At 39.8% G+C, this 144179-nt stretch overlaps 6 protein-coding genes and 1 non-coding gene across 10 annotated transcripts; 4 read left to right on the forward strand and 3 right to left on the reverse strand.

Moving 5' to 3' along the window:
- The first annotated feature begins 1428 nt into the window (after window positions 1–1428).
- On the forward strand, window positions 1429–10125 carry ubfd1 (ubiquitin family domain containing 1). Its single transcript, XM_071920678.2, has 7 exons — window positions 1429–1478; window positions 4140–4418; window positions 4529–4737; window positions 4825–4890; window positions 5045–5150; window positions 5246–5328; window positions 7505–10125. Exons 1-7 carry the CDS (start codon window positions 1463–1465, stop codon window positions 7613–7615), a joined length of 870 nt encoding a protein of 289 aa, XP_071776779.1. The 5' UTR covers window positions 1429–1462; the 3' UTR covers window positions 7616–10125.
- Window positions 10126–13291: 3166 nt separating this feature from the next.
- On the forward strand, window positions 13292–14509 carry rmi2 (RecQ mediated genome instability 2). The gene is made up of 2 exons (XM_071920713.2): window positions 13292–13640; window positions 14227–14509. Exons 1-2 carry the CDS (start codon window positions 13367–13369, stop codon window positions 14385–14387), a joined length of 435 nt encoding a protein of 144 aa, XP_071776814.1. The 5' UTR covers window positions 13292–13366; the 3' UTR covers window positions 14388–14509.
- Window positions 14510–15263: 754 nt separating this feature from the next.
- On the reverse strand, window positions 15264–34304 carry zc3h7a (zinc finger CCCH-type containing 7A). 3 transcript variants are annotated; one of them, XM_078284736.1, is made up of 23 exons: window positions 34186–34298; window positions 32700–32803; window positions 30386–30425; window positions 29994–30197; window positions 27505–27663; window positions 26080–26160; window positions 25823–25876; window positions 25689–25728; window positions 25260–25594; window positions 24887–25136; window positions 24411–24439; window positions 24161–24305; window positions 23877–24035; window positions 22199–22404; window positions 20645–20745; window positions 20232–20413; window positions 19772–19845; window positions 18506–18639; window positions 17662–17767; window positions 17433–17541; window positions 17194–17327; window positions 16473–16636; window positions 15264–16380 (listed from the first exon to the last, which is right to left on the reverse strand). In XM_078284736.1, exons 2-23 carry the CDS (start codon window positions 32765–32767, stop codon window positions 16191–16193), a joined length of 2964 nt encoding a protein of 987 aa, XP_078140862.1. In that variant the 5' UTR covers window positions 32768–32803; window positions 34186–34298; the 3' UTR covers window positions 15264–16190. The 3 variants fall into 3 exon arrangements, with proteins under 3 accessions (XP_078140862.1, XP_078140861.1, XP_078140860.1); XM_078284735.1 differs by having other exon boundaries at window positions 15265–16380; window positions 18506–18642; window positions 34182–34304; XM_078284734.1 differs by having other exon boundaries at window positions 15265–16380; window positions 18506–18642.
- A 5041-nt stretch (window positions 34305–39345) lies between these two features.
- On the forward strand, window positions 39346–42478 carry pla2g10 (phospholipase A2 group X). Its single transcript, XM_071925787.2, has 4 exons — window positions 39346–39487; window positions 40601–40769; window positions 41442–41548; window positions 42320–42478. The coding sequence occupies exons 1-4, from the start codon at window positions 39451–39453 to the stop codon at window positions 42466–42468; spliced, it is 462 nt and encodes a 153-aa protein (XP_071781888.1). The 5' UTR covers window positions 39346–39450; the 3' UTR covers window positions 42469–42478.
- Window positions 42479–52286: 9808 nt separating this feature from the next.
- Window positions 52287–52358, reverse strand: trnat-cgu (transfer RNA threonine (anticodon CGU)). Its single transcript has one exon. It is a non-coding gene; the product is annotated as a tRNA-Thr (tRNA).
- An 18982-nt stretch (window positions 52359–71340) lies between these two features.
- axin1 (axin 1) lies at window positions 71341–99627 on the forward strand. 2 transcript variants are annotated; one of them, XM_071925719.2, is made up of 10 exons: window positions 71341–71473; window positions 74563–75537; window positions 82815–82955; window positions 84044–84140; window positions 85425–85562; window positions 89825–90369; window positions 90466–90630; window positions 91098–91334; window positions 95168–95317; window positions 96704–99627. In XM_071925719.2, the coding sequence occupies exons 2-10, from the start codon at window positions 74642–74644 to the stop codon at window positions 96828–96830; spliced, it is 2496 nt and encodes an 831-aa protein (XP_071781820.1). In that variant the 5' UTR covers window positions 71341–71473; window positions 74563–74641; the 3' UTR covers window positions 96831–99627. The 2 variants fall into 2 exon arrangements, with proteins under 2 accessions (XP_071781820.1, XP_078141036.1); XM_078284910.1 differs by having other exon boundaries at window positions 90469–90630.
- An 11669-nt stretch (window positions 99628–111296) lies between these two features.
- galr2b (galanin receptor 2b) lies at window positions 111297–118665 on the reverse strand. The gene is made up of 2 exons (XM_071925784.1): window positions 118292–118665; window positions 111297–112059 (listed from the first exon to the last, which is right to left on the reverse strand). Exons 1-2 carry the CDS (start codon window positions 118663–118665, stop codon window positions 111297–111299), a joined length of 1137 nt encoding a protein of 378 aa, XP_071781885.1.
- Window positions 118666–144179: the final 25514 nt, after the last annotated feature.

Below are 144179 nucleotides of genomic sequence, written 5' to 3' on the forward strand. Positions count from 1 at the left end.
TGTGGCAACACTGAAGTAAGTCATAACAAGCTTTCTGTTCAATAATTAATCTTTATTACTGAGTGGGTAGAGTTTATTGTCATCTAAAATATGTTTCACCAGCCTGTATGAATTTATTTGACGTGTTGTCTTAGAGGTTCGTTTTCAGACAGCCTACAGAAGAGAAGAGGTTTAGTGTTTTTCATGTTTTTACTTGAGTTGACCTTTATGGATGGAGCAGATTTCCTGACCGTCCCATAAAACCAATTCAAAAGCTACAGTAGAATCCCATTGCTTCAGTTCCCAGTATGAGCATTCTGGGGAAGTTTGTTTCAAGCACAATCCATCCATGATGTGGACGATTTGGAAAGATGGAAAGTTTGTATGGAATATTAAAAACCGCAGCATGAAGCAGGGTCAGTACAGTGACCATGAAGGATCAAGGAGGGGAAAGATGCCAAAGAGCAACAAAGGAGCTGTTGTTTGCTGAAATAGTGAAGAGAACTGGAGATAGTTCTGAGATTTAGGTTATTATGGCTGAATGAAGCAAGATTCCCTCAATGTATGTAATGTAATGGTCATAAATTGTACTATGGAAGTTGAAACAAATTTAGACAAAAAAAAGATGATTTCTAATGCTGCACAAGATGATTTTCAGAGGATGGTTTATGCCATCTCAGACTCGAGCCTTAGTAATATAATAGGTTTGTATAAAGGGGTGAAAATTGAGAGAGAGGGTTAAAATTTCAGTTTGACGGACTTCATACGTGAAAATTTAGTTGGATTTATTTCGCAAAATCCAATAGTTGGCGATAATGCAAAAGTTTAGGGCCCAATCGCCATAAAATATAAAAGAAGAAGACAAACAGCCAATGAGCGAACTGCCACCTCTTGAGGTCTGCCCTCTTTCTTTGCCACAACCAGAGAGTACTATAGCGAAGCGAGAGAGTAAACTAGCACTCACTACGGTCTTTGCTGAAATTCCCGTATGTAGATCAGACCGCTTGTGTTACGACTGAGATTCAAATTGATTGTCAGGTAATTAATTCTTTTTTGACGCCAGGCTTATTTGATCACGTTATCTTAACAAAGTATTAGATTTCTTGGTAAGCTACTGATTGCATACCAAAAATGGAAATGGTCGCAAAGTTAGCCGAAAAAATAACTTTCTTTGCAGTTGTTCCCGTTTCGCACATGCGCAATGCGACAACGTCGCATTTCTACTTACTGGCTAACTAAAACGAGCAAATGTCTTAAAGTTGTCTCGATGACTAGCAATATTACGTTTCATTTATGGCCCGTCTCTCAGATAAAAACTGGCAATATTTGTTTGTTGTTTCTCCTGTTGTTGTATGTAAATGTACGCATGAGCGAGATCTTAGTTCTAGCCGACTCATGCTTCCTGAACATGAGTATCCCATCCTTCTCTTTTATATTATCTTTGCCACAACCTAACGTTACAACCAGATTGTACACAATCATCATGGCGACCCAGGATGGTGGGTATTGAGAAAATATAGTTGTATTTCCTTCCTAACTATCGTTACATTGCGCGTAAACACTTTTAATGAAGTAACCCATGTTGTTAATTGACATGTCAATATAATACGCCATTAATGTGGTGTAAGTCAAATTCACATTTGTCCGTAATATTTAAATGTTCAGCCGTGTTGTAACGTTAACGTTAACGCATGCTAACATCAGTTAGCAAGATAGCTAGAAAATATAAGATTCGTTTCTTTTCTCAGGCCGCGCCGTAGTGCATCCCAGCACACCTATCCTGAAATGTGATAGATACTGGCCAGTGCAAGTTCAATCTTAACATTATGATTACTGTCTGTATGTCAAGCAGTTGTTTTAATAGTCCTTCGCTTTATGTCTAATAGCTAACTAACGTTTGGTAGCTGGGCTGGCTAGTTATTGGTTCGGACATGTGACGTTATTTTGCCCTTATCATCGAAAATGAACAAACCTTAAGCTAACGTTATATTGGAGATTCGTGTAGCAACCGACAGCACAGCGTTTTTGCTTTTAGCATTATGTCAGCATTTTCCTGAATTGCCGATTTCGGGTTAGTTACCCAAGATTTGTCCTCATTATTCATCACTAACGTAGCTAATCAATGTTAGCTTTGTTGGAGACCAAAGTTAGCTGCTTTAACCAATGTCAGGTTTAACTTGTTTAACTTTAGCTGTTAATTAGCTAATATGAATAGGTTATGAACGGACCTTGCCAAAGACGAACTAGCAAGCTACGTTGCATTACAGCTTGGTTTATCAACATTGTGTCAGATTCTGGGAGCGGATATAATGTTAGCTAACGTTAACTAGTTAACGCTGCAAACTGGACCAGATCATTTTCTAATCTGCCACACAAAGCGAAGAGTTTAGTGACGTTGGCCAGTTACGTTAGCGCAGACCAGAGGTGACTTCCTGGTATATCTTGGGAAACTACCGGAGATACCATGGACATTTGATAGTGCTGCCATGAAAGGGTGCATGAGATTCATAAAGTTGACATATTATACATAATATGATTTTCAGTGAACTTGTTTTTTACATGAGTTAAATGTCTTTTACTGAGATTCGTTAAGCATTGCATTTGACAACATAATCAAATATATTATGGCAATGAAAAAATGGCAAAAATACTCTTTATATCTGGAGCTGTAGTCCAGAGTCCGACACAGCCTGGTATAAACTAAGACTGGGTCTAGTTGTGACTCAGCCAACAGCAATAACAAAGAGGTGGCTGTGTCCAAGTCCTGTAGAAAGTATTAGTTGAGACCAAAACCTCAATAGTAAGGAAATCTTTCAAAATTGTTATGATTCCAATACTCAGCAAACTATTGCAGCACATTATGCCAACGGCTAAATGTAGACTGATCTGCCTTCTGTTTGTCATGATTTTTTATGATGTATTTGCCTTGGTTTCAGGCAGAAATGGGAACCCCAAGTCAGATGTCTGAGCAAAAGTCTAGGATGAATTGTCAGAGGCTTAGACAAGATCAAGACTTACAATAGTGCGGTCTCCACAGTAGTTACATGACCAGACCCAAGTATACAGCACTGTTTCTGTTCATTCTGATTTTTAAGAATTACTCTATCGGTATCAGAATAGGTTTGCTATCATTATCCATCTATCTAGCTTAAAGTCATAGGGAAATGTCATTTTGATGGTGTCTTGCTTCTGTAATTCAATGTATTTTCAGTGAAAACCAGATGCTGCGGCAGGAAACATTGCTGGGAGGCACTGTTCATTGCATACACGTATCACCATCAGGTGTCAGCTCTTTAGTGAACACTCTCAAGTCATTTGACCCTGCCACACTGGCTGTGTACTGTTTTATCTGACAGCCGCCTCCCAAGAGCGTCCAGCATTAGAACTTGCCAAGGTCCAATTCTGATCTGACTGGTGCTAGCGCTCAATCTGCTCTGAAATGAAATAACCTACAACACATTACTCCTAGTAGCCTATTATACAATTGTTGTAACCCATATCCTATATTGGCATCCATCCATGGAGATGTGGTGATTCGATTCAAGTCCTAAAATGGTAATAACAAAGGCATTTCTTTCTATGGGGCCTAAGTTTCACTGTTGGGATCCCTCTTCCTTTTATAGCCCACTTCCTGCCTGTTGTCTTGGCATTCTAGGCTAAGATCATTTCTAAAAATGTCTCAGACTGGAACCACTGCACATAGGTTATTCAGCTGTCATTTGTATTTGATTGATTTTTAAAGACAGAAGAAGTCACAGGTTATGGGACTGACAGAACAATATATTTAGTTAAAGGTTTTGGGTAAGTAACTAGCTTAGCTAAATGTTTCATAATGTGTAGCTTACATACGTAAGAGTATATGTATTCAAATGCATTCAAACAGTATTACACATGCATAATGGATAGAGAATAGCAGATCGCATTAGAAAAATGGATAAGATCCTCTAGTAACATAAGTTAAAGTTGGTGTATTCTGTGTAGGAAGTACAGCATCACAGTCACAATGCTAATGGCCTGTCTTTGGTGTAATGTTAGGGTGATATTGACATTCATATTGATGTAAACTTGGGCTACACCATTATGAGAGCTACCAGCGTAGCACTCAGCAGCTGCATGGAATTTCATGTAATAGATCTAAAACTTTTTTTATGCTTTTTCAGGAAGTGAAGAAGTCATAATGGAAACCGAGGCAAAGCCAAAAGAAGCTGAAGCTGAACCACTATGTGAAAATGCCGAAAAAGGCGACCCAGGAAATGTGTCTGACGCAGATGGGGGAATCGCCACAACTCAGGACTCTAGTATTAGCAATGGAGATGATGCAGATGATAAGCAGGAGATGGTGGATCTGAAGATTATCTGGAACAAGATTAAATATGACCTGAAAATTCCCATTGATAGCACCGGAGCCAAACTGAAAGACAGCATCCACTCACTCACTGGTAAGTGCAGCCAATAGTTCAAACCTCCTCAATCTAAATAGCCTAGTGGTTGTTATTAATTACCCAGGCAAAAGACTTGGACCCAATGCCAGTTTCTCTCCTGTTATTAGGTCTTCCACCGGCAATGCAGAAAGTGATGTACAAGGGATTACTTCCAGAGGACAAGACGCTACGTGAAATTAAGATTACAAATGGTGCAAAAATAATGGTGGTAGGATCTACAATAAATGATGTATTAGCTGTGAATACACCCAAAGAGGCAATTCAGCAGGAAGTCAAAGCTGAAGAAAACAAAAAAGAGCCTTTATGCAGGCAAAAGGTAAGGTTTATTAAATTTACACAGAATACAATAAAATATTTATGGGATTTTTGAAGTTGTGATGTTGAACCTGCACTGTTGTTTCAGCAACACAGGAAAGTCTTGGACAAAGGTAAACCAGACGACATAATGACAGCTGTTAAAGGAACAAAGGTGAGAGGAAAAATTATTATTATTTGTTTATGTTTTGTAATGACTGCCAAAGCAGCACAAAGCTGTTATCACAAATGTGTTGACTCTGCTGAACCTAGTATTGGACACAGTGACTAACGAATGACTACCAAGAGCTTTCTCATTTGTCGAACAGGAACGTTTACCAACAGTGCCTTTATCCGGAATGTTTAACAAATCCGGGGGAAAAGTTAGACTCACTTTCAAACTGGAGCAAGATCAGTTGTGGATTGGAACAAAGGGTGAGATGATGGCCGGCCTCAATTTGCTGAACTCACTGCAAGTACAAAGATGCTGATATAAAATTCTCTTCATCTTTGTGTATTCTCCTCTACAGAGAGAACGGAGAAAGTCCCAATGGGCTCCATAAAAAACGTAGTGACTGAACCCATTGAAGGCCATGAGGACTATCACATGATGGTAACTTTTCTTGCTGCTAACTGCATGTCAAAGTTATCACTTTTTTTATGAAAAATCAAAACACCCACTGCATTCAAACCAACTACAAGTATTCAGATTGGTTAAGTCACTAAGCAAAATGAAGCCAGTTGAGCATTTGAAAATGAAGTTCATATGATAATGTGTTGCTGATGAACAGACCAGGGGTCCAGGTGTGGTTGTTCACATTCAGTACACTCAACAAAATTTATACTCAGTTGTGCTTTGTCTATAAATTGCCATTGTGCAAGTAAATAGCAGGGAGTCGTTCACAAAGGTCACAGTTTGGTATGCATCATGGTGATGGAGTCATGGTTCGCTATGTTTTTGCTATGGGGAGAGACATCAGTTTTTATGTATTGTGTAAAATGGCAAAGTTATCTAACAATTTTTAAAATTTCATTTTCAATGAGATAGAGGTGTTGTGAAATTATGTAGTTTCTATTATGTGTTATAAAAGCATTGATATAACGTTCATACAATTTTAGGAGAGTGATTCAAAGCTCAATTCAGAATGGTATCGTTTGAATAATTAAGTCCTATTTGAACTGGATTAGTTTTACTGGAGGAGGTCCTATAATTATCACCAACAGCATCTGTAATTTGTATCCAGTACACTGATGCCACGTCCAGAGCCTATTTTCACTCAAGTTTACACTTGCGCTAGCTGAGGTTCACTAACGTTGCTTGTTTGATGTTTTGTTTGTTTCATGACACAGATTAGGAATACATTTTTCCTGTCATAAAAATACTTCTTTTTTTTTAAATGTCTAGTAGGTGAAAGTGAAAGTAATCTGACATTTTTTCTATTGTATTCTATTCACCCCCGGCAGACCTAGCATTGCAGTCAATTCAATTGCAGTCAAGTCAGTTCTTTTCTGTGGTGTATAACCACTGAAAATACATGTGAACCAAGCTCACTTAACACGTCACTTTCCTCAGTTTGTGACGGCCCACAAGTGATTAGTCAGGCGTTCGCAGCACTAGGCATGATTAAACTAAAAGTGAATCCTGTTCATGTGCGTCCCAAACAGAGCGTGGCACAGCTATCTCTTTCATTGCAGTGACAAGTGGCCAACTGTACAGAAACTGTTTGCTGTGATTCTTAATAGTAGGAATAATGTGTCACTGCAGCACTACAATGCTGTTTGACGTCACTGTCTAGGCAAACATTTTATCAGTGATAAGCACTCTCAGCAGCAAAATGGAGTACTTCAGAAGGTTTTTGGCTGTATAAGGTCTTGGAATGTCTTAACTATTTCAACTTTAAATAAGAAGAGTGAAGTTAAAGAATTTATTTTAAAATTACTTTTGAAAAGCCATTTTATGTAGCCTAGTATGGTCTTTGCCGAAATAGTTAGGTTGCACCGAAATGGGGGGACCATGTGTGTTTTAAAAAAAAAAAAAAAATACATGAAAAAAAGCTATAGTTCAGTCAGCCTCAAAACAGTTAAGTCAATATGGCTATAAATATAAAAACCCTTAAATGTATTATGTTCCAAAAACATATGATTCTCAAGATTTACAGACAGCAGTATTGCTGAATATGAGGCTTATCAATCACTTAAATTAATGATCAAAGTGACATCAGCAAAAATTCCAGGAAAGCCATTATTGTAACATTAATTTACACATTACAAAATACATTTAGGGTTGCTAAAGTGGGCTATAATATGATACAGTATATCTAATTAAGGTCTCTGGTTGCTTGGTACCATAGCAAACATGAGATGAGTAAAATGATAACATCCTGAAATACAAGATGCAATCCTGCATGTACAACTGACATTTTATTAATGTACATCGTATAAGTATCACATTATTAAAATATTATCATTTAATGTATTGGGGAATTACTTGCATCATCAGGGCTTTGAAATTATTTAGTATAGATGTATATACAGTATATATATACATATATTGTTGTTGTTGGTTCTGCAATTTTTCCTCTAAATTGTCTTACAATTACAATTGTCTTAACTGGCTTAACATTAAATGATTTTAAACTGTTTAAAATGTAACTTGTTAATACCCGCGGATGCCCTGTGTGTTTGATTCACATTTAACACCTATGTTGTTTTTTATAGACTTATATTTTCTAGAACTGTTAACAGCTGTGTGACCATTTGATGTTCTTACCCGTGTTTCACTTTTGTAGGCATTTCAGCTGGGTCCGACAGAAGCTTCTCAATATTGGGTCTACTGGGTGCCTGCACAGTTTGTCGATGCAATCAAAGACACAGTCCTTGGAAAATGGCAGTATTTCTAATGTGCCTCTATTTTTGACAATGACGAACTGGGATTGAGAAGAGGAGCCGATGAAAAATGAAACTGGAGACAACAGTGAGGCTTAAGGAACTTCTTGGAATATGTTAGAAGGAAACTGAAGGATGCCTGTGGACTAATCATATTCTTTTTAGGTTAAAAGTGCACTATGTGGCAGCATCACATCTCTCAGCCCAGTTGATCATTCAAGGTTTTCAGCAAATGCAAGGGAAAACAATGAAACAATTGTACAGAAATTGCTAACACTTTTCCTCAGTTATTCTTAAAGAAATAAAACTTATTTAAGGAAATGAATGCACTAGGGCATTTTTTGTTTGTCTTGTCTGTTCACTGTAAAATCCCCCCAAATGTTGTCAACGTTAATTTTAGCTCCATGTTGGTTCCCTAATTTTGGCTGAGTGAATATCATGATTTGAGGAACCCTGAAACATTTCTTGCTCATGACAATATCTTCATAAAATAGAAATATGCATAGCTGTTGATAAGAATGTATCTGATGAATCTTGTCTGTTGGAGTACCAGCACTTATTTTCATCAGTATTCTCAGAGGTTGTCTTCATAACAGGAAGATAAAAACAGGCAACTGGGAGCTGTCTAGATGTTGAAAACTTCAAACTAAGTGTAGGAAGTTAATTTCTGCATAGAGATCTGTTAAACACAAAGGTTATGCATCATAGTTGGGTTGGGCTCATTACTTGTGTCAGGAGAGGGCAGCACAACTTCCCCTTGCCATATCAGCTGCAATAATGCACTAATGGCTTTCTGCTGATGGAGCATGTTATCTCCTATTTTCGAACCACATTTTTCTTCTGCAAGACGAATATCCATAACCTAATGACAGCAGGCATTTAATCTGCTGAGAGGGGAAGTAAATATTTTTGAAAGGATAGTTCCACAGCTTAGAAATGGAGACCTATGCCAGTGATATTACACTTCATATTATATTATAATACACTACTAAATTGTGCGTGCCTTGGATCAATGTGCAGGTTAGTCCTAAAGTTGGTCTGTTTGGGATTTTTTTATTTTTGAGTAATCACTTATTGTTGGATAAGAAAACCAACCAATACCAATTTATCATCTTCCATTGTTTACTGCAAAAACCTTTACTCTTGAACCGATTTGATTCAGTATGCAAGATCCTGCACTGACACTTGGCATGCTGCTTCGTGGCTGAGATAATGGAAATAAGCCCCATTTTCTGCTTCACAAACCCAGATCAAACTATCACAATATGCCAACCTCTGATCTAACATTTAGAGGATATATCTAACACTATTGGCAGATCCATCGGCAGCCCATGGATCAAAACATCTCTACTGGAGTTAGACTGCAACACAGAGAAATGCTGAGTAAAATCTCTGGAATTGTATTGACCATAGACGCATTTAACACCTATTTCTATCACAAGCCTTATGGAGCTATTAATAACATGTTACCAGCATGAATAACCTGTTAGTGTTTGACATTTTACTGTATCAATTGCAGTCTCTTAGATGTTGACAGACGCTCCCATGATTTCCATATTGTTGAAGAAAACAAAAGTTTGGCCTATGTTGATTGCAAATTTCTCATAGGTGTAACTGTCTCTGTATCATCCCTTTTAGAATATCAGTCAAAAAAGTCATTTTCACTTAATGTTTTAAACAACCATTGCTTCCTATATATCTCATATATCTATGTGTTTGTCTTAATTTTCTGCCCAAATTTATATTTCTGGTTTTGAATTCATTTTACTTAAAGATTTTACATCTCGGCTTTTCTTATCAATATATCACTGTGAAATTAGAGGCATGACTTTGCCATTACAACAGTAGCCCCGATGATTTACCTCTGATTCATTTGGTCAAATTTGGGAGTCCTTGAGCTCATTTACCTTTAGCCATTACACATCACAAGCAAACATGCCAGTGAAGACCAGTCCACAGGAGATACAGAATATCTAGCACTGAATGCTGTTTTCACATTTCATTTGGCAGATAACATCCTGCATGGGACTTTTAAAGGGAGACACCACTCAAAAAATGTAAAAAAAAAAAAAAAAGTTGCATGCAGTGTCCTGCCCCTGACAATTGTTCATAAAGACGTTGACTAAAAAGACTATAGAACATGACAAAATGCAAATAGTTTTCAACTTCTTTGAAGCGACTGTATATGGCTTTTTGTCTCCCCTCTCTGTGATGGATTGGCATTATTTAATCCCCACCAAATAGGAGATAGATGAAAATGAACATCTAGAACATCATCTATGCAACCAATACTTCATCCAACCAAGCCTTTTGTTGAATAGGACCTTACAGTATTAAAGAACATATTTGGCATCAGTTGTTTTCTTGATAAACATGAAGTGAAGAAGTCTTCCTCCCCAGGGATTCAGAAGTTATTTCTACCGAAGAGTGTTGTATTTACAACCCAATTCTGGATTGCGCACCAGTTCTGTACCCCAGTTTTGCTCATTTTGTTGGAAGTAGATTAAAGATTAAAACAACAAGCTACAAAAGTGCTGTTGTAATAAAATGCTTTTTGCAACCAATTGTTTGGATAATGAAAGATGCTAAGTATGAAAGTTGATATGATAGTTGTTTAATATTTTTTTGTCAATTTGTTGGATTTTGCCACTGAAATATGAGTACATATATGTTTATATTATGAAACATTATTCAAACCAATTTGATAAGATTCACAGTCACACTTCTATTTAAAAAGTTCCCAGTTTAGCCACTGATGGTGGGAAATGAGACACTATGGTTTGTCTTACCCTGTCTTACCTCTGATCTATCTATCTATCTATCTATCTATCTATCTATCTATCTATCCATTTTTGTTTCTTGTTTGCTTTTGTTTGTTTCCCCCCTAACCCAAACAGCTTCAGTGGTTAAAACTGAAAGTAAACAGTATCTCTGATTGTTTACCAGAGGAATCTAATGCATTATGCATACTGTCACATTCTTACAGCTTCTAGTTGACAGGAGTAACATGTGATCCAGTCCCTTTATCTCTAACAGCTGATGTGTAAATAAACCTGCCCCCTCTGCCCACCATACATGCACACACACACACACACACACACACACACACCTCTGATTCAATTCCATTGGTGAGTTCCATGTTGCCCTTTACAGATATTTGGGTCAAATCCAGCCACAGGCTTTTTCTGCTGGACAATATACTGTATGTTTCAAAAACAGGTATGCCATCAGTCATTTTAACTAAATAATTCAGCAGTAAATAGTCCGCAAAAAACAAGAAAATATTTAATAGTATGAGTATTAGTAAATGTATCTGCTATCTGAGAGACCTTTCAATTTTCAGATACTCAAAAATATATGTGGTGGTTTTGTGAGTTCATCCTGAAAAGTATATCTGCAAATATGATTCATCAAAAGTACTGAATCATCTCAATCATAAATCAGACAATAATAAATGGATAGACAGTCGCTTCTAGCATCAATTGGTACAATACATTTGATACTAGCATCAAAACTAAATCAAAAGCTATGAATGTTTCAAGTCATCTAAGTACAACTTAGGGAGAACAAGAGGGCAGATGGAGAATGAGATTTGAGAGAATACTGTCATATATTTGATGTCATGTTAACATTTCTTTGTTGTAGCCTATTTGCTCTAGGTTTAATCAACTGTGTCTGCACAGGCACAGCCCATTATTATGCTCTTCATTAACTGATACTTCATTATATTTCTTTCCTTTTCTCATTTTTCTCAACTCACTGAAATAAACATGTCTTCCTCTAAGGATTCTAATGAAAATGTGGACATAAAAAAAAAATGTATTGATTTGAGCGCGTTGAAATTACATTTATGTAATGCATACTGTCATTTGATTAGTGACAGAGACAATCGGTGACACAACTATCGAGACAGTACAGTTAAATCTGTTCCTATTGCTGTGAACTCATGAAGATTGTATCTCTGATAAAAACTTGTTCTTACAGGAAATGAAGTGTCTTCACGGCTCAGTGTCCCGGACACACATCACACACCTTTGCTCCATCTCCCATCCCTCATGTCATTCTCAGTTCTATCCTGTCTAATAAAGCAGAAATGCCTTGGAACATAATATTAAAACATATGAGATCAAAATCAAGACTATCAGCTACTGAGTTTTGTAATAATTTGACTTTCATGTCCAACACTGTAGAGAAACATCAACGTTTTGTGGGCAGTCCCCTGATTTTACGTGAATATAAGGGACAAATACCCTTAAAACCAGTCATTAATCATCACTATTGATCACATGCCCCTTAAGTCTGAGAACTAACATTACCACATGACTGATATCTTCCTATTAGACACTTTACCGAGCTGAAATGCAGTCTGTTCTGTTGAATCTCTATGGATCTCAAAGGTATATCACTTTTACAGTGTGTGTGATACATGGATGGTTTACTAACAGTATTCAGGCTGGAGGGTCACATCCCAGCCCAAACCCCTCGCCCGTATCATCACACCTCAGACTGCAGCAGCGGGGTTCTTCATGGAGCTGCAGAGGAATTTTAAATGTAACCCCGCTGCGAAAGAAACGCCGAGGAATGGTGATGAGAAGGCAAAGGTTTTTCACCGGTACTCTGGCTTTTTTCACTGCAGGGCCTGCACAATGAGTCACGGATATAATTGTCCATTTAGCCTTACACTCTACATATTTTGGGGTATTTTTTAGGCTTTGCGGAAAACCTGAAGGGAAGATATCAACAGTTTACTCATGGATCACACATTTAGCTTTTTTGGTAAGTAAGGGGTTTGTGAGCAAAGCTGATGTGCGCCCTCTTTTGAAACACTTTGATTCCCACCTCTGGCTTTGTTTACACAGTGATTTAATGGATTGCAGGTATTGTTTTCTATTTGAAATACATTCTCTGACCTTTTTATACTGAGGACTGACAATGTGACAGCTAAACCGAAGTATGACACGTATTCTGAGGCTACAAAAGATTGTTCTACATTTATAATTATATTACAATTAAGTGCACCTATATTTTGAGTTACAGTTGGTTAAGAAAGTAATAGAAGTTTTTTTTTTCCATTTACAAGTTAATCTATTCAGTAACATGGTCAAATATATTGTTGATTCTAGGTTATGTAGGAAAACTTGATATTACTGATAAAAAAATAAAGCCTTCCAGAACTTTTCATGTTCTGACAAAAACAAACAACTTTATCTTAACCTCTTTTGTGTTCGATATTATTGAGAAACAAATGCATTACCATTAAAATCCACAGCTATGAGTGTTGATATAAAGTATTTTCCTATGCTGTTTTGGACAGTTTTGTGTGTTTGCAGACAGTACAGAAAAGTGTAGCCTACAGCAACTCACTGGCAATTTCTAAATTCACTACATCAGGGAGGCAAAGGCTCACAGAAACATTACTGGGATCTTCATGAGCATTTTCTGTCCCTGAATCAAATCGCCTTTAACGGTCATGCACTTGTCTGACAACACAAACAGAAAGATATGTCAATGTCAACACTTGTATCATGATGTACAGGTCACTGAAACTCAAAATAAGTGGTGACAAATCGAGTTAGAGAAGATGGAAAGCGGACTGGTGAAAACGAAACCCTCGCTTCCGGGTTGGAACTCCACCCCGGAAACGTTAAAGACACTTTTTTTTTTTTTACCCCAAACTTCCGTCAAAATAATGCGCGGGTAACGCAAACGGAGTCACTTCACTCAGGGAGGAGGAACCACAGCTTCGACAGACTCCAGCAGGGATCATGAATAACACAGAGAAAACAGCAGGGGAGAGAAAACGGCCGCCGCCCGTCAAACTCCTGTCCGGCCAGCTGAGAGAGGGGAGGCTCAGCGGGGACGAGTGTCTGGTCAGGGCCGGGCATGGTGGCTCCGTCCCGGTGTCCATGGTGTGGATGCAGGGGACTGTGCTGGAAGCCCAACTGGACCGCAACACCGTGCTGCTGCTGGACGAGACGGGCACCTTTGTTGTTCAGGGTGTCAACAACATTCCTAAAGGGAAACCGTGTTTATCCCAAGGTAACGAAGTCTTTAAATGAACCACCATGTGGCCTGAACCACCACCACCACTAAGTTGTTGCAGCTTTACAATTCCCATACCAAAAAAACGGTTGTGCACAATTTTGGATAATATTCTTAATTTTCCCTAACGACAAAGGAGTATAATATTCCTGTCAAACTTAAAAAGTATACTATATGTACTTATTGATGAGTTTATAGTGATCATGTCGTACTTTATGGCATCACTATGATTTTCTGATATACATTTTTGACCTACAGTAGTTGCACGTTTGTATATTTGTATAGTATCCTTCTAAAATGTAGTATAGGATTACTGTAGTTATTTTTCACAAGTGTTCATTTCTGTTACCAATATCCCCCCAAACCAGCCCAGTCTAGAGAATGCTGATTTTGTTAAAGCAGGTAGGCTACATAGCTAAACCTTAAAAAAAGTACTTTGGCCTACATGAACATCTTGATCTCAGAAAGCATCACATTTCCTAATTCCAGTCAGGAATGGCCTGCCTGCATCGCTCCCCCCACCTTTTTTTTTTTTGAAGAGTCCATTTTCAATCTGAGCACCCACTTCCACCTGTTTTTACAGGCAAATATGTCATGGTGATGGGTGCCATCCAGGCCATCTCCCCGGAGCCAGTCATCCGTGCGGTGAAAATGGCAGACCTGTCCCAGCATGCCGCAGTTCACAGGAGGATGTGGAAGCTGGAGGTGGAGGATCTGCAGCAGGTGCTGACTGGAATGCAGTAATGTCAGTGTATAAATATTGCCTCGGTGGTGTTTGGACTACCTGCCCCTGCCGCACGCTAGCGCAGTGTCGGTGTCATTCCTCTCAATGAACATGGGTCGCAGAGGGAAGGATGCTCCGTCACATGAAGACTTAACTATACACATTTACGCTGAAACGTTTGGAGCTGACAAAGTACGTTTCAATACTTCCCCGTGTTGAAATGTCACCACAGCAGAGAGTCCTGGATGTCAAGTACCTGAACAAGCGCCTGATCAGGGAGTAGGACTGAAGAGTGACCCCCCTTGGAATGGGCCATTAAGATTATTGGAGGATTGATTGTTTCTTTATCACATCAATAAAGCAAACATCTACTTGAACCGTGTACATAGTTAAATGTGATGCTTAAACAATCCCCTAGAGCTTTTTTTTTTTTCCTTGACCCCACTCTACAGACAGATCAGGGGTCAGAGGTCAGGCTCAGCTACAGAGCAGCAGCCTCCGGAGCTGCAGGCCTTCAAGGACAATTCAGCAGCTGCTTGCCGACACGGGGCTTGAACTCTCGGTCATCCGGTCGAGGGACGGTCTCTCTAACCGCTAGGCCCCTGCAGCACCGCTTCTTGCTGTACATGCAGTAGATGACCTTTTCTGCGGTCTGCCATGTCATCTTGATTCAGTTATCGGTTATAAAATGAAATCTGCTGAGCCATGAACAAAAGCCAGATACACGCCTGCAGTATGATTTTACTTCAAGCTGAACACATCTTCACCTACCTTCTGGACGTAGCTTGGTCTTGGGTTCATACAGTGTGTTGCATACAGCAGCATGTTTGTAATAATCATTTTGTATGAATGTAGTGCACACTTAGAGCAAACTTAAAACTGTATAAGGAGGAGCCATCTCCCAATACTAAGCTGCCAATTATGAAAAGCAAGTAACTGATTTCCTGCGAGAGGCCAGCTGCTTCCATAAAACTCCCACCAAGTTTAAGTAATGCATTCTGGTTTTTAAGCTGGCCTGATTTCCTCTTTTGAAAATTGTCTGAATTAAACCGAGTGAATTTTGTTTGAATACATTTAAAAGTCTGGAGTCGTGTATTTAAATTGGCAAATGTGTTGTGTTCTAAACCAGTTATTAAAATAAAAAGGCAAAAAGAAAATAAAAGACTGCTCCATCTTGATTTCTGCATAGAGGAATCAATTTTGCAACAGTGATGACAAAATGTCAATAATTGCTGCTGTCTGACATGTTTGAGATGTGTAATTATTTAAACACACAACTGGAGTTTAAAAAAGAAGCCTTTATTTGGGTTGCTGCCCTTTACATTTGTAACACTATCAAATAAATGGAAAAAAGTGAAAATGACCTATGCAGACAGAATAAAATAAAGAGAACGTGAACTCAACTGTCAATTTTAAGTATTCCATACTTAAAAACTCATGATAGGGGGGAAAACAAGTCCTAAACGTATAGACTGCTTATGAAAAATAAATGATTTTCCATGTCAACTGTAAGTACTGGAACAGGTCTCTGATCAAAGTACGCATGCCATTTTCGTCACCGTGTTCAGACATTCTACTGAGAGGTGCATAGCAAAGCTTTCAAGTGTCCTTCACTCAAATGATTGCTGTTCTAAGTCTGTAATGCGCCTTTGTCTCTGATCAGAGTAACCAGCCACCACTCTTAGGGCCGGTCCTGAGTGCCCTCCATTAAAAACATGCTGTGATCAGGCTCTTTCCTTTGTTCCACAGAGGCCCTCAAGGCTCACCTGATTCAAGACTGTGCCATATAATGCTGCGACATACTTTGCGAGTGAGTGAGAATTTTATTTAATGTCTTTAAGCAGAAAACTGTATTTACCAAAGTCATTGTCATTTGGTGCTATTAGATGGTCTTTTCTAGCTTTGGCAAGTTTCATCAAAAGGAATTCCCTGCGCTCCATCCACTCTTTTAGTTCCTGGTTCCCGTGCGCCAGCTTACACAAGTCGTCCTCCGTGCACGTGCCTTTGAGGAACCTGTCAGACGTGGGATCAAATGTCAGCCGTCAAAAACTAATGGAATCAAAATCGGTCACCGGAGACGGATCTTTTGTGGCCGACAATCTTACCTCTCACAAACTTTGAAAGTGCCTGTGGGAAATCGATACTGCCAGCAGTTCTGGTCGTCTTCAGAGTTGAAAACTTTGTCTTTGTGTTTTTCTGAAGTGATGTGCTGCTGCCACTGCTTGTCACTGTTGCAGTTTTTACCACACAGCCAACAGTGATTGCCAGCCTGTCAAAACACAACAGAACAAATAATTTTGTCATTTAGATTCTGTTATACAATTCATTTGTCTCTGCTTGTCATCTTGATTTTTTTGTTGTTAGTTTCTTTTGTTTGCTTTGAGGTGAGGTTTTAATTAACACGCTTTTTTTTAAGATTAGTGATTAGCATCTCTGTTCTTTTTATTTATTTATTAATGTTTATTTTAATCACTTTGCAAATTAACTAAAATAAAGTAAGATTGTATCACAATGTAAAAACAAGGCATTAGGAATGCACCATTTTTTTCATTACATACAGATTCTGACCACTAAACTTTGAATATCTACCAAAAGCAAATACAAAAGCATACTACATAATGTAGGCTTTGATAGCAATACTAGCACACGTATCGTTGTTTTCAATTCTAAATTTCTACAACAGAAAAATGAAAACTGAGAAGTAAGGAAATAAATTAAACAGTAAGATTTGGATTAAAACTTGGCCCTTGGGAATATTATCCAAACGTGATTGAATTTGACCATAAGACCATTTTTGTTCAGACATTTGCTGGTTTGTCAACTCACCACTTCTTCAGCGTAGTCTGTTGGCATGTGAATCTGCTTGCCGTTCTCCCTCATGGAGTTACTGGAGGTCTCCTCGCCCCAGCCAGGCTTCTGAGACTGCAGCCACTGCTCATAAAGCTGATCCATATCTGGAACTACATCAAGGGTACGTTGAGTGTGATTACTTGTCCACAATAGCTGTGGTGCATCACATATGAATTCAATTCTAGTTAGAGAGCCCATCTCCTTGACAAACTCACTGTTGTTCTCCTTCATGTAGGTCCAAAGGTCTCTTTCCTCTACACTGTGAGCAAAGGTGCAGTTCCCAATGTATTGGCACTTCTTGCCAGCAGTCACATGCATGCAAATCTAAAAAAGAAACAATAATAATAATTTGGTGACCATTGCAGGGGAATTATATCAGCAGCACAAAGGAAATGTATTTTTAATAAAGTTTTGTTGCTAACCTTAGGTTTAGAAGGCACATACCTCAAATTGAGATGGGATGGGCTTTTTGGTTGGAAGCGGTCGAACAGTTGTCCACTTTTTCCGTTCATTGGAACTTACCAGCACCACCCGTCTGTCTTTTGACCACCTGAGACACAGATAATTTGTCAATAAAGATTACAGTTTAACCATCACTGAGTTGAGAGACTACCTCTCCAACCAGTACATGCTCCATATGAGAGATTCCGTAACCAAGTTCATGCGGTCTTTAATTAGCTTGCATTTTTCAATGCTTTAACTGCTGCAACCCTTTCTCTGAGTGTTATCATGGACTTCAATGCCTCCAACAGCTCCTACAGAACTATGGGATCACCTGAACTGTGCATGAAAGCAGATCCACACAGCGTGTCCCCCTCAACGTTTCAGGCTCCCTCCACAAGTAAGAGCAGGATGCTCCTAAAGGCCGAAGAATGATCCACATCACCTAGCCAGGTGGGATCAAGTCAACGCACATACAGAATATATAGCTGGGTGGAGAGACATCCTCAGTATGACAGAACAGGCATGGAAGGCAGGTACATGATTCATATTGCTCTTCACAGGATCTTGAGACATACAGGCTATGTACACACTGCAGCAAAATACAGCTGTCAGTCCTGTCAAGTAAATGAAAACACTGGTAGCTGCCATATATTAAGTAAACATTACTATGGTTACAGATATTTACAGCCATCACGAGATCGGAGGAGCAAACGACATACAGTAGACATACAGTCTAGTCAGTTTACTCTGATCTGCTCCAATGTGAACCATACATATGCGCATTCACTCTCATTCATAAATTCAGCTGTCACTACCAAATTCAGTCACAGCCACAGATACTCACGTGTGTCTGGCCTTGGCTGAACAATACTTCTTGTTCTTGTCTGCTTCACTCAGTTGGCCGTTTCTCCAGCACTGCCCACAGACGAACATCATCTTCAGATTCGGGGGCCCAAACCTCCTCTGTGCATTGGGAAGCTGCTGAGGAGATAAATTTGTAGGATTGGGTGACTAAACAATCAATCAAACAACAATTTCAACAGTCCATCAAGTGGCAGGTCAATTTATATATTGTTGATCAGCCATTCACACTGCAAAATATAGCTTCACATTGTTGACACACACTGCATAAACAAGGATGAGGTGTAATCGAATCCAAATTCTGTATTTGGCATTAAGCAGGCAAAATGCACTTAACACATATCCTACTGGCAGTTAATTCACAGCAGCCTGACGGTTTTGTTTACAATTCATTTGATGCAACATGAGGGACAGAGAAATCATGAGATTATATCTCTGTGCTGCAGAACACCTTTCTCCTCCCAGTAAAACCTGCAGAGCTTAGAGCTAGCACAGCCTTGTGGGAAAAGTGAGACAGTTCAGCCTTTTCTCCAGCCAACTGTAAAAACACTACAGTTATTTGGCCTCTCAACAAGGGGTAAATGGGCTGCTGAAATGACATTTTAGACACTAGAGAAAATATAGAATAAAAAAATAAAAGTTCTTGTTCTTTCCAAATTTTGGTATAGAATCAGAGTGAAGAGATGAGGCAGATAGTTTTTTCTGCAGCTATTTTTACTGGATGATGTTTGAACCAACAGCACTGATGGAGAACACCAATATGGGATCAAAAAAAAAATAGCAGCTTGCAATCCAAGCCAAACTACTGTGAGTGAGGCAGAGATATATAACTGATGCTTTTCAAAACACAACCACCTGAAGCATCTCAAGGCTTTAATATTTAATATATTCAATATTAGATGGTGCTGGCTGTGGCATGGAGCCTAATGCTACTAATTTACCTGGCAGATTGCAGCGATGAAAGATGTCAGTAATGTGAAAGGATCTTAATTTGGTCTTTTGGTTACGTTCCATACTTATTACAAGCCTACGCATCAAGTTAAAGGCTGCTTAATGTCTTTAAAAAGGGAAATTATCCACGGGCCTAAATGTTTTAATAGTCTGCGTGGCTTGTTGAGGCACTTTGAATGTTTAACCATGTTTAGTTTTTAACCCATATATCTCTTTGGTCCTGCTTTGGTAAATATATCCAAGATCACATTTATACAGTCAAAAACATCAAATACCGCTGATGTTTGAGGATCCTTACCTGGGCTCCTTGCAAGGTAGCGGTCGCACTCCAAAACTTCCTTGCTTCCTGGACAATATTTTCATGAGTGATGCCTATGTGATGCAAAATAAATAAATGAGTCAATGCTAATAAAAGACAGAATTATCAACAAGGCAAAAATAAAACAGGGGCCAGAAAAAGGAGAAAAAGTCTGAAGGCACATCCAAATGCTAATGCAGTGCTGTCACTAACCTTAACACTTATTTTCAATAGTCACAATTAACACAAAACCATGAATTTGCATTTCTTTGCATGAATTTCCTCAGGCAGCGGGGAACATGAGCTGGGCGGCCGCCTAAACTATTTCTATGCAGGAAAAAATGCTGCCAGAGGGTGTTGAAAGTGACAATGTAAATGAGAGAGAAAACGTGAGGAGGACCATATTGTAAGAGCAGACCCAGCCAGCGGTCGGGTCAGTACTTTCAAAGAGCGGACTCACCAAGCTCCTGCTGCATCATCCAGACCTTCAGCTCGATGAGGCTGTGGGCGTAGAAGCAGTCGTCCTCTCTCACACAGCCGTAGCGAACCTCGTGACGACAAAGGTCCAGCTGGCAGTGTGGACTCAGCGGTCTGATTTTGGAATAACGCACTGTATTCTCCTTTAAAATGTGGACCAGGCACCTGAAAGAAAAACACGAGTATAATGCTCACAATGTTTTCCTGCTTCTTGGCATCCCTGAATGGTAGTTCATCTGAACAGACATTCCAGTGTATTGTTCACTAAATATATATATCAGTGATACAACCATGCTGCATTACAATATTAAACAGTTTTGATACAGACAACTATTTAGCAGATTTCTTATAGTAATAAACCAAACAAGGGTTTCAGAGAAATGTGAAATTACTTACTTATGGTCTTCAAAGTCATGCTTTGTCACTGGATGAGAGCAAAGAGAAGGGTTGTCCTTGTTGGTTTTGCTGATTATTCTGGGTTTGTGATCAAAGCATACCTGTAGATCAGATAATATATACATTGGTATATATTACATTAAGGTTTGTAACAATAACATTTTTGATGTTTTAAGGCTTTTTTCTTTTAATACTAACATGTTAAAGATAAATCTTAAACACCCCTCCATTGGACTACAAAAAGTGCTGGGAATGTTATACCACTGTGATTCTATTAACTATAATTACAGTTTTTTACGATCGCTAGCAAGCGTTTTTCAATACTTATAATACTTTTTCTAAACTCTTCACACACCAACTCACCTACAACACACAGTTGGCAAAACAGTTAATTTTATGCTCAAAATCACATATTGTAAACTAAACACCAACACTAATTTTCAAAATGCAAGAATACTTTGTCAAAATACACTAACTCTACCAAAACACTGCAAACATGTCTCAAAATCAAATAATTCTTTCAAAACTCTAGCACATGTTTTCTTCCAACAGGAACATTTAGTCAATCACAGCACAATGACATACAAAATACTAACAGCAGATGGTATTACAGAAAATGCATTACTTTACATGTGTCAGTTCTACCCTTATACAATAGACAGTATATTGATAATCAATTGTTTTTCGCACTGCAGTTACTTTTGAAGTCACTCTACATTTTTCTTTTGTTGAGTGTAGTAAATGTTTTGCAAACATTCTATATCAGAAGTGAATGACTCATCTTTACTTTATAGAATGTACAGTATATGAAAAAGGAATAAGTTACAGAATTGCTGCAGTAAAGGCTTTATTTGCTATAGGAAATTACTGCAAGAGATCAACAAAAATCTGCAGTATAGCTGCTGGTTACAGTGGTGTAAAAATAAAATATACAAACAGAAAAAGGCACAGAAGAAAAAAAAAGAAAAATACACAGTCCTTTTCTAATCTACCCGGTCTTCTGCATTTGGCCACATGTTCTCGTCCACATCACTCCTTATATTTTCTCTGGCTATGCACCTTGGGAAGTATCTTTTGGCGTGCCTTATCCACCCCTGGCAGTGTTCAGCTGTGATTGGTCTATTTGCATAACTTCAATCAGCTGTTTCTCACTAGCAATAAAAATGTACATGTTTCAATGTACAATGTGAACTGCTGTTCACTTCAACTTTAGCCTATAAGTTAGGTTTAGAACATGAGGTTATCTGTTCTGACATACAGTGTGAAAGCATTTGTAAATTTGGCAGTAAAAATCCATAGTTTTGGTCTTGGTTGAGCTTGTGTGTAAAAGAAATTCAAGAGTTTTTAAAATGTGTTCAGTGAATGCATTTTGTGTCAAAGGAACAAGAAATGTGTTAATGGTATGGCCCGCAACAGACCGATGTTGTGCTAACTGTGTTAAGAGTTATGAAAATGTGACTACAGAACTGATAAAAGGTTGCTAGCAATCGTAAAAAACTGTAAGCTACCCACACCTTGATTTCATGCAATATCTGGTAAAAAGCCATTACTCACTCCGCAGAGAAACATGAATATCCCATGGTGTTCCTGTAGGATCTTGGGGACAGTCAACCTGATGTTGCAGTTGGGCCCAAAAGGGTCGAACAGCAGCTCCCTGGAGATAAACCCTTTTCGCTCCAGGGTCCAAACATCAATCTCTTCCTGGCAGTATGCAAATGTGCAGTGGCCAGGGTATAGGCACTCTTCTCCAATGGCGACCTCTAAAACCACAAAAGGTACCATTTTAAGCATTGACTCTTATCCAGGACGACTCACTAATTAAATATTCTTCATACCAAAATGTACTACATTTCTGGATAAAAAAGCCAACAATACATTAACATGCATGCACACATTCGGAAATTGGGGTTTTCATTTTTAGCCATCGACTGTAGATTTCACCGCCACCACCGAGATGAGGCCGGTATATTTTATCAACTGGTAAAACCCAATGAATCCATTAGAATCAAAATAAGTAAATGGGGCAGAATTACTTTTTACAATTTGAATCCACTTGTTTTCTTGTGTAACAATGAAAACCCTTGACATAATTTTTTGTCATTTATAGTTAAAATTCTTGTAAAATTGTATGCATCATTTCTGAGTATTAAGCACAATCGACAGAATATATATTTGCATCAACACATTGCTGCTTTTTGGGAGACTGGTTGGATGTTAAGGCTGTGATTTTTCGAAAAACAAGGCTCTACTGTGGCTCCAAAAGGACCGACCAAAACAAATATGACAATTATACGCTCTGAAATTATATAACAGTTCAGGGTTCATACACTTTTTAACCAATGATTTTCAATGACTTCTCCACAACCTTTAACTTATTTTCCATGACCAAAAGAAATGACTTCCCTGCGGTACCACTGAAAATTTTGTACTGTAACACTGTATAAGTAAAATTGGGTCTGCATTTCAAACATATGGTGCCTCTCTAGAACAAATAAACACCAGACAGACATCTAGATTTTGTCATATTTTAAATCCAATACCAGTTTAAGATTTTTGTCAATGTCTCAAAAGATAAATCAAAAATGCCATCACATTTTCTATCAGAGAGCATGAGAAAAAGAGAGAATGAAAGAGAGAGAGAGAGACAAAGAGAATGAATGAGAAAGACAGAGAGAGACAGAGAGAAATAGTGCATTGGGGTAGGAATGCCAGTGTTAACTACTGATTCCCCAGCTCACAGTAAGTTACACTTTCTCTCACCGCAGACAAATCTTGCTGCAATCTGGCTGTCCGGGAACTTGAATGAGTAGTGCGAATTCATACTTTTTAATGGCCATAGTATCTCAGCTTTGAGGACTTCGTTTTTGGTTGAAACTATACACTTGTCTGTTTCTTTGCAGTGGAAACTGCAGTAGCGTCGGTGGATGTCTTTGCCGCACCAGCACTTACGATCATAAACTCACTGATAGGAATTGCGCTGCCTGCAACAGCGGCTGCGTCTTGTGCTTTTTCCCCTTCACGTGGCTAATAAGCGCGATGGTTATGTGTCAATTTACGTGACTATTATCATGCTTGGATTAATCAGTAATTGTATTTGATGCAACTTCAGCTATATTTCCATGACTTTTCCAAAAATATTATTTTCCATAACTTTTCCAGGGCCTGGAAATTGCATTTTAAATTTCAATGACTTTTCCAGGTTTTTCATGACCGTACGAACTCTGACAGTTACCTTTGCAAATGTAATAAGGTCCAACGTATTGGTTTTTTGTTGGTCTAGGTCGAATGAGCTTCCAAGTTTTGTCTGGCAAGTGCTTGATTCTGCCAAGTAAAGCATCCTTCTTGCATTTGTGGTCTTCGGTATGAAGTGTGTAATCCAACACCCCGGGCCCTGTGGATATCAAAGTAAGAAAATAACTAAGAAATACAGCCGTATCCCACAGACATCAACCACTAAGACACTGCACTTCTGAATGTGGACAGTGACACAACTGTACCGTCAGAACGATTTCTCACCAGTTTTGACGAAGCAGATTGAGCACGCTTGTTTGAATTCATGCGTTTCAGCTAATGGATTCTTTGCCAGATCCACAGCAGCAGGAAGGCCCTTTATATCAGGCATACCCACAGCCATTCCCATGGGGTTGTCATTATTGTTCAGCTGTAATTGGGGGGGAAAAAATCTTAAAATGCTGCAAATAGAAGTCTGTATGAATGTCAAAACTGACAATGCTTAGCTATAATTCATAACATGAACAGACAGTACCTGCGTAATGAACGGACTCTGAGCATATTCTGGAAGAGATGGGGAAAAAAAAAAATCAGTTAAACAATATCCAACATGCTAATTCAACTTGCTACAGTCTAAATAGTGCATTTAGTGCAGGAAAAATGATATGTAAGGTATAACTGCATCATCAACAACTTCTGTTTATTTTGACTTTGTGAATTTGAATTGTAGTCATAATAATAAATAATATTAATGTGATACTTTATTGATGTCTGTAAGGAAATTTTCTTTTCGCTTGACCCTCTCCACAGGGAGTTTAGAGTACATAAGTAAGACCCAGGAGCTGGTAAAGGATTCAGTATTGCTCTAGGACACTTCAGCAGGGCAGATGTGGGTCCTCTGATTGAAAGACGGTCTCTAGGCCATCCTGCTGCCAAATCTAAATAGTAAAAATCCCTAATCCTCATAGTCAAAAGACGTGACTGAGCAGACCAGGTAACGCAGTAGCATACCTGGATTATATTCTGATATCGAGAGACTGTCCAAGGAGTCCAGTGGCGAGGGGAGCGAGTCCAAAGTCTCCATACCAAAATACGCACTTGATCCTGATTTGTGATATAGCGGGGGCAGATTTACGGTACACTGCTGGGCACCGTGGAGAAAAGGGCTGATGTGAGATGGCATTAGGAACGGACTGGGCATGGAACTGCCTGAGGCAATACTGGTTGGCAGAGGGAGCGGCCCCTTCACTGTGGGTATGCCCTAAAGGAAGAGAGAAACAAAAGTCACATTTTATGTCGGTCTGAGCCAGAGCGATAGTCAATAGATAGACGCGCTGTCACATCGTATTCATCAGCGAGATCCTCCGGTCATATCTGCACTAACCATGGCAGATTCCGAGGGGCCGGCTTGGTCCAGTAGATCATCGAGGTCATCCCCAATGATTTCTGCATCGTAATCTTGACTGGACTCGGGCAACGGGCAAGACTTGATGGTTCTAGATCCGTTGACCAATGTGGGCACGGGAAGAGAGACTGACGCAGGCGCAGACACAGGCAGGGGGACGGGCTCGAAGCTGGGCGCCTCGGGAGCCGGCACAGAGGAGATGCTGTTGCTGGGAGGAACTTCATCCACCACTTTATCATTCAGAGGCGGGTGCACTGCCGCCGGAACTTGGACCGGGACTGAAGCTCCACCATCCTGACCCAGCTGAGGCACTTCTAAAACACATGGGAGGGAAAGGGAGAAGAATGACTTTACTCCCCCGCCATCTACAATGATCAAATCATAGCTGTTCAAATTACGATAACTTACCTATTTCTATATCTTCCACTGAAGTAGAGCCATGAGAAAACTGAATGAATGCAAAAAGAATGGCATTAAACCATTTATTTATCGTAATAGTATATTTTCTACTGTGCAGGGGAAAAAAGCATCATATCCCTTACCTTGTCACATGATGCGTCTGAATAACTAGATCCACGCAGGGCGTTCAAGGCAGGCTGTTAAAGGGGAACACCACTCAGTTTACTTATTTAATCAAATAAGTATTAATACATTATGTTACTTATATGGCTAGGGCAGCCCTATATATGTGAACATGAATAACTCTATCCAAAAGCCAGATATGGTAGTCAGATTTTGTGTTTGGAGTGATTATCACAAGTTTCTGGTGATTGTGAGGGAGTTCCTGAGACACACCTACCTTACTCCTAACATAAGCTTTACGGATTTTCAATCCCAATGTTTTGGCAAGGTCCTGAGTCAGCTGTATGACACTGGGATCCTAGGGAAACAAACCACATACACAGTAGTTATTCAAAGACACCTTGGACAGTATTCACCACCCCTGATTTTTATGCATATTTTATTATGCAACAAAGTGATTGTGAAGTGATTATTGGAGATAAATAGAAATTTTGGGATAAATTTGCTCAGACTTCCATTTTTAACCTGTAGTACGGGGTTCTGAGCAACATTTCTCCAACCAAATACTTTAGCAACAAATAAAGTAAACTCAACAAAGTATCACATATGCAAATGGAGCAAATGATATAAAACTTTCTCATTTACAGGCAGTGGGGTAGCTTAATATATCCAATAGCAAACATAATGAGAAAGCAGCTGGAATGGGGAATTAGGGAACTTCCATGATGATGAAGACAGGACCTGCTCACACAAATGGTTCACCTATCTATAATGTTAGCTCATGTCAGCAGTCAGCTACTTGTTAATGTTACATTTATCTCTAAACCAACCAGTAATTCTTATTAACTGACAGCAATTACAGTTTGAGCGCTAGTATTAGGAAAATCCCAACATACGCTCGGTGACTTCAGCCAGGTAAAACTTAAGTAGTTATAGGCTACAACTTACACATTTAACAACACTGAAGCATTGATATGAGCAGGTTTCAGCTTCAATGTACCCTTCAATCCAGTTGCTGTAGCTTGGGTAATTTGTTTACAGCTCTGCTGCTCATCTCTCAATGATACCAAGGATAGTTTTGGTGTACATTTTAATTTTATGTACAGAGGTTGAGTCAGCTATTGTTTCATCTGCTCTGGTGCCCTCCGCACTGTGTCCCACCAAGAGTATGACATAAATCAAATACAGCTGCCAATGACACCAGAAGTTAGATATTCAGTTCTACCTCCAGTTTCTCAATTCTAGCTAAAACTAGCAGGCTCCAATAAACCATCCAATCAAAGACTGCCAACGAACATGGGTAAGACCTGTATTACTATGGATTACCATATCACTAACAAACTGACTATTTATGTTATACAATGTTAGCATTATTGGCAGTATCCATGTAGCAATTAAAACTGTAGAAACAGAACCAACCAAATGTATTTTTATGCTGAGCTAATGCAGCCAGAATCCCCTCTCCGCTTCAGGCAGCTCGCCAGAGACACAGCAACACTTTCTGCCTGCGTTGGACGAGCCGTGCCCACCGGCATCACGGGCCCCGGCTGGCGCATGCCCATTTCAATTTGCTTAACTTTTGTCAACTTTGTTAAAACAAATAAAACAAAGAACCAACCAAACAAAAAACTAGCGAGTACATTCTGTGCACATTTGGTGGGATTAACATGAATACGCTGATAAATATTTTATTACATCTTACCTGAGGCACTGTTAGAGAACATTTGGCAACAGCCTCATAGGCCTCTTGATGTCTCCCCAATTCTTTCAATGATTTTGCTTTTCTGTATAGCGCTTTGTAGTTCCCCTCATTCAGATGGAGAGATTTCTCACAGTCTTCTAATGCTTGGTCATAGAGTCCCTAAGGGGGGGAAAAAAGTTTATTTAATTTTCTCAGAATTAGAACAGGTATACATATTCAACAGTAGTGCTGTAAGGGACACATTGTGAATCAAGAAATCTCACTTTTGCTAAGTTTAATCATAAATTGATTTTAAAGGTTTAGTGAGTCAGGCAGGAACCGATAGGCGTGGCATGTGGAGTCTAGGAACCGGCAGAGCGGTTTTTCCTGCCAGATCACATTGTTGAATGTTGCTTAGACAGTGACAAGAAAAAGGAGTTGGCTGCACTTCAAAAGCATCAATCTTTCCTGAAATGAAGGATCTTTTTTCCCTGGATCTTCATTTGTTCAATAGATTAGGATTTTGGGAAGCATTCAATATGATACATGCTGATAGTGGCTGTCAACTAGGCCATATCACTCCAAAATCTGAGATGAATCATTACAACATAAAACATGTGTGGAATTACAGCGCGTCTACAATGACAAATATAGTCAATGATTTGCCAGTGACCAGCAGTTGTTTTTCCTCATACCTTTCCCAACTTTTTGCCCAATTCCAGACCTGGGAAATATTAAATTCCTGGGTAGGAACCTGTATAAATATGTTTTAACTAATTCACTGCCACTAATTCAAGAATCAGGTTTTACTTGACCATGATACTTGCAATTAAATGTCCCAGCTATCATCTGCTGCCAGTTCTCTCTAGTAAAGATGAGAATTTGGGGTCATAGAGCTCCGGCAGCCCACTGCATGTTAGTACTCTATCATTTCATTATGCTTTCAGTTGTGTTTCTGATAAGCCACACATAAGGGCAGCTGCATAACTACTTGTCTCACAAAACAGTGAGACAAGTAGGAAAAATGTTAATGCTAAAACTTCATTAAGTAAATCCATTCATCATTATGCCTCCACCTCATACCTTTAGGTTGATCATTTGCCATTTCATTTATTCATGAAAACAAGCAATTCATCAACTTCCTACCTTGTCAGTGTATTTTTATTGATCCATTAAACTGTGGAGCTCAACGGTTTTAGAACCCAAATTCCATCTCATGGAATCTCACTGCATCTCTCATTATGTTCTCAAAACTAAGGTCATGGCAATTGCCTTTAGGTTACACCCCACCCCCAAACCCACTGTAATAAAAAGGCAAGGAAATTAACTGGTGGACAATTATAAATATCTGGCAGATGTGGTGGACAGCAGCTTTGTTTTGCTCTCATGCATACATAAATGCAAGAAGGCACAGGAGTGGTTGTTTGTTTTTCCTCTGGAAAATGACCTCCTAGCATGTGTGACAAATGATGACCTTGTCTGCAATGCAAATAAATTTGCATTGTAGCCTGGCTTGCCAGTTTGAGAAACTATATGTTATATTGTGATTAAGAGGCCAGCAGACACAGAAAGAAGAAATGTGGTGTGTTGCAACAACCAAAGGAGACATCAGAGCCAAAGGAAAAAAAAGCGATATTTCATGAGAAGTGACATCATGATGAGTGAGGGAAGATACGTGACTGGCTGGTTTTTGAACTGTAGCCTATAGCCAAAACAAGCCTTTAACACTTCTTTTAAAAAGTCACTGGTAAAAAATGTGAGTGGCTGGTAGAATTTAAGAATCTACCAGACAGAGTAGCTCATGAATCAAAAAGTTAATTTCCCACCCTGGCAATAATATTGGGGAGTTTCAAAATAGCCAGTGAGGTTATTGGTGTAAGCCAGGCACAAGTAATTGAAATCTCTGAGAGGCTTTTGGTGAGGAAGGCTGATGCTGTTCTCAAATGCCCTGGGCGCCGCTTTCAAGTGCCGAAACTCAAGGGATTTATTTATCTGCACTGCAATTAGACTTTGGCTTAATTTACACATGAAATGATGTTGCTTCTTGTGCCTGTGTGAGTGCTTTGTTTTTGCACTGATCAAAGATTTTTTATTGCACTACACTGAGCTACTGATTCCCCGTCTGGTCTTATCAGCTGATGTTTGTCCGTTCGGTATATGGTGCGGTGATTTCTTATGCGTTTTATTGCTCTTCCATCTTATTCATTTTATTTTTATTATGTGTCATTGTGTGTTTTTCATGTAAACCCGCCAATTACATCTGCCAATTACATTTTCATAACGGGACAATAAAATTTGAACAAATGAATGAACAGAATTACAACATTGATATATGATCTGTGGCTGCCACTTCTTAAAAAAAACAATGACAACCAAAATCAATAATATTCTCTCCCTAATGTGAGAGCACAAGCTGCTACCTACTACTCATGGAAAAAATGTGGCTTTCTGTAATATTCCCCGAGTCGTGTGTGAAAGGGGTCCAAATGTGACCGTCACATCTTACTTACCGGAACAACGTTCAAGTACGCTGCGGCTCGATTTGCGTACAGCTTTTCCAATAATCCTGTCGGAACGGAGATTTCTTCCGAGTCAGCATATTCCGCTATACTCAAGGCCTCTGTGTACATTTCAATGGATTTGGTCCATTCCCCTTCTTTAAATACGTCATTTCCTTCTCCAAAAAGATTCCACACGAGGTCCTGAATAAACACCTGAACAGACAAAAGCAACCATATCAGTAGGAAAATGTAAAAGCAGTACATTATGAGGCTCATTTGCCCTTTCATTCGTGTGCTATTTTATGTCCCTAAATGAATTAAACTACACACATATATAATACATACTAGGAGGGACACAAAATGAAAGCTGTAACAGCACATCAAAATTTACGCATCCTCACCTCATACTGTTCTTGAGTTCCAGGAAATGGCAGGGTCGATCTAAATGCAAACAACATACAGGGATCATTAAAGTTTCATGTGATCAAATAGAATAACAGGACATTGCAAAATACATGGCTGAACATACAACTAATACTGCTCAGTGTAAGGCTGCAGAATTGTGTATTCACACTGCCATTTGAATTTCCACAATTCATAAATCAAACAAATCATAGAACATTGGCATGTCAGCAATACTGATACATTTCATTTTGAATGTCTGCTGTAGATCATTTTGTTTCTCAAATCATCGAGATTAAAAACTACAATCCTAAAACCTATCATAATATTTGGGATTATCACTTTAGCCATAACCATAGCCTGTGATCCATTACATGAGAGATCTATAGTATTAGTAGTCTGTCCTCTCATATCAATAATGGTGAACAGGTGGCCAAACTAAATGAAGGAATCACCGCCACATACAAGGTCAAAGTGTGGACGTGTGGTGAAATACCAAATCTGAACACAAGCATCACAGCACCCAAAATTAATCTAAAATGTACTTGTGTGGGCCGCCCAAATATTAACATTATATGGGAAACCCTGGAATTGTTTGACTAGGTTCAACTGGTGGTAGTAAGGATTTGGCAGAAAAAACAGATATTCAAAGAAATATTCAAGAGTCTCTTGGTTATCGTTTAAAAGTTCAAGTGTGAATCGATGTTGATGCTGCTTATGCTAGACAATAGAAATAAAAAAGGTATTTTTTCAGTCACAACTGTCTTCCTTCAGATTTTGCTCAAAATATCATAATATAAAACTGTGAACCCCAGTATCGTGCATGGAACTGATTAGCTGAATGCATCATTACATCCATACTCAAAAACAGAAGTTTGAAAATTGTAAAGCAGATTTGGTATTTTCTTTCCTGACTGAAGCAGACTTAGACTTTCTTGCACAGTTAGATTCCTGGGGCGACTTTCTCAGTGGCCCCCAGTGCACCTTGCAACACGCATCTGCATTTCATTCACTTTAGGCATTAAAAACCCATCAGGAGTATCCAAATAGTATCGGACTGCTTTCCCTTGCAAATCATGAACTGGAATACATTGCCAGCATGACAACTTTCTCTCACAATTAATTTGAGAAAAATACACGTTCATTAATCTCATGTTTCAAGCATAATCTCACCATCACTAGGGAGGGTGTAACGCTGCTGCATGTACAATGTCATTTACTTCAAGACTTAGCACACTATGGGCATCAGCTGGTCAATTCAGTCCGGATAGTGCCAAGCAAGATAGCAATCACAAGTGTATATGTTTTCTTCAACTTTGAGTCCTTTTTTTTTGTAAATCATATATACAGAATTTGATAAAAGACTTTAGATACTAGTATTCTTCAACAAATCCAACTGTATCTTGTAAGGCCTAACGATATGCACGCTAATCTGAACACTGTCAAATCAAATCAAACTGGTGAGTAGGGGCAATAGTCTTGGGCAAATTTATAAAATTTCAGTGTTCACTTTTGTGTTCTCAAAAAAGGCCTCTGTTGGATTGGATGCAATGCAACAAGAGCAACGATCCTTTCCCCTGCACTGGCACTGTTCTAAAACAAATTGTGGAGATACTGAAGGTCTCCCTGGAGCGTGATTACAAAGCTGCTAACATGAATACGATTAACAAATCAGGAGAATATCCCACATTAAAAACAAAAATTAAAACTAGCTGGCAGGAAAGGAGTCAGCAATCAGCTATCTGGCCGGCAGCCAGCGCTTCTGGAAAACACTGCATGATGCAAGACTGATTTGTCCTGCTGATGAATACTTAACTATGGCCAGTGGGAAAGTTGTTTACTATTGGTAGAAACAGACTTTGTGAATTTATAGGAGATTCACTTCTTCTGTCCTCATTGTCATGTCATGCATGCAAAAGAATGTATAACATGGTATTTTATGTACACTTGTTTTGAAGATTGTTTGCATTGGCAATAACTTAATATCAGTATCCTACAAAAAGCCTAGTCTTCAGTATTGTGGGAACATTCAGTGACAACCTTAAACAGGCTTCCCTAACTTCAAACAGACAGACTCCTACTTGATAAGACTGCACCCAAGGAACCCCATCTGAGGTTTTTGTTGTTATACAACTTCCAGAACTTTCTATACTGTAGGCTGGGTGATGACAATAGTAGGGAGAGGGCCACCTATCATCAGAATAGTCATCATTATACTTTATATACTTGTGCCAACTTCCACTGAGTGAAATAATAGTGACATGTGGGGGTGCTTCCCCATTTTAAGACCCAGTGACCTGACATGACACTTACTGAATGAACTGTAGTCCTTTCTGAATCTCCTGCCAGCGACTCCTTCTGTCCTGACACGCACCAGACATGTTTGCGTGTTAATATCCTGTCCTGGGAGTCAGCACCTGTAATGTTGACACCACATTGATTGTCACTGGCAATAAATGACCGGAGCTGACAAAATGAACATTAGCCAACCGTTTCATGAATCACCATGAACCACCATCTGTGGCTAGTCCAACTGGTGAACTGACACAATTAAGATAAGAAAGTTGACAGCCATCATATTACTGGCAGATTCTTGATGAGCTTCATCCTTCTTCCCTTGCCTCAACGTTTCGTTTACAGCTTCCGCATTTAGCAATGACGACACACGTATAGATCCGGAACACAATAAGTTCAATTAATGTTACTTATATTTCGTTGACTAGCAAGCCGATGACTTTAGTAACCCGATGGTTTACCGTTTACTACATCCGCGTTACATTGACAACTATTTGAAGCAATGGGTGATAGCAAGTTTACTCGGAAACGATTTAACTTGACACTTAACGCCAGGAGGTCCATTATCGGACACAGTTTTGCTAGCTCGGACGAACGTTTAAGCCTTTCCGCCTACTTTCCAATAAACCCATCAAATGTTTCATTAGAATCGCTAACAAACCACAGATTGTGTCAAAGTAGTTCACTCTAAACATGTAAGCATCTGTCGCATTTTTCGTATGATGGACGACTGTCGACGCAAACCAATATCAGAAATGCAGCCAAGCCCTGTCGTAGTTAATGCTCATTGCCTGTTAATGTTTTGGCCTTTTCTCGACATCACTTCACACTTCTTCCAAAACTATTTGTTGGCCAGATGAGGATCTGGGCTACTGCACTACCCGCTGATACAAGGCGTAGGAATCGGGAAAATAGCGCTAGCCTTGGCGGATGCGCCTAACCTGTTTCGGTAAACAGAGATCAAATTGACTTTGTTCTAAGACCATATGAATCATTACAAGGTAACTCTTCGGATGCTGTTTGACTACTGTGGACTCGCTGTGGGGTCGTCGTCCAGTTTGTGCGGGAAAGGGGAAAGGAGCACCTCAGACAGGGATGTGTCCGATAATGGGCGCATTTATGTTAGCGCACGTGTAACGTTACTACCCGCGGCCGGGGAGCTCAAACTGTAGTAGACTTCATGTTAGCTATCATCATCTGCTAGCAAATGTTAGCAAGTTGTAGCTGAAAACGTTAACAAGCTAACGACTCGAAAACAGTTCATTTGATTTGGAAACACATAACAGTTGCCTCAGTTGTTGGCAAGATACGGACGTTACTAGGCAGCCGACGAAGATTCTAGGAAGTAGACTGGACCTAACAAAGCAAAGGCATGTCTCTCTTCTTGTCCAACTTAAACTAGTTTCTCAACGCAAACAATAGCGAGTTGTAGATGTTTAGCTCCTAGTCCAGCCGTAAGAAACATTACATAAATGAGTGAATAATGGCTGACGCACATACTTACATGAATGGATCTTTTTGTTAAACAGACCTTACGGTGGCTATTTAAATTGAGGAAGAGTGATTTTCCGTTGTAGCTAAAATAACTTGGCTAGATGTGGTACTGTCGCCGAAGGCCGCCCTTTGCTACTTCTTCTTCTCGTGAGGTTTGAGGCCGAGAGCAGACATCACAGTCACGCTGCTGCCCTCTGCAGGAAATGAACAGGTATGCCTATTCTTCACACTAACCTGTGAAACTGCCAGAGACAGTATTACAGTCAATAGAGACGTTCAAACTGCAACTTCAAAAGTATGGAGGACCACGTCTGTCATAACAATAAATAAATAAATAAATACATTTGTAAATGCACAGAGAAAAAGGGAAATAAATGAATGAATCAATCAAATAAAGAATAGACGCATAGAGAAAAAGTGAAATCAATGAATTAATAAATAAAAAAGTATAAATAAATACAGAAGTAGGGAATTAATAAATTTATTCATATAGTTATTTGTGCGTTCATTAACTTATTTCCCATTTTCTCTGTGCATTTATTTATTTATTTATTTATATGGCAGGCTTGGTCATCCATACAAAAGACTCAATCTGAAGTCTAAGTTAAAATGTACACTAAACCCCACCCCTTTAAACAAATCAAGTGAACCACACAGCATCATCGTTCAGATCTGGAGCCTGAGGCAGTGGAAACTCCTCTCTCACCTCTCTCTCTCCTTCCTGCAAATTGCTCCCTGACAGACACGCTTTAATATCACTGAATAAGGTTTCCTGTCTGAATTTATCACCATCTCGACCCTCTCGGACTCTTTGCTGCTGCAAATGATGCTCTGGCACAGTGGTTCACAAAGTAGGGGCTGGGGACCCCTAGGGCTCCTTGAGAGAGCTCCAGGGGGTCCTCAGGTAAAATAAGGAATAGTTAAAATTGTAGTATTTAATTTAAGTATTTATTGATTTCCTAAATTATTAATTGTTTCATTTACTAGAGGTTAGCCCTACGAGAGAATAGAATAATTATTATTCTGATCAGCGGTTTCACTCTCCCCAGTATTATCTCCCCACTTCTGGATTAAAGCATATGCAACAATACATGTGGGTCACTGGAGCAAAATCTTACCAAACAGGGCTCCATGGCTTAACACTTACCTGTTTAGGGGTCCTTGGCATGAAAAAGTAAACCCCTATACTCTCCAGCACTAATCCTAGCCTCGATATATAATGCCTTTCTTTCCTTCTCAGGTCATGTCAAACTATACTAAACTATGACAGTTTGTTTCCTTGTTCAGGAAAACATACATTCCTGTAGAACATGATTTAGTTTACATATAAACAAGAAATGCAATGAAACTTTGCAGGTGAGATAAAAAATAAACAACAAAAAACAAGCAGCTTAACATTTCACCTCATAACACATGCAATCATTAAAACCAAAATACAAAAAAACCAAGGTGATGAGGTAAATCAAATTACAAGGGAAATAAAAATAAATTAAAATAGCTCTAAAGCAGGAAATAAATCATAGGGGAGGTGAGTGTGGTAATGAGTTAATACATTTCCATTTTGTATAATGTGTTGTTGTTGTTTTTGACAGATTTCTGGGGGCCTGCGGCAAAACAAGATTTTTGGTATCCATTTGTGCATGTATTGATGGAAGCATTTCCTAAAAGAGTTAAATGTCTATATATACTAATTCTACATCACTGAAACTAAATGGTGTCCCATGTGACATCATCAAACAGTGTACACTTAACCACATCACTTAGAGATTTGGAAAAATATTGCCTATAAGAGGGTTATTGTCTATGACTGAGCATAGAAAGTTAGAAGACACAGTGTTCAAAAACCTGCTGTGAGTGAGTGTCACTTTTAAATACACTGATGTTAAAGTCACTCAAAAGAAAACACACTTTACTTTCCGAACATGCAAAGCTGTAAATGCGGTAATGAATAATGCAATGCGTGTAAATGCTGGAGTCAGGTGGCACGTATAAACAACCAATTATCCCCTTTTTCGGCTGCCACAGGGAGGGCAGGACAGGGGGCTTCAAGAGAAAGAAAGAGCGATTCAACTTCAGTAGAATCTGATTTGAGAGTACGGTTTATTCTCTCAGCATGCAGAAAATCCCTTTGTAAAAGAAAAAAAAAAGACAGTCTCCCACCAATTCCAGACTGCCTACAGTAATGAACAGCATCACAGTTAGGCGCATCACGAGGAGTGGTATAGGCTCCTCCATTAACCAAGCTTCTGAGAAGGCCGCAGCGGAGAATTCACGATTAAAGGGGAAGACAACTAATGTAACCTTAAAGACGGTCTTGGGTTTAGCAAGACTTTGGATGTCAAGATGAAAGGCTGAGGATAGGGTTGTTGAATGGTCAGACATAGGAAACAGGTTATCGAAACTGCTTCCCACCAAAGTAGACACAAGTGGCTGACTCGCAGATGAGAAGAGTTCAAGCAATTAGAATCTGGGTAAAAAATACTATTTTGGTGTCTTTGTGGTGGTTCCAAACAAAAGGATTTAAGACGAGTTGTGTCTGAGAGATAAGTCTCCCCACAATCACCGTTAGTAGTCTTAATCTGAGCAAGGAACGCATCATCATCAATATGGGGACGATTCAAAGCAAGTTATCAAAACAAATAAATTATAAAAACGTTAGACGCAGTGGCAATTTGTACAGCAGATGTAGATCTACGGGTGTCTTCATGGAGGCAGACAGCCAACCACTTGCTTCCATTTCTACATTCGTTTTAGTCTTTTTCTTCCCCCAGATTAGGCTGGAGCTATACTGCCTAATTCAGATTCAAGAGAAGCTCGTCCACAGACTCCCAGCTGGCCTGATGACAGACTCACATTGCAGTAATTTTCCTCAGGTACTCCAAAAGAAAAAAAAAACACTTACTTTGGAAAGCACCTGCCCTCTCTCTGTGTCTGCACACTGTGTGCGACAAAATGATTTCAAAATGCATTTGTCTGTGAAGGCGAAATGCAAATCAGTTCATTCTGCTGAAGTGGAAATGCAATTCTAGAAATGTTGTGAATTTTGTTGTTGTATTGAGTTGTTGGACAGCATCAGAATAGTCTTCTGTGATAGAAATGTTTGTGTTTTTGTTGTATTTTAGAGATTTGGGGCTTTTTCAAGCACAGCCAGTTTGTCCTTAAGTCTCAGGAATTTAACAACTTTTCTCTGGATGTTTCCCAGTCTGACGGACATGATCAAACTCCATTTGCCTGTTGTCTATTTGGGTTTTTCCTCATATAATCTCTCTAATCATCTCCATGAATTCAGCCCATTTCTCATGTGCCATGTCAGAAATTCCTTTATGAATTTTTGTGGCGAGAACCCAACCCACTACATTGTTTGAACAGTTTGTTTGAATCAGATCTTATCTCATCCACATCCTTTTGGAAGGACCAAAGGTTAATATTGAAAAAAAAACAACATAAAAATAACATAAATGGGCTGGGATATTCCTTCGTGATCCTGTCAATGCGTTGCACAATTCCAACACATTTAGGCTTCACGTAAAGCTTAGATTTTTGCAGTCAGGTGTGTTCGGCTGGATATGTTCTTAATAATGCTGGATTGATTTATTGTAGTGGTGGATAGCTGAAGCGGAACAATAATCAGATATACAGAGATCTATCTCCTCTCAGGCAGTGCACATGATGCTCTCCAAGGCCATGCAATCATCTTGACAGCTATAGGAACTGCCAGGAGGAGGCGCTTATCTCATACTGTGAGCTCAAATGAAGAGGCATCAGGGAGGAAGCCTGTGTCAGAAAACTGTGAATATGTCCCTTTTTATCAAAACCCGAAGCGTGTGCATTTTATGATTTAGATGCCTTCTCATAACCACATTACGGATGACAATGGAGCCCATACAACGCTGGAGTGCTGAGAATGTACCTTCTCAGAAAACACAATAAAAAGATTAAAAGTAAAGATACGATACAATTTATCACACTTTCAGATTAACACTTCAATTTGTCAACGAAGCTATCTTAGCCGTTAAATTCAGACACGTGGAGCGCTGTTCAGTTCATCTCGCTGACATTAATGGTAGCTATAGGCCTTGAGTGTTTTTTTTTTTCTTGTGGAGAATAGGTCTTTTCTATTCCCCTCCTGAAATGTCGTATATTTACAAAGGTAGGAAGATGGATGGGAGGCATGATAGCTCTCTTTGTGATTATGGAGAGAAAGCATATTATTAGAGTGTAATTACCATCATTCTGGAAGTCCAGCAGCATTTGTTGTGATGAAGTGGAGGCCGCTGCTTACAATAACTGGGAACGTGCTGTGTGAGTAAGAATTAACCCTGAGACGTTTTCACCCATGCCACCTTTTCAATATGAGCATATTTGTGCACCTTTCATCCTCCCACAAATGGCACATGCAACACAGACAACTCTACATGTCTACATACATGTATATAAATCATGCTTGTGTGTTCTAAACATCCTGAGAAAATGTTGATTTGTTTTATTAATTTACCACTTGGATTCTGTTTCCCTCTATATGTATGTAAGAAATGTCTGGAAAGCTCAGAACCTCTTGAATTTGATGCATGGCTCATCAATCTAGTATTATAAGTATCAGCCAGAATGTATCAAATGTCTAAATATTGTAATATTTGATTTCTTTCCTGTCCTGATGCCTGTCAGATACACAATGCAGTAAGAGAGCCAGAAACTTTTCTTTGGATGAATCTTGCAGTGGTTTGGGAGCAGCGCAGCATCCCACAATTCCCTTCTCTGGGATATTTCTAGTGTGAACCCAGAAGGAAAGTGCAATTTAGGCAGAAACTAGTGAAGGAATGGTGTATCAAGAGCTCCAGCGATCTCTGTGTTCATCTGACATAAATGTAATGAAAGACAAACATGTCTTTTCATTGATACTTACTGTAGCTTATGCATATTTGATTTTCACAAGACTCCAAATGTCTTATATCTCTAGAAAAGAAAAAAAAAAAATTGTTTTGTTTTGTAGAAAGCACATTATTGCAGCATTAATATTTAAGGCAGAAGATACACACACACACACACACACACACACATTGGTAGTATAGAGCGTGGGGGGAAGCAGTGAATTCCTCCGTGCCTTTTCCCCTAGGGGGCGCACAGTTTGAGAACCATTGGATTAGTCTCTGGCCAATAGTGATGCTCATGAGATTATTCAAGACAGCATCTAAAAAAAGCTCTCCACTGAATGCCTACAGTCACAGGGAGTAGGTAGACGACACTTGCTGTACAGTTCAGCTGCCTGTTGCATGCCATGACTGGGTTTTACCGGATACTTCTCCTGTTTTCTGGTAAGTTGCTTGTCAGGAAGGCGATTTACTTTTACTGAAGCAGGGTATCATGTAGGGAACTTCTCAAGAAACACAATAGATTTGAATACTTATTTTAACAACAGAGGGAATCAGTCCAGGTAAGGAAGCCTTAAGGGACAACTACCTGAATTCATCCAAGAATCTGCCTCAAAAATGTAATTTAACATTTAACAACTTGTTTAAATAGTTAATATTGCTGTTTCTGTGTGTCCTCACAACTCTACAAACAACTATGTGACAAACCGGTTCTTGAACTATTTTGTGTTTGTGTACATTCAGTGTGTGCAAAATTTCCTTCCACAACTTTTTCACCCTTCCTTTCTTTCCATGTCTCGTCTAGGTATTCAGGCAGAGGCTAGGCTTCTGGTATTCATGAGGTGTGAGATGTCAGACAGTATAAAGTCAATCCTCTGACTCAGTTCCATTCACTATTGTGCTGAGGTAGTGTGGGTAACACAGCCACTGTGGCAAAAGGAACATATGGCATGGTTTTTGGGAAGAAAACGGCCCATAGGTGTGCATATACACTACCAGTCAAAAGTTTGGATACACCACATTTGTCTTTATCTTTACTATTTTCCACATTTTAGAATAATAGTAAAGACATCAAAACTGTGAAATAACACAAATGGAATTATGCAGTGACCAAAAAAGTGTTAAACAAATCAAAACTATCTTATATTTTAGATTCTTTAAAGTAGCCGCCCTTTGCCTTGATGGAAAGGCAAAGGCTTTGGAGAGAAATTCATACATAGGCATCAACTTCACTCTTTCAAGCATTTAAGCATAAGCCTTTAGATCAAAATGGCTTTAAGATAATGAAAAACATAGTACATTCAATCAGATGTGTCCAAACTTTTGACTGGTAGCGTACCTTCTTAGATTATCCCAGATTCTGTTGCTACTCAAAAATTTCACTTTGCACATATAAAATTCACACCCTCAATCATTTAAAACAAAGCAAAACAAAACAACAGCGGGCTAGAACTTTATTACAGGTTCACTCAGAGTGGAAGTGGGGAGGGAGGCTTGTTTACATGGCGAGAGCTGACATTGTCCCTCCTCTGTTGTTGTTGTTTGTTGCTTCTGCAGTGGGCACGGCCTCTGTGGCACTTCGCAGATCCCCACGGACCAAAAGAGGGCTACTGGAGCTGGCGGGAGTCATCAAATGCAGCACAGGACGATCTGCCTTGGCTTACATGATGTACGGCTGCTACTGCGGACTAGGTGGTCAAGGCTGGCCCAGAGACAGAGCCGACTGGTGAGGCAGCGGGACGGGGTGGTTTCATCACAAAAACAAAAATCAAATTTCAAGACACCTTTTATTATTTTTAAGTATAGCATGCCTGAACGCCTGATGACAGCGTGTACCATAATGTAAACATTCAGCCGGGAGAAACTACATGAACCACCCTATACATCATGAGGTGCACAGTATGTAATTTTGCATGCATTAGTGGTGTTTTGCCCTTGACTCCGTGGACCGTGTGCAGAAATCACTCCAGTCTCCTCCCTACTCATCCTATACATCCCACCGGTGTACACACACTTTCCGGTTCTTAATGAGATGACTGAACCTCAAATACTGCGCGACGGGACGGAAGGAGGGAGCGATTCACATGGTCCAATGAGTGCTTCAAAATAGGCCCGAAATTCCACACCCAAATCCTAATTACCGTCTCCTTCCTTGCCTTCCAAACCACAGACATCAGGCCTCCCCAAAACCAGTTAACTGCTAAATATCTGTTTTGCTAAGTCAAGTGGTGATCCTTCCCTTCTTTTAAAATAGACGTGGTGTGATTCAAACCACAGCGCTGTGACTATCCACCCAGCATTAGGCTTTCTATACTCTCTATGGTTGTTGTGACAGCTACAGCCTTCACAGTGATATATCTATTTTGGGTTTTTTTTGTCTTTCTTTGTTTAAATATAGGTGCTGTCATAAGCACGATTGCTGTTATGGAGAAGCAGAACTTGCTGGCTGCCAAACCAAGACAGACAAGTATCAATGGACGTGTGAGGACAAGACAGCTGAGTGTGGTATTGCATTTTTTTTAATATTCAGAGACTAATCAAATCATTAATGCATGTGCACTGGGCTGGTAATGCTTTTCACAGTTCATTTAGTACTGTGTGACTGAGATTTAATATTTTGAAAATAAAAGCTTTCCGTCTGTATGGTAGCAAACCAAAATACCATATGTTATATGGTAGTAAAACACACCGCCATGGGTCAGACTGAAAGTGAAATAGAGTGCAGGATGTGTGATCTACAAACACCCGTGGTGTTTATGAAAACAGTATGCAGACTGTTGATTGGAGGGAAGGAAAGGATGCGTGCGGAAGGGATAGTTTATAACCCACAGTTATAGTATTTTAAGCTCTCATAAACCACAGTAATTGCTGATCATAAATAGCAACAGCCTTAATGTGGTTTACACTGAAATTTAAGGGTGATGCGTTTAGGATTTCTTTAAATATATTAATGCCGCATGAATTGATAATATCCACAGTAACAGTACTTCTTGTTCTACTGCTGCTGTGACGTCCTGTTGAGATGCCAGATTTCAACATTTCCCTGATTTTGAGAGGATTTGAGCCAAATGAGCCATAAGAAAGCAAAACACAGAAAAGTTGGAGCTGTTTGTAACGCTAACAGCCAGTAATCACAGCAAATTTCACAATGGTATGCTAATGAGGATGCCCCACACACATCATCTAACAGTTTCCCATAATTAGGAAGAATGCTCTTTTCATACTATCGGCCTGTCACTGAAAGAAGACATGTAGTAACTTTATTCTTTATTCCAGATGATCTGAAGGACAGATGTGAAAAGCTGCTCTGCAAGTGTGACAGGGAGGCTGCCAAATGCTTAAGAAAGGCACCTTTCATCCAGAAATATGCCCTATGGCCAGATTTCCTCTGTGGTTGTGATCACCCTACATGTAATATTTACTGACTCAATAAATACACACATTTACATCTGCGTTTCCCCGTGTCTCTTTTGTCAATACATGTCGGTTGCATCCTCATTACAATGAGACTGGAAGTGGCACTGCTGTTCATCAGCTGTCAAGTGCGCATTTAACAGTTGGCTATGGCTTTTTTTTTATTTTATTTTTTTTAATCTGTATGTATCTCATTATCAAGCTCTTTCTCTTATAATGTGACAGTTCCTAGTGAGGTGTGTAAAGCAAAACAATGTCATACACTTGCAAATAGCCTCACATAAAATTGTGTCATTTCATTAAAAGACCAGTTTATTGAATTCTGACAAAATGCCCCACTACTGTCAGGAAAATAAGGAGAATTACAGCAGTAGTTTCGTACAATGGACAGGCAACGTCGAGACTTCAAGCCAGAAGGTTAAATGTCAGTCAGCAAGGGAAAGATCAGGTAGCCGGTCCTCACAACAGCACTTTTATTTCTTGAAATACAGTACAGAGCGGTGCCTTATAGTTCTGGAGTCAACTTCCTATGCTCTGGCAGTGTTTCGGCTGTACTCGATTCACTGGGGTAAAAAGGCTATTTGGACATGCAGTGACCTAATGAGGTTTTCCTGCTTCAACAGTATTGTATATTTCAACAGTATTGTGAATTTGATTAAATTCCACTTTAGTGACATGGCAGCCTGGCAAAGGCATGCTAAGAAAACCAACTCTGGTTCACACTTTATTTGGCCATTTTATTCTCACAACTTCCATGTTTCTGTGAAGACTTGAACACTGTTTTGGGAATGTTAACTATTTCTTGTTAAATGTTTTTCTTTTCCTTTTGAGGCTGTGATATGATGACTAAAGCATCAAGTACACAATATTTACAATATGGTTATGGATTGTGTACTTTAAGGAACTTTCTTGTGGAGCCTACAGAATAACTGTTGCCTAGAATATCATGACATCATGGTACAAGCATTGTGAGCTAGTAATGTAATGAAACATTTCATGCACATGAGCACATCGGTTCCTCCACAGTGCAGTGAACACCCAGTGTTCACTCTATGTTTTCCTCTCGGTTCTATCAAACAAGAGCAGGCGCTGGCATCTGGATGCTTTGCACTGAGGGCTGAAAGAATAGTGGCATCAAAGCTGCAGGACGCTGTACCTGGTCTATGAAGTGTGAAGTGAGGATACTCACCTGTAGATGGTGCCATATACACAATTAAACTCGAAGCACACTTGCAGCAAGGGAACCAAGCCCACATTTTTCCACAACATAAACAATGACAGAGTTTGTACTTAACAATGAGCTTGATGTCATTCATTTATTTGTATTACCAAAAAAGTGGATTTGGATTTGATGTATTGAAGTTATTTGAAAAATATAAATGTTATTCACGGTGGCTTTGAATGCTTTAAAGTTTGAGTATATATACCCTTATTTTGCTCCAATGCAATTGCAGTCATTGGAGTTACAGCAGTGAACCTCTTTCAGATCTAATTTGAACAAGGTCCTGCTGCCCCATCAAAAATGATTTGATTTCCCTCTGACAGCCAGTAAAAACAGCATCATGCCCATAATCACAGTAAACAACACCCTCCCAGATATTACTGCTCTAGTGAGGTATTACACCCGTATGTGCCATGTATGAGTTCCTACAGGACACACAGTTTCTTTGTAGAATCAGCGTCCCACTCATGAGTGTGTCCTGAAATGGGAGGTGATGCTGTGCTGCAGTGTCCGAAGTCCAAGACTGGAAATAAGTATCTAGGTCATGGCCCACAAACACTTGCCCAATTGTGTCCAACCTTCAGTGGGTATGAGCAATGAAGTTATGGAAGGCATATGCTCCGTCCACCACGTGGCAGGGAGGGAGGGAACTTCAAATTCATTCTCTTTTTTGTTTGTGTATTTTCGTCTGTTCCAAATCTCTCCAAATGAAAAATTAGAATTTCGTGGTGTGGTTGCTAAGCTACGGCCCTACTGTCCTATTTGCTACAAATTATGTCATATAATCAATTTAAAGAATTTGAACATACTGTGTGAAATAATTCAGAGAAACATGTAGGTGCTTTGTTTATTTTTTTGCTAAAACTGAGAAACATTTCATTAATTATTTAACATAATTACTTTTTGAGAAGAAAAGACTTATGAGAAAATAACTCTGTTCTCTTATTCTACTACCTCTCAGTCAGTATTATACAATGAAAAAGGCACTCAAAGGAGTTAGCACAGCAGCTGTTTGGGGTCACAAGTTATAGGTCATGAGATCAGAACCTGCCAAAACAAATTTCCTACTGATGTGCTCTCATGTTTTGAGCATCACTAATGGTGTATCACAGGCTGTGCTATCTCAAGCAAGAAATACCTTTTATCTTTAATGTTACAAAGGTCACACTCTAATTGCTGAAATTATGTTTGGTCTTCAGTCACTCATGCAACATACCCTCAGTTTAAAGTAATAGTTATTGTACGTTATTTATATTGATCAGGTGTGTCGTTCTGATTTTGACGGAACTTGCAGGGTTGATGCATCTTCTGAGAGAAGTGAAATTAAAGAGAAAGGCAGTGTGGTAGTGAGTTGGAGTGTTGTGTGTATGTGTATATGTGTGTTCTCTTGCACTTCTATCCTTGTGAGAACCAGTTTGAGTTTTAGATAGGTTTTATACAGGGATTTTATATAGGGAGGAGCGATATATTGGCAGACTTGGCCATAGAATGGCCATTTTTGTGACCTTTTGTTTCTAGGAGTGTGTCACTTAATACAAGTGTCAAATTAACAGAATAAAACTAACATGGTCTTTCGTTTGAAAAACCACATAATTATCTTAAGATAGGCATGTCTGAATAGCTTAACCTGTTTTGCACCTGCATTTGTAGTAAGATTGTTACAAAAATGCATATGGGTATCGGGTGGGAAAGTATCGGATATTGGTATCGGCCTCAGAAAAAAAGTAACTTTTCAATCCTCAAGATCCTTCTGGTGTAATGGAAAATTGAGAGTGAGCAGTCCAAAATCTGTGAAGGTGCAGGTTATTACATTAATAGTGCCTGGCGTTATAAGTATGAACTTGTGAATATGATTGAAAGTGTGCTTTATAGGGCAAAGGAAGGGATGCTGGTTGGTGTACATATGAAAAAAAATGAACAATGATGGTCAAATTCTTCTGTGGAACATGCAAGGTTACCACTTCATTTCAAGCAGATGTTTTGTGAACACAAAGGGATTCGCAATGAAAGCAGACTACATCCTGGCTCTTTCTCTTCCCTGCCACCTGCCCCTTTCTACCTTGTGAAGGTTGATGAGCTTCTTCCTCAGGATGCCACGGTGCTCTGTCGCTCTGTCAGTGCACCCGTCTTCCACTTTTGCTGCCTTGAACTGATACTTTGAGGACTCAGCTCTTGACTTAACTGTCTGATCTTGGCTGCCGTACGATTCATCACACAGGTTTCTGATCTCTCACTTGGACTTGTTGTTTTCGGTAGCAAGGCTGTGAGTGATTGCCATCATTATCTATACAGTCTTGTGTCTGTGTCACTCTTCACCATTTCCTAAAGCATCCTGTCTATATCCTCAAGAAATTGGACCCACTCTCTCTCCTTGCTGGCTGAACCACTTGACCCGATTACCTGTTACTCTGCTTGGGACTGAATCCACTGGCTTGTGAAAGTTCACTTTGGCGTGACTCTCCTGCATCTCACTAGGGCTGGTTCCTGTGCACCAAGCATTTAATTCTGGCTCGGTGGACCTTCAGGAACACAGGTTCTTGCAGAGCTTGCCATACATGCATTCCACTCTTCTCGGTATTGAATTTGCATTGATCGGTTCCTGTAGGTCCCTACTGCTACAATGTTCATCCTCTCCCGCTCTTGGGTTCTTTCTATCGGATTGTCTATAGCTGATTGTGGGTTCTGGCTGCTGTCTCTCTGGCTGAGCTGTTCTCCGTCGCTGCAGCTATCATGACTCTAATCATGGAAGTCTTCCAGCCTGTGGATGTCACTGGCCTAGGATCAAATAGTTACACATTCACCTTGGGCACACTTGGGCACATCATCAGTCTTGCACCCAATATGGAGAACGCAGGGAATATCCATATCACTTGTTTTGTCGTGAACACCTGCTAGTTTATTTTTCAGAGTCTACCTTGGGGCTCCCATTGATTGCAATACTGCAGCTGAAAAGTGGATCTGAAATCAAACATTGTCAAGAGTCTTCAGTTACTGCGCAGGTTGTAATTACAACGTAGCAAAATTTTAGCTGCTGATATTTTGCAACATGGCGACTCAATGTTAGTTTACAGAGTTACCAGCAGAGACTGATTTGGGAGTGGCTGCTGCTGACATGCCACACCTGGGTGAAAACGGCAAAACTGACCTCATATTAACATTTTTGGAGAATTTTGGCACTCTTGGAGCAATCCTCTTTTTGAAGAAATGCTGGTCGCCTATTCTACATATGCATGACAGCATGGTTGTCACAGTGAATGAGCGCATTCTTTAATCCCTGCCGGGTGAGCTGACAGAACCGGTTCCACGCTAATTGCGTTCTTTAATCAACTGTTTGGCTCCCCAGCCGAGAGCCAGATGGCCCACAATGAAGTCTTGGCTTAAACAGCTCAAAACATAAACAATGACAACCACGTGCGGAACAAAGTATGACTTTCTACCAGCATAGTGTTTGGACATGTCTGCTGTCCCCAGGCTGCAGGGTGACAGCAGAACATGCTACAATCTCCGCTTGTCTCCTCTGTTTTGTATCGTGTACACATTGTGTGTGTTTGGTCATGCTTCTGTGTTTCTTGTTTTTGCTTTCCATGGGTGGATATGGGCTCAAAGTCTATTTATTTTACACAAGTTGATGGACTGTCTACTGATCTGCTGTCTGTCTACCAGTCCTGTTAGTACACATTGATGGAATTAAAGCTGCGTCCCGTAGGATTTTCATATCAAGTGTGGTAAATTATATAAAATTTAGAAAATAAATAGTAGATTGCACCACTGCACACACACCAACACTGAAACCAGTGTGTGCTGAGGCCACAGCAGACATGGACACGCTGCCCACATACTGTAGCCTATGTGGCAGACTCTATTGTCCTGCTCCTTCTCTTTCACTCTGCTTCTTTTGTGTCTTTTTTTCTTTGAAGGCCCTTTTCATTTGCAGGTGGATGAGTGAGGAGTGAGTGGAGATTCCTATTTAAAAGAAAATGAGAGGAAAGACAGCAAAATCGTGCAGTTCAATCATACAGCTCGATGTAATAAATTCATAGGTTAGTATAGTATAGTAGTGCCTTATATATCACATTACAAAATATCAATTATAAATTTCAGATTGATAAGATAATGACCCTGTTCTACAGAGCTTTTATTGAGTCTGTCATCTCTTTTTCTAGTATCTGTTGGTATGGCAACCTTGGCATTAAAGAGAAAAATGCCCTTGCTAAGATTGTGAAAGTGGCCAGTAAGATAGTAGGAGTACAGTTCAGTAACCCAAATGACTTATTCAACAAGCAGGTGCTTAAGAAAGCTAAGGCTATTATTTCAGATAGTGCTCATCCCTTACATTCTGAGTTTAAGTTGTTACCATCCGGCCTACGGTTTAGGTCCCCTGCTGCCACAAAAAATAGGTATAAGGACTCCTTTATCCCTGTTGCCATTCGAGCCTTAAATGCTGCTGGCAGGAGGAGGTAACTGCTAATTGTATTATTATTATTACTATTATTACTTTTTATTGCTGTATGGTATGTTACATTGCTAGTAACGATGTTGCTTGGTTAGGATGACATTGCTCTGGTGGTGAAGATGATGATGATAATGCACCGATAACCATACTTTCGTATGGTTATGTTGATAAGCTGTATATTATATAGGCATGGTATTGTCGTTTGATGATGTCACTGACTACTCCTGTGATGATGGTGATGATGATGTCGATGATGCTGTTGACGATGACATGGTTCAGTCTTCTAAGGACTGTTGTTGATGTATATGATTTTATTGTAAGCCGTATGGGCATGAACGGACACTTGTGCCAATTCTCCTGGATTTGGAATGAACTTTGGTGCAGTGGTGTGAGTCACCTTCGTCACTCTATCTTAATGTTTCTATGTGATACTATATGTTTTATGTTGTCATATGTGTTTTATACTTGCTGCAGCACAAATCGCCCATCTGGGACAATAAAATTGACTTGACTTGACTTACAATGTCTATAATTTTAGAAGTATTTTTATTAAGAAATAGGCTGTCGAAGAAATCTGGGATTAATTGACAAGATGAGAATACTTGCTGCAATTTTATATATGTGATAATAATGATCATATTAATGGTGATGATGATGATTTTGATCAAAGATAAAATCTAGGAGGAGGAAAACAATACATGTATTTTAAACAAAGCATGTACAACTCAGCAGCAGCATGTACTTGGTATTACAGCTCCATGTTGATGTTTATGACCATCATTGTTATGGACAGAGGACTAATGTGAAATATGTCAGAAAATAAGTGAAAAGTAAAATCCTGGTTGTGTATTTTAGTTTTTTTTCATCTGCACTTGTTAATGTCTTCACCGAACAAGTATACTTGAACAAAGGATTGCATATCCATTAATAATTCTAGGCTATCGATGTGTTGACTGAGCTCAAGGGAATTTACATACACCAAGTTTGGTTTGGATAGATCAAGAAATGAGAAATTCCATGAGATATAACTTTTTCAGGTCAAAATTGAAATTCAATTCAAACTTCAAGTCAGAATTAGACAAAAAAAAACCTTCATGTTCCTCGAGACACATTTGTTTTGGTATTTGGTGACTGCAGCAAGTTAATTCATATCAGAGTCGTCCACTTTGGCCTCTAGTTCCACTACCTTCTCTAGGACTGCCTTTGTGTTGCAGGGGACATCATTTGTCATGGGTCAGGACATGCGGTACCTACCAAATTTTATGCAATTTCGTTCAAGAGATGGCGGGGTATGTGGCCAGAAGAAGCCCTGGGGGGGCCTGGAGACGGGATGAAAAAAACTGGAGTATGAAGTAGCTGCAGTGGTCAAACAGTCTGCAGAGAGAGAGAGGAGGAGAAGGTTTCAGTGGGTGAAGAATTTTAACCTTTGCTTGTAGTGACCCCATCTGGCCAATTAGCTCCATTTTCTTTCAAGGTACACTGTTTTGCTTACGATTGCACATTCCTGCAGTGTGTTGTGCTACGTTTATTTCAGAAAGGCAGTTTTTATCACAAGATTTACAATACATGGAGAAGTAAGAGAGACCAGCCCTAATAATGACGCATGTAAATGTTGTTCACCAAGCCTTGAGCCATCCAGAAAGAGAGACGATGGGAAGAAGACAGTAAAATTAAGAGAATTAAAACATAGGGAATGCAGATGCCCATTTTGTTGGTGACATCTGGAATCTAAACAGAAAGTCAAAGCTATTTAGAAGGACACTGTTAACTGCTTTCCTATAGGAGGAAAGGTTACGTAACACTCTCATCTCCACTGCTGTGAGTTGTGTCATTACGTTATCTAGAGGTATATACAGTACCTTTATAGTAAAGTAACCATCCTTTTGATTTGGCATGCTTCTAATCTAAATTGTCTCCAGATTTGTTTGTATTTGGACCAACCGTACAGCTATAACTGACTAGTGTAATATCAGTCAAGGCTGTTGCTGCATTGTGTTTCTGTCTCATGCTGTCAAGTTATCTGTCAAATGCTCAATGGCAGCGATTCATTATACAACTGAGGAGGAGGCAAAACAAAGAAGCACTTTTTTGGGGGAAATCTAAAAAAATAAATAAATCATAGGTTACCTTGGAAACAAGCTACCAGCGCAGCATCTTGAGCTTACTGTCAATCACATTGTTATGGCCTTGACTACAGGTTGAGTATAAGCCACCCGTCACACAGCGTTTACAAGATGAGTAGTGAAAAATGATTGTGGGCCACTTTAGTGTAAATTTCTCATAAACAAACCTCCCTGCACCTCATTACCAGGGTATGAAATTTTGAGTTGAGGTAGCCTGAGGGGGGGTTTTACTTCCACGTCAAGCTTTGGTGCACATGAGATTTGTTTACATGGGTTGAGCTGCTCATTGCATCATGAAGGACAATCCCCCTACACACCACCATATCGAATCAAACTGACTCCATAACCAGCAATTCTGCCATCTGGATCTCATTTTAAATGACCAAAGTGCTGATTTCTGCCCTAAACGTAGCCTCCGGCATTTCATCTCACTGTGGTTTGAGCTGGAGGATGGACATCACATTACCCTGCAGTAGTGTGGTGTGATGTGCAGTAGATTGTTGACTAAGGCTGCTGTCAAGCCCCGGCTCCAAGTCAGAGCAGTCAGCTGCCAACTGTTGCCCTCCTACCACCATGCCTCCATTTGCAAAGGGTCACTTCAACAGATGGAGGGGAGAGACGTTACAGTGCAGCATGAACTAGATTTGAATCACTGATGCCTCTACATGGACAGTTTCCCAGGAAAACAGCAGTCCACTAAACCACTGTGCATGTTTCTAGTCAAAGCTCATCTTTATTCCGGAGTGATGTTAAAACATGTTTTCAGAGAATACATAATAGTATATTGTAAAAAATAACATTTCCCTAATTTCAATTACATTTGCTGAAACCTTGACATTTAACTGTATGTGACAGAAAAAAATTGATAGCATCTTCTAAAAGTAAAAAAAATCACAAATTTCTAACTGTATGGAGGACTACTAAAAAACATTATAGTTATTTTCTTTAAGTTGGGGGTAAAAAAAAATAAAAAAAAAATAGATTTATCTAAACACTGCATTGCACACAGACATTCAGATTTACCAAACTTGAGAACCTGAATGGTGTTTTTTTTATTTTTATTTTTTATCACATTTAGTGGGTTAACCTTCATTCTTAGCTTGCCACAGCTGCTTTTCTTGGTTTCAAAACACAACCGTGGTGTTTCAAGCAACCCACTTCTATTATTGTACCTGTAGCCTACTTTCAACCTCCATTTACAGTAGAGGATGAGCACAGGGGCAACGGGGGATTTTTAGATGCACACTCAGGTTGAAACTGACACACAAAAGCCTCCCATTCTTGCCTGCATTAGGGCAGATTTCAGACCATTATTTAGATTTAATTTAATTAAATACATCTTGTCTCCAACATCATGTGACGGAGATAACACGTGATTTAAGAATCTAAACATGTCTCAGATTGTGTTAAATGATTGCATCAGGCCTATCTAAACATCTATGTTCTTGATTTATAGGCAATAGGTGACAGCTTACAGCGACACCCTGAGGTGAAGGAGGTTACAGCGCCCCCTGTGGCACCAACACTGACTGTCTTGGTTTCACTATATTGATGACTTTCCCTGAGACGAGGCTATAAAAGGCTATGCTATGAACAAAAACACACCCCAAACAAACTCTCTCTCTCAGATTTTAAGTGTTCAGGAAAATGAATGCACCTCTTCAGAACTACAATGTCCCTTGATGATTTCATGGCAATTAGTGTAAACTGAAACTAAACGGATGGACATAGCAGTAGAAGGTCAATTTACAGTTTTTCTCTTTCAGACATTACTAGCATTAGTCTCCAAATCTATGGGGCCAAATTAAGCAAAAGTGGCAAAAAGGGATCATCGTGGCTTGGGCTTTACCCCTAAAATATTCACATGAATCCACGGGAGTTTGTCTAGAAATGGATTAAACAGCGACCACTGTAGATTTATAGGATTTCCTTCGATTCGTTCTTGTTTCCTATTCCATACATCTAGGCTATTATTGGTCGATATCACACACTGAGTTTACCTGTTGTCTTGGAGTAGGTATCATGTCCAAAAGGCACGGACGGGGTTCGAACCCGCGATCTTCGGTTTACGAGACCGACGCCTTACCACTTGGCCACCGCGCCTGCGCTAACCCCGGCGCTCCGGATCCCTTTAGACCTAAACCACACTTCAATGGAGCTGGGATTAGCTATATATTGTTTGGTCGGAATGATATATTGAAAACACAAAGATGCATAAGAGCTAATGCGGACACGGCTCGAGCTCCACATATCGCCAGAGGACCGTCATGCGCCAAGTGAGCTGCTGAAATGATGCTGCATCTTTTCCATTCAGCCACAAGGGGAGGCTGTTAACGTATGTGTGCAAACCGAAGCAGCAGGCCCATGTGTCCCTGTCCCACCCTGAAGAGCCCGTGTACTGAAACGCTGACAAACGGAGGGACGTTCGAACCCGGAAGTGAGGGGAAGGAAACGAGCTCTAACCAAACGTAAAGAAACCCACTTTAACTCAGTCTTCCTTCACTTATTTCGAGTTTTGTAATCTTTCTAATTGAATTAAGATTATATGTGAAATCTTTAAAACTAATGAGCCACAAAAAGGCTCTAGAACTGTATAACACTTACAATTTGTTATTGTAATAAGCTATATACAATCTACATTTTCTTTTTTTACATTTTCTTGTCTTTACTGTCTCCTTATTGACCCTTAATTTTCAAATGTCTAGCATTTCCTCGATGGTGGTAAGTTACAACTTGTGAATGTGTTTTGCTCTGTCCATTTCCCCAAATATTGATCTATTTTGTTTGCCATGATTGTTTGTGTAAAAAACATTTTCAATAACAAAAGAAATGTGAAACTTCAAAAAAAAATAAAGAAAATGTTGAGAAGCCCACTTTCCCTCACCGCCGACTCAGTCTGCTTTCACTTATTTTGAGTTTCAGTGAAACTTTCTATAAACTAGTAGAAGTTTGATCAAGTTTTCTGTTTCTATTCCATCTGGCTATGATCATGTTATGTTTTCCTGCCTTCTTGATGATTATTCAACAGTTTAAACATGCAGTTAGTAACATATTGTAGAGCGACATGATTAATCTTGCTGTCAGTTTCTGTTCTATCATCTCCTCTTGTACATTAATGGGAAAGTCTAAGAGAAGAATAAAGAAATTGCTTGTGCTGGGAGGAAGGAGAAAGGCTTTTTTTCACTTGGTAAATCCAGTCTTTATGTTGCAGTGGGATCAAATCAAAGTTTTAATTAATGTTCTTGTCAATTTCTTTATAATAAACTCTGAACATCACTCTCTAAATTGGGCTTGCATAGCTGATATCTATGAGAACCGGTAGGCTGTCTGTAATTCCTTTCCAAGCGATACAATATGCATGAGGCCAGACTGAGCTTTTCACTGTCTTTCTTTTCAAAACATCAAAGATGAATGCTCGCCTGAGGGGCTTTTTTTTTGGATCAGATATCCTAGAGGCTGTTTGAAAAATGAATAAGACTCATTTCCATTGGGAATGAGTTAGCGTTGAAAATCACAGATGTGGAGTATTCACCTTGACCTGCTTACAGCAAGTCATCAGCAGCACGCAGACCAGAAGAAGGGTTTCTGTTGCATAAGCCGCTCATAGGCAGCTGCAGCTAATTCAGAGATGGGACATTGTTTGTTTCCATAAAAGTCCAATCTTTTATGCATATATCCACCAAGACAGAACAAGCAGAACATAGGTCCATTTGGCTGAAACTCAAACTAGTGAGGTGATGTTAACTTATTTTTATACTGATGAACATTAACAAAAGCTAGAACAGTTAAATGTGATAGGTTTATGCTGTGATTTAATGTCTAGAGATGACTTAGGAATTTGCCACACAAATTTCATGCTTATTGTGTTGTTGATTTGCTGAATTGTGGGTAGTGATTAGAATTACATTCTGTGGAGTTCATTTCCAAATCTCAAGGTTTAATGGGAGTGTGAATGCTGATTGTTGAGGTGTCATCGTGACACAGAGTGAAAATATTGTATATAGTAAATGTTTTCTTGCAGTATAAAAGCCTTGCCCTAAAGGTGAAGCTTTATTGGACAATATATGTAGCCAACTGTCTTAGGCAAAAGATATCAAAAATCATGTGCATTCTCTGTTGAGTGAATCTAAGAGATTTTTAGATTTCTGGATGTGCTACTGTGGAATTTATAATGTCATATACAGCATTGATTTTTTTGTTCAGTAGAGTAGCTCTGCCTTTTTTTTTTTTTTTTTTAATTCTAAATCCTTCCAGCACCGTAACCTGAGAGATATCTTTCAGTCTGAGATCACATTGTTCTGGGGCATTTTTGTTCATGTGGTGAGCACCAAGCAGCTCACTCCCTGAGAGAATAAGTATTAATGTAGCTATGTTTTAAATTATTCATTAGTCTGTTTTATAGACTCTCTTTGAAAAATCAGCTTGTTTTGCTGTGCTTGTGGAAGAATACTCTTGTGCACTGAGTCCATGAGAATAATATTTAACTGTTTGTTGAACAAAGACACATTTATATTTGCTACATAGAGCTACATGTTTAAAGGCTTACTTAGTCTATTGTTAGATGTAGACCGTAGTATATCCTTAGTATGTATATTTAACATAACTTTCATTATGTAAACAGTAAAGAAAGAAATACTATTTCTATGTTTGAATTTTGAGGACTCTAAGCACCTGCTGGCCACTAGGCTGTTTTAGTATGCAGAATTTGAAAACAGTCAGATTTCTGTAACATGTTTTCTATGTGGTGTTTTCTAATAAACTCTCTTTATATCTGCATGGAATAGTCCTTGAGCCACTGGTGATATTATGTTAAGTGTAATGCCTGGTTATACACATGGAACTGTGCATTTCTTAGAAGCAACCATTGCAGTGTCTATCAGCACATATTCATTGATTAAATTAGATACCAGTTTTACCCCTGGTCTTTTATTATACTTACCAGCAGGGCAGGAATCTACATCCAGATCCCTCTAGATCTGCTGGAGTCACACTAAAGCCCCGGGCACACTAGAGGATTATCAGGCTGATTAACACCATATTTGGACATCCCAACAATCGGGAGGCGAATCCCCAATCTAAGGCTTGGTCCGGACTGATGGTCTGCACAGATTATCTGGTAGTGTGGGAGGGTTTACGGATTCAATCTGAACCACATTGATCAACTGGTAGAATGATCTGGGCTAGATCATCAAAAGTGTATTGGGATTACAGATTCAATCAAAGAGCGGAGACTGCCAATATCCAGTGAGAGCTGAGTTTACAGTGAGGTGGAGGAGAAATGTTACGATGACTGGGTTACCCAGATGTTTGGCAAATTAAGAGAATATAAGACTCTGTATTCTTGTTGTGTTGTTTGTTTGCCAAGTCTGCCTTGATGAAGGTCTTATGAGACTGAAACCTCGGCAATAAGTGAAATTCTCCATGGATCTAAGTGTGCAGTGTATGTGCATCATGCACCGTGCACTTTTCATTAAAGTATACTTTTTCTAAATGTGTTGGAGACATGAAATGATCAGACAGTTCATAACATTAAAGTCTCATGTATGACAGGAGGGTTACGTTTATTTTGTGACAGTATTCCAGTGCTACTAGACAGCAGAGTTTGACTAATAATTCCCGATGACAGATGTACAACAGCACTACTGACTGACCATGCTGGGAGTCAGGTAGCCACTTGAATGTCTGGTTAGTTAATAATTATGTTTTTTTACTTTTACAAATTTTACAAATTTAAAATGCATGCATATCTGGTTGGTGTGGCTGTTTGTTAGTAGCATGGTTGCTGATATATTTATTCTTTAGAGTGTTGATATGTTGGCTTTCTGATACAATTTGGTTTCTGATCTGCTGAGCCAGCAGAAGCAGCTGTCCTTTTAGCCTATAATTCAATTTCCAAACTGCTGAGTGGGTCGTTCCAAGCCAGAGGAATCAGCTGTCCCATCAGCCTGCTGTTATTGTCGAAATCAATCGTGAGTTTAGAAATTGTTCAGTAATGTTGTGAACTAGGGATAAGCCTAAGTGTACTGTAGGTGCAGGGCAGTGGAGGCAACTAGCTGTATTTGGTGTTGAGAGCGGATGTTGAGAGGGATGGTTGTGGGACGCCAGAAATCACCGTTCTGGAGGTGTCATGAGCTTAATTTAACGCAACATCTGTGATGGGACGTGTCCACTTGAAAACCCCAGTGACATAGCCTACAGCACCTGCACTCACACACTCAACCCTGTAACATTTAGATTAGGTGGCTTGTGAATGGTGCGGCTTGTCTGATGGTCCTGTAGATTTATGACAGCAGAGCCTGATGTCCTCTATAGTTGCCATTTGTGGATTGGTACATCATTCTTTTGACATCTGAATTGGGCTTCTGAATGCTCATCTTGGATTATGGTACAAAGGATTGCAACATCAAATCCTGTGTAATGGTAAATCTTCAATCACTTGTAACTCCATTTCCTGGAAAGATACCTTAACATACTTGAAATCACCTAAATCCTTACAGTTTCTAGTTTGATTTAAAGACTCTTTGCGGCTGTAACTTTGCCCTCTAGAAACCATTAAAGTTGTATGACAGCTGATGGCTGCAGTATTAAAACAAATATGGCTTAAAATGTACGTATTGAAAAGATTTTTTCATATTCAAACAATTCACTTTGCAACCAGATACCTATGGTATAAGAGGTTTGAGTATACTGCACTTTTATCAATATTAGTAGCAAAAGTCCAAGTGAATAACATGTTTTGTTTTGTCAGTTTGAAACAAGTTTGAGATTGGTGAGAATATCTGGAGAGCATCAGAGGCAGACTGTGATCTGGTAAGAGCCTGGTTTGGAATGGAGCCCATGGGATATAAGATTGTATCATCAGCGTAAAAATGCATACTACAATGCTTTCTTTGAAAAACCTAAATTGTTATATTGCTATTATCATCAAATCACTTAAAAAGGAACCGCATCAAAACAATCTTCAAAAGCAGCTAAATGAACTAGCTACAATGGATTTCAGCTCATGCTGAAACAGAACTGTGACATCATCAGCCCCATCCAATCTAGCTCACAGAACAGCACTATACCTCAGCAAGTATAGTCCAATTAGCAGAATATGCCATTAAAAATATGAGTTGTTAAGTCTTGTTTGTTGAGAAATATCTCTAAATGAGGTCATTTTGATCCCTTTCTGACTAGGAGAGTTATTCATGGCATTATTTCATCTCACATTGACTATTGTAACTCTGTAGCTCCTTCTTGTCTGCATTGAGCTCCGAATTCAGCAGCTGGACATAAGAGGAAAGATCATATAAACTCCCATTTGGCTTCCAGTTAAATGTAGAATTGATTTTTTGCTTTCATTGATTATTTCTAAAGCAATAAATTCCCTACATACAGGAGCATAGTTGTAGATCTACAGAAAAACCTCTTATATACCACACGAAAGGTGGATTTGTGATCAGAGCCACTAAACTTTCAAACAACCTTAAACAAACGCAAACTCATTTTTATGAGCGTGCATTTCACGTGATTTGATGCTTTGTTTTTGCCCTTTTCATGCTGTAGCAGTATTTCTTATTTGTTTACTGGGAGTCTAATATGATTTAAAATTTTGCTGAGTTGGCCTTCATGAGCTATTGCCATTAATGGTTTTAGCAGTCTTTCCTCAATAGCTGATGTTTAATACATTTGATTTGTTCCCTTTATTTTACAGCACTAAATAACTTTGAGAAAAGTGCTATACATAGTTATAACAACAGCAATACTACTAATGATAATAATGCCAGTGTATATGTTTAGAATTTCAGATCATTTTAAATCAAAAACGTGTATATGCATCATTGAATAAATAAAAAAGAATACCTAATAATTTTCTGAGGCATAAGAATAACACATCTACATTCTTAAACTTGGCAGTACTTCCATTTAAATAGATTGGGATGCTGTTAAAAGTTTCTTTGCACCTAGCCACAGAACCTGTTGTGATGAGCTTATTTTCTCTCTGCAAGTACTCCTTTTTAAAAACCTACAAGTAAATAATTATAACTGGTGAGTTTATCCAAGATTGGGGATTTATGAACTATGAAAAATCCTTAAAGCAATAGTTACAAATATTTATTATGTATGCTTATGTATACACATTATGTGCTTGCTATCCATCGTAACATATCACATAGTCTATGTTTTAGTCTTTCTGATAATTTAGTTAAGTTACTATAAGCTTTGAGTTTTGTTTTTTTAGGGATCATCCCTTTGGCAACTTGCTGTTTATCCTGTTAGTCTTGTAATCTCCCTCCTGCTAGTCTCTTAGAGAAACGGGAACGTTACCATATGTATCTGAGCAGCATTTTTGTTTTTGTCAAAAATCATTTTTTTTAACTTCAACTCAGTTGTGTATGTGACAGAAAGACCACTGACAAGTTAACATCTGAAAATAAAATGTGTTTAAGTGTGTCACAATCAAGACGAATGCAAGTGGCAGCCAACACCATCGGTCTATGCCTCAGTGTGAGGAGAAAATTGGTCATTGTGAGAAGGGTATGCTGGATCTGACCCTGGCTACAGCAAGACATGCAAGTGTGAAATCCAGTTGAACGGTAAGCAGCTGATGAAGCTACACAACAAAGGCAATATCATCTCTCCCCCTTTCTCTAAATTTTCTTCCCCCCCCTCTATCTCCTTCTTTGTTTGCATTCTTCTGCTTATTGACGCTGGGGCTATTTTCTCCACAACTTCATATAGCAAATGGATTTAAGTTTTAACAAAATATCAGTTTTTGCCATGCAGATGATCGAAAAGACTCCTTATTGCTGAAATGTGTAATTTCTAAGAAATTTACTTGATTTCGCACAACACTGCTTTATTTATTTGTATTTTCTAATTTGTTTTTGTTTTACTGACACACTTAAATCCTAATGAACCATGATCAAATTCATTAACTGGACTCAGAAAATGTGTACCCAGCAATTAGGAGCATATCAGTCATGCCTGTTGGGTCTGTTACCATAGTTACAATACAATTCTGCAGACAATCATCTGGTCCTTGTTTCCTCCAATAGGGTTGCAGGGCTGAAGCTGCAATATAAAGTAAAGATGCTCATCTGTCAGCAACACACTAGTAAGAAACAGAAACAGGTTCATGAGTATGAGAAAGTATTGCAGAGTGGCAAGCAGGGGACTGCGCCCAGTCATGGCGGACCACAGAAACAAGATCCGACGACCCACACAGCAGGAGAGGAAGGTGAGAGCATCTACCATTTTGAAACTCAACTCCTCTTATTGTTCATTGAGAGTGTTTGGCGGAACAAAACAGTGACAGTAAACAAGATCCGCCTTAGCGTTCAGTCTTTGAACATAATAAGGGACCAGCATGAACAAAAAGGTAGTGTCAATTTAAATTAAATGCATTAGTTGGATGAAAGCAGAGAAAAGGAGTGTGCTCGTACTTAAAAAAAATGTAGTCAGAGGCTGCTCAGTTCAAATTTAGTTTCAATTGGTGTGATCAAAGAATTCCAGCTGAGCTCTTGTTTACTATCAAGATGCTGCTTTCACAATACATACGATGGAAGAACTGCAAAACAAAGTCATTTTGTTCAGTTTTTCAGAATGTAATATTATCGTACCTATGAATTTACGATTCTGCAACTAGTTATACAAATTTGGCCTCAATAAGCAGAGTGCTCTAAATCTCATTACTCGGAACATCTGAGGAAAAGATGAATTCAGTGGCCACCATGGAGGAGCTTTGAGGCCAGGCTTGTTGAAATCAAAGGCCTGAGAGCTAAAATAATTTTTTGTTTGCTATCCATATGATTTTGAGAAAAGTAAGTGTGGTCGGTAAATCTGCGGCTTGGAAAAGGACAACAGCCAATGCAGCATGTTCATGCTGCCCCCCTACTGGGCGGCCCATGAGCCTGTCGATATGGTAGTTTGATGTTGGTTGGAAAATAAGAACCCCCCACAACAAACAGAGAGGGCTGGAACAGAGAGACTGGAACAGAGAAAGAGAGGGTAGAAAGGGAAGAACCATCGACAGATGGACTCCGTTGTGATTAAAGATGGCGGCAGTTCATACTGCAGACTGCGAAGGACTATACTCGATCCATAGACAAACGGTGGGAGTAGTCTGCATTTCAGCACAACAAAACCAAGATCCACAGAGTAAGGTAAATCCAAATGAAGATAGCAGGTATGATGTCTGCTTTTGAATCACCAAGGATGAAATCTGCTATTGCCAATAACTTTAAATTATATTGTTTATCGTTCTATTATGTCTCTGTGGCCGTAATCGTTCTTCATTTTACTGCCGTACTGCTTTTGTTGTGTCCTGCCTCTCGTCAAAGGCAAAGCACATCATTTGATTTGACTGCTTAATGTGCATCCTTTGACCAAACTAGTGAAGACCATGATAGACTCAATGGTTACATTTGTTTGAATTTCTTCAAGCCAACAGATATCTGATAAGGTACTTTCGCCATTTGGTGCATGGATACAGAAGTATGTCATTTCTATTATGTCACCATAAGACATATGGGCCTTTAAATAAGGTTTTTCCATGCTAGTAAGAATATGGTGCTCTATGAGCCAGAATATCCTGCAAAATAAACTCAAGTCTGCAAATTGTTAAATCCTCTGTGCCTAATCCACTCCTGGGCTTGTTAGTCATGATATATTCAGCCAGGACAAAGGACATCAGCAGGACTCCAGAATACATTTTCTGACAGTCTTTTGATATTACTCTCTGAAGAATTCTCAGAACTTAAAAAACAGCATATAACCTAAATATGCCAAAGACAAAGTTTTATTCATTTCTCTATTTTGGTTACTTGATTAATCATATGTAGGGTTTTAAGTGCATCAGTTTTGTCAGATTTGTTCAGCTAGAAGACCTATGTAATTTCTCTATTTTTATTTGTGTCTTTTTGAGGGCTTTGAAACATAAGATTGTCTTGTTTGTTGTTCCTTTTGTTCCTTTCAAATTGTAGTGAATTCTTTTAAGACAACCAATTTGAAAAAAACAGAAATCTCTATAGTGTGCACTCAGAAAAGAAGCATTCACTTAAATGTCTTAATGGGCTTTTGTTAATCGGAGAGTCCTCAACAAAGATAAGCCTATTTCAACCAAGGCCTACAAGGGGGTGTAAATCCACACTGACAGGTGGAACAAAAGACAACTAAAAGGCCTGGGATATATGAAGTCTTTCTCTGTGAAGACTTTACAACAGGATGCTAAAGGGTTTGAAACTACTTTTTAAAAATCATATTTCCTAACAGTGAGAGTTTAGCTGTGAAATCATTCATACATTCTGATTCCTCCTTTTTTAAGAGCAATGATTACATCAGCTCTTGTAACAAACTACAACTAGTGGATTTTGCATTTTTCTGTAATTAGAAATCAGTATCAGTGAATGAATGAATGGAAAAAATAACAGTTAATATTCAATAACAGTATTACCTTCCACTACATTTCTTTAACTATTCTGACTCAAAATATGGCTTTTACATAAGCTTTGCAAATTTCAGCAATGCCCTGGTCTGGTTCACAGAGTTACACACATTACATTTGGGAGCTGCACAGTTTTTATTGTTCTACTGTCTGCTGAGCAGCTCCACCGGGGAAGTTGCTCAAGGGCACCTTGATGGTAGTTGAGGAAAGGGAGGGCATTTGTCATTTACTTTCTCCACCCAGGATTTCCCAGCCATTCAAGGGATTCAAGTCAGTGACCTTCCGGTCACAAGCTTTCTTCTCTGACCTTTAGGCTATCAAAACCTCCTGTTATAGCAGTTTACTGTCAAAGATGTTCCTAAGGGTAGATATAAAAGGGGTGCCAGTGGAAGTCAAAAGAACAGCTTCAGGTCACTAACTGTCTTTGTTATGGCTCACAGCTCAGAAGCATACATAACACAGTTAAGAGATACAAATTAGAATTCATTATGCTTATTTGTGATATTATATTGCGAGGAAGGAAAGTACACCTCAGATCAATCTGAAGTAATTTTCTGGTATATTTTTTCAGAAAAAATAGAGCAAATATTATTATAAAAAAAAAAACCTAGAAAAAAGCTTGGTTTTAGAAGTAAAAAATATTTAACAAGACTTAACAACACCTTACCAACACTTTGATCTTGCTTGTTCCCCATCCACGAATATCCTGATAATTCATTTTTGGTGCTGTCCGAGCTGACTGCTGCCTCGTTTGTTTTGCTTGTGCTTCCTGGTTGGATCTGTACCCAAAAGATTATTTCCATTAACATAACTCCTATATGTGGATTGTGGACGTGGATGTAAGGGCTATTATCATTAGGGCCGATTACAGTCCGATCACTCAAGATGCATGTTAATGCCAGGTGAAAAGGGGGTCAAAGTGTAAATGCAATGTGTCTACAATCCACATATAGGAGTTACGTTATTGGAAATAAACTTTTGTGTGCTTGCACACTTTCTAGTCAGTGTTGATTATTACTATTAATTGTTTCGATTATTACTATTATTAATTATATTTCTGTTATTTTTCCAGTCATTTTGGCATTGAGACAGACTAATTATTCATTGGTGTGTAATTTTTGAGAGGAGAAATTTGTCTGTATCAAATCATTACTTGGTAATGGCAGATACTCAGGGTTGTGTACTCAGAATTGTATCAATAATGAAAGAGAGGAATATGTGTGATCTATTTTATTTTATTTTTTTTAAGTGGGTGTAGCTCATGAGTAATTCATGGTTCTGGATCCACCGAGTTCAGTAGATGCCCAATAGGCCAAAGAAAGGCATTAGGTCTGGGGAGTAAAAGGTGTACTGTTAAAAGGGAATTTGATATACAGTATATATACAATATATTTTCTGATAGACTTGGGCACATCATTAGTGATGTAACTCTGGGTGTGTAAAGTCTACCAATGTCAGACACTCTTGCTTTGGACTGATCATCCTAGCTTGGGTTGATAAGTTCACAGCTTTCGTCCAAGTAACATATGTAGTCCACAGATTGCTCCTCTTGAGCTACATCCATCTTGAGGCCCTCTCTAACTTTGGTTATAGTTTTGATGTCCCTCCTCTATTGCATGACTAAAAGACTGTAGCCGCTGCACAGGGACTGGCCTGGGAACCCTCTACAGCCCAACTCCATGGGCTCTCAACACTCATCCAGCTCGTCCTCATACTTTGTTCTCTTCCTCATTGGCCTCCATCTGATTGTCTCAGGAAACAGTCTGACCACTTGCTTTGATGGTTCAAACAGGAGCACAGTTGTCTGGCCTAAGCATGATCATTGCAATGGTGTGTGGGATTTTGAGACGCTTCCTCGATCAGCCTTTTTCTGCCAGTCTTACAAGTATTCTGTGGAGTCCAACTGACACTGTCAGGTCAGGCTGTGGCTTTTCAACCACTTTGATGAAAATAATGGCCTTCCTTGCTAGGTGAAAGGGTTTGGTCTGGGTGAGGTCTCTACAGATGGTGTCTGCTGCTGCCTTCAACAACCGGTCATGGCACCAGTGATGGTATCCCTTTCAAAGGAGCTTTCGGGCAACAGATGAGGATGTGCTTCAGTCATTTCTCTCCTGAGGCACAGGGCTAGTGGTGGTGATTCAGCTTTGTAATCATGAACTTGATATGCTTAGGCTTGGCCTGGCAAAGCTTGGACTAAGAGATTTTATTGTCCACTGTTTGCTCCCATTTTGTCAACACATCCCCAATGCTGTACTGGTGCAAAACTAAAATAAAACTCCTTAACTGCTGCTCATACCTTCTCCTGGATCAGTTGACATCAGTCTTTGCCTTCGGCCTTGTCATAGTGACCTGTTGGAAAACTACCATATCCTGCCTGTATCTTGCCCGTCTGGATGCTGCTTGCCCAACCAGGATGCTGCGACCCAGTCGTGACTCTGCCTACTCAACTGCATCCTGTGCCTTCCACTTACTCCTGGGCCTACCTTCCATGCCAGCTAGCGAAACTGAAGCCAGGGCCACAGGATTCCCCGTACTGCAACAATTCGCTTGCGTGGGTGATCATGAAATCTTTCGTCAGCTGCTTATGGGGAGGTTCAGTTTGATCTTCTGCCCATATAAAGTGATGCTGCTCAGGCCTCATGGTGGGCCCAGACACCTGTGGAGGTAACAGTTGATCCTCCTCTTAAAGCTCTTGACAGTAGGCAGTGGGACTTCAAAGATTAGAAGGGGCCACAGGAGTTATGGGAGGATTCCATGGTGAAATCAGACCTTATGAATTAACATATGCTAATTTTGTAAGACAGCCCAATTGTGATCGTGAGTAACTCTCCACTACAGCTAAAATCAGAGAATCAAACCTCTCAATCCAGTATGTCACAGATTAAGTGTTATGTGTCTTACCAGATCTAAAGCAGATCTAAAGCAGTGCTATTGAGAGTGGAAAGAAGTATTTTTTTTAACTGCACCATCAATATGTCTTTATGTTAAAGTTGTGAAATAGAAAATGTACCTCATGCCCAGAAAATCAACCTGGGTGCTGTCACGGGATTTATTCCAATTGATTCTTTATAGATTTGTATGTCAGAACATAAGAGCCAGGACAAATGTTTTTGTCTCTGGCTATTGCAGACAGTAGTAAATATAGTAGTAGTAATGAGTAATTAATACAGACTAAACTGTCCTAGAGTGTAGGAAATTAGGAATAAGATATTTCAAAGGTTAAATTCAGAGATATTCATTTTGTAGGCGTTAGCTGTCTTTAATGTTTTTGTTTTTTAACTTTATTTGGCCACCACAACTTCAGTAATATTTACTTACATTCTTGAAGAGTTTGACTTTTTTAAATATTTCATAACCCATCACAGCAAAATCGCCAGTGAATTTAACTCTGAAAATGTTATAAGTCCAATCAACACAATAACACTCTGACATTTGCTGCCTATATATATATCTTCAATACAATAAATCACTATATACACAAATCCAGTGTTAGGAAAACAGTGTTTCAAAGAGCAACAGAGATGCTGCAATCACAGATTGTGGCTTCAAGTAATCCAAGATGTAAATGCAATCACAAAAAACTGTAATCATTCTATCCACTTTTTGAAAAGTAATCCTGGACTGAATTTATTTTTATAATCTGAATATGATTTCAGAGATTACAGTTGCCGCCCAAAACAGGTCACAAATGACACCGAAGTTGCATATCTTATGAATGTTAACAATAGGGATAAGTCAGTGTGAATAAAAGTAATGATGGTACTAAGCAGAATATTGCACTGATATCATGAATGGGTTGTAAACTGGGTTTACATCAAAGATCAACTGAAACACTGAATTTACAGTGATACCTAATTACTTTCCATTAGTAAAGCTCTTTTGATTGACAGAGCGTCGTGCCAACTGCAATTGATATTTTGTAATTATATAGCTGTATATGCATTGAAAGTGATACAATGAAAAATAAATGTACTGTAATTTATGCTGTCATGTCATATTATGTTATTTCCTCATCTCCAATACAGACTACAAACAAATCTGTTTCAAGGGTAATCTCTGTAGGCAAATAGGTGCTACAGTAACTAAACATTTCAATATGTTTTAGGCAAAATGCTATGTTGTGTGTGCAAGTAGATTAGTGAGTTTTGTTTTGGAACTTGATTCATGGGGCTCTACTCAAGGAAACTTGCCGCACTGGCAGCCAGTTTCCATGAAATTTGACAGAAAATTTTAGAGTTTCCCAACAACACTAGGAGCATTTTTTGTTCATTTTACAGAAAAGCATTGCTTCAAAGCAGCATCCTTTAATTAGCATATTATTTTTGGAAAAATAGAGTGCTACATGAAAAAAGGTAATAGTAAATTTTGGCTGTGAACAAGCCTTTGCCAGAAAAGTTAATCCAACGTTACATATTCCATATGAGAAAGCAACTAATATCTCTACAGTAAACAGCATGACAGTTTACTGTGGCTTCCATGGTCTCAGGTAGAGTGCATTTACTTTGTTTTATCCTAATCCAGTAGGGCAAGGGACACCCAGGGGTCCTTGTGAAAGTCCCTAGTAGCGCCCAGCAAAATACTGTAACTTCACTATATATTTTATTTAACAGCACAATGAACAATGAATGAATAAGAGTGACTACAGCAGGTATACAGTACTGTAACAGATCATATTTAACAGCAAACATTATCTCAGAAAAGGGGTCCCTGAAACAAAATCTTAGATCTTATGTGTGGTTACACACACACATCTGGCAGGAGTTTATGACATGAGAAAGTTTGGGAGCTTGGCCTATGTATTACCAGTGTCGGTGTAGGCTATTTTATACCTTCCGCCTTCCAGGTGAGGTTTAGTCTAATTATAGTAGCCCTGTTACATTACATGTTATCAGCAAGATCCAAGGTCAGCTGCCGCCAAACAGAAACCAAATCATTTGTGAGCAGATCTCGTTAGGTGTGCTAGTGTTAGCTGAAGTGCATGAGATTTGGCAGGGGGACGAGGTTAGAGAAAGATCATAAACTTTTGAGCATTGTAGAGCTATACTGATACCATGTAAACATGCAATAGTATGAAATGAATTAATTATGATAATGCATGTATTTTCCATATCTCTGAATATATAATTTTTTAATGAATATTGAAAATAAAATGCCTTCTGAGTAATTTGGTTCTGACACCAGGGCTTCATTGTTGATGATCTTGAATTCTATCTTTTTATAACTTCTATTTCATTATTGGATGATTTTATTCCTTTTATTTAGAAATATGAGAAAAGAAGCTTTTTGCTACAAAATTTAGCGCTGGTGTTTTAAGTCAAATGAATCTACATGTCATGGAAATATAACACTTGATATTAGACTTTCGATATTTCTTCTTTTTCAGGAACAAATGGATGGAAAAGACAAACTATTATGGCGACAATCTCCTTTGGCGAGGCCTTCCCATTTCACAGGGGTGAGAGGGATGTCACCTTTACTGGAGCCTGATTTGTTAAATGACCCTGCAATGGAAGCCTTAATAAATGGATGTACTGCTGGAGGATGCATGAGGAAGAAGTTCATACTTAAGGTAAAACATGCTGATTTGCATGAACATCAGCATTCCCCACCCCCATCATCTTCATTTACAAAATGCAAGCACAGACAATGAGCCTGTAGTGTGGCATATATACACACACATACACGCAAACACAATACTTTCAGACAGCTTTCCCCCTTGACGTTTTCTGCATTTTGTGGTGTTGCAGACAGAATACAAAATAGATTAATTGGAGTTTTCAACTACCTTTGTATAGATTGTGTAGCTGTGTAGATGACACACATTGCACATTTTTGCAAAGTTATTGAAAATGAAACATAGAAATGTCTCATTTAAATAAGTATTCAGCCTCCTGAGGCAATACTTTGTAAAATTCACATGTGGCCTTTGGCAGGACTTTCACATTCTTGTTCTGAAGGTATTCCAGTGATTTGGCTGCACGTTTAGTCATTGTCCTGTTGAAACAGAAATTGTCACCCCAATCTATGGTTTTTGGCACTTAGGTTCTCCTCAAGAATTTGCTTATTTATTGTGCCCTCTATTCTTACAAGTCTTCCAGTCCCTGCTACTAAAAGGTCCCCCACAGTGTGATGCTGCCACCACCATGCTTCACGGTAGGAATGGTGTTATATGGGTGATGAGCTGTGTCTGGTTTCTGCCAGATAGTGTTGTGCATTACAGCTCAAGAGTTAAATTTCCATTTAATCGGAACACATAATATTTTGCCTCACACTTTCAGTCTTTCACGTGCCTTTTTGCAAACTCCAGGCTGCTGTTACGCACTTCCAGAAGTGGCTTCCACTCTGAATGGCCACTCTGCCATACAGCCCAGATTTGTGAAGTGCTGCACAGACTGTTGTCCTTCCAGATAGATCTGCCACTGCAGCCATGATACACTGTAGTTCTTGGGTTCTTGCTCTCCTCCCCGACTTAAGGTCCTTGCTCGGTGGCAAAGTTTGGTCAGTCGACCAGGTCTAAGAAAAGTCTGGGTAGTTACATTTTTTTTCCCATTTCCTAATGATGGAGCTTACTTGTGAAATCTCAACACTTTAGAAATTGTTTTATATCTTTCCCCAGATTTGTGCTTCATCACAATTCGGTCTCTGCATTCTACGGACAGTTCCTTGGGCTTCAAGCTAGAGCTTCTGCAATGACATGCACATGTCATGTGGAACCATTCAAAAGAACATGGATGCACGTTAACTCAATTTGGAGTGTCACTGCAAAGGGGTCGAATGCTCATTATTGACTCAAAATATTTAAGATTTTCAATTTTAATTAACTTGTAAAATTTTGCAAATAAAAACATCCACTTTTACAATGAGTTACTGTGTGTAGATCAGTGACAGAAAATCCTAATTTAATCTATTTCGAAAAGAGGCTGTAACACCAAACCAAATGCGCACAAACGCATAGTCGCATAGTCACGGGATGTAAATTCTCTGAAGACATTGTATAGGCTAAGACCAAAACCAGTACTATTAAACCTAAACCTACATACATTTATAACGTTCTTTTTAAAATGTTGGTCTGACATGTTTACTGGCTGAGCTTTCAGTAGTAGTTGCATCAAGTCTGTTAATTCCCCCCTTTTTCCTGTAGCTATTGTAGCATTTCCTCTCTCTCCACTAAAGCACAGAGAGAAACAATTTCACGTTAACAGCTGTATTACAAGGGGCACTACTGGGGTCATTTATGTTACGCTCATGCGGCTTAGCATACATACTGCAGGCATGATAAAGAGACACATAAAAGCAAGATTAACACAAGCACAAGAAGACACTTAACTCATCTTTCATCCATCACTTGCAGTTATGTCACTGTTCTGTTGATGCCGCCATTCTGACTCCCAGTTTGACTCCCTAAAGAAACGTTCACAGTTTGGATGGCACAGCGAGAAAGTGCCATCCATCGCTATTCTAAATAACACACTTTACTTACAGAGTACCAAAATGCCTGTCACATGTTGTGCCATTGGTTGTAATAATCATGTCAGGATGTATAGGGGGAAATTTCATTGTATGTCCACCGATAAAAAGAGAAATTACATATAGGAGCAATTTATAAACGTAACATTATCTTACCAGGAAAAACTTTTTCTCTTGAAGATGAAATATTTTTAGATAGTTCAGACACGCTGAAGTGAAATACTGAAATGCATCGATACTTTTGTAAGCCTTAAGGGTTTCACCAGAATACGAAGACAGGTTGTGAAATAAAATAGCAGGTTTGTACATATCACTGTAGGGTCACATCCTCCTTTTTAAATATCTTTCCTTTTCTCATGAAGTCAGGTGAGACGTTTGCTTGTTCACGGTCGCTTGTTGTATAGTGTTTGGTTATAATGGAACTCTGTTTGGGAGTCAATATGGCGGCGTCAACAAAACACTGATATTTTGATGTTTTTAGAAGTCGTAGGGAAGGAGGGACTCCTGACCTTTGGCTGCTAATGTTTGTTGTGACGCCTTTTGGATATACAGGCAGGAGACAGTGTTCCCTAGAATAGAACAGAATAGAATAGAATAGAAAAGAACAGAAAACTTTAATGTCCTCATTGAAGCAATTTGTTTTGCAGCTTAAACACTGTTACAGCAAACAACACTTATTTCAACATTAAGCACACAATCATATCACATGATAAAAGTGGAATCACCTATTAAAATAAAATGCATACTGTACAGTAATAATAGAGTTTCAGAGTTTCAACAACCCTCAGGTGACATGCACATATCAAGATAAAGTACATACTATAAAGTACATACGTACAATATAACATTTACATGTTCAGATAAAGTGAATACGATCAAGTGCACTCCCTATAGTATCATAAGACCGTGGGTTCAGTCTCAAGACCATTCTTTCCAATGTGGAAACTTCATTGGTTTCATTTTTGTTTACTTTTCATTCGTTCTCTTGCCGTTTCACTAAAAGACTGTGTTATTGATGTAAGAACATCAAATGCTTTTGGATAAATAATTTATTAACAGACAAATTGAATAGAAATTGATAGTCAGAGAAATGGATGTTTAATGCAGTAAAGAAAGACTGAGTATTTGAAGCATCATTATTCTTGCTGTATTTAAGGATGTGTAAACCTTGTTGCCTAAGATCAATTTTGCCCCTAGGAACTTGTTAGCTGACGTGTTTGGTCTTTTCAGCTTTTATGCTGCTGGAATAAATACTGGGAACATATACAGCCCTCACTTTACAGGCATCTAGGTTTTGAGCAGGCTATTAATGTGATATGATGCAGGTATGACTATGACTTTATGGCATTACACCGGCCTTTCATCTTATGCCTAGTAAAGCTTTGTGAATGCCCTGGTTGTTTGCAGGTGTGGAACCAAAGAAACTGACAACAGCCTCTAGAAACCACTAACCACTCTCCAACAGTATTGCACCTGCAATAGCCTAAAAAAAAAAAAGAAGCAACTATACACCTTATACGCCCCTGTAAGTTTTGTCTGAGAAAAGGCTCCAATCGTGAACATATTGTTTTTTCCCCTCTACATTGTTAAGGTAAACCTGGTCTCTATTTCCCCCCCCCCCCCACTAGAAGCCATGACAGAAGACATTATCCATACATTATCTACTTATTTACTGTGGACAGCAATTCTGGCATGATCAATAGCCTAATGCAGCATTATAGCAAACATAACATCTATAGTATTTCACAATATCACTTCTATAGGTTATACGCAGTCTTGCAGCATTGCCACACTGGGTGCTCATACGGTATCAGGATCTGTGCAGTTATTTTTCCAAAGGAGGTTATTGGTCTGAATTAGGTTACAAAGGTCAGCCATTATGCCTAGATACATTCGACTTGGCTTTTAGATAACAATGCTGCATCATATTTGTGACGGTTTGAGTCGAAGGTCAACCTGTGACGTGGGTCTCTCACCGCAGAAACTGCAATAACAGCGATATTTCCCCTTCTTTTTCAAAGACTAGCAGTTTTTTTTTATGTTGTATTTATTTTAATTCTTGTGAGAAAAAAAAAACAGTATCACATGTATAGAAATAAAACACTGGCAATTTGTGTTGTGAACGGGCGAGGCGCTGTGCATCATCTGCTCCGTAGCCTCGGCTCCGCACAGACAGTGAGAGACAGCCATGGAGAGGTGGAGAGCGGACTGTTTTCTTTGTTATTTTTAAACTCTTGCAATTCGCACCTATGACACTATTCACGGTGACCTGTGCCGGTTCAAATCCCCGATGCACTCGAAAGCAGCAAGAAGATTTTCACCGGTTAAGTATATATCACTTTTTTTTCACCCAGCTCAGAGATTGGGATTGCGGTAGTCGGGAGATATGTGCCATCGCTTTGCTGGTTGTAAGTCAATTCGGAAATCGTTGTGGGATCTCTCTTACCTCTGTGTGTTGTAACGGTAGTGGAAATGTTTGCGGTCGTCAGTTGTTCGTGTAGCTGAACGGCCGTTAGCAGAGGCAGTACAGATATTAATAGGTAAATAGTGTTGCAAAGTTGTGCACTTGTCGGTCGGCTGCTGAAGGGCCTGGCTGTGTGTGTACGGAGTTTGTTTCTGGCTCCCCTCCCCCACCCGCTGCTGCTGTGCTGCTCATTCTGAAGAGGCCAAGACATGAATGTGATGTGAGGCTCACTTCAAAGAAGCAAAGGGCTGTAGCGGCTTCAGTTTTATAAAAACGGACAGTTCCGGTCCTCAGCTCTGATTGGCTTAGTCACGTTCGAAGCCGTTCTAGTATCCCCGTTTAACACACACACACACATACACACACCTGTGACCGCGTAACCGTTAATTTAAATATTAATGCGCTAACCGAAAATCACCACTCACGCCGCTACTCATGTGTCGCCTAGCAACCACGTTGTTTAGCTACTGCTCAAGCACTATACTGCCAGGTATTCAGTTATTATTGAATTAAAAAAAACAATGAAAGATTTCTTGAACGTTTGTGTTCTATTTTTATTGCAATGGTATGTCATTTGAGGCCGTGATTTTACAGTGATTGCAGAACTGCTAAGAGGCTTTAAACAGCATATTGAGCCACTCACGATTCCTAGAAAAACGTAATAGTCGATGTATGCATAGTTAATAAGCACAGTGTTTTGGACAGAGTATGCATGGTTGCACGGAGCACAGTTGTCCTCAGTTGGAGTCATTTTATAGTCACTTCAAGCCTGCAGTTGGGTAGTGATTCAGCCAGGAGTTCCTATTTTCATGGTTAATACGATGCATCATTTTAGAGGTCTAGCCTAGACGAGTGCTATCTCGACCAGAGGATTACTCCCTTGGCATTTTAACTTCAGCGGGGAGAAACTGGGCATGAAATGGGGTGGAATTAAAACGGCCCAATTTTTAGGGTGATCACATTTTCAAAACTCCAATCCAGCACACCTGGCCTTATGCATACATGCACGTGTGCTCACACATATTAAGATTGTGCAGAGGTGCCTATTTGTTCAATCAACAAAATTATTTGTATCTGTATTGGACAAGACCGAGAGTGGGCGTGGCCTAAACAGAAAGATGGCAAACAATTAAAAATGACTGAAACACACCTTTTTGAAATTGTAAACAAAACTTTTTTTCTCAAACGTTTCACTGTTTTGCACCGCAAAACAATGACAAATTAATCGAGGGCACAGAGCAATCAAAATTTAAGTAGGAAATTAATTATTCTGATTCAAAATTATTTTGACGTTTTGAATTTAATTTTTTTCTCTTACTATGATAAAATATATATATATATTTGACACCCTCCCCATTGTCCCATATGGACCTCATCCTCACTTGCTAAAGTTCAATACTGCCCACAGCTGTCAAGAAGTAGCTGTGACTGTGAATTTTGAAAATATGGTGTGCATGTTTGCTTCTCTAAAAGTACCATAGGAAATCAGCAATAAAATAGTAACACTACTAGGAAGCTGAAATATAAGGTGACATATAGTCTATAGAGATGGAGAGGGGAAAATAGGCTCTTGTGCCTTAGCTCAGGGAGAGGTCCCAGGGACAATACATGGGCGCCAGGAAGTGTCCTTGAGCAAGACATTGAATCCTTAAACGCTCCAGGGGTGGTGTTCTGTAGCTGAGAATATGACACAGGCATCAATAAAGTATCACATTATTATTATTATTATTATTAAAACTGCTAGTAGTGTTAGTATTAGGTGCAATATTGACCGTATCAGCTAATAGGAGAGGGAGGCGGGCTGCTTCTTTATTGAGTTAAACTGTAACTGTGACTCTATCACTGTTAATGCAGTCTAATACTGCTTCGGATGAAATGGGAGGTGATGTGCAATCATGTAATGATATCCTTATGCATGCAAATCAGTACGATAGCCTATAAGCGAGCTGCATACTACACTGCCTAGCAAGCTGCCTCCAGGGGCAGACAGCACTGCAGCCACGATTCTTGGTCCGGATCAGGAAGCCACTGCCACTAACTATCAAAATCACAATACTGATCATTTCAGTCTTTGTGTAGGTTTTATAATGCTATGCAGAATCTGTGGCCTACAGATCAAATGGATGAAAATCTTACATTTTATTTAGGCTAAACACAGCAATTTCAAGTGCTGAAAAAAAAAAATTAAAAAAATGCATTCAAAGAACTAAATTGCTTTTTGAGTTTATTTAATTGCTTAATTTTACTTGTATTGATTTAGAATTGAAACCTTTTGTGGGCTAGTGCTGGTACAGAAGTCAAGATTTTGGTGTTGTGAGAACACTAATCCAAAGCAGAGTTCATCCACACTAATGTATTTGTAACAGCTGTGTAGTTACCAAAGAGAAAGTGGTATCAGTGCATTCCTAGTCTCAGAGCGTAAACAGCCTACATCACCAGTGTAGCAGTGCGGGACGTGCTGTATTTGAAGTCGAGCTTCAAACTGCTTGCTAGCTACAGCTCCAGAATAGTTTGCCTCACATTTTCAAAGCCTCCGGTATGATCGCTCCCTTGAGCCCCAAATGAATGAAGAATTTGCATTAATATTAATGTTCAAGTGGAATCTGGCCGCATGACGAGTTTGTCAGGACAATTTGATAAAAACCCAAACTACAGAATTCCATAAAGTCCCTATGTAATACTAGTCTCCTGCTAATATTGCTTATGGCACTATTGTGGTGGATTTTCCTCTTAAATTATGAACCTTTTGTGAACTCCAGACGAAGTACCATCTATTTTAGTTCTGAACTTAGTGCTATCAATAAATTGCAGCATTAGAAGCCTTTTTAAACAAGTATTTGAGAATGAGTTGTAAGATGTCTTGATAGTGGCCTATGAAGGTTAGGATTAGTCTACATTTGGATGATTTAACAAAGCTGCATCTCATTGTATATTTTCCCCCCTTGCAGGAGAATTTTTTTTGCAGTGGCGTAAGTAGAGGTGTGGATCTAATTGTTTTGCGGTGTGGGCTCTACGGGGACGTGGTGTATGGACGCTGTGACTATGAGCGTAAGCGACAAGGGGGGCTACTTGGTGGACCTGGGAGGCAGCTTCACTGAGGATGCCCCCAGACCTCCAGTCCCTGGGGAAGAAGGCGAGCTAGTGTGCAGTGATGGACGCCAGCACAGCAACCTCGTCTACTCCTCAAAGAACGAGAGCCTCAAAAGTGAGGCCTCTGTTGCCACGCCCAGACGACCTGACTTGGACCTGGGTTACGAGCCGGAGGGCAGCGCTTCCCCTACACCGCCCTACTTGAAGTGGGCAGAATCTCTTCACTCACTGCTGGACGACCAGGATGGCATCCATCTGTTTAGGACGTTCCTCAAGCAGGAGGAGTGTGCAGATATGTTGGACTTCTGGTTTGCCTGCAGCGGCTTCCGCAAACTCGAGGCTAATGAGGGTAATGAGGAGAAGAAGTTAAAACTGGCAAAAGCAATCTATAAGAAATACATCCTGGACAACAATGGAATTGTCTCCAGACAGATCAAACCAGCTACCAAGTGCTTCATCAAAGACTGCGTGATGAAGCTCCACATTGATCCAGCTATGTTTGACCAGGCTCAGACTGAGATTCAGACTATGATGGAGGAAAACACCTACCCTTTATTTCTAAAGTCTGACATATATTTGGAATATACCCGGACAGGGGGAGAGAGCCCCAAGCTGTACAGCGATCAGAGCTCTGTTTCTGGGAATGGAAAGGGTTTATCGGGGTATCTGCCGACGTTAAACGAAGATGAGGAGTGGAGGTGTGACCAAGAGCTGGAGGAGCAGCCCGAGTGTGACCCTACACCTAGCAACCGGCTCACTCAGAAGTTGCTAATGGAGACGGCACCACAGCGGGTTGCCAGCAGCACGAGATTCCAGGACAGTCACGAGTACAGGTAAATCCCTCCCAGCCATCTAGAAAACCTTCACTTCAGCTTCTAACTACACAGCTATTCTCTGCAAACTGCTGAATTAGAAATAAACCTTGAGCCCCCCCACTCCCGCGTGAGTGCTGCCTGAAGTTTGAGATGAAAAGGGAGTGTAGCAAAAACAGACAGCTTAAGATAAGAGGAAGATGGTGTATGAAGAGACTCGAAAGTATCTGTGGCTGGTACTTATGGTGGTGAGGAAATGTCAGAGGTTGCAGGAGCTTCTTTACCTGTTAGAAAGTGGAGGCAGAGGTTTCTGTGTGTTTCCTTGTGCAGGTACTCAGTGAATGATGTGTTTTCCCATAGGACAGGGCTTTCTAGTGAAAGAGCTCTACATGAGTTTCTTTAAAGGAGTAGCTTATGCTTTTCCAAAGCCAGTCATTTCCCTTGAAATTGTATTTGTTTAGCAAAAACACAGTTACTGTTATTATTATGTCCATATCTATATTTGCTGAAATTAAACATGGTTTCTTGTAGGAAAAATCCCCTGCTCAGCTTTGTGTATTTCAGGTGGCATGGTCTTTATACATGAATATGCAGATCCGTGGTGACCTTGGAAGAATTAACCCCATTATGCCATTTACAACCTAAAACATCATATGTCCTGCTCGAATTTGGTTAGCGTGTGGCTAATTAGTGATCATCAAAATCATGAGAAACTCCAGTATACTTGGAAACGAACACCGCCGGAGCATGTGTTTTCTCTCTAGAACAAAGGCGGCACACTTGCAATATCCCCTGCCATTTTTTGTAAGAATCAATACTAATGCAATATTTTGTCTTTCCTAAAGCCATGAAAGACAGCTGAGTCAAACCCCACTTGTCTCTTGGTGGGTAATCATGTTCTTTATAAACTGTTTGATGAATGAAGTCCAGACAGATCCAGCATGTAAGCTTGAACCTGGTTTAGGAAAAGAATTAAAATTGCAACACATTTCAAATTAACTGGTGTATTCAATGTACTCTATGCAAGCAGACAATCATTGAATCCATAGACCACATCAAATGAGAGCCTATGGGCGTGTAACCCATGTGCAGGACTGGGGTGATTAGGTGATGGGATTACCTCAGGAAATACTTCTAAAATGAAAATAAGGAAAATATTTCATGATTTACTCTCATTCATTGCCTAAGGATGCCATTGTCATTGAATTTGACAAGAACACTAGACTGGGCACCCAAGTTCAATCAAGCAACTATGGTGCGCAACCCAGTTGATTAATAGTGTTAAAAAATATTTGATTTCTTTGAAGCAAGAGAGAGGAAGGAGTATGTCACTGCAGTGAAAGTTGTGACTGTGTGTTTGCCAGCAGTGTGTGCTTTGCTTTGCTTTGCTTTGAAATGCATTTCAGTTTCAGTGTGGGAGGTCTAGGTAAATTCAGCCAGATGTTATTATAATCTCTGCAATGCAAAGTTTGCTGATGCTTGCTAATGTTAGTTTTTAGTCAGTTCAATGTGCCTGTAGATGCATAATTGTAGGGATATGCTCAGATTAAAATTCAGCGTACTCTTCATTGTTTAATTGAACACAAGTTGGTTTTGACAGAAATATCTTGTGGTCTGATGTAAATTCTATGGTTAACTTTGATCTTTGCAACTACTTAGCTGAATGACTGAATGACTATGCAGCTAGTCATCTGTTTTTGACTGTCTTGCGATGAATGCTGTGTGGGATCCTTGCAGATCAATTTTTCCCAACCATATTTTGATGCCTTGCATGTGCACCTTTGCTGTGGCATGACAAGATAATTGGAAAAGACCAGTCATTTAGCCTGAACATATTCCCTTCTTTTTAACTGTCAGGTAGGATTTGAAAAGTCTTACAGTCAGATGCCACCATTAATCATTTTAGTACATGTCAGTATTGGCTTCATACCAGTGCCATGTTTATAAATGGGCCAATTACACATCTATTTCCTGCATTTATTAAATTCAGTGCATGGGGATTCAGCTGTACACTTGACACAGCAAATGATGGTCTGATTTAGCAATCCAGCTACGTATCATCATGCATCTACTGCAAAATTGAATGTGTCTGATTATCCCATATTCAATTCAATAGGACAATTAGTTTAGACAAACAAACTACTTGATTGAATTTCCATTTGAATTTGGCACTGTAAATATGAACTTGAAACTCAAACAGCCACATTTGGTCATCTTTACCTGTTAATTTTTTAGATAAATCTCTGAAGAGACTTTTGCTGGGTTGTTGAATGGAGAGTGAACTGGACTGTTGATTTAAGAAACAGTGTCCTATGTCTTCATAAAACAAAACAATTTTATTTGTATGCAAACCTGAAAAATGTATTTAAAGGAAAATGACATTGGGAGGGTTAATTGACATAAACATGCTTAACCATGCTCCATAACATTGACATTGACAGAAACCATGAGATACTTATCCAGCTTCTTGAAATTGTTTAGATTCTCAGTTTTTCATCATGCCTTTGTTTCACTGAGCACTACATGCACCTCTAGACCAATGACTTTATGTCAGGGTGCAGCTAATTCAATAAAGGGGCGCAGCCCACAGACACAGATGAAGAGAGAAAAGCATTGTTTGCTTAGCATAAAGCTAGCTAACTTAGCCTATGACTTCCAGGAGGTCGGGCAAACCTGCTGTAGAACAGACAGTTGTAGCTTCTGACTGTGGCAAATATATTGGTCGATTTAGACATTGCATCTAATGCAATAATGCAATAATAAAGTAAAATTACACCAGCCTTATACTTCAAGGCTATTTTCCACCTTTTCATTATCAGTTAGAGAAACATTGGGCATGCCTTGAGTTTAGCCATAAAGATTGTGTGGCATTTAACTATCCTCTCCAACACACTATAACAATTGTGTCAAATGAAGAGATCAAAGAGAATGAAAATGTTGGCGCAATTGGCGGCACCATTATGGCCACATTATAAAACTTTGATACTAGTGTGCATACATCAGCTCACTACAACAGGTTTAAAAGCTGTTGTGGGTATTTTAGTGAGCGTCTTGGCAAATTAAAATATAACAATGAAAGATCAAATCAAACCACCAATAATCGCTCACTACTACAACTTAACAACTAATGTCACTGATAACATAAACTTAGCAAGGCCTACTATGGTAACATTACATCCTCAGCAAAGGATTAAGCCCACTTACAATGAAGACATCCAATACACAACATGTAGGTTGTCACCTAGTATCCCTTATTTCATTCAAGGGTCAATAAGTCAGTGATAATGTACAGTGAGCTGATCATTGTCACAAACTGAACCCTGACAGGGTGATTCAACATCCTAATGCAGTAGCTGACATATTACTCAGTCTGCAGTTGGTTGGTAATAACAAATTTGATTTTATACCACATAATTACCAATCATTAAAGCAACTTTTCCACAGCTGAATCTCTTCTACAGAGTCAGTGACATGAGGAGAGGCAGGAATTCACCTCAGCTGACTGTCAGACTGACAGAGAGACAATACACTGCAGATAGATGGCTTAACACAATACAATAAATGTTGCCTACGATAGCTGCAAATAAAAGCTCTAACAAACAGTTTGTTTGTCCTAGGTGGGCTTTCCGCTTAACCTCCCAGTCAACATGGCTTCATATGGGTCTGCTGCAGAATGTTTTCACCAGCTATTGTACCATGATGCTGGCACAATGATGCCTTTTGCTGTCTGTGCAAAAAACACTTTTTTCTTCTTGAAACAATTGTACAAGTAGGCCTATGCATTTTTACTGGAAAAAAAGTGAAAGAAAATCCATTACTTGTGTACTTGTTTCAGAAACATCTGGGCTCTTTTGGCCGGCATGAGGATATTATCTGCCTTGCAATCTGAAGCAAGTTGGCTATCAATACATTTTGAAGAAATCATAGTGTATCTGGTTCCACTTGAGGTAGACACCTGTAAAGACTCCAAGCTGTGGGAAAGGGTAAGGTGTTCCTAGCTTCAGTTGCCCTTCATTTCTTTTCTTAATATTTCATTTTTGGGCAAAAACCCACTTCGCTATGGTGCAGTTATTGACGATGAGGAATATTTTCCCTAGAAGTTGACCTACTTTTTGCACAACAGGCTGAGACAAAACCTTAAGTTGAAGATGCATCGATTCTTTTTTCCCCCCCGAGAAAATCTGCCAGGAGCAGGTATCAGGGTGAAGAGTTTTACCCTGTTACATTTTCATAGTATTTGATAGTTTGTCAACTGCTTTCATGTTACTTAGGGCAGTCCTCTCATCAAGAGTTTGCTTATTGCCATCTTGGGCTGCATGTGACCGCATGAAAGATATGGATATCTCAAAGCTACAGAAACACTCAACTCAACCCTACATCTGACTCTATTCTCTCTTGTGAGTGCAATGCAATTTTGAGGTGATTTGTAAATTATTACTTCAGCAATCAAGCATTTGGCTGGAATTACAGAAAGACGCGCTTCATTTTTAAATTGCCTTTTAGCTTTACCCTTTGGGTTTTTAAGAAACTAAATTTTACATCAGTTGTGTCGGATGACTTCAAAAGACAGGCAACAAAGGACATTAAATACTCTTTCAGATCAGCTTTAAAAGATCAAATTAGTTGAGAGGGAATGACCTGTGATTTTCATTAATGTTTGGGGAGGTTTTTGAAATGTGAGCATCTCACTGTTTGTTCTCATTCAGGTAAGAGCTGCACTCTAAAAGCTAGACTTCATAGCTTTTGTGTGTTTGATGAATATAGCTTAAACCTGACCTAGTTCAGACATAAACATGGAATAACATGAACAGTTGTGTTGTTGCTCCATCTTTCTCTCAAATCAACATAATCATTTAGGCATGAATATAATGCCTAAAATAAGTGTTCTTCATTCAGTATTGGGAGTTAAAAGTTTACTTTTTTCAGCGAGCAAAATCATAGATTTTCATTTCTCATCTGGATCAACTTGGGGTTTTTCATGACTTCGAGGCAAGCCTCTTTCTTTTTTACATGACTTTTTGTTACAGATAGGTTTTTGGGCATTTTTGCCTTTATTTGATAGTTGACAGTAGAGGGAGACAGGAAAGATTGGGGGAGAGAGAGAGGGGAAAGACATGCGACAAAGGTCAAGGTCAGATTCAAACCCAGTTACATGGCACTGAGCCTCAGGCAGCTGAGCCACCAGGACGCCCTGGAAAGTCTCCTACTGAAATATAGTGGATGCTTGACAAAACACAGCCATGTCATATAAGTCGCAAGTCTTATTGTAGATTGAATAAATGACAGCCAAAACAGATGTGTCAACCAGCTGTGAGGAACTATTTGAGCATATGTATTGCATAGATTATAGAAGGACAAACGTTGCTAAGGTGCTTTCCTGTTTTGAATGACAGTCCACCTGCAGTAGGCTCGCCAAATCTACACACACTGTTAACAGCTAGCTGTGCCACTGATTACTTGATGCAGATAACAAGGCCTGCAGTTATAAAATAGACAGCGCTGAGGTAAATGTAACTGTGAATGCAAATGTAACTTTCTTCAGAGGGTCTACAAACGTTTGAAAGCTGGAGGGAGCGATCGTGTGATTCTATCGGGGATTGGTGTGGGAGGAGATGGGATGATCTAGCCAGTCCGTATTAGTCATCCATATAGTCATCTCTATTAGTCCGTTTGAAACAAGTAACTTTCAGCTTGGCAGCCACTAGATGAGCTCTTGCTTACCATTCATGAACAGTAAACGTCTTTGTTGCATCTATCACTGTGTAACGATGTTGACTTTTTTTCTTTTCTGTTTATAGTGTTACAAAGTTTATGTGACGTTTTAGTGCTAGTGCCGTGGTCTTACTGCCTGGACAGCAAAAGTGAACAAGCTCTCTTGATGTGTGAGCTGGTATTTTCATAGTAGCTGTTATTACTATATATTTTAAATAATGTATTTATTTATTTATTTTTAGTGTCTGGTATTTTGTATTAACATAAGCCTGTTTTATATTTGCAAGTATGATGTTATTATGCAAGATGAAGATAAGTAAGGAAACAATGTGATAAAGAATCAGTTCATAAAAATTCCTGTATTGGACCATCTAAGCTACATAAACACTGTTCAGCACGATTCTGTTATCAAGTATTTGTGGTTGTGTCAAACTAAAAGCAACTTCGGGCAACGCTGTAGGACAATATTGCTCAAGGAATCATCTCAACGCCCTGCATTGATCGGTTGATTGGGCAATTTATTGCCCAGAGAAATTTTATTGATTTTTCCCCCCCTTGTCTTTATTTCCTGTTGTCAGAAATTTTGCCTCCTGTAATCACATCCCTAAAAGCCATTTCCCATAGACTGCACTTCTCTCTTGTCTGAAATCACTTCACCAACGTAGCATTTTAATTATTCACTGCTGTAGAATGCAGATGCTAATGATAATCATTCGGTAGCAAAGGTTTCGTTTTGAACTCTTGGAGCTTCTGCATTACAAACAGGGAGAGAGCATGTAGTAAACGCCTCGGGGAATTCCAATTTAAATATAAAGAGAGGACGCCTACAAAGATCTATAATTCATGTGTACGGAGAACTTTAAGAAATGTGTTCAGTGAGCTTGAGTCAATGATTGAGACTGTAAATGTGTCAAATTAAGCCTCCCTACCTCTCTTTAGACACTCTGAAGGATGCAAATCAGGATAATTGCATGGAAACTGAGAAGTGCGTGCCAAAGAATATCAGTGGTTTGCAAGACACGTCCATGTCATCTTGCAATTTGTGTATAACATGTTTCTAAACTCGGATATCATACAAAAAATGTTGCTGCATAGAATCCACCTTCTCTGAAGCATATATCAAGTCTTTCATGAACATCTAACTAAAACAAATTAGCAGAAATAGAAGCCATTTGGTATCAAGCGCACTTGTCAGCTTATCACATGAAGGACGAAAAAACTTACAGTGAATTTCATTTTCAGCTTTTCCCCAAATCACATGAGAAATTCTGTCCATCTTCTGTTTAATACTGAACCTTCCAGTTTCTATAGATAATAGTCTCTGACCTTAACTGTGCACAGTGAAAGCTTTGGCTTCTGGACAGATTTTGTGTGATATAGCTATTCTTAATAAGACAATATGTTCTTAATTTAGGTTTATACCAAATATCAATATACCACTATTCCATACCATTTATAAATCAGTGACAGCTTGTTTTTAATAGCCGGTGTCGCACCACAGTCTATTTTGGTAAATGAATTCTAAACCAGTCACAGGAAATATTGCACCTCAGCGCTTTGCTTTACATGTTTGTTTGTTTTTCCAGACATGCTCCATGGCGGGAGCCCATCAACCCGTACTATGTCAACACTGGTTACGCTATGGCTCCTGCCACGAGCGCCAACGACAGTGAGCAGCAGAGCATGTCCAGCGACGCGGATACACTCTCCCTTACTGACAGCAGTGTGTACGTATTTCCTCATCCCACACACACACACACACACACACACACAGACAAACACACAAGTTGTTATACCAGTTCCTAAATCACATGGCTGCATCTTCAGCTGGAACACCAGATTTTTATCATCAAAATGAAAGAAACAAAACTAAGAAATATGTTCAGTCATTAGTTAGAAGACAGCTGTGTCTTATAAGAGAGAAATAAGTGGCACCAAGTTGTAGCTGCTTTCCAAATAGCGCCTCCTGTCCGTTTGCCCTGCTCTCCTCCTCTACAACAGGAGCAGCAACAAAACTCCCACCTGCTCATTAGGAAAACCAGTCCAAGCTGTTGAATTTGATTTCTGATGCTAATTATGCAGCATTAAACTCTGTGGTAAGACAAGGTAGCAGACATGAACTCTTACAATTCACCTCTAATGAAATTAAAATTAAAATGCTAACCTACTGACCTCTTTTGCAAATATGACGAGGAACTAATTTGAAATGTTTCCAAACAGATTCTTCATAGTCGCAGTTCTTAATTAAGGGTGAACAAAGCAGAATTTGTTTCTCTTCATAGATAAGATAAATGTGTTAGTCCCCATGCTTGAAACCAATGGTATTTTTTTCATCAGTATTTACTTGCAAGCAGGAGTTCAATTTCAGTTAAGTGTGCAGACCAGACATGCATTGGTGAATCAAGATTATTTAAACAAAAAATGTCTAGATGGCATTGGGGAAATATGCTAAAGAAACATCAAAGCTTGCACAGCTGGACAAAAACGTGTTTGAAGCTGAATGGATTAGAGGCTGTTATCAGCTAATTGCTGCAGAGCTTCTAGAAACCCAGCATGACCACTACCACTTGGAATTAAACAGACTCATGGCTGTGTTGTCAACATGTAACTGCAATCTGCCAGACCACTTCTGGTGCAGGAGCGATCATGATCATGAGTGAGAATAGATATTCTAGTGTATTTGATTAATCAAGACTTACTAAGTGTTCATTTTAGGCAAAAATGCAGTGGGAAAATTTCAGCTTTAACTTCAAAGCTGCCTGTGTTGTTTATTCATGAGTATGTTTTATGAAAATGTCTTTGTTGTTAATTCCAGAGATGGGGTTCCACCCTACAGATACCGCAAACAGCATCGCCGGGAGATGCACGAAAGTGCCAAAGCAAATGGGCGAGTGCCACTACCTCATATTCCAGTGAGTTATTCTTGGGTTATTTCCCCTTCCCTCTCTGTTTTCTGCCTCTACACCTCTCTCTCTTTAACTGTCTGCCTCTGCTTCATTTTCCTCCCCTTCCACCATTGGAGAAGTGCATATTTAAGCCCCGCTGTGTCGCAGGGCCTGTGATGGAGTGTAAGAATAGCTGATGGTGAAAGAGAAGGCTGTCTAAATGCTGCTTGATGCTCTCCTAAGCTGTGTGTGCTGAAGCCTAGCAGACATGAATGCTCCTCTGTGACAGCCCCATGCCTCACTCTGCAGCTCGCTCTCTGTCTCTTGGTAGGAGAACCCCGGCCCTAATTAGGCCTTGGAGTAAAGAGTCAAATTAAAGCTCCACACTTTGCATCCTATTAGGATGCGTGCATCGACTGCACAGTACAGCAAAAATCTCTAAAGCGTAACTCTGCCTTTCCCTTGCCCCAACAAATTAATCATGTCTTAAGTTTAATCGCTGGCAGTAAGAAAATTTTGCTGGCTATTTATTTGAATGAATTGGTTCTCAATCAGGAGGTCCCAGCTTTCAGAGTTGACACCAGTACAAAACAAAAATCTTGCATGCCAGCAGGAGAGATAGTGTGCCATGCATGTACTTAAAGGAGTGTCATTTAGAGTTACAGCCCATTTGCTACTGACTTTGTCTAGTTTACATTCCCCCAATCATTTTGCAATGCATGCCGTATGTAATTAGATTTTTTAACATTTACTCGTTTTTTGTCATTTTTAAAACACAAACTTAACGTTGTCAAACCTAGCTTGAAATGAACTGCTGTCCCGGCTAACAAAGACACCCTAAATAAGAAGACATGGATGTGACAATAGAGTTTGTAAGGCGACATGTTTTTGAGATTATTTCCTGGTGGAGAACTCATGGGAATGTCACTGAAACTCAGCAGTGAAAATCTGTATCAACCCTGATAGAAATGGTAAAGAGAAAAATCTCTTCATTCTACAGTAACGCGTGAATATATAGTCTCAGCTCCTTTCAATGTGAAAATAGAAATGCATCACTAAATCTGAAAGAGTAAGCCTCAGCGGTACTCTTGTGATATAAACTATTGTTGCAACTTCATTTTTATTTTTTAATCCCTTGGGTAGTTTCACGCTAGATACTTTCTGGCTTTATGTTTCCTCCTCCTGTTATGTTTTAGTCTTTTATTACGGTCACTGACAGGATGTAAGGGATCAGCGCAGTGCAAAGTCCTAGAGCTGCCCCTGTACTCAGACACCAAAGATGATAATAATACACTTGCCTGCTCTCCCCAGCGCACAAACCGGATACCAAAGGATATACACGTGGAGCCGGAGAGGTTTGCCGCAGAGCTCATCAGCAGACTGGAAGGAGTACTGAGGGAGAGGGAGGCTCAGGAGAAGCTGGAGGAGCGGCTGAAGAGAGTACGACTGGTATGCCCTTACTATTTTATGAACTATCTTTCATTGACGTTGAAGCACATCTCTTTGCTGTGGGCTACACCTGCATCTGATGTTATTTTCAGGGTTTTTCCTGCATAGGAAATCGCGGGGTGGTTCCCGATACACTACCCAGTTAGCGCCAGAATAAAATAAATCGTCTGCTTCATTATCTATTACCACTTTTGCTACTTTTATTCAATCAATACAATAGTCACATAGGCATGTGAACGAATAAGTCATGTGAAGCACTATCTGGATCTGAATATGACTGTTATTTTCTGGTGCCACCAACTGAAAATATTTGTTGCACTGAGGAAAAAGACTTGAAATCTGGAGCCCCGCCTTGGGAGCTTTATAAGAAATTTGTATTATATTGCAAAAAATATATTTCTACTTAGCATATCATTTTTAAATCCTGATCATGGTTGAAATCCCAGATATCCCAAGAACAAAATGTGTGAAAAGCTCCTGGCCTAAGCTGTTTGGACATATCCTGGTTATGAAAGATGGACACAGGAGTACTGGACAATTTTCAAGCTGGGCTCTTTAACAGTTCATTTTTCATTTTAATTATGTTTATACTTGCATAATAAATGGAATAAATGAATTGTTTAGTCATTGTGACCGTGACTGGTGTTGTATGGAAGAGTAAAATGCGTCTTGATGACCATCATCAACGCGTGCGGGGCCCTCACAAGGGGCGCCACCAAAGCCCCGTTCTGAGCCAGGAAAGCAGGATGTATGACTGGTCGCAGCGCTTAAATTTAGCAATCACAGAGGAGACTTAAATTCATCTGCCCTTAATGAAATTAATGAGGCCAGCCATTTAAGCGGGGAATAACATTATGAATCAGTTGGAGAATTCCATCCTTGGCCTGTCAGGGATCTGGCTTTGTCGATAAATCAGATGGCGCACCTGCACACTCAGCCACTTGTAAGCCTGGAATGGTGTGCAGCCTGTTTGATGTCACTTGAACGATGATGAAATGCTCGCCGGTACCACAAATGAAATCTCCCTCAGTTCACGGAGCCAAGTATTAAGTCTCAAGGCAGACGATTTATGTGGTTCGGCCCTGCAAGCAGAGGAGTTTCCATCACAGAGCTCGAGGTTTCCTTTATTAAACGCTGGAGGCAGGCAAGAAATGACATTGTCTTCATTAAGTCATATCACACCTATATATATAGCTCAGCTTTAGAGAGGATTTACCTATGGTGTATTGTTGGCTCTAAATTAGATTTTTTGTACAAACATTAACTATTCAGTTTTATCTTTTTCACCATAATACTAGAGGTGTTATAAAATTATATGGCTATAGCACACATGGGATTTTGGGGGAATGACGTCAAGGTCAGGTTGTAAATTCCACCATCTGATTAAAAGTCAGTGATTCTGTTGATGTAATGGTTTTATTGTGGTGAGGAAAAGGTCCACAGCAGGATTTCATGGGGATATGGGGAACTTATTACTCCTATTGCAATCGCTCAGTCACACGATCTGCTGTGAATGGAATTCACGTCTTCAGGTCGTCTTCAGGTCGTCTTCAGGTCGTCTTCAGGTCATTTTTTGTGACAATTGGCATTGTATTTAAACTATGCACAGGATAATTCACATACTCAAGAGCAGCAGCATGCTATTCACAAAGGTGATCTTGAGTGAATAATCACACTTGTAAATAGACTCTGTCAGCAGGATGGTCACTGGTCAGTGTGCTTGTCTGAATTGGATCTTTATTTGGTGCAAACAAGATAATTGAGAGCGTGCAAGCATGGCGCACACCATTACTCCTCACAAGGAAGAGACATTGTTTCTGCATAAATTAGCTAGACTGTCATCAGAAAGTCCCTTGCCACCACCTAGTAGTCTGCTACCTGTAGAGCATCAAAGGTCTGCTCATAAATTGTCTACTATTGTTTGCCAAGGATTTCCATGTTAAAATGGCAACAAAAGCAGCTGGAAAGAGGGAGGCAGTGGAAAAACCAACGAGGGCTGAAATGAAGGTGTGATGGTTCCATGAATAGCTTCCAGTGTGCTCAGCTAACACAGATGTCCGTATCTGGTGCAGAGATACGCACAGATAGATACATAAATTATTATTAGAAATAAGTCACAAATGATTTTGCTGCATACAAGATCCTAGTGTTTTACAGTATGATATCTTTGAATCTAAGGAACCAGTGGGCTCCTTCACATTGAATGTTGGTACAGCCTGAGAGTGTGTTCAAGCCTGCCTTTATCATGAGACAGTAATAGAAAATGGATGGTGAGCACAGGGCTGTAACAGTATTTGCAATAGCACAGCAGTTGGAAACTGAGCTGGTTTGGCATGTTCACAAGTGCAGGCTTTATTTATTTACATGCTCAAATAAAAAGTTTGGATTGGGCTTGCTAAAAAGAAGTTGAACACCTACTGTTCTCTTTCAGCTATCTCTCTTTGTTCTCTCTCCTCTCCTTTCCTCTCTTTGCCAAAGTGTTTCTGACTTTGTGCAGGACAATGCTACAAATAAAAACTATGCCATACGGCGCACACTGCTGCAGCTGCAGCTTGAGTGATGTTACTGGTGATCACTGCAGTCGGATAAAGCAGGAAGCCATTTCCTGATAGGTACAGCAGGGACAATAAAACATAGCCAAACATTTTCTGATTGTTCAGATCTTCAAGGGGAATACCGCTGAATATAAACTCTCACATTTTGTTATTCATGTGTCATATGACATATGACTTTGAATGACATTGTCCAGCCACAGAATATGGTCACAAATACTGATTTAACTGTCCTTAGCCAAAGAAATGGCATATGTGAATCCTCTTATAGACTGGTATTCCCCTTCAGCAACACTAATATAATCATAGATATTGTTAAAGGCATTGATTATATTATTGTATTTGTACATTACTATTGTTCCTCTGCATGTTTGTCATCATGTTGATTTCAAAAAGGACAAATACCAAAGAAAGGGCAATAAACAGTTGTGCATTTATACTTTGGTATCTGTGTGGCCAAATGCAGCTAAGCTCTATCCACATAAACATGCATGTATGTATGCCCATGCATTTTAGCAGCATTTGAGTCCTATTTTCAGTATTTGCTCACATACCTGTTACATACAATAGCTGTATATTGTTTGTGACCCACCACCTAATTTTTGATATGTTTCTTTACTGCTTTTGATGTGTTTCTTTACAGTTGCCTACATTTTTAGATTTTTGAGGGAGACATTTTTGCCTTGATTTGATAGTTGAGCGTAGAGAGAGACAGCAACGATTGGGATCAAGTGTAGGGGGTGACAAAGGTCCCAGGCCGGATTCGAACCCAGAATGTTACGGTTATATGGTACTTAGCCAACTGAGCCAAAAGAATGCCCTACATTCCCCCGAAAAGCCCTGTCCATCTCAATGCCTTTCTACAAAAAGATCCATGGCCTGGCCATTGTTTAATAGAGTTGAGTGGTTGAAGGTGAGAGGATATGGATTTTATTGGCATGCCTGGTTTTATGAGATGACATTGTGCTTTTCGCCAATATATCACAGCAAAATTAGAACTGCGGTTTTTCCAGTAATTGTTGGAGGGTTGGTATGCTGTGGGGTCCAGGTGCCGCATACAGGCTACCACTTTCCCATCACCAGGACAGCCTCACCTCTTACCCCCCCCCTTACACTGCTCTAATCCATTTGATCACTGCACATCCTACTGTGCTTGCTTATCAAAGGCTATTAAGCCTAACTGCAGCCCCGCCCCACCCAAACCTCCCACCCCACCCCATGATTCCCCCTGGAGCAGCTTCTGTCACAGTCACTTAGAACTGTTGTGTTGCCTGCACTTGAAGGTGAAACAATACAAATGTGCACTCTGTGAATGCCTAGTACTGCCAAATCTGACTGATACTGTTCTATTCTTGGTCTACCTGTAAACCTCTGCAGTAAGAATGACATGGCATGAGTTAACACATGGTGAAAATCTGCCATCTGCAGGTTGAAATAAATACAACATGTCGGCGTCCTTATGAAATAACCTCAGTTATGTCAAAAGTGTATTAGGAAATTACAGGAAAATGAATTTTGAAAGGATTAAAAGGATAAAAGAAATTCTTCTGTTAATGCTTAATTGTTTTGGTTATGTTGAATACAATTTTTATGGTGCTTTGCCTCATGCACTTTATGCCCAGTTCTCGTAAACCTTATCTTTCCCATAATGATTGATTCATATTTAATAAGTAGCTCTAATTGATGTTCTTATATATTTTCCTACAAAAGGAGGAGGAGGGTGATGATGTCGACGTCTCCACAGCCACATCATTGCCCAGTCACAGGCTTCCACCTGGTGCTTATCCCCAGCATTACAGCTCACGTTATGCTGACATCACCTACAACGGTCCTCTGCTGAGAGATGCTCATGAGGAAAACCCTGAGAGCATCCTGGACGACCACGTCCAGCGGGTCATGAAGACTCCCGGCTGCCAGTCTCCGGGTACAGGCCGCCATTCCCCCAAGTCGCGCTCCCCAGAAGGTTTCCCAGGCGGCAAAGGGATTGGACTCGGAATGCCGCTGTCGTCGGGCCAGGGTAAACATCCAGCCAGGCACGGCCCCAAGGGAGAGAACAGCCACCTGTACCACCACAAACATGTGCACCACGTCCACCACACGGCCGGGGGGAAGCCCAAAGAGCAGGCGGAGGTTGAGGCAGCCATGCGTGTGCACAGCAGCTTTCCCTGGGGTGTGGAGCAGAATCATTATGGGTCAAAGTCTCGCAACTATGCCGATGGCATGGGATCCAACCCCACGGAGCCTGTGGGTTACAGGTATGACCAAACGCAAACATTGTCATTAATGTGATATATTATCTGATATGATTTTTGTTTTTCTAGATTGTTCATTACTTTTTTGCCATTGTTCAGCAGCAAAGGTGGCACACAGTGTAAAAGAGCGTTGAAGAAAGGTGAGGAAGTGCGGCCCTATGACATGCCGGTGCCTCCGGAGGAGATGGAGAGAAACCAGAAGATCCTGCTGTGGATGATGGAGGGAGAGAAAGAAACGGTTCGCCATAAGAGGAGCCCATATGGGTGAGTGAAGACTATTAACCAGAGTAACTTACAGTGAATGCAGCAGAATAAGCTTCAGTTCCTCCATCACCAACAATTACAAGCAACCAAAAGTAAGCAGTGCAAAGGTCAGGGCCTTAGTGCCCTTACACCATAATAGAATGATCATGTACCATAATACCGTGTTCATGTCTTATGGGATTTACCATAAATATGACCTGCTGACTGGGAGAAACTTTGCAGGACTTTTTTGCAGGCTCCTATTTCTTCTACTTGGCGTTACAAATTGTGGAAATGTGGAAATACAAGTGGTAAACACTGCAGCGAATCCACCGATGTCAGAATTATCTGTTATTTTCACAGTAATACCATTAAGTGTACTTACATAAAGTGAGTAACGTCTGCTACACTTCATGGGTGCTCTTGTTTTGTTGAGTTTGATTGTTTGACAGTTGAAACATCAACAAGTGATGACTTTGCGTTTTTAGGAGCACCACAGGGTCCAAGAAGACCACCGGCCATGAGGGATCTCGGGTTGGCTCGGCGGAGCGATCGGGGTCGGTTCACCCGTGGGTGCGGAACAACGTGCAGCCGTCTCACCCCTTCATCCAGGATCCCACCATGCCCCCTAACCCAGCCCCCAACCCCCTCACCCAGCTGGAGGAGGCTCGCCGACGGCTTGAGGAGGAGAAGATCAAGTCTGGAACCTTACAACCCAAGCAAAGGTAAGAGGGACATGTCCGTCTGTCCTGTTAATCAGTGTAGTTTTTCAACAGAAACCATTTTACTCGATCAACAAGGGAAGAAGCTGTATCTATTCTTTTTCAAAATAAAACAGTTATCTTTTTTATACTGCAAATCTGTGTGAGTGGAAGTATGATCGGCTTACATGGCACAAGCTGTCATTCATGCCAGTGTGCTCGTCGGCCACTCTTGAATCGAATGCAATTGTCGTTGCATATCAGTGTGAACCATGTCAAACCGTGAATGTCGGTGTGTGTGTGGGTGTGTTAGCTGCCTGTGCCCCCCTCCCCTGCCAGGCCGGTCTGTGTCTAACTGCTGGGGTTGTTCGGTCCCTCAGGTATGTGATGGAGGTGATCCAGAGGGGTCGCACTGCCGTCAGGCCCGCACTGTTCCCTCCGCTCAGCGTGGTGCCCGCCGTTTCTGACAGTGAGCTCTCCGAGTCTGAGTATGTCCACTGTGTCCTACCAGTCCCACCCCCAGTACCTCCAAACTCCCATCCCATAGGTCACAGCAACCCACTTCACTTCCCATGCTCATCATTGGCAGTCTACAAAGTGCTGTGTGTGTGTGTGTGTGTAGGCAAATTGAGACTCTGTGTTGGTAGAGCTACTAAGGGTACTTACTAGTAATCAATAATGAGTGATTACTGGCCCTAATTAAATGTGTTGTGCATCCTGTATTTTAATGTCATCCTGCAGTACCCCGCCTGTTTCTTTAAATGTGATATCTTGGTTTTGTCTGTATTCATGAATGTGTGGGGATTAGACTCCACAGACCTCAACATTTCCCTTATCAGCTGAAGACAGTAGATAGTCCATTGCATGTTGCTTGCTAAGCCAGTGCAGAGTATTGAAATGGATTATCACCCATCCTGTTGTTAATGGCTTGGATCCGGCTTTATGGTGCAAAACATATCAGTAGATCGGACCGTGCTAGTGACAATCCCTCGCTGGTTGTTTTTTTTTGCGGAGAAGAGAGATAGGATCAGAGAGGAAGCGGAAGTGTGTGTGTGTGTGTGTGTGTGTGTGTGTGTGTTTTATGCGCTTGTGGAGTTCGACTAGCTGAAGTACTGGAGAGGGCCAGTTTTTGATGTTCTGTCAGAAACGTGTTTTCTGTTTGATGTTTCACTGCCTCTTCAGATGGGCACTTAACTGATGGAGGGGAACAGGGGAACAGTGTAAGAGGCAGATGAAAGGCAGCTACTCAGGCGCTGCCAGTGGGTGTAGCTGCCCGTCAGACCCGGGAGGACCGGGGCTGAATACTTGGCATGTGTCTGGATCACTGCAGTCTGCGGCTTCTGGCTTCTAGTAATGTATCCTTAAAGGAACCATTCAGTACCCCATTCGGGATGCACCATTAACTGCATAGCTGGAATCTGGAAAAGTTTTATCATGTAGTACTTTTGACATATTATAGTGCACTTGTGGCTCGTGCGTTGTTTGCTTTTACTAAAAATTAGACAACAAGATACTTGGCACTAATCTTGTCATAATATACAATATTTTATTTTGGTAAAAATAACAGCCAAAGTATCAATGTCGATTCTAAAATGTCACCATGGCAAAAAGCAACTGAAACAATAAAATAATCTAAAAGTAACATGAAATAAACAAGAAATACCTAAAATGTTTCTATGCAAGAATTACTCCATTAAACTTCTTGATTTTCTTTTTACTGCTTTCCCATCGAAAGAGCCCAGAAAACATTTTGACGTTGAATAGAAGTTGATACACCAACGTTGAAAACCTGAAAAATACTTTGCCAAAATGGAAGTAGAGACGACAACAATGGTCTTTCATTAGCTGCTAACTGCATCGTTTTGTGAAATTGGGACCAAAATAACTTTCAGTTCAGAACTGTTTCCAAAGCTGTTTTAATATGAATTTTTTACCATGTCATAGTATCATATTGTGAAAATTGTGTGCTTGTTTGGGTTGACATTGAACTCCTCCTGCCCATCACCGTCCATCAAATGCTTGCTGTGAGTTATTGATATAATGGCGATCGTGTGTAGATATTGCACATTGTGAGTGTCATACATCGCCTGCAGTGATGTGCTGAATAACTCCTGTTCATTGACATCACTCAGTTGTGAGTGTGCCTTCATTTTTTCCAGTTGTGCTGAACATGTACTGAACATTAGGCTCAAAACCTAGCTACACACAAAACCATTTTGTGGACCGTTACAACCCTCATGGCTGCAAATGGCTAAACAATACATTCATATCTGAAACTCATTGTAATTGGTGACTTTGACTCACTCTCAATATCATATCGGACCAGCCTGCTGATATCCAGTGCGTACGAGGGGCTCGGTCCAGTGATGCAGCTGCAAATTTAATTACTTGCCAGTGGCGAAAAGAAATGCAGTTATGTGGTTATTCAAGTTGGTACAAATGATGTCAGGCTAAAATAATCTGAGGTCACTAAGAATAACATTGTCTCATTGTACAACTTGGCACACCCAGTCACCACTGGTACAATCATCTTTTCAGGGCCTTTCCCAGTCAGAGGGAGCAATGAAGTCTATATAGTAGACTCATTCCCTTAAGCTCTGGTGTCTGGCTGACTGGTGCTCCACACTTGGCTATAACATCACAGACAAATGGTCCATCTTCTGGTACATAAGACTGTTAGAGAGAGATGGCCTCCACTCTAGCTGACCGCCTCTTAAAAAAGACAAAGACAAGAGCATCCATCACCCGTGATGACCAGGGTGTGTGTAGGACAGTACATCTCATTTAGCTCCGCTCCAATTCACTCATGTACTTTTCTCGTCGATGTCCTTATTGGGACATGTGTGCCTGTCCCATGCCTTGTTACCTTGAAATATACATTTCACACTCCAGGTGTCTTTCTAAATCAACCTGGAAAAATGTATTCGTGCTTTTGTTTCTTCCAGAATCAATTACAAACAAAAGCACATTACCCTGGTTATGGTTGCTCTCTTTACTCTCTCCCTGTAATTACACATATTGATTAGAAAGTCCTCCTTATAAGTTGCAAAGCATTATATGGCCTCAGCTCACAGTATATCACTGATTTACTTACTCCCTATAAGCTTATGTGAACTCTCTGCTCACAGGATGCAGGACTCCTTGTCATTACAAATATTGAAAAAATAATTAAAAACATCAGGGGGCAGAGCCTTTTCCTATTGGGCCCCCTTCCTTTAGAACAAGCTTCCTGCCAATGTCAGGGATCCAGACACTGTCTTGGTATTTAAGTCCAGACTCAAGACCCATTTAGTTAATACAGTTTACAGTCAGCTCTCACCTTACCAGACATTTATTTCCCCCTTTTTCCTGCAGTCTGTCATTTACTGTCTGCAGCCTGACCTGATGTTCCTCTGGTGTTGCTCATATCGCAGGCACACGCACACACACACACACACACACACTGGCCGCATATGAAAAACTGTGATATGCTTGTTCATTCTTGATTTCATCTCATGTTCATATATTTATTTTGTCCTTCTCTGTATTGGCTTTAATTTATCATGTTTGTCGTTATACAGTTGCCTATGAATAATAATGGTTATTGTTTTTTCCCTTCCAATCACCTACAGTACTGTGTGTCATGTTGTGGGATGTGTGTAAATATGTATTTGATCTCCCACTTAACCTGCTAGCAAACTCCAGAGTATCTGTCTTATTGTCCATGTGAACACACTGTTTACATTTACCCTTTGACAATCTCTAAATTAGATCAATCATATGTAGAAATTTCTTCATCTGTCTTTTAAAAGTGTGGACATTAAAGATGCAAAAACTGAGAAATGTTCTCAATCATTTTCTGTCCTCTTGTTTGGCAGGCATAAAGCGACTAAAAAGCAGCCTTGTGAAAACATTACGGTGGCATATTACTTCTGTGGAGAGCCGATACCGTACAGGACATCTGTGAAAGGGAGGATCGTCACGCTGGGCCAGTTCAAGGAGCTGCTAACAAAGAAAGGGAGCTACAGGTGAGCTTTGGGATGAATGTTTCATTTAATGTCTGCGGACATGGTTAAAGAGGTGCATCGCATGGTGCAAAAATCCCTTTCAAAAGCTACGTGCAATTTATGAGCAAGCAGGATTTAAGAAAAGAAACCCGTAAATCTCCGCAGCTCAAAACACCGGGCTCTGTTTTTGTGCCGGCACAGATCAAGCGCAGTCTTGCACTGGTAAAGTGGCAATTTTGTTAGGCACAAGTGGACTTTTTCCCGCCTGCACACACATAAACCTCTCCAAAATCATATAAACCCCTTTTATGTGTGTTATGATTGCCTGTTTCACTTTGATATAAATTTGTCAACCAGTAGGCACGTTTACATGCACATCCAAGTGTGATTTTACTGCGATATAGGCAATAATGTGAGTAAGGCTGTACCGGGCTAGATTTACTGGTGATTATTGTCAATATCTGGCATCCCCAACTGCTTACAGGATGTATGAGGGCCTTTCCTTTTGGTTGATTAAGTCCCTATAGCTATCTGAAGGCGGCAGTACCGGCATGTGCAGTCTGCAGCCTCTAATTTGAGAGATGTGGCGCGCCATTACGCTCGTCCAATGTCGGTACGTTGGTTAAATCTTGCGCAAATAGCACCTAGCTCTCGCAAAATAGGTACACGAACTTCTGTGTCAGGTGATGTCACCGTCTAGTGTACAAGAAGGTGGTGGGTGACATCACCTGGCACCAAAGATCAGCTGATAGTAGATGGCCATTTCAGTAGTATGCTTTTTATCATTAGATGTCAGGCTTTACACAGATTTGAGTTTGGGGTTTAGTTTAATTTTGAACGTGATAAAACTTGTTTCAGTGTTTAAGAAGTTACACCGATTGGCCTAAAAGGGGGGCACTATAATTAAAGGTCAAACTTTTTAACTCGAGCATGAGATCTCAAACACCGCTGGTCTGATTTTGACAAAACCTCAGGGATAATGCATTTTAGCACTGTGTTCTGGCATTTAAAAATTGACACTGATTGGCCTGACGGAGATCCAATTAATTACCAAAATTTCTAACTTTGAAAGGCCATAACTGTTACATCACTGTTCCGATTTTGACAAAACTTGGAAGGATGCATCTTAGCACTGTGTTCTGCTGTTAAAAAAAATACTCTCAGTGGCCTAGTGAGGGTGCTATAATTAAAGGTCAAAAGTCTAACTCAAATGTGTCAGATGCCACTGGTGCAATTTTGACAAAACTTGGGAGTGATGATGCATTTTGGCACCGTGTTCTGACGTTTTAAAACATGACATTGACGGGTCTGATTTTGATTAAACTTAGAAGGATGATACATCTTGTTCCCACCTTCAACTTCAGAACAACTAACTGTTTTGTTTTTTTTACTCCTGACCAATTGCAGGTATTATTTCAAGAAGGTAAGCGACGAGTTTGACTGTGGGGTGGTGTTCGAAGAGGTACGTGAAGATGACGCTATCTTGCCCATCTTTGAGGAGAAGATTATTGGGAAAGTTGAAAAAATTGATTGAAGCGCATAAGAGGAAGGAGTCTAAAAAGTCAGTGATCGAAGGACCGAGGAGCTGTTGGATGGCTAAGAGGAAGTGTTCGAATCGGAGACTGGAGTGGCGGGGAAGAAAGCGATGCAGTGGAAGTGGATCTAGAGTTGAAAGGCGAGGAGATGAGGAAGGGCATGCAGTGGTCGCTGTGGGCGACTTGTGACTCTGGAGGCTCTGTAGTCCTTTAAATGTCCTCAGTGCTGCTGCATTGACATTGGACTAGAAGAAAAGACCTCATTCACTTCTTTGTCTGGAGTGTAATGTAGCATTGTAAAGTTTGACCAGATAAATGAACTACGAAACTGCTACTAAAGCTGCATATTTTTGATATGATGTATCAGAAGGTATCCTTTCTAAAGTAACCACACTTGTAATTTTTATATGTATTGGTACCAGATGTGTACAGTTTGTCTGTTTAAAAAAAATAACAAAATTTTATATCTATTTAAGTATTTAAAAAAGCTGTCATTTTCAATCCTATTGGAGCAGGAGCGCTGTCCCTGTTCAACACGATCAAGGTCTTTAACAGGGCTGATTTTTTTTTTCTTTTTTTCATGCATTGTAACAGCCCTCGGGAACTGTAATGTCCATGCTCTAGCAAGTGCTTTTAACACTCAACTTACCAGTATTGTTATTGTTATAATTTGTTATGTGGCATTCAGTCAGGCTGCACTTTCACTGTATTATACATCACTGACTATGTTTACATGTAGGCTGCAACTTGCTTTTCTAGGGCACCGTATACTGAATGTAAATGTAGCTAGTGGCTATGTTTACGTACAGTCTTCCACTGCATTATCTCTACCCAGCCCGATGAAGTTTGAAGAAAATTGCCTTGGATTAACTTAAATGCGTGAAAAAATCATGTTCTGACCAGCAGTTTACATAAGCACATTGTCCAGTTGTATTTGGGCACGCACTTTCTGTTGTTTTCCCTTACAACTTTAATGTCTAATGAGGAATTTAATAGTTCATAAAGTTTTCCTCATCTTAAGTGGCAGTAGATGCAATAATACTATCAAAATGATATGACTGGAAATTGCAATTTGAATATCTATGCAAGTCGGTTAATAATTTTGTTGACAATTTGTCCTGATCAGACAAACTACTCTGGCCACACTTTTTTACATCAGTGGAAATGTTTTTGAAATTGAAATGTAAAAAAAAAACAGGCTTTGGATTGAAGTAATACCTTTAGGCATTTAGAGGCCTAATAGCACAAATATTCTCATATTGAAGCGCTTATTCAGATGAAACTTAATTATTTTTACCAGGTTGAAATTGGGTTGAGGCTGACTGGGCTACTCCAGTCTGGTTGATAGGTTTTCAGATGTCGGTGATTAATCCTGATAATGGATTAGTAAAATGCATGTCAACATAGTCAGTGTGGATGAAAATTTGAAAAACAATGACACTGAGGATGCCCATAACTGATCATGCCTGTGTACGTTTGTTTGTGTTTTTGAAGTTATTTCCAGTTTGACACTGAATTACGCTGGTTGAGATTCAGTATGTGAGGTCAAGTGCTGTATTCAGAATTGCTCTCTGAGTTCAGTGTTGTTCATGTTCCAGTTTGCTCCAGAAAGAGCAATTATCCATCTGTAGACTTGCATACTGAAGGTCATTCTTGCTGTGCAGAGAAGCCCAGTGAAGCATCTGAATGAGAAGTGGACATGCTTGTGCTGTGGAGAGCTTATCTAAATGCAAGTTCTCTACATTACAGTCAGTGTAGAGCAGTACTTCTCTCTCCTGGTCCTCAGGAGCCAGAGTCCTGCTGGTTTTCTGCTCTACCTGGTTTTACATTAATCAGGGGCTGAATGAGACCAATTAACCAGCAGGTAAAACCAGCAGGACTCTGGCTCCTGAGGACCAGGTTTGAGAACGACTGGTGTAGAGGACGGTTCAGCATTTTTGAGTATTTTGTCTAACCACATAGATTTCATCTATAGGAGCTAATGAGGGCTACCAGACACTGAAATGTCACATGTCATGTTTACATGTAGTTTTTATAGGGCTGCCCCTAAGTAAAGAGATTTTTGTTGACTAAGAGTCAGAGGTCCATGTCTATTTTACCAACGTGTCTGTTCGATTGCTTTTCCCACATGACTTCCCTCCTGTAAATCAATGTAGTCATGCAGATTACTCCTTATGATCTAGTGGTAAAGGTCAGTACACATCAGGATCAGAAGTTAACAGGGACTCGGGCAAAAATGTCCTTGAAAATTCCTAAAATGGCCATGAAATAAAAAATGAGGGGACAAAAAATGCCCTGATAATTAGGAGTACCCTTTTTGCATTTTACCCTGTTCACATTTTATTTGTTGAGTTGAAAAATATTCACATGTGAGTGCAGCTACTCTTCCCCGTGGGCCACTGTAGGTGATTTGTGGCAGCCTGTGACCGGGCGATTCTTTCTACTGTGTTCTAGGTGAGAAAAATGGAGCAGTTTTTGATCAAAACAAGCGAGTACACCGCCCTAAGCAGTAGAAAATGTTGGCACCATGCAGCCAGCAGTAGAAGAAAATGTCAACCAGCACAAACCACTGGGTCAAAAAAACACAAAAACAACCAATCTGGTAAAAAACAGTGGAAGGTGGACTGGTTGCAGACAGAGAGGAGAAACCAACACCATCCTCTTCTGTAAGACCTGCTGCCAGTTTCCAGCACGGGGAAAGAAGTTAAAGCAAATCTTAGAGGTACTTAGTTTATTTACCAATATGCAGTGCAAATGTATTATTTCACAGTTCAATAAAATTGTCCCAAATAATGACCAAAATGCCCCTAAAAATTAGATGGAGGCAAAACATGCCCTCTGAAAAAAAGTTTATTTCTCACCTGGTACACATTTATATGTTGTTTTTGTGATCCGTGACGTGACATTTTTAGGAAATAAAATAGAAATCATGAAGAAAAGAATTGACATGCCAACTAAAACATTCTTAGTCACCCATGACCCTGAACAACTGATTAGTTGATGAATCAATGGAGGGGGCAGCCCTAAGAACTGATCCCTAATTTGTAGCCTTGCATAGCTTAATATAGCTAAATTTGGTGCCTGGCAGGAATGAATTGTTTAGTGCAAAATGATCTACTTTTGTGATAGGTCACATTACACCAAAGAGAAACCAGTAGTAGAAAGTAGTTAATATGTCATCATTTTGTCTCCTTATCACTGTTCATTTACCCTCACACGGGTGCTCCTTTTCATTTTGTGGTAACACTTATTATTTGATCTCCTTGATGACCCAAATCCTTGTGTCAAAGTTGAAACTCTTGCACAGAATGACAGAATGTTTGAAGGGATGGACGAGGTGCGTAAGATGGCAGCCTCCTGATGCTGTGCAAAAGCGCCTTAATATCAACATCAGCTTTTAGCCAGTTTGAAAACCATCTGAAACAGTGTAGACATTAGGGGTGGAACAACTGGCAAAGCTCACAGTACAGTCTGCTGTTTTCTATATTTGGTAAAGTAAAACATTTTAACATAATTACAAGTTTTGCATTTTGTCTTTTCAAATTGATACTAGTTGAACCTGAACTTACAAAAAGGTGACATTGAAGATGCTACAGTTGAAATGAAATGAAATATATGTGAGTGTGCACATCAGAGAGTTTTATCTCTCTCTTCAGACAGAATGCAGTTCAGTGCTAGAATGAATTTGACAGATAAAGTGAAAAATAAAGAATACATTTGACTTTACTAGCCGTCACTAAACTGAATGTCATTTGTTCACTTGTGTGTTTAAAACAAAGGGTTGTGTGTTGAATGGATCAGCTTTTTGGCATAAACCATTCCACCCCTGGTACATATTGCACAGTGGGCCGAGAAGGCCGGATGACATCACTCGAAAGGCCACCATCTTTCTGCACCTTGTCCATTGTTGTGCTGGAGTCCACAATGAGGAATGTGGTAATAATAGTGTTTGTTATTACGATGGAATAATAGGCATTGAGCGGAGTGGACCTTTAATTCAGAGTGCTGTATTGTTGTGTGTTGTGTTGCATAGAAACCCAATGTGAGGAATATCTCCTTTTCTGAGATGCTGTTTTTGTGATGCTGTCTTTTATATTTATTTAGATGCGTATTTTTTAATCAGTGTAATTTTAACATATCTAGTGTGTTGCCCTCCACTGCTCCTGTTAAAGAAACTTTGTCATGTTTTATGATGAGAGTTTGACTCCATGATCTTCAAAGCTGGTACAGAACCATGTTTGATCTTCATTGTTCCTTGTTTCTTTCGCAATAGAGGGTATCAAATCTGAAATGATTCTTACTGTGAAAGCCCCAAAAGTGAACTTCCCCTTATTTAAGATCAGTGAAATGTATATAATAAACTTCAGAGTGCCTTTATTGCAATCCTAATGATGTCTGCAATGTGATTTTCAACCATGACCAGGGACTAGCTTTATATTTTTGTTTAGACATTTATTGCAAAGTATTTCTTTTTAAATATTTGTCACAATTCCGCCTTTTTCTATGTAAATATGTAATATTTTAAGTGTCATCAACCAGCAGCCCAATTAGCACATTCATCACCCTGGACCTGTTTCTGTTCACCAGCTAGTGTAATTACCATTTGAAGGTACCTGGACAATAAATACATGCAATAAACCAGAGCTTGAGTACTGAGTGTGATTGGCCCAAACTTCATCTTCATCTAATTCATGCAAACAAAGGCAAAATGAACCACAGTGGGGGTGGTGGGAGCCATTAAATTGAGTGCTGCAATCAACGTTTCAATATGTTCTTATACAGCGTTTGTATGATATCTTAGGAAAATCTGTGCATCTTTAATGAATACTATACCTACTGTATGCATGGTCAGCCCACCTGAGAACACACTGAACATTTCATTGACACTCATAAAAATACTTTAATTAAAAACTTTATTTATATAGCACTTTTCAAAACAAAGTTACAAAGTGCTTCACAGTGAAAACATACAATATGAGTTACAAAAAATAGAGTAATATCAATATACAGTATAAGAAAATACAAAAACAATAAAAACATGGGCTACATTTAAAATGAGACACAAAGAAAAATGAGAACAAAACAGCAAATTATAAGAAAGCTTTTTCAGAAAGATAAGTTTTAAGACGTGATTGGTAAGAAGTTGGTGTTTTTTTTTGAAAGCCTTAGTCTAAAAACCAAACATAATTAAAAGGGTATCCAACACAATTGTGCCAATAAGTTAAATATTAAAATCACAGCTCAGTAACAGTGTTCTAAGGAGGTTGACCATAACCTGCTGCAGTGTTTCGCTGCTGCAGACGCAAGAGGGCAGTCTTGGATCACCGATAATATTAGATATACTGCTTTGTTCCTCTTGCAGTGATCCTCCCACCCAACTGGCAGCAAAAGCACACTGGTGATGATACAAAGAAAATTAACTGTAGGTGTCTATGCTGTATAGATACAGATCTGAAGAGGTTTTCCCCTGAACATGATAAGAATGGAGTTCCCCTGTGAAAACCCATAACCTGCGGGGCAAAAACTGCTCACTCACTGTCTACTACATTTGATCTTGAATAATTATGGTAATCAGCTTCAGTTGCGGTACTTTTGTCGTCACTCATGCAGTCTGATCAAAGCTTTATACTTAAGTGCTGTAGCTCTATTTTGACTGTCTATTGTTATGGCACTTAGGATGTGGCTGTCGTTGTTGATCATTTCAGAAAAGCGTACAGAAAAGCGACAAGTGCTGCATTTGAGCACTGTTCTGTGCTCAAATGTGTATGTAGGTAACACTGCTGCTGCCATGTTGATTCAGTGAATACTGCGCTCACTCATGTCCATTCCAATTCTCAACCCACAGGCTCATATTGGACTAATAATTGATTACCCAGCTAGGTAATCAAATGACCTAATTGGAAGATATTAAAGTGCTGCTCAGTCAGCGTCTTAAACCTTGAGGGTTTAAATCCAAGAAGTAAACATTAATTTGTTTCATTAAATTTTTTTTTTTTAAGACAAATATAAAGTATGAGCTGTAATTAAAATCTTAGTGCACTTGAGCTCCCACAGCAACAGAAGTGTGTGTGCATCGTTGCCCTTCATGCCATTGTTGATAGGATCTTTCTGCAACATGCTGACTTGCCTGTAAACAACACCCTTCCTTTCACTGGCCTGCATAACCTCAATCTAGCGAGGCAGTGGGGGAATGTGTGCATGTTCCAGTCAACAATGGATATATTGATTTTCACATCGCAAGCAAGAGGCTGGTCTGAAGTCTACACAGAAATGTAAGCCAGAAAATTCATATTGCATGATCGTATCTTCTCCTTGTTTTGGGCCAGGTCAATCACAGATTTCCTGGAAAACCTGTTGTGCAGCATGAGCAGTGCTAAATGTTATTTTGACATTTTAAATTACATGTACTTCTTGAAGTCACTGACCTTTGAAAGTGTCATCTCCAATCAGTCTTCATATTCTGGACTTGATTCTTGACAGACTGCATCAGGATGAGTTCAGGATGAATTCCCCCATTAGTTCCATACAATGTGGGCATACAATATATATTTATTAAAAGGCATTACTGTTAAGGAATATAATGACAATGATGATAAATATAGATTTTTAGCTCTGAATGCCTGTAACAAATTGACAAAGAATATAATCAAATTGTACAGAAGCATGTACTGGCACAATACTGAAACAATCAGGTTGAGTTGGTTCCTTTTATGCTGTGTACTGATGAAATGTGCATTTCTGATCAAAAGAAGAACATGAGGCAAACATACAGATTGTCAGTATTTGATTCTTATTAAGCATTGTAAAGCCGGCAGCCAGCAATGATCAATGACCTCATTAACGAACATGGACTTGACTTAATTTTCCAGGGGCAGCTGCCCTGATTGAAACTTCACCCTCTAATTTTTTTCTTTTTTCATATACCATCAGGCAGAAGAAGAGGGGTGGGGCTGTAGCTGCTTTGTTTTGTTGATACATTTTTCTGGCATTTTGGTGATTTTGCAACATTCAAGTATATTGCAGTAATTCTGAAATGTGATTCCCTTCTTGTGCTTTGTTTGTCATTCACCCAAAGTGAAAACTGTCTTTCTTGATGAACTAACCTGCTTTCTAAAATCTCTACTGAGATTACTTGTATTGTAATCTCTGGAGATTTCAACGTTCACTTGGATAGACCCGTGGACTCAGATGTAAAGAACTTTATTAGCTTGTTGGACACACTTTGGTCTCCCACAACATGTCTATGGACCCACCCATAAACAAGGACATACTTTAGATTTGGTTAGCTCTAAAGGCCTTGATATAACAATTACCTCCATCCTTGATGTTGCAATCTCAGATCATTTCTGTATCCTTTTTTTGATATAACTCTACGTTCTGTGAAATCAAACCCAGATAGAGTTATTTAGAAATCTTCCCCTAATGCCAAAACCACTGTTACCTTTACTCACTGTATGACAAAGTTAGCACTGCCCACTGCATGATCCTATGATGATCTACTGGACAGTTTTAATAGCAGGATTAGAAGAACTACTGATGAAATGGCTCCATGCAAAATAAAAGTACTATCTGGTAAACAAAAATAACCTTGGAGAAACAGGGAATTAATTTGTAACCTCAAGTGGGACTGCTGAAAGGCTGAGCGCAAACAGCAAAAAACTAAGCTCCAAATTCACCTCGACATTTATAAAGAGAGACTGCACACATAGAAAAAGGAAATTAAACTTGCTATTAAAAAAATAAGAACGCACAGATTCTATTTTCCACTATTGATAGTCTTTCAATCAGCCACTCTCAATCTCTCAGGAATTCCACTGCTAAATGTAATGAATTTGCAGCACTTCAATGAGAAAATTATTCACATCAGGCAAGATATTGCTAAATCAAGCTCAACTAAGGAATCTGATTTCCCCTCCTGCACCTTGGAGGAAGGCATGAATTTTTTAACAGTGTTGACAAAGCGCTTGATGAGGTTGCGCGGCAGCTCCAGCTTTCCACCTGTCCCCTTCCTCCACTCCCCACATCTTTTTTAAATCTGTTTTTAGCTGTTTAGCACATGAAGTATTATCTGTAGTTATAACAGTTCATTGCAGTTTCTGTTCCCGGCTCCCTCAAAACTGAAATTATTAACCCATTAGAGAAGGACAGCTTAGATACGACCCTTATCTGTTATTGTAGAACCAATCTCAAACCTTCCTTTTCTCAGCATAATTCTTGAAACAAACAAACAATTTAATGACTACTTAACCTTGAAAAATCTCTGTGGCAAATTTCAATCTGGTTTCCACGGCAACCATAGCACAAACAGCCCATGTCATTGTTGACAGTGACACAGGGGTCAACACTGATACAAACATGCGGTCTGTGTTATTGGATCGGAGCGCCGCCTTTGATGTTGCTCATAACATCTTAACTAAACCTCAGTAACTGGGTTGGCTTATCTGGCCCAGTTCTAAACTGGTTTAGGTCGTAGTTTCTTTGTCTCTCTTGGTGATTTTTACACGGAAAAGGTTGTGTGTGGGGTTCCACAGGGGTCAGTTCTTGGATCACTAATTCTGCATTCTATCAGTTAAACAAGACTAACAGCCCCGCGACATTCTATTTTCGTTCCTGCCGGGAATCGAACTCGGGTCTCCCGATTGAGAGTCAGCAGTCTAACTCCCTGCGGCACACTTTCACCCACGAGACCCATAAAGTGGTGAACAGAGCGACAGACCGACCAAACGACCGACCGATTGACCGACTGAGCGACAACACCATCCATAGAGCCCCTGCTGTCGCGGGGCTAAAAATATCTCTAAGGTAAAATATTTTGTTTAAAACTCAGTCTGACTCTGAGAAACTTGCTCTCAGTTGTAGCAGGCTAGATTATTGTAATGTCCTCTTTTCTGGTCTTCCGTAAGGCAACTGCATGTACAGCTTATCCAGAATGCTGCAGCTTGTGTCTTGCACACATCCCTAATAAACAAGCCACTGAAACAAATTCAGTGTGGCCTCATTCTGTTCACCTAATAGCTTTGGGTACAAATGACTTTTTAAACCTTGTAGTTCTGATTTTTCTGTTGCAGGACCCTGCCTTTGCCCCAATTGCCATGTTGTAACTTATCATGTAGAGGTTATGTGGGGTCACTAAGAAAGCGACCAGCCTTGCGCAGAATAAGGTCTTTGCACAGTTGAGCAGTTGACATCTGATCACATCCAATGACCCCACTCACCGTCCTGATCATGCGCTGTAGCCTGGCTTGATCTTAGATGTTACCAAACACACACATCAGGCCAAAGGAACGGATGCTCTGCAGAACAGCCTTAATAAACAGCTGCAGGACATATTAGTCAACATTAAAGCTATACGATGTCCTGTTGCTTATGTTTGTTTCATTTTTTTAACATCCCCTTTGTATAGGATGAATTCCCTAATAATGCTTTGACTTGTATATGGATGCTTGTTAATGTTAACATTCTTTTTTTTTTTTATTTTAGGCTGCCAACCCAAACATCTGGCCAGCAACTACAGATGAAAATGTCTTTTGTCAAACTCTGGCATATTTACAGAAATGTTTATTAATATGCACTGTCCCTTTCAAATAAACTGAATAAATAAATAAAATTAAGTGTGCAACTTTCATGACTATATGGGAGCTTTACTTATTCATTAGTGTCTCCTTTTATGTGCAGCTTGGCCCAAATGTGTATTCAAATGCTTCCTGTTCTGCTCTCAGATTCCAGAGAAGCAGGAATCTCTGGGGATCCTCTGTCTTGTGCTGCTCTCCGTAATATTTTTCATCACCAGCTCCTAGAGCAGAAAACAGCAGCTAAAAACATTTGTGTTGGAATATAGGCAGCAGGTGAACGTGGCAAAATAAACCCAAACCCTGATATTGTATCTTTCTGGAAGAGATACGGTACCGTGTCTCTAGTCAGAGGCATCCAAGGATGTAATATTTGTTTTATTATTACAAATATATCGCTACAAGCTAATGCTAATACTAAAAAACTTTATTTACATAGCACTTATCTAGAAGCAGAGGTTATAGGGTATTACAAAAAGGCATAAAATAAAGTAATAGCAAAACATATAAAAAGGAAATAAAAACATATTCAAAAGTGGTTAAAAACTATTAAACTTTTTAGGAGAAGCCACGCCCACTGCCACGCCCCCCTTTGGCCAATCGGTGCAAAAAGTTAATTAGTAATTCTTTGCCCCATGACCAACATTTCCACAAAGTTTCATGGTGTTTGGTGAACCCGTTCGGAAGTTATATGCCTTTTTATGAGAAGCCATGGCCTCGCAAAAAGACATAAGCATTTCATCTCCAGCTTTGTCATGCTCATATTGAACCACTAAATTTAAAACAATGGATTTCTTGAATAAATTAAAATCATTAATTTGTGTGGCACAATTTAAAATTGATTGCAATGGCTTGAAATTCACTATGATTATTATTGAATTTAACTTTTAGCTATAATTTAAAATTCAGTTTTCCCAATTCAAATTCAGTTTTCTTGCTCTGAACTGTCTTGATCTTGATCTGAATGATCAAGTCCCCACTTGGTAAAAGAGTTTGAGAAGTGAGAATGATTTTTGAATGAGGCAGCAATATAGAAGGAGTTGCAGAAGTACAAACGAGATGACATAAAAGCAGGGGTGAGACTAGGATTGTGGAACATCAAGGCTCAGCCCAGAGGCAGTGGCATAACCACTGAAGGGGCGTCCAAGGGCATCCTCCCCCGTTTTTTAGTATGGTGCAATCTGAGAGACTATAGCTTACCACCTAGACATTTGGTGGGAAAAACTAAAAAAATGAAATAACACAAAATATTTTCATGAAAAAGTCATGCTGTTTCATGTGTGATCAAAGATGCTCTTTAGAAGACTGATGTTTAGATAGTATTGAGAATACAAAAAAACAAAAAACAAAATACAGTCAATTGAACTGTTATTGGTAACTATCCCGATCATGCCAGTGGTCAGTTTACTCATCAATAATGTAACTACTGAAGAAAAGTTTGAACAGTTTGATTCCCTTCTCATACCTCTATCCCTGCGTCTCTCCCTCTGTCTCTCTCCGATGCCTGTACTAACAACCACTTGGCGATACACTGACAGCTACTTTTTTATTTTATTCTGTCCTTGCACATGCCGTGAATTACTAGAGGAGAAATTGGTTGGAAATAATGCTCAAATCCCAAGGTCGGGCTCTTAGTAATATTACAGCTCACAGTCCAACTTCTTACCTCTCCGCTCCTCTCATCTCCGCCTTTTTCTATCTCTGATGCCTGTATTAACAAGAAAACTATGTTAAAGTAAAGGAAGTTCTGTTTTTGCCATACAAATGAAAGGAACTGCTGTTTTGCTAGGTTACAAGTGACCTCACCTCACCTGTTATGTGCTTACTGCCTAGCATTATGTAAAGTAAGTGAGCTACTGAGGCTATATTAAGCTGCATCAGCCATACATTCACCAGGAAAAATGTCTATTTTTCTTCAACATGTGATCCATACAAAGGAGAAACTGCAGGAGATTCAATCAAATATAACGTAGCTCTGAATACAGCCATACACACTGGATTTGAAACTGAACAAGTTTGAACAAGTCAACATGGCGGCGATCGTAAACCCAATCTTTTGGCTTCAAAACGCCCCTTCAGAAAGCTATGAGTGACGTCACACTCACTACGTCCATCTTTTTTTACAGTCTATGCTTCAGGCTCATGAGAGTAACTGTAACTGTAGCCTGTGAGGCTGTAGCTAGCTACTGTAGCTTGTTCCCTTTGCAGGAGGTGGAACATTCCAACTAGCTAAAAGCCTGCTGGGTAGTTTGGTAACTAATTTTGTCATTCTTGTAAATAATACTGAATGGATTTTTGTGAAATTAAGCCAAGTGAGATGTATTGATGCTATGTAACCTCCCATACATTGACATAGGGTACAGGCAATCCTAGGGTTGAGGGTAACGAGGTCAACGCTCCCTATTAGCTAGCCAACATAAGCAAAATAGCTTTAGTTAATGCTAACTCTAGTTAGCTGGTAAGGTTATTGTAATTGCTATAGACTAGGTTCTTCCACTTCTGTAAATTTCTCATTAAACCTGCATGTTAGCTACACATAACATTTTAAATACCGCACAGCTACATGTCCTCCTCTGTCTTCTCTAGTGTGGACTGTCTGTCAGCTCCCCTGTTGCTGCAACGCACCAGCAGAGCCAACAGTCCTGTTGTGGAGCAGAGGTAGGGATTAAAATGACTTGATTTTTTTGTTTCTCAGCTGCAGGTAGCAGGACCGCACTACCCTCTATCTGCTCTTCAAATGTCAAGTCACTGTAAAAAAAAAAAAAAATAAATAAATAAAATAAAAATCCCTGGTAAGCCTTCTTTTTAAGCCACCCAAGGCATTAAAGGTATTACCTGGTAAAGTAAATTACCAAGTAACTACAGCTGTAACAACCACTGAATTATTTAAAAATATCTGCTATTACTCATCAGTTCAAGGAACTACATTGTACTTGTTTAAGATGTTAACTTCCAGAGTTAAACAGATAATTCATAGGGAATCATGCTACTCTTTCTTAAAAAAACACCTTCTCTATTACCCATAAATTCAAGGAATGATCTTGTAGGTACTGAAGCTTTCTACTAGATTACATAGTAAATGTTCATGGCTCTACCCACTTGGAAAGGGTTTATTAAACTTACCTGGACTATAAAAGAAAGTGTTGTTTGTTCCCATGGCATTACTTGGCTCTCACCATATCCTTTATAATTGGTTATTTATTTTTCCATTGAGTTTTGACAGCTGACTCTGTATGTAGGAGGCACTTAACACTGGTCTATGGTCTGTCAATTCTCACCACATCCTTTCCCACTGAAATAATGATATATTTGCCATACATGTTTTGCAACAAATATTACAGTGTACAAAGTACGGTGAAACTGGACTGTAAAAGGAAGCAACATTTAATTCTATGGTACTACCGTATAATGAACTGACATTGTGCCACTGATGATGCTGCTGTGGCTTGATATTCTGACATTATTCAGTGTTCATAAGATAAGACAAGATATACTGTAATTGTCCCCTTAGGGAAATTTGTCTTGAACTCTGTGTTTCACAGTACAAACGGAACATAGCTAAAAAAAAAACACATAAAAAAAATCAACATAGCTGTGTATATAAACACATGATTACAAAAGCGCATGTAATTTTGTACTGACTACTTTAAATTCCAGTAAATAATGATGTAATTAAGTTTAATTTGAAGTCAATGAATCAAGGAAATTAATTGCAAAGCAATTAATGCAACCTCAGTGCCTCTGTCTCTTTCATACAAGAGCACTTTGTTGGCAGAAGAAACAAATCAAGTGTACCTCAGTATTCACAGCATGACCCGAATGAAAACAGATAAATTCTACTTGTTTGTGAAAAAGAAGAAAGAAACCTTTTCATCTTGTAAGAACATGGATTGAAATGACTACAGTGCTATGAAATGATCGTTTTATGATACAAGAGCTGATGGTTGATAATAGATGTTTTGCTCTCAAGATTTTTTGGCAAAAATCATTTAATTGAAGCTCTATCTTTTCAAGACATGAAAGAAGTCCATATTCATTTGTGCTCAATTTGTATTAAATAGAATATCCACTAAAATCTCACAGCAGAAAATACTTTATTTGGTCATTTAGGTGTGTAGTACATTGTTCTAAAACATTTTGATAAATATCTATTTATATATTATCTATACAAATATTCATTTTTTTACACACTCTCTGGAAATATATCTCTTAAAATATACAGGCTGTTACACTTGAAAAGTCTTCATGATGAAACAGAACAAACAGTAAGAGAGACACTAAAATAGATATACAAAGGCAAACAGCAAAATCACAGTAAACACATTAGAGGGAAATTGGTCAGTATAAAGGAGGATGTTCCTTTTGTAACAAGAGGAAAATTGCATCTTAGAAAATCTGCAGAGTGGATGGACATAACACGACTAGGAGGCAAGAACATTTTCACAGCAGTGAGGTAGGACACAAGCTTATATCGCAAAACAGAGAGAGAGATACTGAGGATTTGCTTTCATTTTGAGAAAGAAAGTACACTGAGTCTGTAAAGGATACATATCACAGCTTTTAAATTACAATACACAACTCTGAAGTGCTTTAGTGCACTCATTAATAAACACATTTCTTTAAATATAGAATATTTTACACCAAAGAGAAACATGCAATGAATACAATCAATGCAAAATACAAGTAAAGCAACAAAATGTGTCCATTAATATATATTACTACATATTCAGTTCCAGAAAATGTTCTTGCATCAACCCTTTTATCTCCTCTCCTGTTTGCCACCAAAAAAGTGAGATATCTTCATGTGCTGTATATAAATACTTTTGAAATATTTGCTGCAATGTCTTTGTCATAAGGCAATCTGCATAGAGCCCTTGAACACAGCTGAATCAGTTGTCAAGGTTGCCTCTGAAAAGGCAAGTTCAGCGTCATTGTGGCTTCTCTCGGCTCAGCGATGGGCCTGTTAATCATTTCACATTCATTCTGTCGTACGTTCTCCTCGTTCATCTGCGAAACCTCCGTGGAGCCCGCCTCAAACCCCGGCACAGTGTTGGCTACATGAACCACGTGGACCTTATTCCTCCCGTTTTTACTGAGGATGCAGCTGAACACCTTCTTGAAGCCTTTGCGAAAGTGCTTGGACACCAGGGCGTACACGATGGGGTTGAGACAGGAGTTGGCGTAGGCCATGCAGTGGGAGAGGATCCTGAAGGCGTACGTGGTTTGGTTGAAAGGAAAGTCTCCGTACAGGTAGCACAGGATCACCACGTGGTACGGCAGCCAGCATATGCAGAAAAGCACCGTGACAATGATGATCATTTTTGTGACTTTGCGTTTGGCCCTCTTGGATTCCGACATGCCGTCCAGAGGGTCGACGGCCGTCCATAGGTACTTGATGGTTCTGGTGTAGGAGAGGCTCACGATCAGCACGGGAATGACGTAGCCGAACATGAAGGTGCACGTGTCCAGCACTTTGCGGTTTTGCTCCTCCCAGCCGGGGATACATACAGTGCTGTTTGCGTAATCAATTAGGTCATAGTAGCTGAGATAAGGACCTGCGAAGACGAGGGAAAGACCCCAGATGATCACCATGGCAACCACTGCATTACAAGGGGTTCTTAGCTCTCTGGAGCGCAGCGGGTAGCGAATGGCCAGATACCTACAAGAAAACACAGTGTATTAAAGACTTAAACTGGAATGCATGTGTACATCGTATACTGAGTATTAACAATTGTTGAATCAGTGTGGTAGAGTATGATGGTAAAGAGTATGATGATGATGATATCTCAGAGGCCAGAATGCAGAATAAAAATGTGTTTTAATTATAGTTGAACTCATGATTTCTCATGCACAAATCTATCAATCCAAATATGATTTCACAGAACTATACATAGCTATTTGCAAAACTGCTGCTCTTATAGGGATGGCTGCATGATGAGGACATTTTATGATTTTTCCCCCAGTATGGATTGTCAAGTGTGGTTCATGAGTAACAGAGAAAGAATAGTCTACTACCATCTACTGATACTTTTCATGACAAATTTCATCACTCTTAGAAATGTAGATTTAGCACTCACAAATAGCTTAAATTAGTCTCTTCATATTCTCTTCAACTTCATATTAAACTTTTGACATCAATTTTTTTTCTAATAGAGGCTAATAGAGAGAACATAGAGTCAACTAGACACAAAATTCCTTTAGTCCATGATTTTTGTAGAGTGTATATCTCGTTATTTTTTGGGATCGCGAACGTTTAAAAAAGAAGCAGTATTCCTATATGGAGAAAAGCCTTGTCATGTAATTGGAGGATTTCTTCCCCTTCACACCATCTCAGGTTAGGGTTAGGGTTTAGGTTTTCACTGGGCTTGGTTACTCTGAGACAAACACACATAATAGAGTCCGGAACGGCAATAAAAATGTCCTCCTCCATTACATGTTGACAGTTAGTCCCGCCCACACGTTTATTCCAAGGAGTACCTACTCTCAGACCTTACCATTACAGTCTGCCATGTTTACACTGGCTGCACTCATACCTTGACACTCCATGTCCTTAAAGCCCTTTGGTCATTCAGGACCAAACTGGGCCCATGATAAATTCAAATAGCTGTCAGGATGGATCTACAGCCTCAGCCTCTCTGGGCTCTCTGGCCAAAAGAGGAAGCACAGCAGACTAGGCTACTCATAGTATTCCCATGATGTCACATGCATTACCTACCAATACACACAGCTCATTGGTTGTGTTTGTCATTTGATTGAAATCACCTGTTAATTTATTACAATTACCTGTTATTTTCCTACCAAGATGGCCGTGTGATGATGTAACAGAATACTATGAATTGGAAAGTTTTTAACTGCGGCCAATAATGTCAAGCTAACTGGCTCCTAGCAAGCATGCTGCCACTCCACGACGGTGAAAATAACCCTTCCTTAGACCACAACTCCCAAAAGCCATATTTATTTATTTCATTTTATTTTTATTTAACCTTTATTTTAACCAGGTAAGTCAGTTAAGAACAAATTCTTATTTACAATGACGGCTTGGCAAGAGGTAAAAGGCCTCTTGAATTGTTGAAAGAGACGGTGAAGTTGCACAGGCGTAAGCTATTTATATGATAGCTAGAGGGCTTATTAGACATCAACATGTAACAGGCAATAATTTATAGATACCTACTTCCTCAGCCATTTGTCATATCAGGTATTGATACAACAAATTGACAGTTTGAGCAGCTAAATGATTGAAACAGTTATTTGCCTGATTTCTTCCCCAAAAATGTGTTGTATCACTCAGTACTGATTATGCATGTAAACATAATTCAGTAAACTTCTACTCTACCATTACTAAATATACAAGTATTTGCTGCTTTCTGCAATGCTGTAAACAACTATAGGCCTGCCAGGCTGCAATGCAGTTGCTTTCAAACAGTAGCTGTCTGTAAAGTAACTATGTACTGAGCCACACTAGTAGCTAGGATACAATTTGAAACTCTTTCACCAAGTGGGGAGGATGAGACTCAATCACTGGCTGCTGGGATGAGCTAGGCACAGTGCCACATGGCCTGTGGTTGGCTAAGTGAAGAGTGTCAGCCCAGTGGGTTTCAGTCCTGCTCCTCAGGACCCAGAGTCCTGCTGGTTTCATTCTAGTCATGTAATCAAGGACTGATTGACACCTGGGACGCCAGGTGAATGCAATTAACTTCCTGATAGGACAGAAAACCAGCAGTACTCTGATTTCCGAGGACCAGGATTGAAAACCACTGTGTTAGCCCGCTGTTGGTAGCTGTGGAGGAGGAGGCTGCCTTTCTTTCATCACTCAGGGAAGAAAAGTCTCTAATGCCCCGATATGTGTCTCAGGAAGCTGAATCTGAATTGAGAAAACTGAATTTGCAATTAAAAGTTAAATTAAATAAATATCACATTCAATTGAATGAATGAATGAATTTCAAGTGCTTTCAATTTGTAATTGTGCTGCCTTACAAATCCATTATTTGAATTCACTTTGTGAATTCAAAGGTTCAATCTGAGCATTACAAATAGTGTCTGTTGGCACTAATCTCTTTCCATAAATCTGCAACCGCAGCACAGCAATATCTCACAGTATAGCACTCCTTCTCATGTATTATTGCTTAAGTAATGGCCTCTAACTCATGATCCTCTGGTTTGTTGGGTTTGTACACGTAAAGCTGTATTTGCCATATTCTACCTGCTTGTCCATGAGCCATTGTTTCAGCAACAGGTTCATTTGCTCAAATATGGGATTAACCTGCAAATCCTTGTCCGCCCCAGCCTCATTTACAGCTAAGGACACTTCAGCTACCTCTCCAAAAACAGTGTTTATATCCAGGAAATAGCCTCTCTGGTCTTTCAACCCTCTGTGAAATGGAGAAAAGATACTCAGCGTTGACATTAGGGGAAAATAAAGGCCAGTGGTTACCATCCAGGAAAAGGGCTGAATCCTTGAACCCACTTGTCATACAGGGTGAAATGATAGGTTCAGTGGACAATAAGTACGCAGGTATTACAATAAGCTCAGTTGGAGGAAGAATTTATTACAGTTTTAGAGAGCACAAGCTAGGCTTCATTTCCCCGAGAAACTAAAGTCTTTTCATGTAATTTTTCTCTTTTTTTTTTGGTGTTCTCATTTATATCCTCATTTGCTGGAAAGGAAACCAATCAAAGAGGCTGACAACAGACTGTGAAAGATCATAAAGAAAGCCGGTTTCAACTATTGGATATAATCCAACCACTAAATCACTAAATGTACTGTACTGTGTCTAAATTTCAGAGTATGCTGGGCAACACAGATAACACACTTCATAATGTAATGATTCAACACAGAAACTGTTTCAGTAATTGGTTTATACTTCCTAAAATATTTACAGAGAGCTTCAAACGGTCTTTTGTTCTCAGTGCGATGAAATTGTGGAATGATCATAGATAATGTCTGACCTGTCTGCTCAGTATAGACATGGATGGTTGTGCATGTGTGTGTGCTGTTTAGTTTGTGTTTGGTATGGTGTCTTGCATTGCTTGTAATGTTTCTGTGATAAAGAAATACAGTACAACTACTACTAGTACTACTAGTACTACTACTATACTATTCAAATCCACTTTCCCAGGGCTTCTATTTCTAATTCTATTCCTATATTTAAAGTATGTCTCTACTCATATCCCATCAACATGGGTATGCAGGTACATAATGGAAAAATGTGCAAAAAAACCCCAAAACAATAATAATTCTCCCATTTCAGTTTCATTTCTCCCACTTTCACTTTATTCATTATTGGAGGAAGCCTGGTATAGCGGCTGCATGTATTCAGTATTTTACAAGACAAAAGCATTTGTCATCATTTGTCTCTTAGATGTTTGTCTGATCATGAAGCCCTCCTGGATACACAATTTCTCAACATGGATGTTTAATTTTTGGGTGTATAGGACTGAAATATCTTAAATTATGTGTCCAGGAATGTAACAGCCTGAACTCTACATTAGAATAGAGAATTATCTTTCAGCTTCTGCATTTAGACGTTGTCAAAATAAAACTTCTTTGTGGTACCTTGTGGACTGTTGTACTACCAGTTACCTTACTGTATGAACCAGATATCATCTTTTCTTCCAACCTGCATGTGCAAGCTAACTCTGCAACCCTGACTTTGATTAGAAGCAATAACGTTACATTTCCCTCTTTTATATGGAATCGATTTCACAGTGGATATTATTCTAGCATAAAATCACAGCAAATGTATGATCTGCCTGGGGTTAGCACACTGCGGCAGCGCATGATTTCCATTAAAGGAGTGTGCCGTTCTTTCCAGGCTTACTGTGATTTAATTCATGCTGGAGATTCCTGGTCTCAGCTGCAACAGTGAGCTCATTCTCTTTTCTTAAAACAGAGGAAATCTATTAACCTCCAAAGCCAGATGGTCTTGCTCTTTTCCAGACTGGGAAGGAACTCGTGAAATTATCTGGCTCGCAAGATGAAGAATCTATTTAATCCTCTAAAAGGTAAACAGAGCCACTGTGGGAGTCTATAGGGAAATCGCACATTGACACTGTTTCTATTGATTGAGCTGATGTTGTTTCCCAACAACTATAATGATGGGTTCTAGCTTCCTCAATGAAAGTATAATTTTAGGCAGCAGTAATACATGAGTAGAGTCTATTCTCGTAGTGTGCTAGTTACTGATTCAGCTTCACTGCAAGGTGTTAAAAGGTCTTCTTCTAATTCTTTTAATATATACCCCTGGGTTCCAATTAATGTGCACAGCAGACCATTTTCCATCATAGCTTTAGATGAGAGAACACATTTGGGATGGATTAAACACACCTATTCATGAAAATGTAGTGTGAAAAAAACAGAAAATGAAAGAACTGAATGCGTGTACAGAGGAACTGAGGACTTTTTAATGAGGTGAGTGGGCAGAAATCCATTTTGATGAAAAAAAGAGAGAAAAGGAAAGCTGTCTTCCCTAATTGAAACTTGATACTCACTTGACATGTACCAGTGTTACTAGGTGTAGCATTTTAAGATCAATAAATCATTGCCATGTTAATTTTGAGACATTAATATAATTACTGTTAACAAACAAGACCGTCACTGAGAAGATTTGCAGCCTCTACTCTGCATTTTACATTGTGTGCCACCAGGTCAGATTTTGCAGCGAATCAGCTGGATTGAGGGCGCTGTTCTTCTGGCGCAAATGGAGCTAAACCTTTCAGAGTTTCTCACAATGGCAGATGTTGGACGGAGTGAAAGACCATGGAAAATCTCTTCCAACATGTTTATCCTCTTGAGTAAAGCCAGAGAGGAAACAAACGCACGCAGAGCGACGCCAGGGAGGAGGAGGGCTATTCTATCATTGCGTGATGCTGAAACTGTAATCCATGCATTTGTATCTTCTAGACTTGATTATTGTAATGCTCTTCTCTCTGGTCTTCCTAGTTGTGCTACTAGAAGTCTTCAGCTTGTTCAGAATGCTGCAGCTAGAATCTTGACGAAGACTAAAAAATTTGATCATATAACACCCATTCTGGCCTCTCTTCACTGGTTACCAGTGCAAGCTAGAGCTGATTTTAAGGTTCTTCTTTTAACTTATAAGGCTTTGCATGGACTTCCCTCAGCTAACAAAAAATCAGTTGGCTTCAGAGCATTTGTCTACTGTGCCCCTTATCTGTGGAATGGACTTCCATTACATGTTAGAAGAAGAAGCAAGCTCAGTTGAAATATTTAAATCAAGACTGAAAACCCACCTTTATTCGCTTCATTATAGCCTACCCTAGAATTACAACTTCAGTCGGGTCCATCACCTTTTTAAACATCCTTTTAATGTTGTTGTTTTTACTGTGGTTGTTTTACTTTAATATTCAAACATCCTTTTAACGTTGATGTTTTCAATGTGGTTGTTTTATTTTAACTATTTTATTTTCTTGATGTATGTTTTGTCCTATGTATTTTTTTAATTGTAAAGTGTATTGGGACCATGCTTCATGGTGATTCTGCACTTAAATAAAATTGATTGATTGATTGATTGAAGTAGTGACATCCTTTTGCAACAGAAAGCGGTTTATGGGAAATGTGGTCTTAAATTTGAAAAACACCAGCACTAACAATAGGCTACCACTGGTATGAGATAGAGCCTACCAGTCGTCTCCACCATGGTCTCATTTGTTTACGGTAAATATGTCAAGGTTTCATGATTAATTTGACAATGTTGTACTGATGTTTAAGAATGCTACATTTAGTACGTTGATTCAAAATAACAGTGTAATGAAGTACTGTATTTTTTTTTTTTTTATTGTGTCTATTAAACTCTACTCAAGTAATAATTAAGACGTTTTCACTGCATGCTAACAATAGTTTCTCATCTCTAATTGGATAGCAGCTGTCAACACACCTGTCAACGGAGACGGCGGCGAGCGTGAAGCTGCTGGCGTACATGGTGAGGTTGATGAAGAAGTGCACCACCTTGCACATGAAGGAGCCAAACACCCAGCCCTCCAGCGAGTAGATGGTGGCTTGGAAAGGTACGCAGAAGATGATGAAGAAGAAGTCGGCCACGCTGAGGTTGAGGATGAACAGATTGGTGGTGTTGTATCCAACCTGTCCGCTCCGCAGCAGCACGGCCAGCACCAGGCTGTTGCCAATGGTTCCCAGCAGGAAGATGAGGGAGAAGACCACAGACACGATCACACTGGTGGGGTTCAGCTGGTAGCTTTCAGATACATTGGACTGCCCTCCTGTCTTGCCGAAATCCTCCAAATCAGACATTTTACGAGTCTAGAACACAAAAAGAGATGAGATGCATGTGTGAGCAAAATATGATCAGTATTCTACAGGTTAGACTGTTTTAAATCAGCTTGAATCAGCTCAACTGAGATTGTATGGAATATAGAGCACTATTTGTAAATTCAGTTTTAGTCACTGAATTCCACAAATACTTCTGTTTTCAATGTTCTTTTAAAAACATGGCTCATGCTGTGGTGGCCACTTTGTGTGATGACAAAGAAGCTCACTCAGAGTGGCTTTAATGAAGAGTTTCTGCTAGTAACTCTTCAAATAGTACTGAAAAAGTAGAAAAGCCTAGACATGCATCAGAAGATTTCTTGATCCATTTAAGCCTCAGTTAGGTCATGTCACGCATATGTATGAGATAGGAATGAGAATCTGCACTCATACTGCGCTTAAAATTTTGCTCTGACTAGTACTGGAAAGTATCTTTGATGCTTATTTGATTGCGGCGCGGTAAATCTAGTCATAAGGTTGTAAGGTGATTCCTGTAATTAATGAATGAATAAAAAACAATCTCAGCTTTATTCTATTTTTGACATTCATAATAAGTCAAACATTTGACTTGGGTCTACTTGCCCAGTGACAGCTAGCCCCAGCCTTCACTTCTACAGCAAACTATTACAACAGCACTAGGCATGTAAGAGCCAGCTAGTTTATTGATAGGCCAATATTTACCAGCTCTGTTATTCCTGACTAGAACAACATTTCTATGCAGTGGAAAGTGAACATGTTGTCCCACACAAATGCTCCAAAGCTGAAAACAGAGAAAAGCCATATACTTTACTTTAACACATGTTGGCGTAAAAGCTCAAAAAGTACATTATTCTATCTGTTCGCCAGTAATGGCTGAACTCTCATGGTAAGAACACTCCACTTCTCTTTGGTTTTGCAGAAAATGTGTGAGTGAAGTCTGTGTGACTGAATATGGCGAGATGAAACCGGTAGTTTCTCTCTAGACAAATACGTGGCCCATGCCAGATAGAATTTGACATAGACATTTTTCTTCATGTTGTTTTACATAGTGAAAATGAAACAACATTGCCATAATAACAGTGACTCTTCCTAAATGATGCTAATAATTATTAGGGATTAATTCTTATAAATATTAATCATGCTAAAAACAGAAGTAAATATAGATTCTAGTTACTAGATAGAAAAAAATTATCTGATCATACATAATTGTTCAGCCTGAAGGACAAAAAGGTTATTTTGCTGGAATAGCGAGAAAATATTTGAATATTTAGCCATGACGCTGTCTTTTCCTGTTTGCAGAAGCATGCAATTATTAGCTCAAATAGTACTTTTCCTGCACCTAATCGGCTTTTAGCTTTTATTGTAGATTCATAAAGTGACATCTACGCTGACGTCAGCACACAATCTCAGGGTTTATTTAGCCTGCAGAAAATTGCCATGTTTTCTCAGAGATGAGTGTTGCAAAAAAACTGGGACTTGAAAGAGGAGTGCTGAAGCTCTTGACGTTGAGGTTGATGAGTCACAGTGAAGTGACATGCACCAGTTAGCATCATCCCCCCTCCCCCCTCCCAAAAAAAATCTATCCATCAAACTACTGCAGAGAGCTTCAATATACAAGACAAGTCCAATTCTGTATAAAACTGTCAAGCCTGTCCTTGATAAATAATTTGGTCTGCAATTCATGTGTCTCTGATTGTTCCCCTTGTTGTGAAGAGATGATAGTGCTGTGCTGTACAGTATTGTCAAGAATTATGTCAGAATTTAACATATGACATATCAATTCTATAGCATGTTCACTACATGTATAAATTTGACATTTTTAGATAATGTCCTGGCCACAAGACACAGGAGTCTGTTTTTAAGCCTGATGTGACACAGCACTGTACAGTGTGTGACACGTCTGCAAGTACATAATTTTTAGTCAACCGTAGCAGCCACACCCCTATCACTGGAGAAGTCAGTGCTATTGACGCAGGATTTTAAGATAATAGTGACTCTTTATTGATCCCCGTGGGGAAATAAGGTCGTCACAGAAGTAAAAGTAATAGAAGTCAGTCGAGAAAAAGACAAGTTTTTATATATATTTTTATATAAAAAAGCAACATAATCAATAATCAATAAAAAACAGTAAAGACTAAAACAATTAAGCAATACAATAGGATGAAAATGATGTACATAATGTGCAAATGTGCACTGAATTCACATTAACGGTCTGCAGAGGGCCACATATGTACATAAAGTGTCATGGCTTGCAGACTAGCACAATAAATTCTGATTCTGATTGTGAATAAAGAAACTATACCGTTATCAGATGTATTACAAAGTGTATATGGGCATTACCAGCTGTCCAATGTAACAAATAAAAACTCATGTGCATCATCATCTGTTCACAGTGTCGCCATATTATTAGAACAATGAACAGGACTGGTATTTACTAGTATTATTAATATGTTCCATAACAAATGTACATAAGTTGATTATATCTCACATAACTACCTTACTTATTGTACTATTCGGTTATCTCCTTGGAGCAGCTGCTAAGGTAATATCCGCCCATAACTACAACATTTGTAAACTATTTTACTCATTTATTTGTTATATTTGTTAGCCTAAATTAAAAGAAACATTAGAAAAGCGATATTAATAAAAATCCATGTCATATCAACTTGGACCACTAGGGTGAGCTGCATTTAGAAGTGATCTTTCTGTCGGAGCCGATGCCAGTGTGGAAGCTGAGACAAATCAGTGCGAGTGTCAGGAGAGAAACTGACATAGAAAACTGGTTTTCAACCAAGTGGTTATCTATCCAGTGAACACCATTCAATTTTTTGTTGTGCTTGCAATTTCCAGTCATGAAAATTTAAATAACACAACCCAAACAGCTGATTATGCCAAGTAAACTGGGGAGGCTCAAGCTGCAGTCATCGCAGTTTTCAAAACTAAAAAGAATAAACAGAGATGCATTTTAATGAAGGTCACACTGTAGAAAGACAGCAGCTTACTGTCTGTAGTCTCAGTTTAGCTGGAACAGCAAGAATGGGGGCTGATAATGATCATCCTGATTTAACAGACCATAGTTTTACATGGAAGACACAGTATTATGAATTCATGTCCATGTCGAGAGCATTAGAAATGTGATCAGAATTCGTTGAGCTGGTGTGATATTGCAACACTGAGCAGCACTGACTGCCACAAGACTATTTATACTGAGTGACTATTACTATAGAAAGACTAGATTTTTATTTTGGGAGTTGCCTCCCCAGATGGGTCAGACAAGATAGAAAAACAACTGGAGCTGTTTTCTTTGTCTTTTTTGAAGAAAGAGACAATTTTTAACATATTTTAACATTATTATATGTAATGCTCAGGTTTTTATGCTTCCATTTATTAAATCTCAATAGCCAGCAATAACCAGCTTAAACTTAATTATTAAGCAGAATTAAATTTTCAACATCCCTCGAGTAATAAACTCTCTTCTGCTGCCGTTCTATCAGCATAATGAGCAACGTGACCTGGAACAAAATCTATATGGCAACAGATCACACTCTTTATCTATGGCAGATAATCACCAATTTCAAGCACAGCTGATTGAAACTTGACCATTTGCATATTAATTAATTTTGAGAGCAGGCAGGGTTAGAGCATCAGTTAGCTGATGCTGCAAAGGAATTTTGCTGACAGCCTTGTATCCATGCCTGATTTCAGCAGTGTGTTTCATGAAGTGCCTGCAGGGGCTCCCCTGTCTTTGAGCGTCCCCACTAGGGAACACAATCTAGACGTATATTAAATTTCAGACTGCTGTGGAATATCGGGAGCAAGAGTCCAGCCAGCATAGAACATGTGCAGGTGTCACGGAGGGATCAGGGGAAGCCGAAACTGACGTACAGGAGCTGGTGAACTAATCCTGCAGCGTTTGGGACACGACAGGTTGTGGAATTCGCAGAATTTGGACAAACTCAGCGTGACGGATGCTGGGGTATAATTAGGGTTTTTTGGAATAGAGGAATATGAGCAATGAGTAATGACAACAACAGTGTCAGGGGGTGTGGGGGTGGGGGTGTGGTGGGGATACAGCACAGCCCACACCACACTAGATAAAGACTGGGATTTTCTGTGAATAAATCTGGATTTGGACTGGAGAGATTTTAACATTAAAAAATTATGAATGGACGTTAAACGAGGCAACACATTACATCGCCATATTTAGCATCATTGTTAAAAAAAAAAAAGCAGCACAATTGGATTGCATAGACGTGACACTGTCTAATAACAACCAAACTTCAGATGTCAGCAGAGGTGTCTGTAACAGTAAACACTGTCTCCTGCATCCTCATTTCCTCTACTCAAAACTACTGTTGAGCATATAATGATTAGAAAGAAAATGCAGATGATGGGTTCAGAAATTTGCATTGCAAATGTTACATGAATTCCTTTAAATAATTCTATTCACAACACATAACACAAACAGCATGCAGATTAGGCAGACGTGATGAACATACCAGGGTTAGAGGAGGACCGTATCCAATGTTTCAGTGTTCTGTTCAGATTAGCAATGATACTCCCATTAAAGATGCTGTGTTAAGCTGGTCATACTATTCTTTACTCTCCAGCCTCTCTTCCTCCAGTGTACATCGATATCTGCCTGTGTTGCTGGTATCTTACTCTCTCTCCGTCCCCCTCTCCCTCCCATTCCCCCTCGTGAGGGCTCCTCCTCCACATTCACTTTAATGTTCACACTTCACTGCAGAAAAGGATTGCAGAGCGAAGGTATGGAGGGATACTGCAGCGCTTGACAGTCTATTCTCAATCGGTGCATAATCGGGAGGCTCACTGACAAATAACCTTTAAGCAATATTGATTGCTCATCTAAAGAGTCAACACGTACACCCAATCAGTGTCTTAACACGAGGCACTGACCTTTGTATTTGCATAAATCTTTAACATGGCATGCTGTATAGTGGCTACTAAGGCTATTGTCTACTAAGAAGGTAGCATGATTCAATTTAGCTAATCAATTTAGGTGGAAAATGATATTGTCAGTGCCCACATCCTTATAGTTTTTATGTGTGTGAAATATTAGTTCGGCATGAGGTGTTGAAATTAAAGCAAGTGAGTGATGTCACTAATATAGATACCTGGGACAGCCAATATTAGTGGTTGTCTCTTCATGAACCTATATTGAGGTATGTGTCCTAAAAAGTGAAAATACCCAAGATCACACCAAATCCCTTTTTTTTCCCTCAAAGTTTGATCCTACTGTTCTCCATTTAGCCTGATAAATAACATGCATTTACCAAATACCACCTTACTAAATCAGTATCATAGTTCCATACATCCAATGGTTCCATGTATCATTATTCACAAACGGCACAAAAAAACATTTATCAAAAGATTAATCACTTCAGCAAGCCAAGGCAATAATGTTGTAAGAGATTTCCGTATTTAACCGCAGGGCTTTACTAGCACATCAAATAATGATGGAACTCTTATGTGCTTGGGGCTACTTTTAAAGTGCATCTTTATTTATTGTCATAGTGATAAACATCTCTCAAACCAGCTTGTACTGCAGGACTCGTTATATGTTAATATGTCTCAGGGTTAGGGTTGATATGGCAACATGTCTCCTGTTCCATAGACATAGTAACCCTATGACCAAAGGACTTGGTATATAACCAAATACCTTGATATAGACCTCTTTTCAACAGCCAGACCTACAGTAACCTCACTGTGATCCACCAAAAATCTACAGGTTAACACAACATAGCAAATCTTTCAACAACCTGAATATAAATATTTTGAAGAAATGTGCAAAGATACTGTAAGAATAGTTTGCAAATAAATGTATTCAAAGAATGTATTTTTGTTGTTCATTTCTGCAAACTGTATAGGAACATGGTGAGGTTTCAGAAGTGGTTTGCAGAGTAGAGGGCATTCAAGCAGGGCTTTTGCTCCACTCCTTGTTTTTGGCAGGTCTGCTTCTCTGCTTTTGTAGCCATGTTGTCCTGGAAATGAGCAGATTTCTTGTTCTTCCTCCTGAATATGCGGGATAGCCAAGAAAAGAAGCTACGTTTCTTCTTCTTTGGTGCTGTAGACAGGCTGCCTTTGGCACTGGAATTCTGAAGTGCTGTAGGTTCGACCACCTGGATGGGTGGAGGTGTGATTTCCAGGGTCAGACAGGAAACATTGGTGTCTTTGACATCATGGGGCAAATTGGAAGAGGCCACGTGCACAACAACAGTCATACACACATGAGGACGAGTGGATGAATATGAAGCTTCAGCCTCCTGAGGAAGGCTGATTGTAGCCTCGGCCTCCTGGTGCAGGGTATTTATTTTCTTGTTGTCTGCAGCCTGGATCTCCTGAGGTAGGACACATTCTTCTTTATCCAGGACACTGACAGTGCTTTCAGCAGTGGGCTCAATCTGTGCACAAGACTCCTTCTTCTCCAAGTCCTGCAGGAATAGCATCAGTTCAGAATCAGGTGTGACCAGTGGCTCCTAATCATCAAGATGATCTTGAGTGAGCCCATGGGGTGGAGTTCAGCCAGCCACAAATCCAGAACTAGCCGATGAGGAAGCATAGGTGTGCTTTTCACCAATTTCCTCCACCAACTGCAGTTGATGGAGGAGTTGGCCCAAGCTCTGGGGAGCAGTCAACCACAAATCTAGAGAAATTTGATGGAGAAGCATAGAAATGCTCCTCACCAAATCCCTCCTTCTCCAAGTCAAAGAGAAGATGCACCATTTCAGAGCCGGTTTTGACTACTGGCTCCCACTTATCAGGGCAGCCCAGAGAAGGTCCATGAGGTGGGGAGCAGTCAACCACAAAACCAGATATGTCACTTGGGGGACCATAGAGGTATCGCCTTCCAACTGCCTCCATGTGGTAGTCATTGTCAAAACCAAAGTCAGAGTGCTGAAGCGACCTCAATCTCTCAATCATTTTCATGCCGTCAGTCATTTGAGCCTCATGGGATGGAGCCTCAACAAGGTTGGATCGGGGCTCAGCATCCTGGGCTGGATGGATGGATGCTCCAGCATTTCCTAAAGCTGTGTCCTTGGTCATGAGAGGAGACTTTTTCTTTGTGGGAGGAAGGTCTCCTTCATCCATATCCAAGAGATGTTTTGACACTGATGAAGCTGTGCTGACTATTGGGTCCCATATATGGCAGTTCACAAATCCACAAGTAGATTTGGAGCCTAGACCCACAGCAGACTGAGATGAGTAGAGTCCAGCTCAGCAGTCACTCCAGAGAAACTGGGGGCTTCAGCATAAAGGTATCGCTCCTTCTTCATGTTGATGCTATGCTATGCTATGCTTCCTCATGGGCATTGCCATTAAGGGCTTTGAGCAGAGTGACAATTTGCATTGGCGCTGAAAGAAATGCAATGGCAACATCTTAAAGCAAATAACCATAAGGCCACCTGATGTAGCCTACTTCAAGGTCAACATACTGTATCTATGGCTACATTTAAATAAAACAGAACCACACATAGCTTTATCTTATGTTTTCATCATATCATTTATTTTAAACAATTAATTTGACTGTACAATGTAAAATGCAGATCAAGCTAAGGAAGATCTAGACACAAATACAAATGACTTCAACACAATTGATAAGTCTGTCTTGGCTGTTTGTCTCTCATTTACCTGTTCAGCAAAACAGTTTGTATTTTTTTAAGGTTAAGTGACAAAACTGAAAAGTCATGTGCCTTACCAGGATGGAAGTCACTCTCCATGTTTGCCTTTGCCAACGGTGGATATTGTTAAAGTTTCTCCAGCTAAATTCAAGGTGAGATATTCGTTGTTCAATTGAGATATTCGTTGTTCAATTGGCAAGTGAAGACTGATCAGAGGTGACAGGTTGAGTCTGTGACTGTAGCAGCCATTATGACGCTGACATTCTAAATTCTATGAGCTCTGCCTGCATTCTGTCAAGCTGCATGTCGTAAGTTCATAGATGCAGGTCAAACCTCAGCAAAACTTTGATGAGAGACATGTCTGACTTGGCATTTGGTTTATAAACTAAACATCATTAATACACATAAACATAAGTGAACATTGGGGATTTGCATTAAATACTGTATTTTCTATGAGAAAAGCAGCTTTGACATCCAACATTTATTGCAGGACACTTGCCCTATGTGTTAAATGCTGTATGATATTTTCAGGAAATAAGACCAGTGTCATTAATAGGCTATTTTTGGGCAATGATTAATTTCTTCATTGTCCTATGCAATCTGCATATAATATTAAACAACCAATTGGCTGTGGCCAAGACAGCTAGGCTGTTCCAAGAACTTAAATACATTTTTCTATTGATTGTTTTGTTTGTTCAACACTGGTTCATGTTTTCAAATGTGCAGAAGTAGCATGATATTTCAATTTTATATTTATTTTATATCTATTTTATATATAACTGCCCCCCCAGTTAGATAGGGTACAAGAGTGGGTCCTTGTACAAGAGTGAGGTAGCCCAGCTCATGTAATGGTGAGGCACTAACAACCTGGGCTGACTTCCAAAGAAACCTGCCAGTTCATTTACCACCGCAGAGGAACGGTTCAATTGTAAACCCAGCTGAGTCGTTCAGGTTCCTGGGGTCTGCCATCTCCAACACTCTCAAATGGGAATGGGAAATGTTTTGTCTAATCAAGAAGGTCCAACATAGCATGCTCTCCATGTGGTAGCTCAACATCTCAAAACCAATCCCGGCTTTTTTTTTTATAGCGTAATAATCAAACGTAACCTCACAGCCTCCAGTCTGGAAACTCTCTGCCTCCTCCTGTTCCAAACACAAGCTCCAGCATGCTTTCTGCTCCGCTGAGCCGCTTACCTGCCGCTGCTGTCAGCTATCCTCCATGGAGGAACCGCATGACACCAGGTCAAAGAAAATAGCAGGAAGGGTTGACCTGTCCACCCAGGCAACCACCTGCTACAAAAACACATTCTGTTGGGAGATGGCACTCTCCATTTAAGGCCAAGATCATCCATTACCTCACCAGCTTCTTCCTGAGAGCCCTTTTAAAATTCCTCCTCACCATACAAGAGAACTGTTTGTACATTTTACTACTGGCACTATGCTACTTATTATTACCCAAGAGGTGTTTGAATGTTTTATTTTTACTTACTACAATGTCTGTACAACCTTGTGTAATTCAGACCTGGCATGTTACTTTTCAGGTGGACAAACATAGACCATCCACTGCTGGGATTTTATTTAATGCATCTTATACTATATGTTCACAAGTTTATTATAGTACTTATTCATGTGTTGTACTTGGCGATTAAATTGTTTCTGCTTCCGAGTTTAAGTTTTGGTCAAATTAGATGAGACATTGTAGTGAACTAGATGGTTACAAGGTTCACTTCAGTAGGGACAAAATCCCCCTAATTGGACCTAATGCTGCCTTATGTAATGTACTGGACCACCCTCATTTAAAATGTAAGGTGAGGAATACGCCTGATGCAAACAGCTTAATAGTTCGGACAATGATGGATTTCGGCTTCGGTGTGAGGCAAATTAACATTCGGAAATACCTCCGGGTGTTGTTTCATGTGAACGTTTCCATAGCAACCACAGATGGATCACTTTCAAAGGAAGCTGAAAACACTGGATTGATTTCAGCCCTGAACACAATGAGATATATGACATTTTACAAAGTAGTCTACATAGAGATGCAGATGGTGAATTATTAAAAGGCAGCTTTAGGCTACCCAATATCAAACGTAGTTCTCCTTCCACTTTATTTATTAAACTTTTTTTTTTTTTTTTTTTTTTAAACCTTGAAGTCTTATCTCCCATCTAAAATTCAATTTAATGATGGTCTTTGAAGAATAGTCATTCTTTTACTGATTGTACGTCGGCATGGTGAAATCCTTCACTGTGCTGTCTCACTGTGCCAGCAACAAGTCAATGGGGAGAATCCAACAGGAACATATAACAATCAAATTAAATTGATTAGACCAGACTCCCCTGATGGAAATGTGGCGCTCAAGCATGTGACAAGACTCATCAGTCGCTTGTCTCTGGCTTTCGTATACAGCTCTTGAATCACTGCATGAAACTTCAGTAATGAAAACAAAAACCATGCGGCAAGAAGGCACCTGATAAATGTTTTATTCATTATGACTGATATGAATTGTCAATAGAGATGCGACATCAAAAAACATGGAATATCTGTGCTGTGGAAAAATACTTTCACACACATTTCCATTGTCATCCAGTGACGCTGTTTCTGATCTAATCAAAGCCAAGGGAAATGGAGCCACCGCTTTGATTACCACAAGCAATGTAAGATCTCCCGCAATAGCAGTGTGACAGAAATACCAATAGGATCATTAGCTTCAAGATTCAGCCTCTTTAAAAAAATTACATTTTCTCAACTCAATTACTCTGAACAGGCCTGCTTCATTAGAGCCTTGTGCCAAAGTAAATATATTCAATATTGAATTTTTACAGTAGAAATCATGTTCTTTGTGACTACATAGTGTATGCTGCATGCCGGCCTGTTTTATTGAATCCCTTTCATTGCAGATGATGAATCATCGCAATAGCCTCAGAGGAAATGAGAAGTGTATCTAAGGTGAAGTGCTAAACTCACATCAGCTCACATGCTCTCCTTGCATTTATTGGAACAGCGGTGTGCACAGACTCTCAAAGGGACATTGGCCAAATACTGTAAAAGGACAATACCTGCACTGTCCTGGTGGCTCAGTTGGCTAAGGCACACAGCATGGAAATGTACAACATCATGGGTTAAGATTCAGTTAAGCCTGAAACCTTTGTCGCTTGTCATCTCTTTTCACTGTGAGCCGTCTAAAAAAGCAGAAAGGCCATGACAATAATAGGGCATTTCCACAGAAATGCTAGAAGGGTCTGGGGGCATGATGCTGTCCCAGGAAGACATTTTTGAAAATCTGGATTTAAAAACTCATTTCTGGTGAGTTGTGTGCGGTGGCATGTACCTTTTCAATGGAGAAAATACAGTGTACTTGCATTTCTGACCTCTCACCGAGACTAATATGTAATCCAATCTAAAAATTACAGGTATAAAATGAGATGAACTACTCTGAAATAAGAATACGACCCTACCAAAGTAGTTTCTTTCGTTTAGCAAGATAGTTTCCATTTCCTTTTTCCAGCAACTAGGTAAAAATATCTTTCTATACAAGAGCTTGTCTTGTATAGAAAGAACTCAATCACAATCCAGTGTTAGTTTTCAGGAATTGAAATTTCTACTTTCGATCACAAATTGCTTTGCTCAACTATTTTTGGGGTTTGGAGGCCGTTAAGAAGAGGCATTTTGAGAATCACTTTATTGATAGCTTGACGTGCTATTTTAGACAAAAAGTAATCACACAGTGTGAAAATTAAATGAGTGAAATAGATGTAGGCCTAGGTTTAAAATTATGTTTAACAGTCTAGCACTAATAGTTGCTTCTCAACGCAGTTTGGCACCTCTCTCTGAATTTTGGCAGTTTTTTCATTCGAGGGAGATTGACTTTTTTTTTCTGCACACATTGGATGAGAGAAGGAGGCAAATGTCTCATGATTTTATGGAGAGGATGAAACGTTCATGGGGCCTTAAATGCTGACTGCAGACCATGTAAGCTGTTGAAGAGACCCCCCCCCCCCCATACTGTACAGTTACAATACAGTACTTAACATTCTTACATATAGGCATGATTGGAAGCTAATCATGCCTATAAAAATGTTAAGTACTGTTGCAGACATAAATGAACAAGAACTTGCTGATGATTTTGCTTCACCAGAAGACTCATCACAGTAGCACAATAAGACTTGATAGCAGATTGAATATACTGCATGATTACATTTCACATTATAATCATGGGTCAGTCTCAGGCCTTAGCTACAGCCTTGGTTGTCATGGAAACCCATGCAGATGATGGTGTTTGTCTGTACTGTATATTGGATAAGGCAGATTTGGCTCGGGGTGTGTGTCTGTTGAGGTTGTTTTTTAGCATGCTAGTGCCTTTTTTTTTTTTTGGTTGTTTGTAATTGGGAGAAAGCACACGAGGCAGCCTGCAGCCTCCTCCAGGAGAGGAGAGGCACCACGTGTCTTTTTCACAGCACTTTGCCTTTTTGTGCAGCTTCTGAGGGCGCTTCAACTTGAAAATATTTTAACTTTTCAGAATGTCACTTGCCATCAGTGTCACTTTTTGCCAAGCAACAAATCACAGCTCAGAGGTGCCACATGATATTGTTTACCCACACCCTGCTTGCTCCACGGTTGTCAGACTGAGCGGTGACAGCGGGAGCAACGCCCCCATCAACCTGATCCAGGCACAACGGCCATCAGGATGATAGGTCAGGCGTTGTTGTACAAAACCCTTCACACAGCGCCTTTGTCCTCTCACTGCAATACAGCACTAATTTCCAGCACTTTCCACTGTGTATTTCTATCAGATAAAGACAACCACCATTAATTGTTCAAAACGGCATTGTATCCAGCTCAGCGCTCAAGTCCACCTTTGTGTGATCCACCTTTTTTTCATCATTTAATGATTATATTTAGAATGTAAATGAATGTAACCAATCTAAAATATAGGAACATATTTGAAAGGAAATCATATTAAACCCAGTTGGTAACACACTCGGTTTAACATAATGATACTAATGCCATGACTATATATATAACCTTTATTTAACTAGGAAGTCACATTGAGATTAAAACCTCTAATTCCTCTTAACCTTCCATTCTATTTAGGACAATGTGTATAAGAGTTTCCACTTTACCTCTTTAGCAGGATATTACATTACGCTTACATATCCAGTCTTACTACAGGTTTACACACTCTACCAAACCTTGTCACTATCTGACCTTCCGGTGTGTTTCTATTAAGTCCATTACTTTCACTCTGTCTCTGGCAAGAGCCCTGGTGCTGTGGTTCCGTTCCTATTGGCTCTGTGCTCGCTTTCATAGTCTCTGTGTTCCCTGTTGCTGCTCCTGGTGGCACAAGTTGTAGATGTCACCTGTTCCTTCTCACCTCTCCCCCCTCGGTGAGTTCACTTGGTATGAGCGCTGAGTACAGCTGACAGATGCTGGTCCTTTCCATGTCTTGTCCTCGTCCAACTTCAACAGATCTTGATCTCACGGTTGTAACAGTGGCAAGTCTTTTACTCCATGTCTCCTGTTGAAGTATATTGCCTGTTGTCGCTTAGCCTCCACATCCCTGCATCTGATGAGGGCTTTACCAGGCCACTTAGGGACCAGATTCCTTTTGAGTGAAGGGAGTGTGGTTCTAATCTTCCGTCCCATGAGCAGTTCAGCTGGGCTTACACCAATAGAGGTCGTTGGTGTTGCTCTGTAGCACATTAATGCTAATAGTGGGTCTTCTTGTTTAAGGATGCGTTTTGCGGTTTGAACAGCACGCTCTGCCTGTCTATTACCCCGAGGGTTGTAGGGACTGGATGTTACATGCACAATGTCATACTGTCTGCAAAAGTCTTTCCAGGTCTCACTTGTGTATTGTGGACCGTTATCACTGACTATCTGGTCAGGAATACCAAATCTTGCAAATGTGGATTTCAGTAACTTAACAACCTGGTCTGTTGTGGTAGTTGGCACGTGCACGATTTCCAAGTAACGTGAGTAATAGTCTGATATGAAAGGGATAATGTAGAGCGAGCGGGTCATTACTGCGAAATAAACTTTACTAGGGGATTACTAAAGAAATCAATAATTTGACACAAAATATTGATTTAAAAATGACTTTATTGATTTAAAAATGATTTTATTGCTTCCGCTACAAAAAATAATCCGTTAGATTCTACGGTTGGAACTGCGTTCATAGCAACGTAAACTCTGTAGCCTTCTTAAGATTAGCCTACTTAGCGTTATAATTCACGTTAAACTGAACATTTCCATTGATGGTGAAGAGACAAGGTGAATGGGACTTCTTTAGGAATATTGATGTTGACATTTTTGTCCTCATTTATCTCTACGTTTCCTTCTTGCCGGGGCTTTGCAGTTGACACACCTGGAAACATTGTTACTAATGTTACAACTGGTAACAATATTACTATTATCACTACCGCTTATCGCTTAAGTTAGTATGTAGCGATAGGCAACTAGGAGAGGCGCTCACCAGATCTGCTGCCGTTGCCTGGATTGGAGGACAGGATCTTGCTCCACTTTTCAGATGGAGTAACGGAAAGCTAACGTTTTTTTGCCACAGGGTTTCGTGAATGAGCTGACGTTGTTAAATTTAAATTAACCGTTAAATTTACCGGACTTCTTTCTGTGGATTGATATGATTGGATGTGGTCCTCCAGAGTCTATGATCAGAACTGCGTCCATAGCAACGGTCTGTTATTTCTGAATAGCAGACCGCTGCTATGAATAACAGACCGTTGCTATGGACGCAGTTCTGACCGTAGAATGCCGTAATTGACCAATCAGAATCGAGTATTCAACAAAGCCGTGTAATATCACGATGTAGTGCTTGCCTTTATACTTACATATGTCCGTGGCTATCCTTTGCCATGGTCGTTCAGGCAGAGGTGTGGGTTGTAGTGGCTCTTTGCTCTGTGCACGCTTGTTTTTCTGGCAGAAGTGGCATGTTTCCACACTGCGTTTAATATCAGCAGATAAATTAGGCCACCACACAGTTTCCTTTGCACGTTCTCTACATTTTGACAGGCTTTGATGTCCGTCATGTATACGCTCCAGAATTTCCTGTCTCATTGTCTGTGGAATTACGATGCGACAGCCTAGTGTGATAAGGCCCTCACATGTTGACATGTGTTGACCTCTAGTCCCTCCAGCAGTTCATTCATTTTGCGCTGGAATATCTCTGGAGCGATATTTATCCCAAAAGGCAGGCGCTTGAAAGAATACCTCCCAAAAGGTGTGATGAAGGTGGTTAGGAGGCTGCTGTCTTCATGCAATGGTATCTGCCAAAAGCCTGAAGCTGCATCCAGAGACGTGAAGACTGTGGAACCTGACAGCTTGGCCAGTGTCTCCTCTGTCGTTGGCAGTTGATATCTCTCTCTTTTGATGTTCTCATTTAGCTTTTGGAGTCCTACGCGGAGTCTCACTGCGCCTGTTGGTTTCATAACCGGCACCATAGGTGCACACCAGTCTGTAGGTTGCGTGACTCTCTCTATCACGCCCTGCTCCTCCATTCGCTGCAACTCAGTTTGGACTTTAGGAAGAAGTGGTAGAGGGACTCTTCTGGCTGTATATACAGCGTATGGTACAGCTCCCTCTCTTAGGCGGATCTTGACTGGGTCTGTTTTAAGTGTCCCCTGATGTCCTGCCACTGCACTAACCTGCTCTACTCTTTTTACCAGACCCATCTCTACCGCTGTCTCTCTACCTAACAGGTTGCTGACTGTAGGCCCATCTTGTATGTTAAAGATGTACTTCCTCTGTTTATGAAGTGTACTAGCAGTGAACTGTCCCACAATGTTTAGTGCCCCTCCCGGGCTATCTAGGGGTCCGCTAGATCTAACTAGCTTTCTCTTTGGCCTAAGTGCTCTGAATGTCTTCAGGTTCATTACGGTAACATCAGCTCCTGTATCGATTCTAAACCTAACAGGAGTGTGTCCTACATTTATTCGTTCTGTCCAATGCTCAAGACTGCCCTGATTTACTTTACTTACTGCTCCAAGATAAAAGTGTTCCTCAGTGTCTTTACTATAAGTGACTTCTCTTACTGACTTGGAGAAACATTTTCTCTCCCAATGGCCCTTTTTGCCACATTTTCTACACTCAGATTCAAATGCTGGGCATTTGGCAGGGGCTTTGTGCTTCTCTTTCCCACATCGGCGGCATGTGGAGTCCCCCGAGTGGGCTTGCTCCCGTCCATCTCTTCTCTCTTTAACAGGCTGTCTCCCACCTCTCTTCGATGGTCGCCGATGTGTCACCTCCTGCACGTTGAGTGTTGCCTGTTGCTCCTGCTGGCTTATCTGCTGTGCTACGTCCTCAGCTTGCCTTACCATCTGCACTGCAGTTTCCAAGGTGAGGTCAGACATGAGCTGTAGTCGCCTAGAGAGCTCTTTGTTGCGGATGCCGACAACCAGTCTGTCTCTGATATGTTCACTTTTTTCTCCCCAAAATCACAGTTCTCACTCAGTTCATAGAGCGCTCTGATAAATGACTCGGCTATTTCCCCCGGCTTTTGCACTCGCTGGTGAAAGCACGCTCTCTCGTGTATAGTGTTTTTCTTTGGTATGAAGTATCCGTCAAATTTAGCTAGCACCGTCTCGTAGTCGTCCTCTTTCTCCCCTCCTCCGAAGGTGAACGACTTGAAAATATTTTCGGCTTCGTAGCTCATGGCGTAGATAAGTGTGCTAACCTGGACCTCGCCATCTTCGTTACCCAACTTAGCAGCCGACCTGTACCGTGCAAATCTCTGTCTCAAGGCAGGCCAGTCTCCGGGCCGCTCAAAGTTGAAGTTTTCTGGCGGGTTAAACTTCGCCATAGCGTTGGGTGCCTCTCTCAGAACACTTCTGACACCATGTCAAATAAACTTGCTGCCTCACATAGACTCCTGTGCGTCTTAGCGTAGCTGCTTATTCTAGCTCTCTGATTGGTTACACGGTATGTCCGTCTACTTGTATTACCCAATACCTTGACAGACACCATCAAGGGTATTGATGGTGAGGGTTGGAACCTTTGTTTGCCCAGGGGAAAAAATCATAGTTTTAGTTTTGGTTGAGTTTAAAAGCAATTTCAGATCTGATAGGGCGTGCTGCAGGGTGTTGAAATCAGTCTGCAGATTTGTAAAGGCCATCTCTGCGGTGGGGGCACAGGAGTACATGACTGTATCATCTGCATACAGATGGTACTTGCAGAATTTGAACTTATCACAAATGTTGTTAATATAAACTAGAAAAAGCTAGGGTCCCTATGGATTTGACACTGGCACTCATAAGGCTTTAATCAAAAATCCGACAAACAGCAGCATGCAGTGTTCAAGCATGCTGTCAAGTATGTGGCTCTCACAGACATAAATGAGTTTGTTTTGCTCCCAATCTATAATGTCACACTGAGGCTCCATGAAGGACGGTAACAGCTCCATGCAGAATATCCTTCAGCAACCCTCAGACTGACGCAATGGATTGGCTGGAAACAGAAGCGTTCATTAACTTCAGTGTTATTACTACACTTAAAATAAAAACAAAAGCAACCAAACACCAGATGGACGAGGCTCTCATTACTATAGCTATTGTTTCTAATTAACAGAGCAAAAATGAAAGCCAGCCAACAAACCGAACCATGGACATTTAAAAAACATGAGTCAGTGGTGCAGCTCTGGTTGTTGATTTAAAGTTTATATGAGTTCACAACGTGAGTCTCCCTTTTCTTGTCAAAGGAGCAGCTTCGGGCATCTGTGAAACATTATAGAGGCTCAAAAAAAACAAAAACCCACTGGATTTTAAAATGAAGAGTTGAAGACGTTTCACTACTTCGCCACCAGTTCATCAGAACTGATGAAGCCTCTCGGCAAAAGTGTGGCAAAGAGAGTGGCAAAACATCTTCAACCCTTCATTTTAAACTAATTTTGTTTTTATTTTATTTTTTCTGACATCTTACTACCTGGATGACTGAAATCAATCTACACAGACGTTATAGAGTCTCCCTCCATGGCTTATATAACTAATACTGTTCAAGGCCAACATCACACGATGATTCTGAAAGTCATGATCTCATGTAGTATTATCTATGCTGTTATGGCCATATGCTGCAGCATATGTGTCAAGTTTCTCTGTCCTTGAGTCTTTGAACTGTATGCAGGCTTCAGCAGATGGATGGCAGCACGCTCACCACCTTCATCATCATTCACCCTGTGTCGGTCTTGTTAGTACTGCCTAATGAAAAATGGAGAGAAAGGAGGGTGTGTGATTGCTAAAATACTGAAGTAACAAAAGGGATGTTACTTACTGAACCACATGAATGCACAATTCATTTTTAATGGATACGTCTTGGCTCGTCTGCCTCAGAGCCGTGTCCCCAGGTAGCTATTTCAGGCATCTACAACTGCTGAGAACATCCTGAACCCGAAACATATCTGTGCCGACTGTTCCGACACCGACTGAAGTCCTCCCTTGGCCTCAGAAAAAAAGAAAAACACAGAGTGAGAGAAAATGGATTCGCATTTATGAATCAAAAATGTTCACTCCAAAACATGAATCATTCCACATATTGGAAACCAGAAGCTTGGCTGGAGAAAATCCAGTGAGTGTTTTGTATGACGCACACACAGTTGGTCGATCACGTCAAACAATTTTAGTGAGTCGTAGGTAATGACTCTCTTTCAATTAGATTTACATTATCTCCTTTCCCTTGAATAATGGTGGAATTTTAACTCAATAAGTACCACTGAAATACTGAACTGAAGTCAGTTTTTTTTCAGTTCTGTTGGTAACCTTGCTCAAAAATCTTCTCCAAATACAAGCCACTTCAAAGACTTGAAGATTTGAACAGTATTGGAGCCAACAAGAGCTGAACACAACTGTATACTAAAATAATTAAATGTTGAATCACTAGAAAACAGGGGTTTACTGTATGTAAGGGCAAAGGCAATCATAATGTGACAAGGAAAAACTTAACTATACCATTATGTTACGTCACCTTTGACTACAATTACCATGAAGCATCATGCAGCTATTGAATTGGTGACTCCATCTGTAAAGGACAGTCATGCCACATTTAGTTGGTCCTTATAAACTTGTCAGCTGGTAAATTTATTACATGGACTCATACTGTAGCTATATACATGGTGATGAGGTTTTAGCCCTTGCTTAGGTTGGGCATCTGGTGGGATAGTCTCCTTTCACTAATTAGCTCTCCTTCATATTTGTAGCATCAGTTTCTCTCACTTGCACCCTACTTGGTGCCAGCTGATGGTTTGCTTAATGATGCTGACTAGATGTCTCCTCGCTTACTTGAAACTGGCAGGCCTCCGTCAGTGCTGGGTGCTGCCCCATCTAGACGTGTATTGAAAGAGGTCCTCAAAAATTAATTTTAACATGGCATCCATGGCTGACAATGTAGAAACTGGAATTTAATATCATTAAAGAGTAACTCCACACTAAAATACTTTTTTTGAGTTGTAAACTGGTATTTAGTGCTATGCAGCTAAATACAAACAACACTGGTCATACTGTCGACATTTGAGCACAAATGTGCCAGTCCGTATTTATTTCACTCAACCTGGTTCCCCCTCCGACCTAGACCTGTCACATTAATATTCTGATGAAAGACGGTCTATATATCTCTCTCCCCTCCAATGGTTAAACCTGGTGTTCAGTTGGAGATGCAGCCGTGTTCAAGGACAATTGTACTACATCATTTAGTAAAACAAATGTTCCCACCCAGCCCATCAGCGTGTGCACATACCAGTCAGCCCGACCCCAGCCCCCCTCCCCGCCCACAGTTTAGCATTTTCTAAAATTGCGCAGTAGCCAGAGAGAAGTTCAAACTGGCTGCAGAATTACACTTTCCTGTTAAAGTTAAATAAGCAATTTTAAAACAATTATGGACTATTTTCTGATCCTAATTCACTCTTATATAACTGCTTCATCTCTATTATCCTCATTTCCACCACTTAGGTGGAATGTCCCATTGCTATTGAATTACTTAAATGCATTCTCACATGCCAATCAGAGCGATACATTATAGTCATTATACAGAACAAAAGACATACAAAAGCTTATTTGAGGAGCATAACAATGAGCTGTCCACTGGCTAAGTTTTGTCATTCCTTATTGCCAGTGATATGGACAGTCTTCCCAAACCTGGTGATAGTATATAGGATTTACCTTTTAACTAGCAATGTGCAGGCTGAGCACTCCTTGAATTCAAGAAAAATGTACTTGTAGGGTTGGTGCATCATAGCAGATATGGAGAGGAATTTATTGATGCTGTGATTTTGATGCACTTACCTGACCTAATGTGACCTGGAAAATAAATCCACCAAATTTTGTGCTGCATTTTCTGTAGCTTAATAGTTGTGAAATTAACTAAACAGTGGATTCAATGTGCTTATAAGTTATTGCTATTTAGACCTACAAGATGGTTAGGTAGACAGTTGTTTCACGCATATGTGTGGAAGGCAAGCTCCGGCCCTGGGCATCTCCCCATTGCTCCAATAAACTTAGGTGTTAAGATTCATAATTAAAGCTATTTTTTGCAACAATAAAACTTTTACTTCCTTTTATTAATTAGATACGGCTAAGAGCAGACATGGTAGAAATGAGTGTCTCAAGTGCTCTACACTGTGATGAGATTTGATTGTGCCCAGGCACAGAGGAGTGCCTCACCCCTGACTGAGTCTGACTCACCTGAATTTGCAAGTTATTGACCCTGGTGCAGTGGAAAAAACTAGGTTCTTGGTGGAGCGGCTCTCCCCGGTGTCCTTGGGCTTGCCGAAGTGCTGGGAAACGCCTCACTTTTGGATATTAGTCAGGTAAGAGGCAGAGGTAATAACAGAAGGTCACCTGCAAATTAACTAGCTATCCTGTGCCTGTGCAAATGGCGAGTACAAGCAGCAGTAGAGAGGGGAAATTCTGTTAATGAACGCTGAAATTAAAAATAAGAAATTTTCTGAAATTAAGGGCGTTAAATTTTTCAGTACTTTGCAAATATTGGTTTCCTGTTTGGTATTTTGTGTGTGTGTGTGTGTGTGGGGAGAGGTGAGGTGTGTGTGTGTGTGTTTCTTTCACAGCTTAGAGGTGCCTGACACAATCACGTTTTCTTTGCTTTGCACAACCAGTAAAACACAATAGATACACGACAATAGAATGCCATGTATGTGTCCAGTGTGTCTCCAAAATGTGTTTTAGAAATATTCAGGTGACATGCTTACTTTTATTGCATATTAGTTGTTTGTGACTGTTGATTTGGTACTGTTCAGATTTTTTTAAAGCTGCACTAAGCAATTTTCCGATCACTAGAGGGTGACAGAAACCGCAAAACAAATTTGTAAATAAACCACAGCAAAGCTGCTGGACTACGGAGTCCAGTGAAGAGGTAGGTAGCTAGTTTACTAGCTGAACAAGTTTACTCACTCGCTTCATCGATTCCACCATTACGAGAATTTTGACAGCAAGCTTTAGAAAAGAGGTGAAAACAACAACACAGCTGGCCCTGTGGCCATGTGGCTATTTGTTTATATCATTACCTCTCACGGAAATCTCCACATAGCACACGCTAGTTTCTGGATTGGTTATAGGGTCTGAAATCGCTTCGTGCAGGTTTAAGGTAGCCTATATTCAATTAAACAATTCAATTTTAATGAAGTCAAGGCTCATTTACTTGAGCCCTATCTACTCCTACCTACTTTATACTAGAATTTCCAAACAACTTTTACTTCATCCTATTCTTTGGCCTGTTTTGTACTTGTACACCACTTACCTTTTTCAATCATGGTACTTTTTACCAGGTAAAAAAAAAAGTGACACTCAACTAGAGCATGTTCTATTCCAGTCTGTTCCAATTTCATATCACATTGAGTGTCAAGCATACTTAGAATATAAAATTATACTGTGACCGGACCTGTTGAGTTGTAGAGCTCTTAGTAAGCCTTAGGCTTCACTTGTATTTATGACTATAATTTCTTTCTTTTTTCCTGCAGTACTCTTATCTTGTCAGGTTTTCAGCCATAATAATATCCAAAGACATAAATGACACAATTACACACTGCTTTAGCTTCCTCTTCTACCTCTTCTAGCATTGCAAAAATAAGGAGCAAGGGCAGTAAATGCATGTGCATGTGGTATGGTTAAAATAGGGTGATACCAGGTTTTTCCAAATGTTACCACAAAAACATTGTGTTTGCTCCTTACTACTGGTAACACTACATTGTATTAAAGTTTTGTACAAACCATGGTGTTCCTGATTTTAAATTACAATTAAAGAGAAGATGCTTTTTCTATGCTTCAGTTAGCATTGTGATAATAATTGTGGATGGGCCACCAGTGTTTTCAAATTTCAAACCAACCGGATCAAAAATGATTTTGGCTCAGTGTTAGTTTGCAACTAGCATGGTGCCACTAATGATGTCTGCTGCATGGGGTTTGTGGCTCTTTGCGTCAGCCCAGTATATAGGTGCTGGTCTGCACCCACTGCAAGGACACTATTGAATCTGGCAGAAACCTGAGGCGTCTCAAGCAAAGATCATAGCCTACGTGTTGGAGAAGATGAATTACTTAACAGTAAAAAAAAACTGGCTCCCCATCTGGTCTGCAAAAGCGGGTGTAAATCCTCTCACATGCGGTCTCCCAATTTTGCTTCACACAGAGACGGCCTGAGCATCACCAACGGCTCTGCTTCTGCCCCACTCATAATGCCGTTACCATGGCAATCATAGCATAGCTAATACAAAATTGTTTTTCTCAAAAACTACTCATCTCAAAAAATTTAAATAAATTGTCCCAATAGTCCCAATAAATCTTAAACATTTTTAGCAGAAGTTATCTGTAACTGCAAGCCACATCTCAAAACTTTTCCATTAACACCAATACTACGAGAGCACACTCTGGCCACTCTCTTGTTTTCCCGCTGTGCTGTGAAACGACATTTGTGATACCTGGAAATTGGAGCTGAGCGAGAGCTAGTGTGTTTTCTTCCTCTCAGCCTCATAACTCTCCAGCTAGGGAACTGGCCTCCACCTATGGCACGGACACCGGTGTAATCACAGATTTTGCAATTTTTTGAGCAAACTGTGGGAAAATTACCTAAATCTGTAGACTCTGCACATGACCTTCCTCAAGGGCCGAAAACACCTCATAACATGACATAACACAATAATACCATTTGTGAACCTATAGGGGTTTTGTTTTGATCATAGGCTGGAAAAACAGTGTGGCTGTGATGCAGATCGCTCCTTCCTGGGCACATTTCAAAGCGTGGAGAAGCAGTAATAGGAGTGAAATTATATACAATATATTGAATACAATGATTAGATGACACATATTTTTCAAACTATAATAGCAAAAATCTTGTCACTGGCTTTCACCTACTAAATGTCACGGTGTCCTGAAATTCAAAATAATCCCTTCTCCACAAAGCTTTGCCTAAAAATATGACTTTTTGCAAACTGATATTCACGGGAAGACCATTCAGCCTGTTATTTGTTGAAGGTGTCGTCTGTGCGTCAGTGAAGAATTTCATCATCGCTGACAAAACACTGCCAGTACAAGGCCATGCTTTGACTGCTAGCGTTAAGAGATGCTCAACAGGCTGTCAGTGGCTTCACGGCCAGATTTCATTGTCAGGAGGACTGCACCACTCTCTGCCTATAAAAAGAGCCGCTGTGGTACATCATGTAGAAGCAGTTTGTCAATTTGTCAGACAAAACAGCGCTGCTACTCAGTCAAAAAGCCCCGTCAAAGTAATCTACACCGAAACAAAGTCAAATTACAGAATGTGTACACACACGACTGAATCAAAGGAGCTCATACCCACTGATCATGGGTAATGGAGACACCTCTCAAGCTCAGAGTGGATGCTGTGTGCGTCACATGCAGGAACCAGGTGCGGCGGCCATCCGCTTCAACAAGCTTCACAAATATTTGGATGAAAATCCTTAGAGACAGGGAGCAATGGAAGGGGAGTGCCTCTGTCTAACACAATGCACCTGATAGTCTGAGTGTTTGCTAGACTCAGAGAAATGACCTTTACTGCAATCACAGAAAATGTCTTTACTATTTCATACCTCTATAATCCTTTTTAGTCAGAATGTTTTGCTTAGCCTGCCAAGAAACAAGAGGCACTTGAGCTGCCTGACGTCCTGCCATAATTACCATGATATATTAAACATAACCGGTTACGCTAATGAGGTCATTAATTAAGCTAATTAATGCATTAATTAGCAGATATCTCTAAGTCAACATACTTGTCTTCACATAACATGTATGGTATTAATATGAACGCTGTATCTTAAAGCATTAAGGAGTTACAGTAGCTTCAAGAAAATATTTTTTTTTGTCATTAATATGCACATTTATGCAGCAAAGAGCTCCAGTATCTATTCAGGTCATCTACTCTATAGGGGAAACCTGTGGTGTGAGTGTGAAGTTTCTATCATGTATTGTTCCTGAGTTATTGTGCTCACAAGAATGAGTCTACACACAGAAAAATAAAGGTGCCAAAGATGGTTCTTAGGAGTGATGTCATAGAAGAACCATTTCTGGTTCCACAAAGAACCTTTCAGACCAAGGTCCTTTAAGGAACCATCTCTGCACTCCTTTGCTTAGACACCTTGCTTGATGTTTTGCCCTCTAGTCTTGTTCACCTGCATTGTGTTTTTGTTTATCTGCCCTGGTATAGCCTCATTTGCAATTGCACAATATAGGAGCGGTTTGGCTATTTTCCACATTTATGCCAAGACCCACCATCCAATAACTAAGAATTAAGAACCTTTTAATAGCCCAAAGAACCATATATGGTTCTCTGGGATATTAAAAGGTTCTTGAAAGGTTCTTTGTGGAACCAGAAAAGGTTCTTCTATGGCGTCACTCTGAAGAAACATTTTCAGTTCCAGTTCACCCCTTACTTTTTCTGTGTGATACAGACAGACAGACAGACAGACAGACACAGACTGACTGACTGACACACACACACACACACACACACACACCCCATAACATGATGAGCAATCTGAGCAGTTGTACAGACAGCTAACTTCAGTTACATAACTTTGATTAGGATTCAACTTATTAACCTTCAGGTTCACACCCACCAATGCGCCAGGGAGGCAATTAAGTGGCAGAAAGGCTGTCACTTAGTCACTACACAATATCTGCAATGTATACTTTGACAAAGTGTGTGATGACTGATGTAACTACATCACTGGCATCCAGACATGATAATTGAGAATGATGTGCCACATGCTAATTGCACGGGGTTGGAGGGGTCTGTTGGGACAGCTGTATGACCTTCTGCTGCAGTTATTTAACACTATTATGCAAATGGCCTTGGCCTGCTAATGTCACAACACTCTTTTTAACACATTTCGATTCCTGGCATTACCAAACGGTTCAAGGGATTTCCATATAGCCTTTTCATCATTCACATGGCAGCAAAGGCAACATATTAGAAGAAAAGGCATATTTATAGGTCTACCTGGCAAGTGAAATCTTTTCTATATGAGACATCAAATACCAGAAGTCTTTTGTAACACAAAGCTGTGAAGTCAACATCCAGCCTGCTATGAAAGGCAAAATGTCACCTGTGATGCCTTACTGCCCTCTGATGTTCAAACCCGGCATGACTGGTGAATCAAGTCACTGCTCTACTACAGCAGGTAGTAGGTAGGTAAACAGTAGTAAAAAAATTTAATCACATTTATCTTACTTTAACTATCTTACTCTATCTCAACTTGACATATAATGAATATCAAAATCTGTAGTGAAGTATATTCTGCTCTGCTGTCGTTTTTTCTGCCATTCCACTAGCCTTGTGCTTTGATATTCTGTTAGTACACTGAAAATATGGACTAGTAGGCAGTATGATCTTTCAGAGGGGCCGGGATGGGAAATGAACAT

This window comes from Centroberyx gerrardi, chromosome 7, assembly GCF_048128805.1.
Source record: "Centroberyx gerrardi isolate f3 chromosome 7, fCenGer3.hap1.cur.20231027, whole genome shotgun sequence".
Taxonomy (NCBI): Eukaryota; Metazoa; Chordata; class Actinopteri; order Beryciformes; family Berycidae; genus Centroberyx; species Centroberyx gerrardi.

What these genes read in the sequence shown, in the direction of transcription:
- rmi2 (XM_071920713.2), top strand. Translation starts at nt 13,367, where the DNA reads ATGAATAACACAGAGAAAACAGCAGGGGAGAGAAAACGGCCGCCGCCC. An exon ending in GAAACCGTGTTTATCCCAAG is followed by an intron (nt 13,641 to 14,226) that starts GTAACGAAGTCT and finishes CTGTTTTTACAG; the next exon opens with GCAAATATGTCATGGTGATG.
- zc3h7a (XM_078284735.1), bottom strand. Translation starts at nt 32,767, where the DNA reads ATGTCTGGTGCGTGTCAGGACAGAAGGAGTCGCTGGCAGGAGATTCAG. An exon ending in AATCTGCTTCGTCAAAACTG is followed by an intron (nt 24,036 to 24,160) that starts GTGAGAAATCGT and finishes TGATATCCACAG; the next exon opens with GGCCCGGGGTGTTGGATTAC. An exon ending in GATGATGCAGCAGGAGCTTG is followed by an intron (nt 19,846 to 20,231) that starts GTGAGTCCGCTC and finishes TGCATCACATAG; the next exon opens with GCATCACTCATGAAAATATT.
- axin1 (XM_071925719.2), top strand. Translation starts at nt 74,642, where the DNA reads ATGGACGCTGTGACTATGAGCGTAAGCGACAAGGGGGGCTACTTGGTG. An exon ending in TGCCACTACCTCATATTCCA is followed by an intron (nt 84,141 to 85,424) that starts GTGAGTTATTCT and finishes TGCTCTCCCCAG; the next exon opens with CGCACAAACCGGATACCAAA. An exon ending in CATAAGAGGAGCCCATATGG is followed by an intron (nt 90,631 to 91,097) that starts GTGAGTGAAGAC and finishes TTGCGTTTTTAG; the next exon opens with GAGCACCACAGGGTCCAAGA.
- pla2g10 (XM_071925787.2), top strand. Translation starts at nt 39,451, where the DNA reads ATGACTGGGTTTTACCGGATACTTCTCCTGTTTTCTG. An exon ending in GATACTTCTCCTGTTTTCTG is followed by an intron (nt 39,488 to 40,600) that starts GTAAGTTGCTTG and finishes TTGCTTCTGCAG; the next exon opens with TGGGCACGGCCTCTGTGGCA. An exon ending in CCCAGAGACAGAGCCGACTG is followed by an intron (nt 40,770 to 41,441) that starts GTGAGGCAGCGG and finishes GTTTAAATATAG; the next exon opens with GTGCTGTCATAAGCACGATT.
- galr2b (XM_071925784.1), bottom strand. Translation starts at nt 118,665, where the DNA reads ATGTCTGATTTGGAGGATTTCGGCAAGACAGGAGGGCAGTCCAATGTA. An exon ending in GCCGCCGTCTCCGTTGACAG is followed by an intron (nt 112,060 to 118,291) that starts GTGTGTTGACAG and finishes GTTTTCTTGTAG; the next exon opens with GTATCTGGCCATTCGCTACC.
- ubfd1 (XM_071920678.2), top strand. An exon ending in CAGCTGTTAAAGGAACAAAG is followed by an intron (nt 4,891 to 5,044) that starts GTGAGAGGAAAA and finishes TTTGTCGAACAG; the next exon opens with GAACGTTTACCAACAGTGCC. An exon ending in ATGAGGACTATCACATGATG is followed by an intron (nt 5,329 to 7,504) that starts GTAACTTTTCTT and finishes TCACTTTTGTAG; the next exon opens with GCATTTCAGCTGGGTCCGAC.